The following is a 121,896-nucleotide window of genomic DNA, read 5'->3' as shown; positions in this document are numbered from 1 at the left end:
CGAGGAACTCGGGAGAGTCGGGCTCCTGGACGATATTCGAGCCCGTCTCGCCTTATATACTAAAGAATGCCGCTGTGTTCAGTCACACAGTCGGACAGCATTTGAACAATCGTTGTGGCAATTTATACAACTGTACCTAGAAAAAGCTGTCTTCTGCGTTATAGAACCGCGTAGTCTTGTATACGTTTACTGACGTTTCACAGGTGTTTGCTGCGTCCATCATCCGGGCAGCATCTCTGATACGTCAGTAAACAAGACAGCCATCTCCATATTCACCTCCGTGAGAACATAAAATTCTCTTCCTTATATTTGTACTTAATCTGTAACAGAAACGGCAGTATCATCACGAATTCTTCTAACAGGGACAATCCCTCCACTCCTGTACTACGGAAACCCGCACAAATGTTTTTCTTTCCGAAATTTCTAGAACGCGATTGCCGTCTGGTGCTGGGGGGGGGGGGGGGGGGGCGCGTTGATCCCGATGAAAGTATTCTCTGGGGAGAGACTTGGTACGTTTTAATCTGGACATTCGTGATTACTGAGCAGCTTCCTACACTTAAGTCACTTTATCCTAATTATATTTTTTTTTAAATCGGTTTTATCTTCGCCAGATGTAAGCTTTCACTTGTAGGCGGCCCGAAACAAAGAACTGTTGTTCCAGTGTCCAAGCCTGTGGCTCAGGTGTTGATACCTCAAGTGGCCTGTGATCACAGGGTAGCCGTGACGTCACCTTCTCTCGTATTCCTACAGCGAAGAATCAAGGGGGCTCCAAGCAGGCTCCTGACCTGCCTGGAAGCATACACCCCCCTCTTGTTGTCTGTGTGTCCCCTGTGTCACAAACAGTACCGGCTACGCGCTCTGCCGGGCGGTCTGCATACAGGGGATCAATACTTGGAGCTTGCGAGGGCTGGGCTGGGACCAGACAGGCTAACTGTAACTGTGGGGCGGCGGGGGGGGGTGCTGTTTCGACCCCAGCCCAAGTCAGCTCTGTGCGCAGGGCAGATACTTTGAGAGAGGGGGGAGAGGGGAGGGCAGAACGGACCTGGTGGCATACTGAAGTCGAGGGAGGCCTCAAGAAGATAGGTAAATGCCGTACCCGCAAGCCTCAACCGGCCCTGGGTTCGTTGATCAACATTTCCAATGCCTGCCGGGGGGACAGTGGTGTTGAGAACTAAATCAGTGCGGTCGCTGTGATACGAAACCTCCTAGTCTCAGGATGACGGGACGGTACAGTGCGGGCCCTGTAGGCAAGTGGCCGCCACATCCGTGTGCAGAGGACCTCGTTCTCGTCGTCTAGACCGTACAGACACATTCCTTATATCGTAGAAGACGAAGAAGTAACCTCAAAGAAAAGATGCGGATCGTCACTGCGAGCCTCGACCTACCCGCCTCCTGGAGAATCATCCTTCTGGCAGCTGCATCGTCCATCGTTCGGCCCGGAACATCTGGGCCTTTCGCTCTAGCCGCGTAAGTAGACGAGTGGGTGGGGCGCGCTCTCAAACCCCGTATAAATGCATGTTTCTATTCAGGCACATGGTCGCTCTGCGGAAAGTCTTTTCAGATTCGTGACGTCATATGCATGACCTAAACTGGGGTTCATTTTACTTTTAAGACTACTTTAAATTCATCAAAACAGTCGAGGTGGATTACAGTTATAACATGTACAGGTTCTATATCTAAACTATTACAGGTATGAAGAGCTTAATTTTAAAATAATGTCAGGTAAGATAGTCGGGTATGTCTAGGCTTCAACATTGTCCTTCACCTAAAGGTCATTTACTATAACTTGCTCAAAGCAGCTACAATTCTATGTTAACTCTCTGCTTCAATAACTTCTCGTTTATGATCATACAATTTTCGAGTTATAAAACATTTTTCGTGCACATTTCTAAAGTAATTAAATAAAATTAGAGACATTATTTAGACTTCCTCGTAATTTTACAGCCATCACTCACAATTATTCAAGCATTTCAGTAAAATTCCTTGAGAATCCGTCGTCCTAATTTCAAAACGTCGTCACTTTCTTAATGTAGTATCGAACACAGGTCCACAAAATCAATACACACTTCCGATTACCCGCTGTCAGGTTCTGTGTTTCCTGAAACTGATTCTGCAGACCTATATCACATACGTAGCAACGCTGAGAATTATCGAAACAACGCGACAAGTCGTTACACAAATTCCGGTATTTATAATCATAACTTAGTTATATTTGGAATGGAATACTAAATAAAATTGATTCGTCTTATGTCCTTTGTCAGTTTTACCACAAAAGCTTATCTTGTACATTGTCCAACACCCCAACACTTCTCCTCCTATATATTTACATACCAACCGATATGTTTGATCTGAAACCTTAGTGTTGTCTCAATCTGTGTTCAGTTCTAAAGAAGATTTTGATTTCAACTTACATCGACAAATCAAGAAAGAATACACGAACACACAACGGAAAAGTGTAACTAACAAACTGTTCCAGACGCTGAGCAAACAGCATGTAAGAGAACATCCAGATAACCTAGTGACGTCACTTATTAAACTACGCGACGCCGAACATGGCGTCGAAACGCTCCTGAATTTACAGTTTCGGAAATGGTTTGGCGGTAGCGAATATGAAAGAAACGTGACCGAAGACACGCTGATGTATCAAAATTGGTGGCCGAACCAGGGTCATATGAATCATGACCTAAATACCGAATTGTAATTACACCAACAAGATCTGAAATCATCTTGAAATGCGCGTATGCCCACGGGACACACGACCTTAAATCGATACGTTCACATGATTGCGTGATGTGATTAAGTCAAACAAAATGTCTGAAGTCAATATTATTTTCAAGGGCCCAGTATTAGTGGACATAAACATGACACTCTAAGAAAAACACAGTAACAGAATCCTTGATTGTGAGAACAAACTGTTACTTACGCCTTAATACATAAGCTACCACTTACTTTTCAGGAGTAATTCTGATAACTATCTTCGTAATGTAAGATATGAGTTTCTCAGGGACACAAAGAGATCAACTGTGGTTGTCCTGTAAGTTGTAACCAGCGTTCTGACGAAAGTGTCGCCTCAATCATCAGGGTTTAAGGACATTTTAATACGATAATATGAAATTTATGATCGGAGACTTAACATTCATCCCTTCATGGGCAGTGTCTTAATGAATCTGCACATATTTGCATAAATTCCAGTGATAATTAAAAGTCTAGAATCCAGACAGTAAAAAATACAAATTACATCTTCATAAACAGCCTATGATGGGTATACAAACAGCATAACTGTCATAAAGAGTGACACATGAATCATAGTTATGTAATAGTCAAACAGAAATATGAGAGACTGGGGGTCCTTGGAGGATTACAAGATTTTCTTTCAGATTCTGAAGCACAAAATGTCAGACTTTGGTATCCTAAAGGCCTCAGAGCAGTCGGCTCATGTGACGTCAGAGCGTCGATTATAGTCGGTTTTAAACTCTTTGTCTTAGCCTACGTGATGTTATCTGTAGGGATTTGTATGCCGATCTATTTGCGTCGATACTGACGGGGGAGGTCCCCAAAACTCTCGCGATTTTACGTTGTTTGTATTATACATAAAACTACCTTAAGACCCATATTTTCATATCAAGATCCAGTAGGGCTGAAGTCTCATAGCACAGATTTGATCGACCATTTCCAGCCAGCAATGCTTGGAATTTTGATTCCAGATACTCAAAGCGACGACTACGCGGAGAGCTGTCTTCTCCGATGCTATGTCCTGTAGTCTGGTTACCCTGATGATGTAAGCAGTAAGCTCCTCTGAAACATCTGTCAGTATCAACCAGACTACAAGGCGTCTCAATCCCAGAAGACAGCCTTCTTCGTGTGGAGGTTTACCTCCATTAACCCATACGCCCTCATAGCGTGATATGGACATGTTTACGGGTAAATTTTATTAATTTAATGACGCCGTGCCTGATGGAGAGGATGTACAGCATCGATCGACGAAATACATTAAGCTTATGAGTGGTGAAAAACAGAGCATTAGTTTATCTTTTGAATCACAGTGGTAACCATGCTTACCAAATTCTTAGCATTCAGGAACTCTGAACTTTTCCAAGAGTCTGTATTTGTGGATACAGTTTCATAACAAACAGTAAATACTTCCCTAAACAGCATTAAACAACTTGTCTTTGTAATGGAGACGCAATGTTTTCTTTGAGGTACGGACCGAATGCTTAAATAGCCTATTCTTTAGATAAACTTATAGTTTCCTAAGGTTAAAGACCTTGAAATTTTAAGCAGAGATTTCACCGGCAAATTTAAATCAAATTTCATGCACTCAATGAGTAACTGTCTTAAATTTAATTTGCATCGAACGCGAAAGTAAAAGGAATCAGCTGAATTTTTCGTTGCATGAGGCTTTATAATACAAGCAATATTCGAAAACCTAGTAATGACCACGTCTACTTTACTTCGTTTCGAATGTTATTACACACCTGAAAAATAAAACGCTAATGGAGAATCGCGCCTTCTTTAAAATTAATTTTATCAAAACAAATCACATAAAAATAACTAGCATGACCAGAGAACAATTCACTCGTTGACAAGTTTATAAATGAGTTCAAAATCTGTAGGACAAACCGGATGACCTTGAAGTGGATAACATTAAAGTTGTGCCTACATAATGTGTAAAGCTGTAGACTGATTCGGCTGGCTAAGTGTATGAACAGTGGTAGGTTCTTCTGAACACGAAAATGGATCTTCGGGTACACATAAAAGACAAGACATTTCTTGACTAATTCATAGGATATCAGATTCTCAACGGGGCTCTGCTCCATGGTGTTGGTGACGTCATTACCAAACTAATTAACTTCCGCCTTACCACAGTGTGTTCCCTGAATAACCCATAGTCATTCAATTATTCAAGAAACTCCGTGTTGTTTTGGGAGCTGAACTTCAATAAACTTCACGCGAAAACCCACCACCGGATTCTGTACTAAGCCAGTTCAATCAAATTCAGATCTGCTCAAGATATTTCCCTAAGGCACAGTATAATACTGTTACCCTTCCAACACACGACTATATCTCAGAATCTATGCTCACTACGAGTTTTTCTAATCAAACTTATATACGCTTTCTTGTTTCCTCTGCTCAGATTACACATACCCTCACACCAAACTTCCCTAAAATTAACCATGTTATACATACTGCACGAAGAGCGGGCTGTGTGTTAGAATCTTGTCTCAGTGCATAGGTGGTCAATGTAGTTACCACCGACACTACAAAATTATTACCATCTACAGTGTACATGAGGTGAAGATTACCACTCATCTTCAGTGGAAGGCATAGAAAATACAACTGATTATCGCTGTTAAGAAAATAACCGCTGGTTACAGTAATAATCATAAGAAACTTTATTATTATTTAGTGTCCTGTCTGACGACAGGTCCATATGAACAGGATCCTTCCATCCTTTTCTCGGACTGGGACCTGTTCATATACGTTCTTGGCAGATGATCCAGAAGTGGTTTGCCATTGCCTTCTTCTGTGTGTGAATGGAGTAATTGTTGGGATGCCACGGAGGAAAACTCCGTGTTGCCTAGACCACGGCCTTGCCCAACACAAGTTATAAATTCGGGCACCGCCGGGAATCGAACCCGAGACCCCAGGATTACAAGGCCAGCGTTCTAACCGCTAGACCACCGTGGCGGTTTACTAAATGCAAAAATACCGATTTTTGAAACAGGTTGGACATATAATTGCCAATAGACTTCAAAGAGGTCATCTTTGCGTTACACGAGGACCACAGAAACTTCGTCTATAACCTCAAGACAGTGCCTCATTCAATAAATTAGTATCTTACACACCTTCTATTCTAAGCGCTTTCCAGTACAGAACATTTGTCACTTTATTCAACGACGCTGACTGTAACTCAAGACTATAAAACATCCAATATTACGAATAAAGAGTAGAAAAAGATGTGGAAGGAAGGCGTTTAAGATATTATCCTGGAATTTGTTTGGTGGAATTGAAGAAAACCACTATCAGCGAGGATAGTTGGTGTACGGATTGAGATATGAACCCAGGACCTTCCGATACGAAACAAGAGTGGTAATTTCTCAGCCTTGGTGTTCGATAAATCAAGTGCATGTTTAGTAAAATACAACAGAACACAAGTTGTGAATTTGTAGTTTAGATGCGTCATGTTTGTGTTGAAATTCAGTATATATTTATTTTATTATTTCAGTCTATACACAAACTTAATTTTAATTTTTAAATGTTGTTGTTAAAATTAAAATTAAAATTTAGCGCTTTTCATTGTTATTACGATGTTACATTTCAGCGCTTATTATTTTACGACATGTTTCGATGCTATTGCATCATCCTCAGGTTTTTTTATTGTTATTTTCATCTTTAAAACTAATATATATTTATTAATGCAAGCTTTTATTGATTTATTTGTTTTGTAGATTTCTTCCTTTTGATCTTCGTAGTGTTTTGCATATTTTTGGTCAGTTGTTCATTATTCTGTGAAACAATTAAAGATGAAAATAACAATAAAAAACCTGAGGATGATGCAATAGCATCGAAACATGTCGTAAAATAATAAGCGCTGAAAATTGTAACATCGTAATAACGATGAAAGGCGCTAAATTTTAATTTTAATTTTAACAACAACATTTAAAAATTAAAATTAAGTTTGTGTATAGACTGAAATAATAAATAAATATACAAGTTGTGAAGCTACTGTGCCTGTGCTTTGTGATTTACGTTTTCTGAAGTAAATAAAACTTCCAAAGAACTGAAAGCCACTATAAAATATACTGAAGACTATTGTCCCTGAAGACAGGAAGTTTTGTACATTGGAAATCAATATAAAAATATGCAGGCTGAGAAAAGCCGGAACCCGTATTATTATAAATAATTTTCTTAATTGAAATTTTTTGCTGAGTCGGAACAATTTCTTGGGATAAGACGGAGTTGCGCGTTATCGATGCATATTCCAGTCAGTCATCGACTTGGGTGGAACAATGTCCTTCAGAATCTTCTTCATAAACACATTCTTTCATTCTTTTAAACGAGCTGTTTTCTTACACAACATTCAAGAACACAAATACTTCGCTCAACATAATACGAGAGTCTTCACTAATATCAAGTGATCTACTTGTTAAGTCTATTCATAAATCTGCACATAACAAGTGTCGTCCTCGTTTAAGAGCAAAGTTTATCCGTGGCAACTGTGGAAATTATTACCACGGCGTTACCGCAATGTAAATTTAAAGTATCACTAACAGCAAAGTACGAAATGAGTTTACCTCGGAATTTCTGTCATACGTAATTCACTCCGCCTCTCGTTTCCCTGGCTGGAACAAGTCGTACCAGAATTCGACGACATCAAGCCGATAATGAGACACGCTGACATCGCACTCAATCGACTGTTCCTCCCACTTGAATCGCACAGCAAGAACAGATATGGTTTGTTTATGTTTCCGGTGACGTAGCAGAATTTCCGGAAGACCAAGAGACGAAAACTTCCAGCTACATTAACGAAGGTTTCGCACGGAATTCGTGTTTCGTAGACACACGAATTCTTGCGGCAGGAGAAAAAGGTTGACAGCGTCTTAGGTTAATTGACGAAGCTGCATTGATTATGCAACTTGGAATAACTGAATGACTGGGAATGATGATGATGATTGTAAGACTTGAGGTTCTCACAGCGGTGAGAATGAAGATTTCTGTCTTCTGGGTTGTTGCGCTGTGTAGTCTGGTCGATGTTTACCAAAGTTTCAGAGGTCATACTGCCTCCGTCATCAGAGTATGAAGATTTTTGTCTTCTGGGTTGTTGCGCTGTGTAGTCTGGTCGATGTTTACCAAAGTTTCAGAGGTCATACTGCCTCCGTCATCAGAGTATGAAGATTTTTGTCTTCTGGGTTGTTGCGCTGTGTAGTCTGGTCGATGTTTACCAACGTTTCGGAGGTCATACTGCCTCCGTCATCAGAGTATGAAGATTTTTGTCTTCTGGGTTGTTGCGCTGTGTAGTCTGGTCGATGTTTACCGACGTTTCAGAGGTCATACTGCCTCCGTCATCAGGGCGATGAGTATGAAGATTTCTGTCTTCTGGGTTGTTGCGCTGTGTAGTCTGGTCGATGTTTACCAAAGTTTCAGAGGTCATACTGCCTCGGTCATCAGAGTATGAAGATTTTTGTCTTCTGGGTTGTTGCGCTGTGTAGTCTGGTCGATGTTAACCAACGTTTCAGAGGTCATACTGCCTCCGTCATCAGAGTATGAAGATTTCTGTCTTCTGGGTTGTTGCGCTGTGTAGTCTGGTCGATGTTAACCAAAGTTTCAGAGGTCATACTGCCTCCGTCATCAGAGTATGAAGATTTTTGTCTTCTGGGTTGTTGCGCTGTGTAGTCTGGTCGATGTTAACCAACGTTTCAGAGGTCATACTGCCTCCGTCATCAGAGTATGAAGATTTCTGTCTTCTGGGTTGTTGCGCTGTGTAGTCTGGTCGATGTTAACCGACGTTTCAGAGGTCATACTGCCTCCGTCATCAGGGCGATGAACGTTGGTTAACATCAACCAGACTACACAGCGCAACAACCCAGAAGACGGAAATCTTCATGATGATGATTATTTAATGTTCTGTCTCGGCATTTCGCAGACATAACTCTTCACTTCTTCAAGTCTCTCTGTTAACTCGAGGGACCACGTTTGACACTCGTACAGATCAAAAGTCAAAATTCAAGTTATGAAGTTTGGATTATTTTGTGACTACAAACGACGAAATTGAAAATACGTGGAAGGAAGTGGTCGTAACCATTCTAAGAAAGAATTTATGGCATTTTCACGCAGAACCTGGGACCTCCCAAGTGACAAGTAGGAGAGCTGACCACTAAACCGTACCATGTGTTAGTCTGTGCAAGAAACTCTGTACGTCGATGTTTGCGCTGACCGGAAGACAAATGTGAGCTAAATCAGAGACCTGGAACAGCACAAAGCCATGTCATTATGACAAATCGAGGAAATACCGCGGTAACCGGCGTTAAAACGCCTTTCAAACTAAGAGACGGAAAGTCACGACGACTGAGACAATAGCAGAACCTGCTATAACGACCCCTCGTTTGCAGAAGAAAAGAAAATATGAAAGCAATTTCACACAGAACAGATTAGCTACGATAGCTTTCAAAGGCACGCACTAGCGGTAGGAGAAGCCGTACTTTTTGTTCCTATCGTAATCATGGGAGAATTGTAGCTTAGTCGAATGACAAATGTGAGATTGCCGTGTGTCGCGAATCCATGCGACACTCGAAGCAGACGGACAGGAAACGATAGCAATTTCGAAGACTGATGTTCAATTCGTAACCTCTCGTGCACTAAACTAATCAAACAGAACAATCGGGTCACCGCTTTCAAGGTAGTTTTAAATAGACCACGGTTTTTTAACCCTTTGAAGCCGAAGATCGTCTGAATATTATTTATGAATTCAGTCCGTACCGCGAAGAAAACACTACACCTCACCATTACGAAAATCAGCTGGTTAACCTTTTGAAGTCGAAGCTCGTCTTCATAATATTTACGAATCCAGACCGTACCGCGAAGAAAACACTTCACTTAACCATTAGAAGTCGAATCAGGCGGTACCACATAAGATTTAACATAAGAACATCCCGGTCAAAGCCTTAATAACCAACTTATAACTTGGAATGTCAAAATCGAGAGTTATGAAAATTTTCTGTCAGATTTTGGAAACTTCTCGACATTTGTCAGGAGTCGATGGAGAGGCGGGTTGGCCCGTCGCAAGACCTCTTAACTACACAAAATCGCACAAGACATGAAAAAACATTTATATTTAAGCACAAAACAAACGAAATTAAGTAACATCTCAGTTGAGTTTACAGATACCCCATGGCGGTCAGCATGAAGAAGACTGGGATGTTGCGCCGTGTAATCTGGTAGATGTTGACCGAAGATTCATCGCCCTGATGATACAGACTTTAAGCACCTCCGAAACGTCAACCAATTTCTACCAGACTACGCCACATAACATCCCAGAAGAAAGTAGTTTTTATGTAGCATATTGCTTTGAAAATAATCATTATTAAACTTCCGTGGAGTGTCAATACATTATCATCATTTGTCACCTGACATTAACTAGACTGGAAAGGTTAAATGTCGTCCCAGGTCTTAAAAGACTCAGACTCCGGGTTCCAGAAAACAGTATTATATTCCTTTTAAGAAGTAATTACTACTTTTTAAAACATTTTTACCTGAGTAACCACCTATGGGAACTGAGGAAAACCACAAAAGGTGCTGTCACTATACAAGATTTCTGGGTTAAGTTCCCCGACTAAAATGCAACCATCTGGCCGCCTAATTTGGTTGATAAGGATTTGGAACAAGAACTTCGCTGCATATTTGAATTCTGGTACGCCTACAGGGAGACTGGGAAAAGGCACGTAAAACCTCACTTTATAACAGCCAGTAATCCGGTTATATTCTGTTACCTCGCGTTCACAAGAACACGACATAATTGGTATACGAGCCCTGGCAGTGGAGCACACCCAGTTAGCAGGCCTACGGCCGCATTACATAAAAGCCAATTTGATGTTCGTTTGCGGTCAGATAAGGGATATCTAAATGGGTGCAGACCTCGGTCGAAAGCCGTCATTACACAACGCGTAGTCAAAGGTGAAATCTTTCGCCAACGACGCTGTTTTGGGAGACATTCCTGCAGTATAAGTGTTTTAGATTTGCTACAGACTACGCCTGCTATGACAGTTCTCGACATTGCGTGAGTTTGGAAGAAATCTGAAAGGAATTATTTAAAAAAAAATAGTAAAGAAGATGACGGTACAAACGGGGGAGGGGAGGCAGCGAGAAGGAAGGCGAAGGGAGGGATAAAGTTACGAAATAAAATCATTTCCCGCTGAATGTCAACGGGTTTTCAACACCATTAAACTCCGTACATAAAATTACTGCTAACCACCACCACTTTCACAGAAACAAAATGCTTTTACGGATAAGCACCAAGGTCAGTTGGCATGGCAGTGGGTCTGTTTCACGATCAGTGATGCAATGAAAAGAGAGTTAGTGTCGGGGAGGATCGAGACCAGTATTACGCTATGGTTGTCACCACTGCGACACTCGAGGGGCGTGTCATGACGTCACACCTGAGTTCGATTCTCCCACTCCACCCCGCCTCACCCCGCCGTAGCGCCAGGCACGGCTCGACGCAGCGACGCAGCCTTCCTGTGACACGAGGACACGAAGGCGGACCTTCGAATACATATTAAGAGTTCGTGAAATCAAAATACGAATTGGATTAATGTGCAGGGAACCGTATTTCAGTACTTCAATTCTGAATTCGGCCATCGATCTGACATGTCAAAATAATAAACCACTACAATCCCCTGCCAACTGCTGCTTCAGAACGCACGAGCGTAAGACTTCATCTCTCGTGTCAAGGGAAGAACGCAGGTTGAGTGCTGAAGAGAATATTTGGACATAGAAGGTCAGAACTTACTCTGGACTGCAGAAAAGTTCGTAATGAGAGCCTATAATTCTTACTTTTCACCATTTTTTTTATTTAGTGTTCTGTCTGACGACAGGTCCATATGAACAGGATCCTTCCATCCTTTTCTCGGACTGGGACCTGTTCATATACGTTCTTGGCAGATGATCCAGAAGTGGTTTGCCATTGCCTTCTTCTGTGTGTGAATGGAGTAATTGTTGGGATGCCACGGAGGAAAACTCCGTGTTGCCTAGACCACGGCCTTGCCCAACACAATTTATAAATTCGGGCACCGCCGGGAATCGAACCCGAGACCCCAGTATTACAAGGCCAGCGTTCTAACCGCTAGACCACCTCATCTTATTATTATTTAGTGTTCTGTCTGACGACAGGTCCATATGAAGAGGATCCTTCCATCCTTTTCTCGGACTGGGACCTGTTCATATACGTTCTTGGCAGATGATCCAGAAGTGGTTTGCCATTGCCTTCTTCTGTGTGTGAATGGAGTAATTGTTGGGATGCCACGGAGGAAAACTCCGTGTTGCCTAGACCACGGCCTTGCCCAACACAAATTATAAATTCGGGCACCGCCGGGAATCGAACCCGAGACCCCAGGATTACAAGGCTAACCGCTAGACCACCTCACCTTATTATTATTTAGTGTTCTGTCTGACGACAGGTCCATATGAACAGGATCCTTCCATCCTTTTCTCGGACTGGGACCTGTTCATATACGTTCTTGGCAGATGATCCAGAAGTGGTTTGCCATTGCCTTCTGCTGTGTGTGAATGGAGTAATTGTTGGGATGCCACGGAGGAAAACTCCGTGTTGCCTAGACCACGGCCTTGCCCAACACAAGTTATAAATCTGAGCACCACCGGGAATTGAACCCGGGACCCCAGGCTTACAAGGCTAGTGTTCTGACCGCTAGACCACCGTGGCAGACACTTTTCACCATAAGTCACTAGAATTATCAGATAGTAGCACGCATGGTAAGTGCATGTGATTTTAGTAAGAAAACCAGACGGAAAGAGTCCATTTGTGCCACCAAGGCATAAATTAAAGGATAATATTAAAATGTACCTTAGGGTAGCATGATGGGACGGTGTAAATTGGATTCGTTTTTCACAGAATATGGACCTGTGGCAGGCTCTTGTGAGCACGGTAATGAACATTCGGGATTCAATAAGAAGGGTTATGAAACATGGAGTTACTTAGTTACAGACGAAAATATGAGTGGCTTCCACGAACACAGAGTTGCTTATTAGCTTAGATTGGCGGTTCTAAATGGCACTGTAAGCATTTCCAATTTCTGTATTACCAGCTTCCAATTGCGGTGAGCATTTTGTGGCATTTTTATATTTTATGTGTGGTCTAAGTATTTTTGTGCTGAGCGAACGAGTAAGCCACTTGCATGCCTTGACAATTTCCAACACCCACAGCGTGACCATGGACATAGAAAATTATTAAGTCCCTCATAAAGTCCAATTACTTGCCCCCAGAACTATTTTCCGAAATACTCGCAGTCCGCAACTTTCCCTTTGGGTAAGTGGTTCGTGGTTTATTTAACGACGTTGTCAGTAACTCAGGGCTGACCTTACTAACGCCGTATTCAGAGATACGTCCAGTTTAACGCCGTTTCCGACAGGCGTAACGTGGCTTTGAAGGATAAATGCAACAGAAGATTGAGTTATTACAGATTATTATCACATTTTTATAAGCATATTACGTGATACTTGTATTTACAGCGAAGCCATTGGCTAGTTTATTAAGAACATCAGAAAATGTCTCATCTGTGTAACTAATGTTTGCTATAAAACATTCCGTAAATCTTTACTGTGTTTTAAGAAGGTCGCGGTTAAAATTAAAGCGATTTTCTCGATGTTTGGAGCAGTTGGGATAAAAACCCAAGCATTCATAATCACGGCTCTACATTCAGATAAACTGTCAGCTTGAAGGTCGGGCCGCACCTTCCCGGGAAAATGTCACTGTACCGACTGTACATGGGGCCCCCAGTGGGGCCTACAGCAGAATAACAAACGTCCTGTCTCAGTCGAGAATCGAACCTCTAACTTCGAGCTTCGCCTCAAGTCTCTTGTACAGGCTGAGCTATCATGGCTTTTATTTATTTAGTGTTCTGTCTGACGACAGGTCCATATGAACAGGATCCTTCCATCCTTTTCTCGGACTGGGACCTGTTCATATACGTTCTTGGCAGATGATCCAGAAGTGGTTTGCCATTGCTCTTCTTCTGTGTGTGAATGGGATGCCACGGAGAAACCGGGGAAGCCCCCGGAGGAAAACTCCGTGTTGCCTAGACCACGGCCTTGCCCAACACAAGTTATAAATTCGGGCACCGCCGGGAATCGAACCCGAGACCCCAGGATTACAAGGCCAGCGTTCTAACCGGTAGACCACCTCATCTTATTATTTATTTAGTGTTCTGTCTGACGACAGGTCCATATGAACAGGATCCTTCCATCCTTTTCTCGGACTGGGACCTGTTCATATACGTTCTTGGCAGATGATCCAGAAGTGGTTTGCCATTGCCTTCTTCTGTGTGTGAATGTAGTAATTGTTGGGATGCCACGGAGGAAAACTCCGTGTTGCCTAGACCACGGCCTTGCCCAACACAAGTTATAAATTCGGGCACCGCAATGGGGGCTGTGTCATAGCTCAGGTGGTTAGTCGCATGCTGCTCACCACTGAAGTCGGAGTGCACCAATGGGGCTCGCAGCCAACAGCGTGACAAGGCGTGGGTTTCTCTGACCGGGTCCCTCGATTTTCCCTGTCAGTATATTTCCATCGTTGCCCTGTACTCACTCATGTATCACCCGCGGCTGGACAATGGACCCGCTGCTAGTGCCCGCAGGTCCATAGAAACAAAGCCTCACCCCATCCCAACAATCTATTTATATAACAAGCAAGAGTTGGTTTGTTGGTTATCAGTTTCTGGTAAGGGACTTTTGACCTTAATGGATAATATTTATGTACGCGCATGTGATTATAATCTGATGCTGTTGAGAACATTTTAACCGAATGGGATAATAATTATGACCACAGTAAACGTGCTTATTACAAAAGATTTTCCCGTCATTCTTGACGGGAAATTTACTAGTAACAATATAATTTAGTAAACCATCTCACCGTTAACTGTCCACTGAAAGCGAAATGAGAGAAATGGAAATATTAAATGGAATCCATCGACGTTAGCGTTCAACGACGCACTGAATCCCTCTCTTAGGAATGCTCTGGCATAACGAGACGCGGTAATTAGCACCTTCTGCAAGATCCTGCTATACGATTAATTACTTCGAGCTGTGATCATTCCTGCGCTAATTTTAGATACAAACTGCAATCACATACTTCAATGGTTCTGCCTTAATTACAGGCCGCATATTATCTTATTATTTAGTGTCTATAATGACGTCAGGATGAGCATAATTTTCTCGTTAAAATTTACAAAATTATTCACGTGATATAGCAATCTTACCTCCCACCGTTAAACAAAAACGTAAAAAAAAAATAAAAAAATATTTGTCCGTAAAATATATTTCAGCCAAACCGTGCAGAAGCTAACTCAGTTCCTCGCATTAAACACTTGTCACTGGTTCAATCGGCAACGCGTAATTTACATTACATTTTAAGTTCTCACGGCTGTAAGTGTGAATATAAGGGCCTTCTGTGTTATTCCGCCACTAAGTCTAGTATAAGAGTACCGATGTTTCGAAAGTAATTTCTTCTACCATCATCAGGGCGATGAGTAAGTAACGCGTGAGGAAAAAGTTTGAGGTATGGGAAAAAGACCTCAGCAAGTTCATATTTACAGCTTCAAGGCTTATCTACTGGCGAAAGAGACAGAAAGTTTCCATGTTGATGTCTTGAGACCTACAAAGAGGTGTCGTAACACGTTTAATTTTCAGAACCCTATCGAGTGTTGGTGTTGTTTCCACCTCAGAAGTTCGTACGGACGACGTGTCTGTTCTAACGACTGCTTGACAATAATTAACAGCTGAAAAAAGGAATAAAAAATTAGACCTAAAAGAAATTCATTAAAGTTGACTGGTTTCGTTAATCAAAATCACCGATCGCCGTATTGGTAGCAGGCCTTACAAATACACGCAAGAATTGTACTGATACCGGATTGTGTGACCTGGAAAACACGCTAAAAATTACTCTGTTGTAGTGGTTGTAATTTCTGTTTCATTCTGTGATGTTCAGAAGCAGCGAACAATTATTAAACTCCTACAGGAAAATTATTCCGCAGTGCTGCCAACTGGCTAACCTAACCCCTATCTGTAGCAAACAGTAACTGCAAACATCACAGCGGGTGTTCATCTGCAGTCTGACTGCAACTGTTGGTATAACTGCTTTATGGCGTCCCTACTGGTTTCAACATCTCGTATACCGGGTGGCGCAGAAACGATGTTAGAAACGAACGGCTCAGTGGATTTTAACTAAACTTATTTACGTTACGTGAAACACAACTAAGTTTATGTACAATAAGATTTGTTAATTTCTGGACGATTAGTTACCCAGAAAAATATTTTAATTTCTGCCATCGTTTTTAAAAGACCCGGCCACAACTTATCCAGATCTTTACCGGTCAGTCGATGGCACTGAACTGTTGAAGTGTGAATGTCTCTGGAGAGACCGTAGCGTCTGAGGAATTCCGCTACACCCCCAACCCCCACGTGTGAAATGCCCGGCCGACATGTAAATAGAAACTTTACGTCAAAATGTACTGTGATAAAGCAAGTACAATTTATAAGCGACATGCTTAATTGACGTTTAATCAACTGCTCTATTCACTTGGTATTAATAAGTTAATCAAGGGAGTGGAAGATGGGCAGTGCATGTAGCATGTATATATGAGATGATATTTGTAGAAATTAAAAAAATGTAAGACGTCACTTGAAAGACCTAAACGTAGATCGGAAGATATTAGATTGCATCATAAAGTAATATTATTAGCGTGTGGAATGTATTCGTCTGGGCCACAATAATAACTAGTACCGAGCTGTTGTTAACACGGCGATGAACCTCTGAGTTTCATCAAATTCCAAAACTTCTGAACTTACTAATGAAAAGGGGTTCTTACTCGGTCTGATGCATTGTTAATTTTATAACGAAACGAAGGTTCTCTGTATTAAATATGAAAACGTCCATCAAGGAAAATTTATATACACACCCGACCACTAGTCGACTTTAAAGAAGACGCACGTTGCTAGGTGTTAGAGGCGTGTAATGTGGAGAGTTTTGTGAAGGAGTTTACAGTGATGAATGCACTACTGCATATTTTACGAACGCCATTAATTTATCAAGTAACAACATGGAACTCTCTTCGAAGGTGATTCAGAGAATATTGCACTGGAAACAGTGAGCACAGCATCCAGACTTAAGACGGAGAGAAAATCTGAAGAAAAAGGAGATAACTGCGTAATGAGAAACTTCATCATTTGTCCTTCTATTCTTGATGACAGGTTTATTCTGAAAGTAAAATGAAAATCTATGCGAATTTGCTAGTTTACTGAAACGTGTTATCAGGATTGATTATTGTGATGTTAAACTTTAGAGATTCTTAAAATATTCTCCCTCCATTTTGTTTGTTTGTCATCAGTCTTTTGACTGGTTTGATGTGGTCCTCCCATTTTCGCCTATCTTGCGCCAATCTCTTCATTTCCACATCCTCAAAAACCTGCGTAACAAATTCCAATCGTTGTCTCCCCCTAAAATTACTCCCTTCAACTGTTCCTTCCATTACCAAATTAACCAATCCTGGGTGCCTCAGAATGTGTCCCACCATCCTATCTCTTCTTCTCGTAAGATTTTTCCTTCGCCTATCCTGTCTAAGATCAGCTCATTTCGTACTTTATCAGTCCACTTAATTTTCAACATTTCAAATGCTTCTATCCTCCTTTCTGGCTTTCCCAATGACCATGTTTCGCTTTCTTATAGCGCTGTGCTCCAAACATACAACTTCAGAAAAATCTTTCTTAATTCCAGGTCAATGTTTGACACTAGTAGACTTCTCTTTTTGAAAAAGGCTCTTTTCGCTTATTCTAATCTGTTTTAATGTCTTCCTTGCTTTGTCCATCTTTTGTGATTTTGCTTCCTAAATAACAGAATCCCTTCACGTCTTCTACTGTGTCTTTCCAAATTTTGATATTTAATAGAAACAGGATATTACTAGGGATATCTGAGAAATTAATACAAACATTACATAACGTGAGAATAAAATTATCTCAAGCCTTCCAAGTATTAGACCTAACTACCTGATACAGTATCAATTCATCGTTTATAGGATCTCCCGAGACGCTGTCATATTTTGTAGGAGACGTATATTTATTACGGGATTCCTCAGCGGAGAATTAATATTCTTCAGAGCTGAAAATGCAGGCAGTATATTCCAATAAAATGCTGGTATCTACCTAAAAGTCTACAAGGCATTACAGCCCACAAAAACAATATAGAAAGATGAGCCCGGTTCACATTATCACACCTTATTTATCTAAGATAAAGATTTAGTATTATCCTTCCATCTACGGTTAGGTCCTCCAATTGGTTCTCTTTTTCTGTACAGACAAAATTGTTATATTAATTTCTCATCCTTCCCTTGAGTAACGTAGGTTAACGACTTGTCTCTCCGATAAAACATACATAATGGTCCATTCCCATTTGCTGTTTATGATATCATCCTACAACTCTATACATGCAACGCCTTCTATAATCTATTTGGTCCAAGTTTAGCTCGCAAGGGTCACTTCGTCTCGTTGTAAAAACAGAATGGGCTTACTTACCACGTGCCCAAACATTGCACAGGCAAATAAATAAGCCCCAACACACTTATTTACGTCTCCGTTTTGCAGTAAACAGCTCCGCGGTGTCCTACGAACATGACCAGAGACGGAGAAACTGAGAAAACTCGAGAGAACAAAAGCACAGGATAAGAGAATCGCGTAACAGGATTCGAATAACTGAAGTCCACCGAGGGACAAGGAAGTTCCAGCTGCCAACTGTAATTAAACATAACAAATCACACGTTTGTGCTTATGTATGTTGGTGGAGGATAAATGCAGTTCCGACAAACATAAATTACAGTTTCTTGGCATTTTCAGAGAGCGGTGCCGTCCTACCCCGTCTGCGTAGGTAAGGTTTATCCAGCTGCCTCTGCTCCTGCAGCATAGTCAACCAGCTCCGCACGTCGCGTGACGACAACTTATTCTCCGCCCCCACCCCCCACCCCCAGACAGCATGCAGAGAGAGCCTCCGAAATATCGATCTGACCCCGTGTACTATCAGTTCGATATATCGAACACACAACACCACCAACTCACATATTGTTCTATTAAGGTTTGGTAAAGTCGTCCCTAATGCGAAACTAAGCATCACGCCACACCGAAGCACGGTGAAGTGGAGGTACGGATCCACATATTCTTAATATCGACAGCAGTACAGGCAAAATCATAAATTAAACACAACTAAGTTTTTGTTAAGTTTTTGTGGGTTGTGCGTGGCCTCTCACCCTGAGGGAAGAAACCAGTTTCAGAGTGGGAGTTTACAACCTTCTAAAACACTGCGCCGTGTAACCTCGTACAATTTTACCGACGTTTCGGACATGCTCATCAGAACGTACGCCCTGAAACGTCGGTAGATTTCTGCCAGACTATACAGCGCAACAACCCTGAAGACGATCATAATACGGGAACCCGATAGAGCTGTCAGATGTAAGAACCTTAAAAGTGTTTAAGCCTTGTATATGGTATGTGGCGTCCGTACTTGTTGCCGGGTGTTAAAATTGAGAACTGTCTCTGTCACACTGTGTAGACGGAATGCCTTCTGAGCTTCGAGGACCCTCGAAGACAACGCATTCCGCCTACAGATGCTCCTTCGTCAGCCGACAGCGAACTCCCTCTTCAACGACAACCATCTCATTTTACACGGATACACTTCAAAGGAAATCACCCCTCTGCACTCCGAGTTTTCAGCCGTCTTTTAAATTTTCGTCCCATACAGACACGACTCCGAGCTACTTTTATAATCAATATCCAATGTTTTCTCTACTTGGTCCAGTAAACGTTAAGTTTATTTTCACGCATTGTTCCTTATCCTTTAATAGCCCAGTGGTATATATACGCACCACCTGCGTTAACAAACATCAACTCTCTACTTTGTATTTATGTCTTTATGATAATTCTCAGTGTTTACATCGATTAATTTCCTAAACAATATTAATCCAGTTGTACTCACTAGCAAGTTGGGCTTGGAGATGAAGAAGAGACTAGTGAAGTGTTACGTATGGAGCAGAGACTTGGACACTCAGGAAGAAGGAACAGAAATACCTGGAGAGTTTCGAAATGTGGTGTTGGAGAAGAATAGAGAAGATCACGTGGACGGATCGAGTGACCAACGAAGAAGTATTGAGGAGAGTCAACAAGCAAAGAAGCATTCTGCAGGCGATTACACGAAGGAAAGCTAACTGGCTGGGACATATTATGAGAAGGAATGGATTACTGAGTGATATCATCGAAGGCCAGGTTGAAGGAAAGCGAGGACTGGGAAGAAGATTGATACAGCTAACCGACGACCTTAAACAAGGAAAGAAGATGACGTTCCAGGAATTAAAGCGAGAAGCCGAGAATAGGGACAACTGGAGAGCTCTTTTTGGGCAGAGCAATGGACCTGTCGTAAGACAGAACACTTAATAATAATAAGTCGTCATGGAAACGAGTTGTTTGCACGAATTTAAAATTTAAACATTTTTTTAAATGATCGTCGGTTTTAAAGATTTAATTGTGAGAAGCTAATTATCTTATGAACGGCTTCGATATTAAGGTAATTAATTATCCCTCCCTCACTCCAGGGAACAGACTCGTCCTTCAGGACATGACAATCGCATACCGCGGCGAGCTGCTCAAAAAACGCTCCCCCTGGAGAGAGACATCGGTGGTAAATCGTAGAATTTTCTAGTGCGAAAATTAAGTTTCAGAATAGAAGCTAAGCTATCAGGAGCATTATTGGATAGTCTGGTATGCTGCCAACTGCTATTAAGGCCAGTCTCCCTCGAGTGGCTAATTTAAGCAGCAACTAATGAATATTGCTCCATAAAAATAATGAAGTGTCATATACGACCTGAAGTAACGCAAGAGCAGAAACCGAGATGAAACGAGACGTGCTAATACGTCGTTTTATTATCGCCACATCAGAAGTACACGTGCTGAAGGCGGAACAAATCTTGTCGAGTATTTCATTGATACATCGACCTAAATTAGAAAATAACATGTTATTTAAGAGACAGTAATTAGCAAGCGTACTTTAACGACAGCTTCATCACCACAAAACGTTCCAGGTAGGTGTATACCAGATATGCACATAAATTCTCTTAATTATTTTGGCTCACACAGGACTTCCCAATAGACAAAATGGTATAAATTTATCTTTCTTTCGGTGAGGCTCATACCGTCTCTCGCCAGTTATTCGCCTAAGTCAGTAGCTATTATGCAGATGAAAATAAACGCATTACAGTTCTCACGAAACATGCCTATTACGAGGTGCGATCGGAAAGTTTCAAGACTGCGCGTATAAAAACCCGTACACTTATCTCAGGTATTAAATTCATCCATCACCCTCGAAGTAGTTCCCCTGGGAGTGAACACAACGATCCCAGCGCCGCTGCCAAGCCTGGAAGCATCCCTGGAAATCTTTCTTTTGTCAGCCTGTCAAGCACCATCTGCGATTCTGCCTGAATCTCTTGCCAAAGACTCGCCAAAACGGCTACGGAAACCTATGAAATGCTAAAGCAAGCATTTGGGGAGTCCGCAAACTTTTGTGTGGCATTCACGTTTTAAAAATGGCCGAACCTCTGTCGATGATGACGAGCGTTCTGGACGACCATCTTCGAGCACAACGCCCGAAAATGTTACGAAGATTCGGCAGGCCATTCACGAAGATCGACGTCGTACCATCAACGACTTGTGCGATATTGTTGAGATAGGCTATGGGACCTGTCAGCTGATTCTAAAGGAAGAACTCCACATGCGACGCATCCTGTCTGAGGACCAGAAGCAGAATCGACTTCTCGTTTGTCAGGAGCTCAAAGATCTTGCAAGAACCGACCCCAACTTCCTTTCTAAGCTCCGTGTGACTTATTCCTCTTCCCAAAGATGAAAATTCAGCTAAAGGGAAGGAGATTTGAGACGATAGAAGAGATTCAGGCAGAATCGCAGATGGTGCTTGACAGGCTGACAAAGAAAGATTTCCAGGGATGCTTCCAGGCTTGGCAGCGGCGCTGGGATCGTTGTGTTCACTCCAAGGGGAACTACTTCGAGGGTGATGGATGAATTTAATACCTGAGATAAGTGTACGGGTTTTTAAATAGGCGCAGTCTGGAAACTTTCCGTTCGCACCTCGTATTAGTTTACAAAATCAAAAGTGACTCATTTCCCTAGTATCATTGTTACCCGTTGCCCTTGGTGGTTCAACTCTGAAGATGGAGGAGATACTTTCCTCCGAAACGTTGGTGCACACCTTTAAGACTACGCGGCGTCACAACACAAAACATCAAAATCAATAATTCACAGCCGTGAGAACCTCAAAACTCGGGCGTCTGCCACTTCGAACAATCCTAATAGAATCCGCCTGCTTTGACGCCTCTCACCCGCTGCACAAATGTCAGACACACTTCACGCGAAAACTGCATAAATAACCTCAGCAGTTAATACAGCATCCTTAAATAATATAACAGGTGTAAAAACCGGCTAGGAGTTCGACAAGAAAGCTAAAATAAAAAGAAGCAGAGAGCCTACGTTGTGCGGCAACTTCTCTGACACATCTGTATGTCGGGTAGTCTCACCAAGACCTGTAGGCGCTTACAGAATCGTCAACACAACACCGAATTTTCTGAGTGAGGAAAACAAAACACAACTCTTCAACTTTCTATTGAAAGTGACATTATTTCCAAACATTTACTACTGACTTTTATGAATAGACGGGCATCATATTTCCTCCGAAACACTAGTACCAACCTACAAAGAAACAGGGGAACGCGTTTTCATCGTTAAAATATAAATTTATGAAAATGTTGAATCTTTATGAAAATGTCTACTGTCTAAATTATAGAACTATGAAACTACAAGGTTTCAGAAGATGGACTGCACTTCAGTCTTCAGACAAAAACCAGCTACTGAAATAATGCAGGTTTCTTGTTTTATAATTTAGACGTTGGACAAAGTTTAAAAAATGGTTTTAATGTGTTATAACGCACCATCGTTAGAAATCTTTAAACTTCAACGTTATCCTTCTTGGTACTGTTATAAGAGCATCGCAGTGACTGCAAATTACTCTTCTTAGTTAGAGCATTTGCCAGCGTTATCGCCACGTATACAGTCGCACACAGAGGGAGCGCGATATATCTGCAAATCCTGTTCCTGTGAAATTAAGTCAAGGCGAAAGGTTGGTAGTCCCATTGCGACATGCGTGAGCATCGATCTCTGCAGTGCCGCAGTATCGATTATCTTACGGCCGTTCGAATGCAAAATGCACCTGCAATAATCATTGCTCCACCCTGGTCTCGTGTTGTAGACAGCGGCTTCGAATTGAGTGCCGTCAGCTCAGTCCTACGCTGGATGATCTGCAGTGGTAAACAATTATCGTTCAGCTAACACGTTCCAGAGATTCATACGTACTTTATGCATGTATTTTCAGAGTGTCTGGCGATTTAATATCGATACTTCGATATCTTATCCCTGATGTCGTTTCCAGTCAGCAATGTCATATGAACAGAAAAGAATTCGAGATGATTCGCACAGACACAAGACGCGACTACATTTATTTCTAGCCCAGCGAGGTACAAACATGATTCACAAAACATTTTGACTGAGCACCTTTCTTTAAATCGATTTTCCCATTTATTGTCACAAGCGATTAATCTTGCAAACGAATTTAGCTACAACACGAGATGATACATTTCGTTACGAGTTTATTAACTGATGCAATGGAACTATTTAACTTAACTTAACTTAGATATATGTTTTGGCCAGTGATATCATCGGTTAGAACACTGGCCTTGTAATCCTGGGGTCTCGGGTTCGATTCCCGGCGGTACCCGAATTTATAACTTGTGTTGGGCAAGGCCGTGGTCTAGGCAACACGGAGTTTTCCTCCGTGGCATCCCAACAATTACTCCATTCACACACAGAAGAAGGCAATGGTAAACCACTTCTGGATCATCTGCCAAGAACGTATATGAACAGGTCCCAGTCCGAGAAAAGGATGGAAGGATCCTGTTCATATGGACCTGTCATCAGACAGAACACTGAATAAATAAATAACCAGCTATTTACTGACCATAAAATATGCTTTTATTTGGAAGCGACTGAACGAAGTGAATCTGAGCTTGAAGCAAGGGACTCGATGATGAGAATGTCACGACCTGTAAGAGACACCACCTTCCTGCTCTCCGATATGTCACGGGTCTCAGCCCATCTCACCATCCAACATCCGGACCATTGTTTCATTGTACAGTCTGTTCAGGAATGCACTAGTCTACGTACGAATTACGGGAACACTGTGTCTGTTACACTAATATTTATTCCGGGATCGTGTAGTTATTTATTTGTTCTACAACAAAGCTGACTTTTTTTCCTCTTTTATACAACTAGAGCAACGCGCTCCTTCCGGATCCCTGTCTCTATCTGATATTCTACTTCTTTAAGTCGCTGTTCAGAATCAAACCGTTCTTGGTCAGTCAACTTTCTACGTAGATTCCACCCTTGCCAATCTTCGATATATTATTCGATAAAGACGTATTGTCTGTTAAAATACCATGAGTAATAACGGAAGGAGATTGTTGAAGGCAATATACCAACACAACAATACAGAGTAAACAGATGACGTAAGATTTTTTATTCCATGATTTTTTCGAATAATAAGAGTGTTACACTTTTACATTTATCGATAAATTGTCTAGATTTTGTAATGTGATTATCGTCGAAGATAAGCCATTCATCGTTCTAACGTCGCCATGCCTTAAAATGTCCGTCGTTTCCAGTACCTTTAATGTCTACAAATTCGACCGCACTTTGCAATTTCCAATGTTTTCCATACATTAATTGGTTGTCTTGTCTCATTCTCATTATTTCAAATGTGCGTACTCCATTTAGAGTCAATCTATTTATTTCCAAAATCATGTACTTTTGACGGTCACCGACAACAATTTCTTTCGTTCCACATACGTAGTGTTGTTAACATTCCGTACAAATCTGTTTGTGTTTGATGGTCCAATAAGTCTGAAGTTTGTCGCGTTCGTTTGTGGTAAGTTCATTATCAATATTTGGTTTCTATAACGTTCTTGAAGTTGATGACCACTTCTACATGTTTTTGTATTCACCGTCTGATAGTCAAACAAGTTTTGCATTTCAATTGGTAATTCCTCGAAAATATTGTAGATCGTTTCGGACACACTTTTGAAAACCTCTTCTCAAATGTTCTTTAAGTTTTTGTCGTATTGAAATGACATTATGTAAGTTTTTAGGATCTCTGTATCCGTTTGCAATCTCGGAGATCAATTGTGCACCATTGTACCGTTGTATTCATTGAATATCATTTCTTTTAGACTTTCAACGAACGTAGCAGCTGAATGCAAAATGTTTAGTGAGGAAATCAAAAAGCAATCCGATCTATTGACAAGTAACACATTGGTTGTGTAATCTGAAGTTCTAATGTTGGCAGACCTGATACCAAAGCCCGTTCAATGTAATTATCCTAAACAAATTCAATTCACCTGGGAATATTACAAAATGTTATTCGATATTACGTTTCTCTTAGTGTGCCAACAAGCGGATGCTAGAAATTGGGTAAATATTATGGCAGGGACACGAAAAGTAATTAATATACGGAGCTATATGAGAACTCTAAAGCTGAAATTTTTATTTTTAATCTGTAAAATTACATCGTAGGGTAATAAGTTTAATTCTTCTTCATTAACGAAACTGCCTGACCAACATTACAAAAATTAAATATCCCTAACATGAAATTGTGTATCAAACTTTCAAAATGTCTACGTTTCACACTTAAAAAAATTAGAACAAATGTTTCTTCTACGATTATCGGAGTATCTCACACAAACTAAAAAAAAAAAAAATGTTGTGAAAGTTTACAGATGAAATAAGTTTTTAATAAAAGAATTAAAAATGATCATAGAATTGGTTTGCGTTCCAGACATAGATGCGTGTCGGGCGTGGACAGGAACCTACTGTTGAAATACGCCAGGGACTGTGATGACGTCAATGTGACCCCTCAACTTTCCTGGAGAGGGTGTTAACGCCAGCACGCACGCGCAGTCAGTCTTACAACGCAATCTTAACTCTTATTACCGAATATGAGCAGACCTGCTGGCAATTTTGTATCATTTAGGACACGACTTTGGTTTCCGTGGGCGTTCGGCCCTTCCTCTCCACCACCCGGTCTCCTAATCCACACACAAAGTTTGCGTTTCATCAATATCCTCGCTCTAAATTGATCTAGGAATCATGTTTCCCTTTATGGGATTCATCACGGGTTCTTCTTAAATTTAAATACTTATTTCTTATGATTTCTCGCACACACAGTAACGAGCAAGTTACTGAACTATAAATTACTTGTCGCTCAGCCAATGAAAAAAGTTCTTCGCTTTCAAAAGAACCCCATGTTTTATTTCATACCTACTCTGGGTCAGTTGAAAACATTTCGCAATCTTATACTCTCTTTACGAAACATTTTAATATTATCTTTCCGTTTACTAGTAGGTAATTACGGTAAAGCCGGCCGGGGGGCGTGATGCTGACCACTCACCCCCCATCTAGTGCCGAGGTCAAGGAAGAGAGGAGCTATACCTCCACTCCCCCCAAGCGCCTACATGGCGTATAGTGGGACAAACTTTACTTTATCTGCTGGCCCAAAGTCCTGAGTTCCCATTAAATCCATAAATTAACTTGTTATTGCCTTCAATTAAACTTCCCTACAAATAATCTTGAATCTCCAAGTTGAAAATATTCACGGGGAGAATTAAAAAAATTAAGGGCAATGACAGAATAATTTCTTTGTTGTTATTGTGACCACCAATTTAGAATAGGGCCCACATGCTCACGAAAAAACTATCAATTTTCAATGCTAATTACTTCCTTTCCAATTTCTCTCCAAAGAAATACTTGAATAGGAAAGTAAGTGTTTGAAACCCAATTTTAAAGGACGTCTGAGATATTAGAAAAATTGGCAATGACAGCCGGTGGTTATTCCTGAAGCTGATGTCTTTTGTGAAATATTGTCCTCAAAATGTGACGGCCGTCTTGGTGATGGCTTCCAAAGGTCAGCAATCATAAAACATTTAGGAAGACTCTAAAAGGAGATCGTTGCAATAATCCATTAAGAATATAAAAAAAGGGCAGTCAAGTCAGAACGAGGACGCGTTGACATTTTAGACATCTCAACAAAGAAAACCGAACAAAAGAATCAATACCGAAAAAGCTACAAATAGTTTAGAGCAAAAGTAGATCTGGCGAGACCAAAGGAACAACAGGGGTACAGCGGAATGAAACTCAAATCCCATTTCAGGAGGACGATAGATCCGTGTCTTCGTCTGAAGGGATGCTGTTACTGATCTGCAAAGCCTTCCTACGAAGTATGAGTGTCGAAAGTGATAATGACAATTTTTGATGAAAACTGAAATAACTCGAATCATATAACTGACTCTGTTGAGATCACCTGGTTAAAAAAATAACCCCTTTCCTTAGGGGACACAAAGGTTCATTACCGCGTACACAAAACCTGCAATTCAGATCTTACATTCTCCCCACAAGTAGTCTCTTCGATTCCGGTTTCCAAATCAAAATTATGTACGCATTTCCCTTTTCTAACACAGGTCCCATATGCAATAATTCAGGTCCAATTCACCTGATTTTTGAGACACTGGAATTTCGTAACAGAAGTATATTTTTTTCTTTTCTAGGGCCAAGAATAGTTATCCCGTTGGGTCGTGTGGTCAACCCCTCCTGTAACTATTTCTGAAACGTGACAGACAATTTTCGTTATTTTTAACAACACTCATCAGGAAATGACAAATTGTCATAGAAGCACAAATATAATTTTTTTATAAAAATGTATACAAATTACTATAAATTCGCGTATTATTTTAAATTTATTCCTTCAGCAGCTTGTATCTGGCATACGTTTTACCTGGAAAACTTAAAATTTGCACTACTTTTTTGAAGTCAGTAGAACGTAGCAAATATACTACCTGTATGTAAAACATCAGACGCGATACGAATCACAATTTCCTTCTAACTTCTCCTAATCCTTCGTAGCAAACAGAATAAATTAACTTGTAGAAACCAGCAGCAAATTCGAACATATTTTGTGGGCCTCGTTACAAATGGTCTCGGGCCAGACGTGGCCCTCAGCCCGCTACGATGTGGCGAAATCTCAACAGGGCGGAACCTCACAACTCCATGATAATCGACTGCTGTCTGTTCCAATAAGCGATAATCAACTTACACGGCATAAACAAGCAACCCGGTTTAATGTACGCACTTTACTTCCAGTCTGCACGCTATTGTAGTGACTTTGGTTCGGCTCGTTACGGCACGGTTTACGCAACGGGACGGCAAAGCAGATATTCGCCGGTCAAATAACATTCTGCGCGGCGGTGTTCGCTCCATTGTCACACGTTCAAGGTGATCGCACTGCCTGTACCGCGGAAGTCTTTATTATCACAGGTAGTGCTAAGCAGGGCATGTTCAGAGCGTATCATAATAACGATCCCCATTCTGTAAGGCGCCGACATTAGCTAAGCGGACGATATCGCGTTGTGCGTGCAACAGTGACATATCATTCCAATGCCAGCAGGGGCGAAACAGAAGACCAATGACGTAATTCCCAAGGCAAAAATTTCGACCGTGTTCTGAGGTGTTGATTTTTGTGTTCTACTCGCCCAGATTCACAGCTCGTATCTAACACAGCAAATGTCTGTGTAAGACGGAAAAGCTAGAATTTAACATAGATCCGAATTACTGTGTACAGATCTCATTTATTATTCGTTCATTTGACTTTTTCTCATATTAATCACATTGCGCAGGAGTTTTACACAATTGTATGTTACATCATTTCAAATCCCGCAGAATTATTTTGAAATTACATAGCTTTGTATTTTATTTTATTTATTTAGTGTTCTGTCTGACGACAGGTCCATATGAACAGGATCCTTCCATCCTTTTCTCGGACTGGGACCTGTTCATATACGTTCTTGGCAGATGATCCAGAAGTGGTTTGCCATTGCCTTCTTCTGTGTGTGAATGGAGTAATTGTTGGGATGCCACGGAGGAAAACTACGTGTTGCCTAGACCACGGCCTTGCCCAACACAAGTTATAAATTCGGGCACGGCCGGGAATCGAACCCGAGACCCCAGGATTACAAGGCCAGCGTTCTAACCGCCAGACCACCTCATCTTATTATTATTTAGTGTTCTGTCTGACGACAGGTCCATATGAACAGGATCCTTCAATCCTTTTCTCGGACTGGAACCTGTTCATATACGTTCTTGGCAGATGATCCAGAAGTGGTTTGCCATTGCCTTCTTCTGTGTGTGAATGGAGTAATTGTTGGGATGCCACGGAGGAACACTCCGTGTTGCCTAGACCACGGCCTTGCCCAACATAAGTTATAAATTCGGGCACCGCCGGGAATCGAACCCGAGACCCCAGGATTACAAGGCCAGCGTTCAAACCGCTAGACCACCGTGGCGTCTGCAAGTAAATTAATATTCCACTAACTAAACTAGAATAACAAATGTAATAAAAATCACAAAAAAAAACTCCACGTTCTGCAAATAAAATACAGAGTAGCTGTACCACGAATCCAATCACCACAGTGACCACTAATAAGAAGCAATGTTAACCGTTGTCCCTCAAGTGCCGTCTGGTAAAAGTAACAAGATTCCAACTGCTGAACACTTTCAGACTCGTATATCCACATTCTTTGCTTCTGAGTGATTATTTTGAGAACGACACAAATATTTCTTTCTTTCGTGCGACTAACATCTTCAGAATTTCAAATCTACGAACGCGGCTAATTTGAGGTCCTGTCCCGGAATTTAATTGGATGGAAAGCACGAGAGCCACAGTCGGGGGAACTGGTCTCCGAGCCCAGATTTGAAGCCGGGACCTCCACAAAATTAAACGGTATTGGAAGACTTGAGGTTAAGCAAAGGGGTAACTTGTCTGACGTACTGAAACTCAGCCATCTGAATGCATTCTCACAGAATCTGCCGCTAAGACTACAGTCTGTGCCATAATACGTGTTAACCCTTTGAAGCCGAAGATCGTCTGAATATTATTTATGAATTCAGTCCGTACCGCGAAGAAAACACTACACCTCACCATTACGAAAATCAGCTGGTTAACCCTTTGAAGCCGAAGCTCGTCTTCATAATATTTACGAATCCAGACCGTACCGCGAAGAAAACACTTCACTTAACCATTAGAAGTCGAATCAGGCGGTACCACATAAGATTTAACATCCCGGTCAAAGCCTTAATGTCAGATTAGTTCTCGTCGAACTTTGGCATTTGCTTGGGAGACGTGCCAACCTCGCGTGTCTGTCGCCATTTCGTATTACAGGCTGCGTGGTAACAACGTGTTAGGGGAAATGTTTCCTGCGCTTGTGGTGATTGGAGTTGCGGCAGTAGGACCTACACAGACATGGTCATTTCCTGTTCAAGAAATGGCTTGCAAAACACTACCTACGGGAATCATAAAAGAAAGAGATAAGAATCCTTAAGGAATACAACTTACATTTCTTAAGAAACTGCGACAATTTATCACTCAGTACCATTAACTTCAGGGATTAGAGTTATAAGTGTGTTCCAACTCCAATTCAGATTTCTCGTTCTCCCTTCGCGGAGGAAAAACGCACAGAGTATTTGTTTTTGACGTAAATACGTCTATGAGGAAGGGTCATTCGTCAAAAATGTGTTACGAAAAAGGGAAACGAAAAAGTTACAGGAAAATCTGTAAGATCCGATAACAATGGTTACCTAGGAAACGTCATCTGTTTACTCGGCATTGTTGTTACCTATAAAACATTACATTACCTTACATTAACTTCATCTACCACAGAGCCATCTTAAGCGTAACTAATTCAAGTTAAATAAGCAATGTTTTAATCAAACTTATCTCAATTGTAGAGCATGTATAAAGGAACTATTTAGAATAAAGCCAATATACAAACTTCCTTTCCGTATAGACGTATTTACGTCAAATTCTCCGGAACCGTGGTTCAACTGACAACTTTTTCTTCAGAAAATTTCTCTCTCTCCATTCGATACACATGACCCTTGTAATTCACCTAATAATTTATAAATTTTAGTTATCAAAGATAGATTAAAACCTTTAAATCTCAATGGTAACTATATATACCACCTACTTTAAAAATAATCAAATCTGCATTTTGTATTCATGTGTTTCTTATAATTCTACGCGTAAACAGCGATTATTCCTTTAAACTGCATTAACCAGTTATTTTTTGTAATGGTGAAGTGTAGTGTTTTCTTTGCGGTACGGAATGGATTCTTAAATAATATTTGGACGAGGAAGTTAACCACCTGATCCAGCAATCTTAAATACGGAATACACAAACAGTAATTTATTCGAAGATGGCTGTCTTCTGGGTAGTAGCGCCACGTGGTCTGACGTCATTGCTGCCTCCATCATCAGGGCGATGAGTAATAATCGACCTGATGATGGAGGGAGCAAGGACCTTCGAAATGTCGTTGAACTTCTACCAGACTACGCGGCGCTACAAACCATGAGATAGCCATCTTCAGACTCACCGCCGTGAAAACCTCAAATCCTAGAGGTAAAAGGTAATTTAATCGGTATTTTTAACCTTACCAGTGCAAAATTTCAATTAATAATTAAAATCATCCCAGGTAATAAATCAAATAATACATTTCCGTAAGTAATTTCATATTTATCGACAAAACGGTTATAACAGCTCTATTTCAATTCAGTTTATATTTTACCTAGTATATGAAGGAATAGGATGGAATTATATTCCTTCGCCCTCACAAAAACATTCTCATCTCCAAAAAAGCTAATGCCATTTAAAATGTTTCTCTAATAATCCAACTGGTGGCTGCTAGATGGCATGACAATCTCATTTCCTCTATATTGAGGATACACGAGGTTTTCTTGTGAGGGCAGCGATTTATTATTCAGACCTTTTTTTTTTAGGAAAATCTACTCAGACCGAATTAATTTCATTTTCGTCTCTTCTGCTGGCTAGCTGCAGCTAAAATAACTCACATTCCTACCCCGTCTTGGGGTCGCGCTGCAATGACAGCTTAAAATTATTAGTCTGCAAAACAGAGAAAGGACTATAGAAGCTCCTGTTTAATCCGCAAAATCTGAGCAAACAGTCTGACAGGAAAATAACAACAAGGAAGGAAAAATGCCTCCGAAGGAAAATATACGGTCGCCTGTAAATTAATTACATTGATTGCAGTTACAGAAATGGTACAATCTCATGCGACGCGAAATACCCAGCAACTAAAATCAGGTTATAAGCGTTCAAATAGTCTAGAGATATCTCGCATTCTTGATTAATCCAAACTACGTGTTTAATAAATAGACATAAAACAAATAATATGTCCGACGGTAAACGAAACATAAGAACATACAAGAAAAACATAGAATTCCACATATGTGTTCAATCTGGAAATTACTACAGATTAATAAATGTACGATACATTGATATTGTGAGCACAATTTATATTATCTACTTTTATTTGGACATAAGAAAGGTTAGAGCGCTGGCCTTGTAATCCTGGGGTCTCGGGTTCGATTCCCGGCGGTGCCCGAATTTATAACTTGTGTTGGGCAAGGCCGTGGTCTAGGCAACACGGAGTTTTCCTCCGTGGCATCCCAACAATTACTCCATTCACACACAGAAGAAGGCAATGGCAAACCACTTCTGGATCATCTGCCAAGAACGTATATGAACAGGTCCCAGTCCGAGAAAAGGATGGAAGGATCCTGTTCATATGGACCTGTCGTCAGACAGAACACTAATAATAATAATAAAATAAGAAAGGAAAAGTGGAAAGGAACTTGAGCAAGTTACCAAACGAGAGGCTTCGCATCACCGCGACCAATATTAATTATCCTGATCAACTACAGAGAATGGAATAATCATGTAGCACGCACGGAACATGAGAAGGCTAGTACAATTTTGGTAGGAGAGGCTGAACAGAATATTACCATTCAGGGAGACGTAGTCATTGACGGTAGGATAATATTAAAAAGAGCCTCAAGTGGGATCTGATAATCTGGACCGAATTGACATGGCTTGCGATAGAGTTTAGTGCCGAGCACTTACAAAAATTTGTTACGAACCTTCGAGTTCCCTTGACAGTCTGAGCGACCAATCTCATGCACAGAGTTTGTTACTCGATGGTTCTCTCTTCTTTGCAGAACTGGAGGCGGAAGCATGTTGGGTGACGTCAACATCTCGGCCATTTTAGATTCCTTCAGCGCAAGTTACGACAAAAGAGTAAGACCTAATTATGGAGGTAAGTTGAACTGTTCCTCGCCCAATGTTCATATTTCCAATTTCTTAGAGCGCAAAATGCTGCCTACAGTGACCATGCCATCCCCGACGGTACATTTCACTTCAACGGGAATTTTAAAGCTAAACGTCACTGCTCGCTAATGGCTACTATGGAAACGAGATTATTTCGGTGTGGTAAGTGTCTGCAATTATCAAGGGATTTTATAAAGTTTTCATCACATACTGTGAAGTTAATTACGATCGTTGGTAACTGACAGACGTTTCAGAACTACCTATTGCTTCTGTCATCAGGGAGACTGGCGGCCCTGAAGATGGAAGCAGTAATAAAGACCGAAACTGTGGCAAATTTCTGAACTCCTACACGTCCCAACGATAAAGAAGACAGTAATCTTCATATTCGAAGCCATCAAAAAATAAAATCTAAACAGAAGAACATTGTTACTCGCTTTATTTTTATAACTCGTTTGTAACAATCCTTTTCTTGAGAATCTGACAGCCGGTCAGAAAAAGTCAAAAATTTCCTCTTCTGTGGATTTTGAAGTTTGTGTCCACACGAACCTGCCACTAGGCATTCATTTTTTGATATCATCCTCCTATCTATGTTTAGGTCTCTGAAGTGATCTCTTTCCTTCTTGTTTTCGGACCAAAATTTCGTATGAGTTTGTAATAATTACCACGCTCTGTTGGGTCCCATAGATAGAGCTAGTCTCTGTCACTGGACTGTCACTCTCACATGAAGGCAGAGACAGAACCAGCCTCCGAAACGTCGTGATTTTGAAGAACAAACGATGGAAAAAGTCCTGACAGAATAATTTTAGTTCCAAATACTCTCTTCCTCAGCCTGATGTGGACTAACTGTTTCCAACAAAAGTGGTAATGCTCGCAGTGTTTATGAAAGTACTTTTGCACTGTTAACTGTTGCACCAATGCAGTCCGCCGCCTTGTTCCGAGGGGAGGGGAGGCATAAAACGAAGCAGATTTCCCGAAGTCACCGTTACAGAAGTGCAATCGACTTGAAAGCAAGTGTATGAACGCTTCACGAGATCTCGATTCAAAATAACACAGACGTAGCGAAAGACGATAAACAAGGCAGGAAGGAAGACGGGAAACGTGAATGACAGATGAATGACGGAGCAGATGCTCAAGGGAAAACAAAACTATATATTCATTTGTTTACAGTCACATCACAGACGTACGTAGCAAGTTCAGAAGATCCTCCTCGCTTGTGGGTTTGCGTATCGCAGCTTTGGACCCTCGGGGTTTCCTTAATCGCTTTTGAGCAGGCGAACGACTCGCCTCAGTAGTTACAAAGATACCACGCCACCCCAAGTGCACTTCGACTACACTTTTGACAATTCCTAGAAATTACTGTTGCCCTGTGTTCGATCGCCCTGACAAAACCATCGGCCCTGGACGCCGACGTCATCCGAACAAATAATCATTATACGCGGTTTCACCGTTCGCGAAGATTTTTAAGGACGTAGCCCCCCCGACAACGGCGATGGTGTGCTGTACAGGGGACGTGCAGCGTGGAATCCGGTGTGGTACGAACGAACGAAGTCGAGAAATCGTGGTCCTTCCGAAGTCAGAGTAGCCATGTCCTTTATGGAGTCGCTGAGAACAGCAACAAAGCACCAGGACGCCCGGAAGACGATGTGACGGTCTGTCCTATGACCTGAAACTTCCCCTCTGCAAGTCACTGTTCGGTAATCAAGATACAAGCGTGAATCAGAAAGGGAATTATAAGGGAATGAGGGAATGACGTAAGACATAAAAGGGACGGAAGAGAGCTCTATCAGCCAGTAATTGTCGGCAGTGTCCAAGCCCCTTACCCAATCCCACCCCACTTTGCCGAAACGACTCAATCCGAGAAGCAGTGAGGAGAAGGTAGCCGGAAGCCGCGAGGTGCAGTAACTCGGTTATCGCCTTATTTCCCGCAGCCACTCAGACCCTTCCTTATTCGCGGGCAGCGGAACAGAGAAGCGCCCGGTTCATCTTCCTGAAAGCGTAACGATTAAATTTACCTCTTGTCTTGTGCGGACGTGAAACTTTGGGCTCTCCTTCTTAACGAGGACCTGCAGACTTATTTGGAAACGCGTGGGAGGAAGGCATTTGGGCCAAAGAAGTGACGACTGAATGGAGAAAACTTCATAATGAGGAGCTTCGTAGCTGTACTACTCATCGATCAGGCGTGTTATTATAATGATTAAATCACGAAGGATCAGTGGAACACAGAAAAATGCGTGAAAAGATCGCTCGAAAAATAACACGGCTAAACATCGTAGAATAATATTAAAATGTTGGTTAAGACATAGGGTGGGAACGTGTGGACTGGATTCATCTCAGGGTAGGGATCAATGACAGGCTTTTGTGTACAAGGTAATGAACTAAATATATTTATTGTGTACAGTCTATACACAAACGTTTGAAGTTTATTGGTGTTGTAAAAATTATATAATATTAAAACATTTTGTTGTGTAAAATATTATATTAGCGCTCTTAATCGTAAATACGATTTTACATTATATTTTTTTTAGCGCGTTTATTAAAACGACATGTTTCGACGGGTAATACGGTCGTCTTCAGGTTTTTATCAATTTAAAATATTTTAAAAACTATTAGATATTTGATGCAATATATTATAATGATCCATAGTTAAATACAACGTCTGACTACAATAAGCAACTTACCATGAAAATGGAAAGCTACAAACAGAACTACGGATCATTATAATATATTGCATTAAATATCTAATAGTTTTTAAAATATTTTAAATTTATAAAAACCTGAAGACGACGGTATTACCCGTCGAAACATGTCGTTTTAATAAACTCGCTAAAAAAATATAATGTAAAATCGTATTTACGATTAAGAGCGCTAATATAATATTTTACACAACAAAATGTTTTAATATTATATAATTTTTACAACACCAATAAACTTCAAACGTTTGTGTATAGACTGTACAAAATAAATATATTTAATCAAACACAAACATGACGCATATAAGATACAAAAAGGTTATGAACGTTCGGTTACATAAAAGGCGGGTGCAACTTCTTAACCAGCTCGGAAAATTATAAACTTATTAAAGATTATGACAAAACTTTGTCCATCAGACTGACAAATAATGCTTTACGACGATAATGCATAACGCAATCGAGGTTACCTGAGAAACCGGAAGACTCACAATACACGAAACAACCAAGAGTGAAAAATAATACAACACGTTTACATATGTCACCTCTTCCTTATACCATTTCATTCCCAAAAAAAATTTAAATTTCTATCGCGGGAATTATTTCGTGGCAGCACCAGACAACGAGTCCATTAACAGATTCAGACGGAAGGTAGATTAATTTTCGTCCGCGGTTATTATTTTCTATGTGTCCCTGTGCATCCTTGCTCTTTGATTCTTGCATATAAATGAAGGCAAGACATCGTTTAAAACACAATACAGACGAAAAGAAATCAAATGATTCGGCGGTTTTCGCGATCTTGAGACTGGGTGGAGCTGGTATCTTGTATCGATCGGTTGTGCCCGGTTTCAGAACCGACTCCAGGGCACGGCATCTGGAGTTGGATGAGCAAACAGCATTCTCTACGTCATTCTCCATCTCCGATGATGCTATCAAAACGTTCCTTTCGTGACTTGCTTCCTCACTTTCCCTGTGATCTTTCTTTATCTTCCATCCAATTACATCCACCATAATAGCCACATTCTACTTTCTTCAGTTCCTGCCTTCATCTTCTCGTTAGGGCAACTCGTCATTACCTTTACATTATTTTATTAACCTATGAAGGCCAAAGAATCTGCTATTTCTGCTAGCTTTCAAGTTATCAAAGGAAAGGTTCAGACACAGACGGCAACATGTCTCCGAGTGATAACTCTGCTATCTATTGCACTCAGTCGCATCCAACATCGACAACACGACTGGCGTATCCGCGAAGAAAGTAGTTCCTGCAACTCTAAATGAACACCACACGTCCTACGTTCCTACGGCGAGGAGTATGAAAAAGACTTGTCTTCTCAGAAATTTGCTGTAGAGTCTGGTACAAGTTCATCGACGTTTCAGAGGTGTTTACTGACACCATTATCAGTATTCATCGCCCTGATGATGCGGGCAGCAAGACAGATCTCAAACACGTCGAAATCCCCCCCAGAAGACAGTCATCTTGACACCATATTTAACTCAAATTTCCTTTCACAATTTCTCTTTTCGAGGTACAATGTATCAAGTGTTAAAACCGGGCCTTCATAACAGATGTAAGAACAATGAGGGTTGGCTAGACGTAACACGTAGCACGCATGGGAAATACGATAAGTTGCGCAAAGCCTTAAGAGAATAGGGAAGATCTACATGTATATAAAATGATAATATTAAAATGCATCTTAGGTAAAAAGGGAGGGTGTAGACTGTATTCACATGGTTCAGGATCTAGAAACACGGCGGGCTACTGTGGGTCACGAAGTAAAGTTTTGGGTCACACGAAACAGCAGGGGACCTCTAGACTACCTGAGCGCCTGTCGCCTTCTCACGAATGTCTCTCCCTCGTGCAGTCAAACACGCACGTAGCTGCATTTCAAACACAATTTACATCACATTATGTCAAGGTAAAATGACTGCAAATGACCGCCCTTTACTGACAAAAATGAAACAGATACAATGTGACCGTTTCTCTTCTGTAACCATAACGTGGAAAGGGGCAATTAACCTTCACGTCTTCACTGTTAAGACCATCACACGCCAGAATCCCGCCCACTCGCCCTTAGAGCTACGTTCGCCCAACTTCTGACGTGCTCATATCCTCAACGGAATCCCTTCAGGGCACTCTGGATTCTGCAGAGGCTGGAGGAAGGGCACGTCGCCTCCACACTCTCTGGAGGCGACGCTGTATCGATCAAAATCCGGCCCAAGGCGAACCGCAGCCAAGTTACTGCAGAACACGGCAAGAATGCTCACTCACACACACACTCACTCACAATTTAATGAATTCCACCTGCCTCAAGTTCTCACAGACAAAACATAGCTGACACGTTCGAGTTTAATCGCCGAGTCTTCAGAAACCTTCAAATAGGACGCGGTCCTTCCAGAGTACACGGAATATTTTTGTCCACACCCCGCGAATGTTTGTCCGTCACTCACGTATAAAACAGAAAGATAACAAAAAGACTTAGAAATGTCAGTTTATTAATCCCTCAGATAAAGTGACGAACAAAACGTTTTCAACGCGACTTGGTCTCACTCACTGCAAAAACACAGAGACACGCATTTTTACATGCTCTGACCCTGAAGTTGACGAATCCCCAGACATTCCCCTGGAGCACGGCAACAAACGACCGTGGTTCGCTATCTCTCATCACCAACACGCATCCCGTACACCGGCACATCGACCACACGCACAAGGAAAACATCTCTGACACGACATGCAGACTACGTCGCAAATCAGCTTCGTGCTAACAACATTTCAAAATTAGTAGAGTGAGGTTTAATTCTCGTCAAAGTAAAATGCATCAGCAATAAAAACACTCTAAAATTTTTTTTTTAAGAGACGAAACCTCGCAATTACAGCCGGTTATAGATGGTCTTACTAACCTTACTGAAAACATCGTAAGAAAATCAAGTTACTTCATACAGTCCTCTTCAGTCTAGTGTAGTCCTCTTCGTCCCTCAAATTTGCATAAACTTTCAAATAAAATTGTTAATAAACTTCAAAACTCTAAAAAAAAACACATAGGATAAATATGTGGGTATGGTCGACAGGTAGTGGGTGTTTTTGGAACAGAGACTACATTTACCTCAAGTGCCTTCCCTGCCTTTATTTAGTCTGAATCATTATAATCCCAGAGATGTAAGATTAAAGTCATTAAACTTCTCAGCGCCCTGGTTTTAAACACGTAAACCTTCTCCATCTTCTTCTTACACGCAAAACATTAGTCTAAATTATACCCTTAACCCTTTAAACCCGAACTCGCTCAAATAATATTTAACAATTCAGTCCGTACCGCAAAGAAAACACAACACTTCACCATTACGAAGCTCAATTGGCAGATGATGTGTAGTGTAGTACATCCCTGTTTTACACTGAAAATCATACGAAACATTAAAAACAAAATTCACGGTTACTGACTGTTATAACATATGGTACATATAGTTACCACTCGATGTTAAAGAGTTAAAATGTGAGACTAGTTTCAAAGTCATACGAAATAACAGGTAAATTAATTTTTTTAATCTTTACATTTTATATAGCAGACGAGAAGACATAAGAGTGTCTGAACGGAATAACAAAAATTAAATACATTAATTTCTTCGTGAATAATTAACTAACTAACAAACTAAGATGGCTTACGGAACCCGAAGGTTCATCACCGAATTAACCAACGCCCTACACCGGTCCCTGTCCTGCGCCAACAAACTCCAGTCTCCTTCATCTCCTATCTCCCAAAGATCCCGCCTGAGATTATCCTCCCATCTACGTCTAGGTCTCCCGAGAGGCTTCTTCCCTTCAGGCTTCCCAAATAGTGGACCCAACCAACCAGATGGCTTAGGGAAATCGAAGGTTCATCACCGAATTAACCAAAGCCCTCCACCGGACCCTGTCCTTGGCCAACAAAATCCAGTCTCCTTCAACTCCTATCTCCCATAGATCCGGCCTGAGATTATCCTCCCATCTACGTCTAGGTCTCCCCAGTGGTCTCTTCCCCTCAGGCTTCCCAAATAGTGGACCCAACCAACCAGATGGCTTAGGGAAATCGAAGGTTCATCACCGAATTAACCAAAGCCCTCCACCGGACCCTGTCCTTGGCCAACAAAATCCAGTCTCCTTCAACTCCTATCTCCCATAGATCCGGCCTGACATTATCCTCCCATCTACGTCTAGGTCTCCCGAGAGGCTTCTTCCCTTCAGGCTTCGTGACCAATAATATCTTAGCGAATACAATTTTGACTTATGCATGGTTGATTTACGAACTGAATTTGTTATGAATAGATGTATAACCATCTTTATAATAAATCTAACTATATACTAGGGTGTATGCGTGCCAGGTTAAATAAGCGGGCGAAGTATTAGCCATCAGCACTGCAGCTCGATGAATGCCTGCTATTTCAGTGACGTCCTTGAGTTAAGAGAAAATCTGTTAAACCGAGGACGGCGAATAAACACCCCGTAGGAAGAATTTGTAACAGTTTGTTCAGACACAGTCTAGAAGAGTCACTTAACTTATAGATTGTACTAAAATGGAGGCCTCTAGAGTTTACAAGTCTACAGAAGGACCGATACCAACTGGTATAAGCTTAGACCGTTCTGAGACTGATTCGTCACGCCAAACTCAGAAAATCGCGCTCATATTTAAGATGTTCACATCAAAATGACATTCACGCTTTTTCACATAAGTAAAATTCTCTATTTATGGCAAATTCCAGAATATAGCGTTCCACAGAGGTAGGTAAACCCAAAGCAAATTTTAAGCTCTGTGGAGAAAAACGTTTGAAACCTGCACTACGGACTAGTCGTTTGAAAAACAAATCTCATCTTAATAACACTTCATAATTCTGCTTTTAAGGAGATGTACGATTAAAACACTTCAGTACAAGTGTCGAAGGCTGTAATTACTGAAGAGTTTACAGCAGAAATGGAATAAAGGATCGAACAGATTAAAGACGGTACATGGCATGGTCACGTTATTGGAATAAACGTATATAAAGACGAAAAGTGCAGAAATCCCAGTCAATAATAAAGACTCATACAAACGTCCTATATCTTCTAAATTCGCTGTTTAGAAGCGCGGTTTGAATGCTGAGATCTACCATATATTGAGACGAGTTTTGTCAGTCGACTGGAGTCTCTTGGGCGATAATGAAGTGAAACTGTTCATCCAGCTAGAATAATGTCTTGGCTCTTGCGATGACAGCAAGGCGCTAAGCCGCCATGTTGTGATTTAACTTACTCATTCATTCCGTTTGTTCGCCCCGGCATTCTGCTAATTTCATTAGACGCGTTAACGAAGACAATCATAAGACGAAACCTCGCTCAATTTCCTTCATCAAGCGGCCTTCAGATGCCAATGCAATGTTCCGTTTTGGAGCACGCCCCCACCCCCCACCCCACACACACACACGTCAGGTAAATTAATAGGTATAAATGTAAAATTCAAACAAAGTGCCTCCTCCTTTTTGTGATTCTTTTGTAGAAAATCAAGTTAACCGTGATAGAAAGTGAATGACAGAATAGTATAGTCTGTGTACGTATATTGAATATTAAATAATCTGTTCATTTAATATGGTTCCTGTGTAAAAACTCCGTAGCAATCAGTAAAATTCAAATCAAATTGTCCATCTTCAAAATGCTGAATATTTTACGTTCTTCGCTAAACTACGATGTTTTTTTATAAATATCAAAAGCAAAAACTTGTAATTGGATTCTCAATTTTATTTATGCGGATATTTAAATTGGATTCAATAAAAAGTTGGACAGTTTAATTTTCGAATGCAACTGCAGGATAATATTAAAAATAACACACAGTCGTTGATTTTTTTTCTAAAAAACGCCACGCGTTGCTTTGAAGAGAGGAGTGTAGAGCACCCGACAAAGTGAAATGTACTCAGCGGTGGAATGTCCATCAAAGCAAAATGTAACTTCTCATGTCGTAAGAATATCGCAGATGCATTTTAGCAAATTCCTTGGTGTGTGTGGTGAGAGTTAACTGTGTCAATGGCGACACGAAATGAAGCACTTGGTCACTATCAGCTTGTTGTGTTGTTCCAAGTATTGTCAATAACCACTCATCACGTTCTGTTCGACGTAACAACGAACTGTAAATGTAAAAATTTTCAATTTTGTTTTAGGTATAAAACTTGAATTTGATTTCGATTATATAAAATATAACGTTAAAGAAATACAAAATATTTTTTTAAAAGAATTTCTGCTAATTATTTCTCTATTGATATTTTGGATGTAATGCAATTGGTTCACTCAAGACCACTCCCAGTCGGCATGAACAGACAAAATGAAATATAACTAAGATAGGACGATTATAAATAACAAATCAAATAGCACAAAACGTCTGATATGATAAACGTCAGAAAATGAAGAACAAATCCACTAAATTAATTTGACGAGGAAAATGAAATTCAAACAAGAAGTATTCAATAGAAATTAAAATCCTAACATAATATAAGATAAGGGAAGAAATACAGAAAACACATTAGGACATACAGAATAGATAACAAGCTGATATTTTTATTATAGAAATTCTTTCTGTGCATATGATATTAATTTTCAGTCCGTTTTTAACAGATTTAAACTTGGTCTTCTTGTCAAATATTCAGATTATAAACTAAGGTTTCACGAACAGACTAATGAAATCGAAGTTAAGAAACAGAATTTGACTTGCGCTGTTTAAGGCACAAATTCTCGATTCTTGCCCCAAAATGCACTTGCGATATTTGACGTCAGGATAAATTTTATCGCATGTGTGTAACATCTTATTAAATGACAGTTGAGGTCATGAATTTTTTAATGAGCATTTCTTCTCGGAGGCAAAGTTACATTCTTCCGGCGACAGTGTCTGTGTGATGTTATATTTTTGCAGGTACGCCCGTTGAAGTCGGGATCACCATGTACGTCCTCAGTATCAGCTCCCTCTCTGAAGTAAAAATGGTACTACACGACTTTAATGTTCAGCATCCACCATTTTGAAATCATTAGACATTTCTTTTTTATGTATTATTTAAAATAATATTTTTTTTAATAATGTATTATTTAATAATTTGTTTAATGTTATTTTCCTTACTTTAGTTATCTTTTATATTCTCCTGAACCACATATTACCTGTGTTCTACTTTTTATGTTCAAACCGACATTTCGCATGTTATCTGTGGGCGTTAAAACCATCTAACACACAAAAATGAAACCGGGGCCACTTTCTCACGAACAGAGTTGTTACAGTTTTCTCACGAACACAAAACAACTTTGCATCAATATCTTATAATATTCCATCTCCCTGCTAAGACGTGCGGGACATTTTTCCAAATTTTCTTAAGAAAAGTTTTTTTTTTCCCAAGCTCAGTTGAATTGAAATCGGCCCCGAGTTTTGTGAATACACTTTTACTCCTGTTTACATATTCTTTTTAACGCTGAGTGATGTGACATTACTACAGCGAGCCGTAGTGGCCGGCCACAAGCAAGATGTTCCGTCACAAGTGTGAGACAGACAGACGGACAGACAGACAGACAATAGGCGCATGGCGACGTTTCACACAACGCACTGACACGATCCCCGTCCTCCCCCGCCCACCGCACCCACATCCATCGTAAGTTTGTTTGGTTCTTACGTTACTGTTACTCTAAGTGCAACTGTGGTTCATCACGTGTTCCTATGACGACGGCCCAAAGTTCACATAACCACGCTTTTGTTACAGAAACGTGTTCACGCTGCAGAAACATTCACTGAAATTGTACTCAGCTGTTTTTACTTACTGTAAGTTTCAGCAGATCGCTTGTCGGTACCAACCTTCTGGGTCACTAATACCACGGATCTTTAAAAAAAAAAAAAATAACCCTGTTTGTTACCGGCAAATGTTTAAAAATATTACTATTGTGTTTCGTAACAATATTTATGGAATTATACAGGGTATACACAAAAGAATGGCGCGGTTTCAAAAGTTAATAAAAACATTTCTCACCATTTGTGCCCGTGTAAGGTGAGAAATAATGTTTTTATTAACTTTTTAAACCGCACCATTCTTTTATGTATACCCTGTATATACATGTTATCACTGGCTTTTTCTAAAAGCTTCGCATGTAACAATATGAACATATTTTACGAACAAAAAAAAACTGTCCTTTGCCCATGTTTAAAACGATTTAAATTTACTGCAGACACGCCTAGAAGTGTCCATACTAAGAACACCAACGACACACCTACAAATTGCTGATGTAACCTCTCAGAATCTCCTGAATAAAATCCTCTGAAACACCCGTCACTATTTACCAGGCTACACGGGGGAACATCCTGGCGTCGCCCTAGTCACGTGGTTTTTAGAAAGAGCCAGTTACGCGGACTCCCGTCCGTCGGAAACAAATAGAATTTTGAATTTTGCGACACAAAACTCAGCGGCAGACTCAGAGAGTTGGAACCACGTCCTTTACAGCCGTCACGAGCTGTTAGGTGTGTGTGTGTGTGTGTGTGTTAGTTTGTACCTGTAGTCACGCCTGTGGTTAATTGTGATGCTTTGCAGGTCCTCCCGTGGAAGTTGGCGTCACAATGTACGTGTTGAGTATCAGCTCCGTGTCCGAAGTGTTGATGGTACTTAAAACCCATTTATAAGTCAAAACCATAATGTGTTTTGAAAATGGATGTGATAATACGAACAAGGTTCATACAAAATGACAGGGATGAGGTTCTATACTAAGTTACAATTATTTTTCCATTCGTTTCTCGACATCCTTCCCCACGCCCACTGATGGTCAGCGTAGAAGAAAAGTTTCCTATCGAACGAAATCAAATATTGAGGCTAAATTCTGTACACATCAGTATTAGCTGCACGACGCACTCAATACCGTAAAGTATTTCGAAAACACCAAAAGAAATTTCAGAAAAATACACTGCAGCTGACCATTTGTAATTATTTATCTTGAAGAAACTCTAGGATAACCCACTGTGAAAGTTTACCGCAAAAATTTATTCAATAATACACAATCGGTGAAGTGAGAAATATTAAACAGTGGGTGTTCATGAGATCGAGTCCCTTCCCGATCCCTGAAACCCGGGTTACAAGACCTCGGAATCCTCCATTCCGTTCCTGTTAATACGAAGTTCAGTTTCCCGGAAATCACACTCAATAACTGCGTCTGACTCAGCGAAGGTAAACGTTTCGATAACCGAAACAGAAGCACTGCGTCTAGACGAAGAAGTAGATGCAGGGGGCTCGCAGAGTAGAAACACTGACAGTAAGTGTTTCGTGAAAAAAAATTAGTTAACTCTCAAGGGCAATGGTAAACGCTGTTTTCTCTCCTTGTCAGAGTCACTCGACTTTCCCGCATCACGGTATAAACTTTTTACTTTAATATTATCGGAACAGTTTTTAAACTAATCGTATCTCTCGTGTCTTTTGATAAAAATGTTATTTCCTTTAAATTTGCTTAAACACTTTTCCATCGGCTGTTCTCTGTTTTACTAAACTGACTTTACTGTCTTCTGGGTTGTAGTGCCGTGTAGTCTGGTAGAAGTTTACAGACATTTCAGAGATCCTTACTGCCTCAATCTTCAGGCGAAGTACCTCTGAAACTTCGGTAAACTTCTACCAGGACACACGGCGCTACAACCCAGAAGACAGTCATCTTCGTATACTGAATTTTTCTGTAAGCCTTCCGAATAAATTTCTATACACTTTCAAAGTTTTAAAGTCCTTTTTGAATCAGCCTGTATAACGAAATTTGTATTGGTCTGCAATTCATAGTACAGAAAAGTGTCTCAATTTTAAAAAAAAAGTTCAATTTCCAAATAATATTTATCAATATGACGTCATAAATTATATTTAACGACTTCAGTAAGAACCTCGAATTAAAATTACAAATTTTATTCCATTAAATTTCCAAATAATATTTATCGATATGACGTCATAAATTATATCTAACGACTTCAGTTCACTCGCACACATCTAGTAAGAACCTCGAATTAAAATTACAAATTTTATTCCATTAAATATCCAAATAATATTTATCAATATGACGTCATAAATTATATCTAACGACTTCAGTAAGAACCTCGAATTAAAATTACAAATTTTATTCCATTAAATTTCCAAATAATATTTATCAATATGACGTCATAAATTATATCTAACGACTTCAGTAAGAACCTCGAATTAAAATTACAAATTTTATTCCATTAAATTTCCAAATAATATTTATCAATATGACGTCATAAATTATATCTAACGACTTCAGTAAGAACCTCGAATTAAAATTACAAATTTTATTCCATTAAATATCCAAATAATATTTATCAATATGACGTCATAAATTATATTTAACGACTACAGTAAGAACCTCGAATTAAAATTACAAATTTTATTCCATTAAATTTCCAAATAATATTTATCAATATGACGTCATAAATTATATTTAACGACTTCAGTAAGAACCTCGAATTAAAATTACAAATTTTATTCCATTAAATATCACAATAGCATTAAGACAACACCGCAAATTTCAGCCTAAGCGATGCATTCATTCATTATACACGGAATATCGAGGAGTGATATTTGTGAGTGTGGTTTTCGGATTCTGCAGGCGTCATTCTCAATGAACAACTAATTGCTATTTTTCCTGACAGCTCGTTCCAATCCAAGGGAACCGTACAACGTTCCTGATTCGTTGTTATTGACTGAGTGCATGGTACTGCAAGCATCATACTAATGAGCGGTCGTGATCCCAGCGCCATCTCTGCCGACAATCCAACACTTCGCGTCGATATCGGACTCGCGTTTTGACAAATTTCCCTAAAATTTAATATTTCCACACATTAGCATACCAAAATTAATGTTAAACCGCAGTGCATTGTTCGGCTAAAGACAAGAAATAACTTTACCAAGTTCGTGTGGAATTTAGTTTCAAAGTTATGGTACTCAAAATCCGCTTTGCATATTCGCAACTTCGATATGTAACAGTTCCAAACAGTTATTCAGACAAAATTGTATGTAATTTAACGTTTAATGTGCTGTCTCTTTAATCGATGCGAGGAGAGACGGGGAAAACTCACTGAGCTGAAAAGTCATCCTTTCGTTTACAATTTGTTACAATTCGACCCCCGTCGACCCATTAAATCTTAAAAAAAATGTTTTTTAACCAAAATCCGGCTTACTCACAATTCTGACAGCTGACAACTTCGTAAGCAATATTTTTGTGTTTCAAAAACTCCTTTTTGAGATTCACACGACGTAATTTCATTTGTTAGTAAAGGATATTGCGCTGGGTGACACGACCAGCAAGTGAAACACTTCTGTTCGACTGTGTTTGTAGTTGTTTGTACTGTTTTATGTGTACATTCAGTTCCACTGACAAATGGAAACCTCTCATATCCCTCCTGGTTTACACACGTTCACACGGCCATTAAAATTCAAAATAAAAAAAATATTATAACTTGTATTTTACATGTGATTCACACATGATTTATTACTATTATTATTTCAAATGTGCACAATCTGGCAAATAATTTTGGAAATGTTTTCCATTGGGCTGTGAACTGAGTGTACACGTGTACAGTGAGTGAACCAGGTGATGGGCCCTGAGCAGGGGTAGCGAGCGCGTACTGCATCTTCTAATTACATTCGCAGGTTGTGACACTTAAAACGCAACCCAATTGAACAATATCGCAGGCAGGTTTACCAGCGCGTGGCAGAATCCCGAGTCAAGGTCACTCTAGTTGCTAGGCCGCTCCTCATTCCAGTTAAGCAAAAAGTGTACAATTTCGAGCATTCACCATTCATTCTCGAACTATACTCGAATCGAAATCGTTTACTCAAGTATCGAAGAAGACATAAATACGCTAACGACGTCAATTGGACGGAGGAATGTTTGCGTAGGAAAACATCAGACGCTGTTGACAGGCGACACGCTACGGAACCCTGAAGAAACACTAAGACACCAAATCTTACGAATACTACCGTACTTCGGGGTTGCGTTTTAAATGGAACACCCTGTACTTCTCCTACTCTACCACGTAATCATATCACTTCGGTCAGAACGTCACCTGAGAACGTGACAGACCGAATCCAGTGCTGTTCGGCTGTGATACTGTAGCTCCAATTTCTCTGAAATTAACTTAAAATTGTTGCTGCCGAAACCACGACGTCTTCTGCTCCTGAGAATCAAAGTGGAAAATATTTAATACACGTAAATGCCTAGTTTGATTTCTCAGTCTGTCTTCTGTCGCTTAAAAATAAAAACCGACGCAGAGAGCTGCAATACCACATGTGTCCGGCATTATTCCTTACTGACCGATTTCCTAATCCGATCGCAATGGAGATCATTACTAAAGGAATGCCGTCCATGGATTGATTTTTATCTGCAAATTTAATTTTCATTGTTTATTATAACTGTTGTCGCCATAAATGTTGATGTTGTTCCTTATCTGTACTTTAAAAAAAATATATGCAAACTGCTATAGTTCAAAGACCATTCTCACGCTTGAATTACGGCAGATTATTGTAAAACTGGTGGTAATTTCTTTGAGGGCGTCTGTCGCGTTACCAACAGTTTTACGGAAGTCTGACTACTGACACGACAAGACAGCTGTTGTGTCACATACACTCTGACATTGGACACGGTGGATCATTTTCGCATGTTCCGGCTATTCTGTGTTGCTTATTCCGCATGTCTGTTGTACCCACAGCCTTCCGTAGTTTCCATATTTCTTGGCCTCCTAAGGAACGCTCGCCCTCAGAAGGCCACGACTCTTAGCTCCCTGATGACACACTGTAAATTTGCAAGCTTGCATGCGCTAAGGGCCGACGTTTAGGTCGTATTATAGTTACAGTTAAACGTGCAAGGTCCTAGGTATGATACGAGCAGCGCTCAGTTTATTAGTAGTGTACATATAATAATTTAAGTTGCTGAAAAACATTATATTCGATTCAATGTGTAACATACACCACAACAATTTTAAATATCAATTTGTGTTTTCAGATGTTACTCTGGACATTTTATCGTTCTTTATAATGGCGATTATTTGTTTAATCAACATAATGCCAGCATAATTTAATAAATACTATAATTATTCTGTACGGAATTTGATCAAGAGATCTGCACTATGCAGGCCTACAGATATTACAGCGCCTAGCTTACACCTTCAAACTACACGCACAGGAAACAATTTCCTGAGTGGCCACCACAACATCCTGACTTCTATTCGAAATTTTTTTTTCATTTAATGAATATGTGCTGAGAACCGATATAAGAAATCAATTTTAAGACAACCATTTACATGTAACGTTATCTATACAAATAATATTAAAGACTGTGTTCTACTGTACTCTGTTTTCATATTAGATACTTTCATATTTAGACGACTTGGCCAAATTAATCATGAAAATTTAAGATTTACTTTATCAAGTCTGTCTACTCCAATGTTACACAATATTTGATTTCAAAAAAAAAAGCGTGGTACTTCGCCCTTCATGACTTTCACAGAGTTTCAGCTGCTGCATAAGGACTCCGCTCCTACGTCATTATTTCTTAGTGACTAATGGTGACCCCGACAACCTGTTCCCTTGGCGGTCAGCACCAGCAGAATACGTGACACTTGAAATCTGTAAAGACAGTGGTTGAGGCGGTGAAAACACAAACATATCTCCCCTCGATGAAATTGCTGTCACTCTCAGCCCCCACCCCGACGCAGAAACTCACCCCACTACCCCTTCTAACCCCTTTCTACCCCACCCCACAAATTACCCAAGCACGAATCTGCTCCAATGTACAAACAATGTTAAACATTCGGTCATAATCATAGGAAGGGTTGAGGGGGCGGGATTAACCCAAATTCAGTGTGCGTGCGTGTGTTTGTGTGTGTGTGCACTGCGTCTGCCAGAGATTGCCTTTACAGGGCAATCGCCCGCACAAAGCGGGGGAACGCGAAAGGTCAACCCGATATTGGAAACGCAAATTTCTACCCGCTGTTGATATTACACTCGTTTGCTGGGATCGGAAATACGGTAATATATCACCCGACTCGTACACATAATTTCTAATACACTAAAGATAAACATTTCCTCATTAATTAATTTATTAATTACCTTGATTATTAATAACAAGTTTACAACTAAAATGGCTACATCGTGCAAAGTCTCTGTTCTAAAATAATTTGATGGCCGCGATGGCTCAGTCAGCAAAGAAGTGGGCTGCATTCTGAAAGAACAGCTGGCCGGAATGAAGCTGTCTACTCGACTCCATGTAGTGCCGGGATAAAGGCATGAAGCACTTTAATAGTGATCACGAAAATGTCAGCCCTGCTGATGGAAGCAGAAACAGCCTCCGAAACTTTCGAAAGCGTTTTCATGGCCCCGAGAAGATTTCACTGCATTTAATCACTGTGAAAAATATTTCTATCGTGCGAAGTTGGGATATGCGATCGACAAACCGCACATATAAAACTGCGTTAAACGCAGTTATGTTCTTATAAACGTGTCTATGAAACGAAATAACTTCCAGGCGTCCAGCACGTAATGGGGACATCGTCAATGCATAAGAATTTAATAAGGAAACCTAGCTGTACACAGGATAATATTAAAATATATTTACAAGGATCATAACGTGACTGTAAGCGACAATACTCAAAATTAAGTAACATGGGAGTCATTATGCAGTGCTGTCATGATCTCTATGCATCAAGAAATGCAAAACCACATAAACCGTCCCTCCAGGACAACCACAAAGCGATCAGTGTCCACACACTGACGCCAAGGAATGAAACAGAGAGAAATTGGCGCACACACCAACAAACGCGGACCTCTGGACGAAAGGATTCTACTGTAAACAACTGGACGTGACACTGGTACCTTCGGAAGACATTTTACTAAGTACCAGTTTTTTACAAATTTCGTCTAAGCACGTTTAAGAAGAAATTATCACAAATGTACGACACGCTCATCAGGTTAACCGGCACTAACTCGTTGTAATCTACGGACCATAAACCTTGTACAGTCACGCAGCCATTTCTTACGGTACGTAAAGCAGCTGATAAGACGAGAAAATTATACAGCCGCAGTTTTAGTGACAGTCGCCGATTCGATCCTCGGAGCGATTACGAGGGTACTGACGTGTAGGTAAGCGTTGCATTGAGGCGCCATTAATCAGTTAAACAGAATCGCCATCTCCATAGAACCAGGCTTCGAGACGATAATTTGAGCTCGATCGTGGCCTTCTCGATTATATGTAAGCATTAAGGCGTGTGTTCATTAAACATGTCTGTAAGTGGGGAAAAATTATGCTTATGAAACAAGTGCTAGACGCATGAACCTAAACAAAACTGCATCATGAGGAGCTTTATAACTATAATATTTAACAAATATTACTGCGATAGAATTAAGGAGATGGATGGAGCATGCAGAATACATGAGATATGTGAAAAGCGCAACAGATTTTTGTTTGTAAAATCTGAAGGGAAGACAAATCTTCAAGAACCCTAGAATAACACGAAAGGATACTATCAAAAATATTTTTTTACAATAGAATATCATTTACATATAGCGGTTAGTACGCTGGCCTTGTAATCCTGGGGTCTCGGGTTCGATTCCCGGCGGTGCCCGAATTTATAACTTGTGTTGGGCAAGGCCGTGGTCTAGGCAACACGGAGTTTTCCTCCGTGGCATCCCAACAATTACTCAATTCACACACAGAAGAAGGCAATGGCAAACCACTTCTGGATCATCTGCCAAGAACGTATATGAACAGGTCCCAGCCCGAGAAAAGGATGGAAGGATTCTGTTCATATGGACCTGTCGTCAGGCAGAACACTAAATAATAAATCACCCAAGTGTGCTTCATCCTCTCACCGCAATCTCCCTTTAATTATTGACGAGTATTACTTTATATTTACATTTTCTCCGATCGACAGTTACTCCCCCACCCTCCATCTGTCCAAATATTCTCCTTAGCACCCAAATCTAAAAAATCCAAAGTATATTTTAAATAAATAAATTATTTAAACCGCAGCAGTTCTAATAAACGGTTAAATTGTTAGTGATCACAACATCAGCAGACTTATTTAACAGGTGAAAATAGCTTGTAGACACTGGCATATATCGCCTGTCCCCACAGAAATATTTTTTACTCAGGAAAACAAAAAAAACATCTGTGAACACTCGTCACACAAAACACTGCTTTGGGCATCCCTGACTACATCAACGGCCGTCGCACTGCGTCGCTGGAAAAGCGCCAGCTCAGTGTGACCCCTGTCGGTCAGCACACAGGCAACCCCCTTCACACATAATTTTAACACGTGGACACACTCAAAAACACTGCACTGCTCCGTGTTCGAGCGGGTCACCATGACGACGATACGCTCGTCTAGTGTCCACGTTTGCAGATGGCTGTCGTCTGAGATGTTTCGCAGAGTGGCCTCGAAGATGCGGAACGACGTTTCAGAGGTGCCTAATGCCTTCATGATCACCTAAGCACCTCAGAAACGTCGATCAGTTTCTACCAGTCTTCGCTGAGCAACATCCCATATGACAGCCATCTTCACACTAGTCGCCGTGAGAACCCGAAATCTCATCAAGTTTTCTTTGTATAGACCTTAGACGTACTCGCGAATGTATGAGATCACCCAGCAACACCACAGAAGGAAAACTTCGCATTCAACTAAAATCTAATAACTATACAAAATATTTCTGTGTTCCATGCCGAATTCATTTCTTTTTCTGTTCAAACCTATTCTTGCAACTTATTTTGTTAGATACAAAGGCTTCACTAATCTCCACTTCCGTCATGTAGAACACTCAACACAAAAACCCATTTTTCGATCACTGTGACTCTGCGTCTTGCTTGTGGCGTGACATTATAACCTAACCTAACCTAACCTAACCTAACCTAACCTAACCCAACATAACCTAACCCAACATAACATAACCTAACCTAACCCAACATAACATAACCTAACTTAACCCAACCTAATCCAACATAACCTAACCTAACCTAACCTAACCTAACCCAACATAACATAACCTAACCAAACATAACATAACATAACATAACCCAACATAACCTAACCTAACCCAACATAACATAACCTAACCTAACCCAACCTAACCCAACATAACCTAACCTAACCCAACATAACATAACTTAACCTAACCCAACATAACATAACCTAACCTAACCTAACATAACCTAACCTAACCTAAATACAAATTACCACATGCAAAGACTTTATATTTTGTAACATATATGTTTTACGCATTAATTCAAACTATGCATAAGCACTATTCCAACGCAATATCATGACACACTGCTTTAAATATGAACAAATTCTTCAATGTACTTGTCACAAATCAGCCACTTCCCAGTCACATATTAAGCAAACTCATATGAGGATGTCATTACGATAGCAAATAAAAAAACACTTATTAGCGTGTTCAATCTCGCCCTAAGGGAATAACACACATTAAGGTTTATTGAAAAGAGTAACTGAGGGTAATATTTAGACATAACAAAGACAAAGTGACAGAATTCTGGCGAATCTCCTGACTATCTGAGCGACTATTAACTTCTATAGCAGCCTATTTCCAGCACTCCTGTTTCGTATATAGGAGGGGTCGGGTAAGAATTTAGCCTACAATCGACGGGGACCATGACCTGTGCCGCTGACACTGTCGAAAATTAACCGCAAACAAATGAGTGGGACAGGAAACTGCTACTATGCCGCACCCGTCGTTTGTGCTGCCTAAGTACCAGGCGCATAGCTGCGGGCACCAAATAATCACATATGACCCAGTCCTGGAATCAGAACGGCTGTGATGTGCTGCGGTAGTAGATAACTGAAATATTTTTCACAGAGAACGATAAATTTATCGAACTCCTCTCTGCATTACTTAAAACAAAAGCTCTGACGTTTAATCTTCCCTGGCTAGGGCGCCCGTAATATTCAGTACCATTAAAAACCACACAATTTACCATTTACTATCGAGTGTAGGTACAGCCAATCTGTAATCAGCTGAAATGACACAGCATCTGGATAGTACACAAGAAAACAAAACACATTACATGCATATTTTCAAAATTTATAACTGTAAATGTAGAGAAATAAATGATAATTAGCCCTGAGATAATGTTAAAATAGCATAAGCACACAGAACAGTAACCAAGCATTATCACTATGCGCCTTTTAAGTCTTTGAATGAGATAATATTTCAAAATTGAGTTCCTACTAAAAAAAACACACAACACTTCTCCGTTACAAAACTTATTTATTGATCCTGTCTACTCTGCAAATCAATCAGTTACAAATCAAATGTCATTATATGGGGATAAAACATAAAAGGCACCCCCTTCTCCCACAAGAATAAAGACCGAAATTTCTCAGACGCCAAAAAGCCCTTTTGTGGCCCAGTTCCACTCCAACGCAACAAAAACTATAAAGTGTCGAAACTGCACGCATAATTCCTACTATATTAATACTGTCACGTATATGGCTCATATATAATACAGGGTGATAAAGACTCAGATAAATACGTCTGAATTCGAATGTAAAGGCCAACAAAACTTCATATGGGTTTGCATTTTATAGCTTTTTCTCATTACAAAAAGCACATGTTCTTACTATACACTACGCATTTCACATTTAACGCGTGCCTTTGTTTACGCTAAAAACAAACAACCTGATCAACACAAACCTATAACAAAAACCTCAATTTTTAAGAAAAAATAACAAGTGACTAGTCACAAGTGAATTAGCGAACGTCACGAATGTAACGTGAGTCATCGTACTTACGCGTTACGGTTCAGCCCATCTTGACGGGAAGAGCAGCCGACTCTCCCGTCAGGCTCCGCGCTCGCAAACGAATGAAAAAGAGGACACCCTGTATCACGTACAAAGTATCGCACTAACTATGTCCTGTGAAATTGAAATCTTGCGAAGTTCGCTTTTAGTATTCGGGAGCGACTCAGTAAGTGTAACTTGTTCACGGGATGAATTACTTTGGTGATATTGGTAAGAAGAAAGAGTGATAATGGATAGTGAAATAAAGTGAAATACAAAAATAGAAACTGTGCAAATATAAGTGAGCCGATAATTAGTGTCAACCATCAGTAAAACTACTTCATATCACAGTAACAAAATTAAAGTATTACTTTATATAAATTAATTAAAAAAAATTAATGAAAGGTGAAAAGTAATAAACATGAACAAAACTGTTAGATTCGAGTTTTAAATCGGATATCGAATGCTAGAAATTAAGATCTCGTGCTAGCTAGCACCAACTCGTACTGAGACTACCTGGTGGGCCAATAGGAGTAGCATGCTAGCACATATCGCTGGTGTGGCTGACTGTGTGACTTGCTATGTCATAGATTAAAAAAATCTGTATATCTTCAACAATCGATAGACTGAATCGCAATCCGTCAATATACCAAAGACTTGACAGAAATACTCTGAACATAAAACAAATATTACAGGAAAAAAAAATTAAAAAAATTCTCTACTCAAATCTCAATATTTGTACCATCCACAGGTTTATAATTTGTAAAAAAAAAAAAAAAAAAAACTAAAATACGTATGAACACAAACTAGTATTTTGTTGTGAAGTAGTTTCAAATTTCGTACTCATGTGCATTCAATTCTACATTCCTATTGGACAAACAAATGCATTACACTATAATTTTAAGATATTAATTCAGGATACATTTCCAAAAACATCGGTCATGTATTTCGGAGTTTTTGTTTGTAGCACCATTCAATCTTGTAGATGGTTACCGACGTTTCGGAGGAACGTATTACCTCTATTTTGAGGATAGAACTGGGAGACATCATGCTGCTCCCAGAACAGCGGTGAACACCCGTAAGGCCAAAACCCCAGGAGCCCCACAAATTAATTCTCGTCGCCATGAAAATCTATGATAATACGTAAAAAACCTTGTTAATAAAGAAATTGTCATTCGTTTCTGGGAAACAACACCGCAGGTCATGACGTTGTGTCTGCGTCTTGCTATCGAATGTTTTAGACTGCAGTTTTCGTCCCTGCATGTTGGCTGTTTTAGTACGTGTACGCTTTACCCGTGAATATCCGATGGTCATTAGATTTACGTAAGAAACTGAGGGGGGCGAGGCCTGTACTGCACCCGGAACACGTGAAATCCTGACTTCTCATACATGGAATGCACGGAAATTGCAGTTTTACGAAGTACAATTCAGACAGAGGCAGGTCTCAACCTCCGTCGGAATTTCCTGATCTTTAAGAACGTGACATAGAAGAGCTCAATATAATTCCATGTGTGAGGAGTCAGGATTTCACGATGGCTTCAGAAAACATTAGAACTGGCGGTCTTAAATACCAAGGCAAACAGATTAATATATGTCAAATTCTGTAAGTAAGAGAACATAAAATATTTGTATTACACAATACTGCATCTGCAATGAATAGACACGAGACAAAAACAATGCTTTATGATGTAATATACAATAAGACTTCATGAGATGATAAAGTTGCGTCATATTGTGATAAATATATATTTCTTTAAATATTATCAGTCTAATCACAATAAAATTCCTATTAAATATTAAAATTAAAATATTACAATAATTAACATTTAAATTTAAATATTTAAATGTTAATTACGGTAATATTTTAATATTTAATAGGAATTTTATTGTGATTAGACTGATAAGATTTAAACAAATAAGACTTCAGTTACTTTAGCATCAAGACAGTAACAATGATGGCTGTACATTTTACTGATGTATTAGCCAGCGTATCTGAGCTAAATTTTAATCCAGATTAAAGATCAATTCTGAAAAAAAAATATATTCCAGATATTTTGGTCTTATCTTATGCGAGCCGTGGGGTAATCCTAATGGCATTAGCTAAGTAATAAGTGACTGCTTATTTCTTAAACAGAAATGTCAGTATTCAAGTCTCCTCATCCGTAATCACTCGTTTTGAGTTAAAAATCCAGAAAAAAGGAAAATTGCTTAGTATTAACATAAATCTATCTACATCAACTTCTTATAATATAGATGGTTGCTGGTTCGAGTCCCAAACTCGACATTTCAGACATGTTGCCTGGAACATTAACAAAAAACAAAGCACGACAAATGAACTTCGTAACAGACAATGTTTTCTGCTGGCAGCACGTGTTGACTTGCCTCGCCCCCCCCCCTCCCACCGACCCCCTTCGGTGTGGGGTTTGCCAAACAGGACTGACCCCCCACCACGGATCTGTTCCTGTTTATTCCACAGGACTTCACGTTGGATTTCTACTTCCGTCAATTCTGGACAGACCCAAGGCTTGCGTTCCGGAAGAGACCCGGTGTCGAGACCCTGTCGGTGGGATCAGAGTTCATCAAGAACATTTGGGTGCCGGACACATTCTTCGTGAACGAGAAGCAGTCGTATTTCCACATCGCGACCACAAGCAACGAGTTCATCCGTATTCATCACTCCGGCAGCATCACGAGGAGTATACGGTAAGTCACGAGTCACGAGTCACGACGCAGCCAGCCTATTCGACCGGCATCCCCGATAGTGAAATTAAATGTGTGCAGAATTTTCGAAAAGAAATCCTGAAAGGAAGAGACGTAGACGAGACGATAAATTTGAAATAATTTGTGAGAATGTGAACTGGTTCATTCGATTCTTCTCGTTAACATTAACACCCAATGTATGGCTTTTGTGAACAAGGTAACGAACCTTTGAGTTCAATAAATGGCGAGGAATGTTTCGACCAGTTGGGCGATTGTCTGAAGAAAACCTCTTCTAGACAGAATTGCGTATGTTATAAGCTTCGAACAGAAAGATAATTACAGATTGCTCAAAAGTGTTGACGGAATTTATCGCGTCGTCCTCTGATCTTCTATTTTAACATTCGACGCCATAGACAACAAAGATCACACAGGTCCGGGAACCGAACTCGGGACTCCCTACATACGAATGTTCCGGAAATTCAGTCAACAGGGACCGAAACGTCAAGCGACCGGGTCGTCTGTCTGTCTAACTGCTGAGCAGTGCAGATTATCAGACGCCGCACAAAACCAAATTAGTCTCGAATCCCTCTCGTAGTTGTGTCTGGTAGCACAGAGTTTGAATAAGTTACCGTGTCGGCAGGTTTGTGTGTTGTAAGCCCTTACGTCAGCGAGGTGGCATGTCATCAGGTCTCGTGCTATCACAGCCACTAACTCGATCTGAACTGATTAACTCCTGCGTATGCTCTCTGCTCTGTGAAGACACTCCACAACGGAGACAGTTGTGCAAACGGACGCATGACATAAATCAACAGCCGATTACAGAGGTACAAGGTCTATTGACGAACGACAGGCCTACCTATAAACAAGTTACCATGGAAACAAAAGTAGCCTAGGTAACCAAGTTACGGCCGGGGGGGACTGCGGCAAAATAACATTCGTTTCAGTGTTCATGCAGTACTAACGCTCCCAAAACCGACAAGTAATACACTGAATAATGCCCTCAAAAGAGTTGTTTCGAAAAATTTTACAAAAAAAAAAAAAAAAAAAGCCTTTATCGTGACTAAGAAATGTGTAATCCAAACAGATATGATTTCTGAAGATTATTGTCTTGTAGGATGTTTCGCAGCGTCTTATGATAGTTCACCGACGTTTCGGAGATACTCCCTCAAACATCAAGGCGATCAGGGTACTGAAGATGGAAGCAGCTAGGACCTCTGAAACGTCGGTAAACTTCAACCAGGCTATACGGCGCTACAACCCAGAAGACAGCCACCTTCATATTCGCCGCCTTGAGGACCTCAAATATCACTTAAAATGATTTCTGTCCGCTTGTACGGTGGTCCATCGCCTTTCAGTTTTACTTTTGCCAATTGGTGTTCGTAGGACGAGTCTGTCAGAGTGCCGTAGATCTTGAGTTTCTCCTTTACTCTCTTGTGTTTGCTACAGTAATGCCCGCCCGCGTAAGTGGAGACACTTCTCGACTGAAATGGACAGACCTTTCGTCCTACTCCTTTCGTCTTCTTTGAATTGGTTCTTCCTTTCAGGCAAGAAAATCGAACAGAACGTCCTCCTCACACTACGCTGAAGAGAGAGCTAGTCCGAAGACAGCAGTCAGGGCTACAAAGTGACCGTCCTGGGGGAAAGGAAAAACTGCTACCAAGTTGTCAAATCCCACAACGTTCCGCTCTTTCCAACGTTTTCTCACATACAGGGTGATCGTTAAACGCCTTCGAATTTGTTTACATCATGCAGTCTCGCATAACAACCGTTATACACTCTTGGTTCAAAAACATCGGTCTTTAACTAATGACCTTGAGATGCGGATGCCGGCAGCATACGCCGAATCAGGGACTGTGCAGCACAGTACCTTCATTTCTGAATGTGACTGTACTCCGTTAAAATGTTTTCTCGAGCGTTATTTCTTACCTTACTCGTTTTCCCGTCCCACACGAGGCACCAAAGAAGATTCCAGAATATGAGCTGAACACACTCGTGGTAGCTGCGTCTGCAGTTAGCCAAAGCCTCGCGCGCCCTGAAAGTTAGAGGAAACTCATGACACACGGATGCTGGAGCAAACATTACACCCGCCCACGAAGTTTCTGTCGCAAATTCGTTCCGACCTGGGCCAGCAACTATCTTCCGTTCGCTCACAGCTCTCATTCCAGAATAAAAGTGGATGGAACAAGAAACTGGCTGGATAAAGGAAAGCTCTTAGCTTCAAAGTTAACTTCTTTCTCGTGGCTTACTTTTTTATATAAAATAGCGAAACAAGGGGTGGAAAATTCATGCGATTTATATAACCCGTACGTGCGGTGGTATTTTATCATAATCTACATAACGCATAATACAACAGTTGGTAATTTAGAAGGACAATGAAATGAACGTCTTAGCCCCTTTCGTGCCTTTATCCGCTTCTGAAAGCTGCCTAACGGTTGTAGCACCTGTATAATAAACACTGTGCCATCTACATCATGACTTACAAACACATAATCAAAAGTCACATCCTATTGGATATGTATATTTATTATTTATTTATTTATTTAGTGTTCTGTCTGACGACAGGTCCATATGAACAGGATCCTTCCATCCTTTTCTCGGACTGGGACCTGTTCATATACGTTCTTGGCAGATGATCCAGAAGTGGTTTGCCATTGCCTTCTTCTGTGTGTGAATGGAGTAATTGTTGGGATGCCACGGAGAAAAACTCCGTGTTGCCTAGACCACGGCCTTGCCCAACACAAGTTATAAATTCGGGCACCGCCGGGAATCGAACCCGAGACCCCAGGATTACAAGGCCATCGTTCTAACCGCTATATGTATATTATAATATTATATATAAATTGTAGTGTTAATACATTAAAATTACTTATAACCGTAACTCTTAGTAAACATGAAAACAAAACAAAAAATAAACTGTTACTTCAGTTTCGGCTTAAAATTAAGAAAATTACAGAATTTGCTGAATAATTTGGTCTCCAGTGACAAATAACAAGCAGAACTTGCTGTGAACAGTACAGGGGGTGGGGGGTTGGAGGGAGAGGTCACGCGAGCTGAGATCTCGTGTGATGACGTCAACTGAACACCATAGAGATTGGGGGGGGGGGGGGGTTGAAGGGACGTTCACGTCAGCTTGATACCCAGACCTTACCTCTCCGCGCCTAATGCCATTTTAATTACAGTTTCGGGGGCGGGGTTCCACAGCGCAATAATTAAAATTGTGATCAAACTTTCCACTTCACGTTCACCGTCCACAGTTTTAAATCAGAATCTTGTTCCCGTGCAATAACCAAGAGATGTGGACGTTGATTAACTATTTCAGTGGCCCCACTGCCCGGTGCGTAAAACAAAATGCCCGGACACAAGATTCTTAATCCATCCACCCACTCCCCTGACGTGCTTTCGTGATACCATAGAATGCAACGCATATTGGATAAGATACGAAGACGTGGATTGGATTCATCTGGCTCAGAACAGGGATGGGTGGCGGACTCTTATGGGCACGGTAATCAAGCTTCATGTTACAAAGAATACGGGGAAATTCTTTGCCAATTAGGCGTATCGGTGGCTTCCGAAGAAGGTCGTCTCTGCTCCATCGAGTTATTTAACCAGAAATTACAAACATAACTCAGCGGTACACTGTACTTTCTTACGCCAGAAATGATTTTAGTCTGATGACACACAGCTGTTCCTTCGAAATGTGACGCTGCAGTACTCTGATAATGACTCTAAATTATCGACCAAAATTAAAGAATTCGCGTCAGTTGTTCGTCTGTTCCGACCTCAGTCAGCTTACTTCTTCGATGCTGGTAAAATAAGGGTCGTTCGATTATGGTGATCTATAGATCTCAACGCATCTCTAGAAGACCCGTCTTTTCGTAACGTTGCCAAGGAAACGGTTATAATTTACATATTTATGCTGTCAAATACTGTACATTCACCCACATAAAACCTCTACACCAATGTCAGTCTGAATTGTAATTTGACTTCAATTCTAAAGGGTTTTGATGACGGTAGTTTACACTTAAAATTATTCATTATCAGGGTTTTTCCATCGTGTCTTTAAACCCACGACGTTTCGAAGGCTAGTTCTGTCTCCGTCTTCAGGTGAGAAGTACATTGACAACAGAGTAGGTACTTCTCATCTAAATTTCACTTCAGTTACATATCACGACTGTAGTCCGATTTCTACAACCAAAAATCTTCCCCGGGGTCAATGCGTACAGCATCGGGTCGTCCCCGTCCTAACGACACGATGATCTGTGTTTTGCAGGTTGACTATTACAGCATCCTGCCCAATGAACCTTCAGTATTTCCCGATGGACAGACAACTGTGCCACATTGAGATTGAGAGCTGTAAGTACCAACTTTATAAACACACGTGTTCACTTTTCACTAGGGCACTTAGCTTACGAAAGCACTTAACCAAACATATCGTGACCTGATGCGAATACTTCAGCTATCACATAGAAACAAAATACCATAGAATGCAAATAAAATACATTTCCTTAAAATCATGCCACCTGTAACTAATTAAGCAATGTGGTCGCATTCACGTCAGCATGTGTCTGGATAATATTCACTGTACATTATGATCCTGAAGACAATAGCTTGCCTATAAAATACCATATATTAATAATATAACATGACATGATATGATAAAGTTGCGTCATATTGTGATAAATATATATTTGTTTAAATATTATCAGTCTAATCACAATAAAATTCCTATTAAATATTATCATAATTCACATTTAAATATTTAAAATATATTAAATTATGTTCTCATCGAAATGTTCGATTTACATTAGATCATCACTTTTTTACACGACATGTTTCGGTTCTAAAAGAACCGTCTTCAGGTGTATAAAATTATATAAACTTAAATATAATTTCTTAAATGCAACTTTTTAGTCAGATCATCATCATTTGAAATCTGATAAACATCTGACTAAAAAGTTGCATTTAAGAAATTATATTTAAGTTTATATAATTTTATACACCTGAAGATGGTTCTTTTAGAAACGAAACATGTCGTGTAAAAAGTGATGATCTAATGTAAATCGAACATTTCGATAGAGAACATCATTTAATATATTTTAAATATTTAAATGTTAATTATAGTAATATTTTAATAGTTAATAGGAATTTTATTGTGATTAGACTGACAAAATTTAAACAAATATAACATGACATTAAGGTGAATTCACTTTATAGTTAATCGTACTTAAAACTGATGAATAGAAATTTATTCATGGATTAGATATTTTGATGTAAAGTGGTACATGACAAGTGATTATTTGTGTTAAATGTACTTTTATATATAGAAATTTGTTATGTACATAAAGTAGGTGTATTTCCCTGTTGTAAAACACTGTATATTTTCCTGCCAAATATTGTGTTCTGTTATTTTTAATTAATTTCGGTCTCCTTCTCAAAAACAGCACTGAACGTCGTGCCCGGGGAAGGAAGACAAATGTTCTGTAAAAATAAAAAAAAATATATATATAAAAAAAAAGCCATAAACAGAAATTCTTTTCCAAACTGCTGCACCAATATTCGTGGCGCACCTCGCACCGACAGAAATCCGGGAAAACAAGTCGAAACTTGCCATGGATGACGCGACAGCATCAACAGGCAGTAGTAATACCTGCATTGTGCATCTAATTCTTCTCCTCTCTTTGAGTGGCGCCACTCGAAGACCTACACGCACCAAACCGCGGATGGCACTGAAGCAAGACGCTGTCAATGGCGACCATTTACAAATGGCCGTTCAGAAAACTCGAAGTGGCGTCACTACGCTTTTCCTTGTAAAATAAAAGTTGCATGTTCTTTTACAATTCTTTTCTTCACTTTCTTATTTCGATTTTTGTTCGGTAAAATCCTTCTGACGCAAATGTTTGACTTCAACTCTTAGCTTTTGGCTTCTCTGTGGAATAAGTTCCAGGCACTCCACGCCAGATTGTGCTTCATCCCTGCACCACAAATAAAACTGTCACATTTTCTTTGAGCTACATGGATAACGCGGAAACATCTTCATTCCCAAATGATTTATCGTTGTTATCTGAAGCATTACCCTGTAACAAGCATGGATTCCTGCCCAGTACTGCGACGTCCTTATAACCAATGTTCAAGCATGACACTGTATTCATCGCTTAAACTTTGTGGCTTATTTTATTTCTGGAATAATAAACGCCAGCTTCAGCACTGCCTTATAATTTTACCCAAAAACCCTTAACAATTTAATATTAATTATTTTTTTTTCTGTAGATATAGAAGTAATTAAAATAGAACATCAGCTTCTGAACTCGTGTCTTGTGGTATATAATTATTACTTTAAAAAAAAATCACTAGTAATTTGTTTAGTTAACCTTTATAATATTAGTTTGTTATTGTTTTAAATGTGAAGAACCCCTTATATTAAACTTTCATAGTCCCCTTTTTTTGTGTTCTCTCTACCCGCAGTTGGATACACAATGCGTGACATTCGATACAAATGGCATGACGGAACAAAGTCAGTAGGTATCTCCAGCGAGGTTCAACTTCCTCAATTCCGTGTCCTCGGGCATAGACAGAGGGCGACCGAAATTAACCTGTCCACAGGTAGAGTTCACAGACAACAATACATACTCAACAATAATGATTTTTAGCTTCGTTACTCTACTGTTACTGTAAGTCTCATCGTGTGCTGTCATTTAGCAAAGTGTGTCTTGTTTTGCGTTAATATACGTGGCTTTGTTCTTAGTTTCTACTTTCCGCTTTTATTTCCTCTCTCTCTCTCTCTCTCTCTTTCTCTCTCTCTCTGCACTGCTGAGGAATCCAGGGAGATGCATGTCGCCGTGAGACGGTGAAGCATCCAGCAGTTGTGCTGATGGACCATTACATTTAAAAAAAAAAAAAAAAAATGGCTCTGACAAGCAAGAACTGCATCTACTGAGCACATAAATTCATAGCTGCCTGCGCTTACTTTATGTTGAAAGAAGGCTCCGTCCAGTTCAGAGATTAGTGCCAGTTCCTTAGCAACTGTAGAAATTATTTTACTTGCTGTAAAGTCCTTTCTAGTAGCTTAGCTTCTTAAATATTAAGATGGTAAGTTTCGACGTGCCTTATATCTTACTTTCATAAGTGAGAAGCTGATTTTATAAATTTATTTAACTTAATAACGTAGATTAGACATCAGTACCCGTATGCTTCATAAATAGATAGTAGGCTTACTGCTTATTCCATACCTTGTTTTGAATACTCGGTGAGGCGATGTGTATCAATTATGACATTATCCGACAGATTTCAGGTTATCGGGAGAGCGTGTAGAGGGATCTGTACCCTAATATTTATCTGTTGACACTGGAAAAGTCGAGGATACCCCCGGTGAATGGCTTCATCAACAAGAATGTTTAGGATTCTCCACGATTCGTTACCGCTTTTCACAATTTTACTGGACGCCGCACAAAGAAACTTGCGAACGAGCCGCTAATGTCGGTAACGAGGTAATGACATGAACGTGAAGCGCAGGGCTCAGTCTGGAGCAAATACCAAAGATCGCCTGCACATGTGAGTTTCTAGTTTCCCTCAGCAGTCGAGATGTCTTTTTTCTTCTCTGTGTCCTCAGCAGTTCCGAGTATTTGTTCTGTGTGTGCGTGTGTGTTTCTGTGTGGCGTTGCACCTTGGCTACTAGGAGGACGTAGCACATCGGCAGACAACAGCAGCGCCAACAACAAACAACAACAGGGCTGTGTCTCGCACTCACTCATACCCGTAAGTTGCACATGGCCTTCCTTGTTTCTCTCCTAGTTGGTTATACTATGAGAGACATCCGCTATAAGTGGAACGAGGGTCCCAACTCTGTCGGCGTGTCGAACGAGGTGTCGCTACCCCAGTTCAAGGTGTTGGGCCACCGACAGCGGGCCATGGAGATTAGCCTCACAACAGGTATATCTTAGGCATACTAAATTCATGACCTCACAACAGGTACATCGTAGGCATACTACACTCACGACCTCACAAGTACATCACAGGCATCCTCCACTCATGGCCTCATAACAGGTATATCATAGGCATACTACACTCATGACCTCAGAACAGGTACATCGTAGGCATACTACACTCAGACCTCACAACAGGTACATCACAGGCATACTACACTCATGACCTCACAAGTACATCACAGGCATCCTCCACTCATGACCTCAGAACAGGTACATCATAGGCATACTACACTCATGACCTCAGAACAGGTACATCGTAGGCATCCTCCACTCATGACCTCAGAACAGGTACATCATAGGCATACTAGACTCATGACCTCACAACAGGTACATCATAGGCATACTACACTTATGACCTCACAAGTACATCACAGGCATCGTCCACTCATGACCTCAGAACAGATACATCACAGACACCCTCCACTCATGACCTCAGAACAGGTACATCATAGGAATACTACACTCATGACCTCACAACAGGTACATCATAGGCACACTACACTCGTGACCTCACAAGTACATCACAAGCATCCTCCACTCATGACCTCAGAACAGGTATATCACAGACATCCTCCACTCATGACCTCAGAACAGATACATCATAGGCATACTACACTCATGACCTCACAACAGGTACATCATAGGCATACTACACTCATGACCTCACAAGTACATCACAGGCATCGTCCACTCATGACCTCAGAACAGGTACATCACAGACATCCTCCACTCATGACCTCAGAACAGGTACATCACAGGCATACTACACTCACGACCTCACAAGTACATCACAGGCATCCTCCACTCATGACCTCATAACAGGTACATCACAGACATCCTCCACTCATGACCTCGGAACAGAAGTCTTTACTTGGCCTGTGTATACGTAATATCTGATAGTGCACACTTGAGTGGAATCTGCCAGCCGGATAGCGAAACCGGGTGACTTATTTCACTCAAGAATTGTCAACGCCGAACTCCATCGCCAATCAGAACGTGTAAATGTTTAGCTAAAACATGCCTGACCACCTGTATTTCAGCATCCCCTAACGTTGAAAATAAACAGAATATACACGAACAAAATCATCTTTCAAGAGAGAGAGATAGCTGGTTCCCCGTTGCATACAAGTGACAGTGAAATACCTGGGCCGACTCCGTAAATAAATAAATAAAATTACCAAGTGTAGGTCATTTTCAAAGCAGCCGCTTTCTGCCAATATGTGGAAGTCATTCTTTGAGTCAAATTACTGCTGTTTCAATGATATATTAATTTAAGGAGCACAAAAGGCTTGTTCGAGACAAACTCGACGGAGTGCAGCGAAAATTTCAAAACTTATATATTTTCAGGTCATAAATCATTTTACCAATAATTCTGCATGAGAAAGAGCACTGTCGTGATGAAAAATCCCCACTCCGGCCAAACACACGATGTCATTAGAACAAAGAGACGGACACTGTAATTCGTAGAATGAACAGGAACATCTTCGCGATATACCAGGTGATTCAAAAAGGACTTTACAACTTTAAAAGTGTACAGAAATTTAATCAGAAAGCTTAGAGGATCGGTTGAGGTGTCATTTTGTAGCAAAACAAATTAAGTTTGACTCACGTTGTGCTGTAGTACCGAATTCCGTCACCGCGAGCGCAAGCGGCAGTGCATTTGAAAATGGCTACTTTCACAGGTGCGGAGCGCGCTCGCTGTGTGCTGTGGTTTGAAGAAACGAAATCTGCGACAATGGTTCAGCGAAATTTTCGCACCCAGTATGGCAAGGATCCTCCCAGTAGACCTACAATTTACTCTTGGCACAAGAATTTTGTTGAGACTGGTTGTTCTGTTCGCCATGACAAATCTCCAGGTCGCCCGCGTGTTTCTAGTGCTGTTGTGGAACACGTTCGTGACAGCCCAAAGGTGAATGTGTTTTGTGCCCTTAGCAAAGTTAAACTGTACGGCCCGTTCTTTTTCCATGAGCGAACCATCAACGGTATCGTGTATCTGGATATGCTCGAAAATCTTCTCATACCACAGTTAGACGAAGATGACCAAAAAGGACACATTCACTTGCAGCAAGACGGCGCACCACCTCACTACCTCACAGAAGTCCGGGATTTCCTCAATAACCGTTTCCCAGGTCGGTGGATTGGTCGAACAGGGTCGATAGCATGGCCACCTCGTTCTCCAGATTTGACACCTCTCGATTTTTTCTTATGGGGTTTCATTAAAGATCGTGTGTATGTTCCACCCTTACCTGCCAATCTCACTGAGCTGAAAGCTCGAAACACCGCCGCAGTTGCAGAAGTGACACCGGATATGCTGGATCGTGTTTGGCAAGAAATTGATTTCAGGTGGGATGTCTGCAGTATCACATCGAACCAAAATGACTGTTTGAGGTAAAACTTCATTTGGTTTGCTACAAAATGACACCTCAACAGATTCTGTAAGCCTTCTGAATAAATTTCTATACACTTTCAAAGTTGTAAAGTCCTTTTTGAATCACCCTGTATAATTCATTTGTTTTTATTAAAAAGCAGGCCAGCGTTGTTTTTACACGCATGCACTTCTAATAAGTATTATTATTATTATTATCATCATCATCATCATCATTATCATCATCCGTCCATACGCAACAATTTCCCTTAGCGTCTTGTATTCATTAAACATGAGACGACGTATTAGAATTATAAACCCATCCTCAGGCCTGAAGATGGGTTTATAACCCGAAAATGTTGTCTCTAGTGCAAAAGTCAAAAACAAGACTTTACGTGAAACTGTCGTGTACGGATAGACAATAATAATAACAATAATAATTCAGACAATGTTCCCAACTTTACGCTCCCACACTTTTCTTCTGGACTCGCCAATTTCCCATCACAGAATTTCATGATATGATTTTGAGTCGTGTATTAAGAATCAAGATTCATCGTGTCATTATTTTTGCTCAGGAAATATGGCCCATCCAGCAGAGTCGCTCGAGAAACTACAAACAATTTTATTTTTTTTCTCGTATATGTAGAATCAAAATACTGCACCATAAACAAACCACGTAAAAAACGAAGCCAACTCAAAAATCCGTTTGACAAGAAAAACCTAATTCATGTAGTCACGTGTCCCAAGACAGTCTTACCAGTGTCGTTGGACGTTGTCACTCTATGGTTTGTCATGCCTCGTCGTCTCACGCGGTCAGAATACCATTTATACGAATCAACAAGTCCTGTCTTATCACGTTCTTTTCCTCAGCATTCGATTTCTCATCACAAACAAAGTTAATTCAGTTTTATTCCCTTGGACCTTCGACAGGAGTATAAAAATAAAACGGAAATATGGAACAGACATTTCTTTTGTTAAAGCCTCGCCCCTTAACAATTTTGCATCCAATCACAAAGCCAATGATGGGTAAATCGCACACATAGAAATTCGTTATCACCGAACATGTCATGATAGGCTAAGATCGTTTGATCACTTGAATTTCTGGCCTCGAGGTCCAACCTCATGGCCTGCTCTCGCTCCCCGCACCTCCACACACCTCCGAGAGTTACAAAACTGGGAGGACATTCAGTCCGTTCAACTTGGCTGCCACAGGAAGGCCATATCTCCATTGCAAATGTAAGTCCGGCAACTTGGCTGTGTAATATTAAATATCTCTAAATCAAAGCAAAACTACTGTAAAATATTTCTAAAAAAAAATATATATATATTCATAACGCTGATAAAGTTACTCTGCATAACACGTCTTCTGCAAATCATATTCTTCTGTCAAAAACGCTTCTGCACACTTAAATGCGCTGACGTAACTTTCACTGTGTTGTCATGCTGTGTATATCACGTCACTGTTGCAAATGATCAACAGAGTAATTAGACATCTTTGAAGGGCGATGTCACGTGACGACATATTTAGCTTCCTGCTCTGTACACTCACAAAGCTGAATATTGCATGGCAAACGGAGACAGAATTATCTTGATTCGTTGATTTTAATCAACTAGTTAATGGCTAAAATGTATGTCCTGCTGGATGTATGTCGTGCGTTTGGATGGGGCTAAAGGCTTACAACACAATCGGTTACCTTGCATTAACGGGATTGCAGCTCCCACATCTGTGTGTGTGTGTGTGTGTGTTTGTGTGCATGTTACATTACGAATAAAGCGACCCCTCTTTCAATTCGTGTACGATCTGAGCTCCACATCAGTAAGGTGGTTGCAGTAATGTATTAAAAAAAAGGCAACGGGATGAAAGATGCTTTAGGCTGTGTTCAAATTTAGAAATTTTTCATCTGAGTAATGGCAGATAGGATTCTAAAACGTTGGGATGTCAGATACGTTTCTATCCCCGACCAAATATTTAAACTTAATGCGAGTTCTACTAACGTGTTGCATTCTGGTCGTAACGAAAATTTCACATTCAAAAACATATTTCCGAAATTTACTACAACACTGCCATACAAACATTCATAGAGAAATTCGTAGCATACAAAAGCGAGAACGACGCCTTAGTTTATTTAATTAGAATCCTCAGCTGTGTAATAAAAAAAATGTTTGAACTCTAAAATGTTTTATAAAGTGTAATATGGCGTGAATATGTTACTCTGGCTTACAGGGGCGGATGGTAAACAGGATTTACTAACACTCTGATGTTTCTTGCGGCTAAACATAGAACATTCTTGCCAAATTAGTGTAATTCATAAAACAAATATTGATTAGTTTAAATTTTGCTTGAGAACGAATAGAGGATCCAGTTTCTGAAACGTCGTTTTAATGAAATTAGAACGATAGACTTATGTCCAAGAAATCCGATATTTTTATAAAAACAGCATAGTCACAAAACTTCAGATTTAACTATGTCTCCCTTCAAAATGGCTAAATATACTTATGTAAAGTGCTTCAAACTGCTTCAAGAATAAATTAAATAAATTCTTGTCACATACGTGTATCTCAATATACAAATGTGTAGAGTTCTATAAACTGCAAGGCTCTGGCATCTTAAATAAAAGGGCTACGTATTAAAATATTTCGAATAGATTTGTAGGATAATTCACAATACATAGAAGTAATTTTATAAAGCCCTTATAACTACACTTCCGTACGAATCCGCCCACAGAACACCTCAAGCATTGCGAACCAAAACACTGATATGAGCTCGTTCAAAACATAGGGCCCATTTATTGTAAAAAAAAATACCACTGACATATTTTTCTGTAACGGAGGGGGGGGGGGAAGATATAAATATTAAAATTTCAAAATACTTCAGTGCCTTGCGTATCTGTTTTGTACGTTTCATCTTCCTTCTGTGAACTAACAGATCGATACAAAATTACTTTTAATCTGTTCCTACAGAGATACGTTGTTTTCTGAAAAAATTTTCTATAACACTTTTACAATTATACCATTGCATAATCCTCGCCCCCCTAATCAGCGATGGTGATCAGACTCAGACTCGCTCAAACCAAGTCATCTGCTCCATTTCGTACCCAGGTTACTGCAACGTACTTCAAGACACGTCTCGCAAAAATCTTTGCGATGTCACAAGTCGAATACATTTTGAAACAAACTACGAAGATAATGAAGAATTCCGTGCTACATGCGATACCAGCAAACTTCGATATTTTAAAACGAATTATATCCATATTCCAGATATATCGATTACTATCAACGTCTTATATTTACCGCATAATGTACATTCGTGTACTTCTAAAATCATACCTAGTTAACATCGATAAAGACCTACGATATCAAAATCTTGTCCATAATTAAGCTTTCGATCGATGGCGTCTTCTGGATTGTAGCGCCGTGCAGACGTGTAGGTAAATACCAATAATTCTGGGGAACAATCTGCCTCTACCTTCAGGGTTGGAGACAGCATGTTCCTTCGAATAGCTGGTATCTTCCTAGAAATCAGCGTGACGTTATAACTCGTAAGACCAACATCGACATATTTACAGCCGCGAGAACCTCAAATATCATGAGATTAAGACTTGTTGCTTTAATCGTGTTACTGTGTCTCGTGAATAGGAAATTACTCTCGTCTGGCATGCGAGATCCAGTTCGTTCGTTCCATGGGCTACTACCTCATCCAGATCTACATCCCATCTGGACTGATCGTCATCATCTCGTGGGTCAGTTTCTGGCTGAACCGGAACGCGACACCCGCCAGGGTAGCTCTGGGAGTCACCACAGTGCTCACGATGACAACCCTCATGTCATCCACCAACGCTGCTCTGCCCAAGATCTCCTATGTGAAATCCATCGACGTCTACCTGGGGACATGCTTCGTTATGGTCTTCGCATCGCTGCTAGGCAAGTACTGCGTACTACATAACAGACATTGCATTCTAAGAATATTTAGCCCGTTAATCCTATTACAGAGTTTAACTTAGTCGCAAAATCCATGTTAAGTGGGACCCTTATCCGGGCACGGCGCGTCTCCAGATTCTGAGCGGAGCATACGACCTCCAGACATGTAAAGAACTTCAAAATATACCGAATAAACAGCTGACGAAATGCTGTTTCCCCACCTCAGATGTCAGGCGCTGGCTACAAATCCTCAACGTAATAAAATCTAGCGTCTTACGAAATGTTACACAGGGACTCAAGACTCGGTAAGAAGGAAAGGAAAGTTCTCGCTTAACAGCCGATAAATTTGTATAAATGTCATATTTAAATGAGAAGTTAATATTAAAAATATGCATCTCAAAGAAACGGAAGAGTGAAAATTGTTCTAAAAGTTTATCTTCGAGGAGGGCATAAATTTGGGTGCGTTTCTTTATTCAGAAAATTCACATTTGTTTAACGGATACTGAAATTCTACTGTTTTCCAATTTCATAATCCTGAGCTCATCTACATCAGACTGTACGCTCACCTGATAATGTACAAAATACTGAAGTGTTTAATTTTCATTTTTAATTTCATAATTTATTTCCTGAATCTAATTGCTTAAAGTGTGGTAGATGTTCATGCTAACAAGGATTGAGTATTGACTTCATCTGTGAGTAGAAACGATTCAGACAAGATTTAGGAAGGAGGTCTACGTCTTTGCTTCAAAAGAAATCTCAGTGTCCAAATAGTAAAACGCGAATCCTTTCAATGGAATTCAACACGGAACAGTTTCCTACGCCTGTCATATTTTTTTTATTTGTAGTGTTCTGTCTGACGACAGGTCCATATGAACAGGATCCTTCCATCCTTTTCTCGGACTGGGACCTGTTCATATACGTTCTTGGCAGATGATCCAGAAGTGGTTTGCCATTGCCTTCTTCTGTGTGTGAATGGAGTAATTGTTGGGATGCCACGGAGGAAAACTCCGTGTTGCCTAGACCACGGCCTTGCCCAACACAAGTTATAAATTCGGGCACCGCCGGGAATCGAACCCGAGACCCCCAGGATTACAAGGCCAGCGTTCTAACCGCTAGACCACCTCATCTTATTATTATTTCGTGTTCTGTCTGACGCCTGTCATAGGAAGGAGATTTCTGCTTGTAACTAAATTTCAACACGATATTCAGATCAGAGATTAAGAGATTGGCTGGGAAAGTAACACGCATTGAAGAGATGAGAGATCTCACTCTGTAAACACGGACACGGTTCACAGGGTATCATGAAAGGCGATGAAATCTAATGAACAGCTAGGCGACTTTCAGCTTCTCAGAAAGTATTCTGTTTCACAAAGTTACTTGCTCTGTTAGTTAGTAGCTAAAGGCCGAGAGTTTCGCCCGGACAAGACAACGAACACGGGATCTGGCGTAGAGCCAGTTCAGTCACAGGACAATGCCCTCTGACCTGACATTTGTCTTCTCGTCACTCACAAGTCGTACACGTCAAAAAACAAATGAACTGCAGTTTGCGTAATCGGCTTCCGTATGCACGGCACACTAGTACGACAAAGCTCTCTGTGGGATTGCCATACGTCTGCCGATTGTCTGGACAACTCAATCATCAAACACACACAAAGACTTTTATAATATAAACATAAGTGATGGCTTTTAAAGGAAAGTATTCAAAGACTAAGCAAGAAACAAGTAAGTAAACCAAGGGACAGCTAATTCCGGGGTCACATTTTTATTCTAATAATTTTTTTTTAATTAATTATTCTTGTCCGTCTAATCACAATTTAAAATTTAAAATTAAGATAATTAAAATATCATGTGATGTTCCTTATCGAAACATTCGATTTACATTTAGAACATCGAATGTTTCGATAAGGAACATCACATGATATTTTAATTATCTTAATTTTAAATTTTAAATTGTGATTAGACGGATAAGAATAATTAATTAAATATATATCTTCACAATATGACGCAACTATACCATCTTCTAATAATTCTTTATACTGACAATTCATAGCCATCTCAAAATTTATGTAAACTATTAACCTCCGCAGCTGATATAAAATTTACTAAAAAAAAATAAGATTATACGAAAGACGGCAGTAAGCATTTTGATAAATAACGCCCGAAGTCACAAAAAATAAATAACATTCAGTCCGAAGTTTTAACATCTGATTCTTAGTTACAAGAAAGGAAAATCGATGTTCCCTGCAATAAATTACGCGTTCGTATTTGAAAACTTCTACTCTGAAAATGTGCATTATGTCTATGTATAGATAACGATTGAAATTCAAGTCATTATATTCCATACTCCAGTAAACTCAGCATGGTACAGGGTGTTCTAATTCTGATGTTGCTCACTATTACAGTTCTTTCTCTTGACTTGCGCCATTCGACAACGCAATTTTTGATTATATAGAACTGTAACAATTTCTAAATAACGAATTTGGCAGAATCCTTCATGAAATGACGAAGGCCAAGGAATTCCTTTAACAGAATCGGAAGATGGATATCGCTATTTACAACAACCCGGCACTGCACCGTATCCAGAACAAGATTAAACCAATCAACACCATCACACTGTTTCTTTCCAAATTCCCCCCCCCCCAAAAAAAACTTTGTTTCCATTTCTTGTCTCTACCACGCCTCAGCCATCCTCACAAACATTTTAATTAGCCCAAAACACCTCGTTATTACCTCAGATTCAGTGATAATGTTGCACGAGATTACAAATGAAGCTTGTGTTTCCTGACGTCTGAAAGCAACTGCTCCAAAGTTCTCAACAACAGTTTACAAATGAACAACATGCGACCAGTAGTTTATCTGTTATGTCCAAGTGCACATTGATGAACCTCGTTTCGGATTTTTCACAACCTATAAAAATTTTCAATATTATTATTAATCAATTGAATAAAAATTTACTTGGATATTATCCATCGTCTAGTAAATATAAAACGTAAAAACGTAGATAGGGATTAGCTCTATCTAGTGGGCCCAACTGTGTAGGAACCTGAAGACGGAGATAGAGTCCCATCTCCGAAACGTCGTTTTACGTTTTATATTTACTAGACGATGGATAATATCCAAGGAAAAGTCCGGAGATAGGGATTAGCTCTATCTAGTGGGCCCAACTGTGTAGGAACCTGAAGACGGAGATAGAGTCCCATCTCCGAAACGTCGTTTTAAGTTTTATATTTACTAGACGATGGATAATATCCAAGGAAAAAGTCCGGAGATAGGGATTAGCTCTATCTAGTGGGCCCAACTGTGTAGGAACCTGAAGACGGACATAGAGTCCCATCTCCGAAACGTCGTTTTACGTTTTTACGTTTTATATTTACTAGACGATGGATAATATCCAAGTAAATTTTTATTCAATTGACTCTTCACCATCGTCAAGAAGTTTTAGATTTGATATTATTATTAATATTTTCCTTGAATTTAAAACTTCCCTTTTAGCGCCTACATTACAACACAGTGCGTGCACGAAGAATGGGAACGCAGGCCTATGACCTTGAGTGATTGTCAATAATAAAATGTCACTGTCCGTAAATTGCGTGAACCATAGTCAACATGCAAGCCTTCTGTAGCCGGGTTTCCAAGCGCACAGTCGTTCGACCCAGTTCTGTTTCTTATATTAAAAGACGTCAAGCATACTAAGTCAGTGTCCATCATCTTAAAATTACATGATCGTTCTAAAAACCTTCGTTCCTCCACAGAATACGCTACTGTTGGGTACATGGCAAAGAGAATTCAAATGCGGAAAAATCGCTTCCTTGCCATCCAGAAGATCGCGGAGCAGAAGAAGGCTGGTTTGGAAGCGGCCCATGGACCACCCCCCGGACCCCCAGGGGAAGGTGACCATGCGCCGAAACAAACAGTGAGTGTCGCCAGCCAAAACTGCAGCTCCATCCCGCGGGGTCACGACGCACAGCCGCATGGGGTAACTACACATGCACGCCTCCACCACAATCATAGAGGCATGCTCATCGGGGCGGGCAGTGTTGTACAGTACTGGCTTTCGCTCAACACGCTTTATACAGGGTGTTTCTTTTACGAGTGCGGAGTCACGTCCGGCCGACCCGTAACGCTGAAGTTCCTTTCACGGTTGCGCTGTCCACAAAACGTACTCGACAATTTACTAGCAGACCCAAATCAATTCACTCAACATTTAAAAATGATGTTTGTGAAGTAGGACAAGCAAGGAAACAAGTTTAGACAAAATAGCATCAAATCAATTAAACGTTCTTTTGCTCCAAGGGCGTGTTTCCTTAATAAACAGAATCAAATAAGAAATGCGTTCATTCGCTGAAAATTCTCCTTTAATTCAAGCATATTTTCACTCGCGTTTTAACACGGTATATTTCATAAACTTAAAATATTTTTTTTGGGGGGGGGGGGGTTTAAGAGTTCGAGTCGGCAGTTTAAGATAAAGAAACTGATAACGAAAGACACTTTTAATTATGGTATAAAATTTATTCATATTAACCTCTGAATCATTAAATTCATCTAAATAATACCTTGAATTTCAGTTGCTACACCAGGGAAAACATTACACGTCGATCAGAGAGATTATTTAATGTTGTTTAAGGAAATAATGCTACATTTCTGATAACCACGCGAAATCTACAAATACACTCTGTGGAAAAATTCCTGAATATTTATATTGGCGGTACATATAAGCTACCACTGTGTTTCAAAATGAGGTGAAGGATATACTGTATTTACCATTAAATAAAATTGACTCATATTTATAAACTGTGAAATCAAATTTTGTTAATATTAATGTTTGTAGTTATTTTCTAAATATAATGTATGTAACCCTTCCTAGATAAATATTGCATTAAGTGTAAACCAATATGAAAGAAATAAGTTGGTAAACCTGGATTATGGTTAAAGAACCAAATGATTCTGTAGGAGAAAGGAACTGAACAATTATGACTAATTTCTTCAAAAAAAAGATAACGTTTTATATATATATACTCCATCGATATGGCCTTTAGGTGCAATATAAACTGAAATCACATATTAAATGTTTTATTTTAAAACATATTATTCTCATTCGCAGAGACGATAAACGAAAAAATTACGGGTGTATGTTTCTGTACAACACTGCTTGACTGCAAAATAGATTCAAATTAATCACGCTCATTGATTTCATCACTGTTGCTTTCAAATTAAATGCTGAACTAATATATGTCATAAACGTGTAATATCACATTTAAATCAGTAACTTAAATCCAAACACATAAAAATACGTCAATATTTACGACAAATCACATTAAAAATAAGGCATGTACTGAGGAGAAATGTCTATTACAAATAATAAACAAAATAACACTTTATAAAAATATTTTCATTCTTAAAATTAAATAATGTCGATAATATCGTATGTAAGAACAATCTGTTATCGGCTTAGGAATGATGCACACGTAACCCAATAACACGTTTCTAATACCATTACAGCTGTTCCCAATACTACCAACATTACTACTATATATTCAATTACTGTCAATAATAAAATTCCCACGAAGGTTCTATAAAAATAATGTAAGACTTGAGGTTCTCACAGCGGTGAGTATGAAGATTTCCGTCTTCTGGGTTGTTGCGCTGTGTAGTCTGGTCGATGTTTACCAACGTTTCAGAGGACATACTGCCTCCGTCATCAGAGTATGAAGATTTCTGTCTTCTGGGTTGTTGCGCTGTGTAGTCTGGTCGATGTTAACCAACGTTTCAGAGGACATACTGCCTCCGTCATCAGAGTATGAAGATTTCTGTCTTCTGGGTTGTTGCGCTGTGTAGTCTGGTCGATGTTTACCAACGTTTCAGAGGTCATACTGCCTCCGTCATCAGAGTATGAAGATTTCTGTCTTCTGGGTTGTTGCGCTGTGTAGTCTGGTCGATGTTTACCAACGTTTCAGAGGTCATACTGCCTCCGTCATCAGAGTATGAAGATTTGTGTCTTCTGGGTTGTTGCGCTGTGTAGTCTGGTCGATGTTTACCAACGTTTCAGAGGTCATACTGCCTCCGTCATCAGAGTATGAAGATTTCTGTCTTCTGGGTTGTTGCGCTGTGTAGTCTGGTCGATGTTTACCAACGTTTCAGAGGTCATACTGCCTCCGTCATCAGAGTATGAAGATTTGTGTCTTCTGGGTTGTTGCGCTGTGTAGTCTGGTCGATGTTTACCAACGTTTCAGAGGTCATACTGCCTCCGTCATCAGAGTATGAAGATTTCTGTCTTCTGGGTTGTTGCGCTGTGTAGTCTGGTCGATGTTTACCAACGTTTCAGAGGTCATACTGCCTCCGTCATCAGAGTATGAAGATTTGTGTCTTCTGGGTTGTTGCGCTGTGTAGCGCAATAACCCAGAAGACGGATATCTTTATAAAAATAATGTTACGTAACTGGGCATGCTGGAAACTTTAGCAAAGACAACGATGGGCCGAACACGTAGCTGGAATAGGCGAAAGATAGAATACATATATACTTTCAGAATCAAATAGCGAGATGGATTTATAAGATGAGGACAGGTCTTGGGAAAACATTATCTGAGGTTTACGGTGGATTCAAATGGATGCCGATCGTATAAAATGATGGCTACCGGTTGTTTACTTCGGCGTAGCGTCCACAGATCTGCGGTAAAATACATCATCAAAGTCTAAGGTTTTCTGACGACGCAGTGTTATAATGTGATAAAATTTATACCGGAATACCAGGCGGGACATCTTAGAAGGCAGACATCCTCCTCACATCATCCGTTTTTAAGAGTAAGCCACAAAGAGCACACGCTAATGTCGAAGGAATTTGTGTCACGATCCAATCGATATACGTCAGTCGATTGTATTTACAGGTCACTCACAGGGAGTTAGAGACTCCCTGTTAGTATTTAAATTTAATCAGTTTCCATTAACGTGGATAAATAATTAAGTACGTGTTCTAAAACATCTTAATCCGAAAAGTACAACAGATTGAGAACTTTACAAACAAAATAAAAAATCTATAAACTGTCTACGTTCAAGTACATTTCCAAAAGCATTATTCATTGCAAGTATTACGGCATTTGTATTCAAGTTACGGTAGCATTTTTTCCTGCAGTAGCAAAGAGGAAATATCTCCTTTATAAATAAACGAACTGGATAAAGCAATACGTGGTTTCTACAGCTTTAATTTTTTCGGAGCCATAATGAATATGAAACGACACCGACTTCATTCTGAATAAAAAAAACAAAAAAACTATGAACAATAAACGTGCTGTGTCAGATTTGAAGTCGTCAAGTTGGTAGACATGTCACTGTTGTTATTCTGCGTTCAAACGCCGTGTGAACTTTTACGTAGGTGCCGACCTTTCGACGGAACACATTTTTCAGTCCTGACGATGGAGTCAGTATATTCCTCCGAAACGTTTGTGTATACCTGTCCACTCGGCGTTACGACCCAGGAGATCGACATGGACAGAACGCGAACTCCACAGTTTCTGCGCCAGAAACCTTGCTTTTCGATTACCTTCATTCGCGTTAAGAGTAACCAGTGGCTACGTCACTGCGTCGTAAAGATGCTGTTGCCGTCTCATTAATCAATTCTATACAGACTGTCCATTTAAAATGCAACCCACAAAGAATCAAGTACTACGAGACAAAAGTTGATTCAGAAACAGGTTCGCCCTCATGTCTCGCCCGCGGCTCTAGAGTCAGCGTCACCCTGGTAACTAGACCACTGGTAACGCTAGAAGCGCGGCTGCTAACATGGTATATACACGAGCAGAATGTTTTCAAATCGAAACAGTTCGCTGCTGCACGAGATTCAATCATCAACGCGTGTCCTAAAACGTAAATACCGAATTAGACAACAAAAACAGGCGACTGGTAAGAAATTTTCGGGACAGAGGCAGTACTCGTCTCTTACAAAACGCTCACCGATCGACAAAACAACAGTGCACTATCAGAAACAAAGGAATACGGCTACAAGAAATCATCGTTTTGTGCGTGTAGACAGGGTTGCGTTTTAAGTGGTTTGCCCTGCATTCAAGTCTCTCGCTCACAAGTCGACGCTCAACGCCTCGTCTTTTATGTGTTGTGTACCTTGTAAGTGGTCCGGGGCTTGGGCCGTGCCCTTTGTTCCAGGAGGTACGGTTCAAAGTTCACGATCCGAAGGTTCACTCGAAGGGCGGTACGCTGGAGAACACTATCAACGGGCGGACAGACGAGGAAGCCGCGGCCCCAGCACCCCAACACCTCATCCACCCGGGTAAGGACATCAACAAGTTGTACGGAATCACGCCCAGCGACATCGACAAGTATTCTCGAATCGTATTTCCCGTCTGCTTCATCTGCTTCAACCTCATGTACTGGATCATCTACCTGCACATCAGCGACGTCGTAGCAGACGACCTGGTGCTCCTCGACGAGGAGAAGTAGGGGTGTGGACTCCGCACCGCACGACTTCCTCGCATTAATCCTATCACACTTCTCAAAACACTGACCTTAAGTATATTAATTGCAAAAAAAATCAGAGTTAAACATGCCAGGTTATCACATTGCAAATATGTGCTGTATTCTAAAAGAAAAATGACTTCTCCATCTGGCATCCGAAATAGTGCTGCCTGTCCCAGGCTGTGTTTTAGAGTTCTATGATGGAACTTTTTGATGGGTGTAGACGATGAACCATGTAGAATGAAGTGTGTATTCTTCTACTCGATACAGAAAAACCAAGATTAGTAGATTGGACGAAGATATTCAGTTCAAAACGTAGTGTGAACTAGAAACAGTTATGTGTCGGCTTGCATAGACTAGAAACAACCAATCATTATGAGCCGGACCGCGGAAAGCGTAAATTCAATGGCAGTTTCTGAAGCTCATCGTTGCCAAGGAGATTATTTTCCGCACGAGACGCGACGATTTGTCTTGTAATGAGGCAAAATCAAGAGTCAACATGACGTAGGAAAGGAAACATAGCTGGTACGCCTTTCTATCCCATCCCCTCGAGTAACACATGGAGTAGACAACTTCCTTCCGTGAATCTAGTCAACGCAAACTTCTCATTCTCGCAAAGAAAACATGGAACAAACTGAGAGGGATTTCTTAACACGTATGCATGGAAAATTACGTAGTTGGTGAGATAGCTTAAGGACTAAGGACGAAGGACGACGTATGCGATTTAGAAGTACTGATTACATTTCGTTAGACCTACTGCAAGCATAAGCTAATATGATTTTTCGCTCTCTCAGCGATATATTTTTAAAATATAGAATATACTGTTACATATATAGATTGAGACCACAATTGTTTATGTGGATACATATATATACATACATACACGCATAAATAGTTGTATCTGACTTGTCGCCCTAAAGTAACGTAACTTTAAATTACAAGTGAACCGCCAAATTCTAGTTTTATTAATCCCGTGTAAGATTTGACGTTTTCACGGCGGTGAATACTAAGATGGCTGTCCTATGGGTTGTTTCGCCGTGCAGTCTCGTAGAAGTTTACCGATGTTTCAGAGGTCTTAGCTGCCTCCATCGTCAGGGTGATCGCTTTGATGACGGAGGCATCAAAGACCTCTGAAACGTCGGTAAACATTTGCCAGACTACACGACGAAACAACCCAGAAGACAGCCATCTTTTTTATCATTCCCGTCTGCGTATAGTTTATGACTGTGTTATGTTTTGACGGAGGCTGGATCTCGAGTTGGCTTGTTAATTGTTGAGATAATATTCTAATAGAAAAAAAAGAGATGGCAGTGCATATGCTCCACAGAATCCCTAGTAATACTTACTCCATGTGGTTAGCGTCCCCCTGCCCTCCTCCAAATACTATGTACAGATGATTTTATACAAAAAAAAAGAATGTATTTAAAAACGTGATTCAGATAAAGAAAATGAAATATGTATATATATCAAGTGTATTACACAATAGGCCGTATGGTAAATCAAACATTTATAATTAACCACTAGTTCTAAAATCTCGCCTGGCTCATGTTTAAGGAAGCATGGAAGTATTCCTCTCAATGACAGTACGCGTGAGTGCATGTTAAGCGAAGTTAAAATATAAAAAATTTGGGTTATGTAAAAGACAACACTAAAAGTTCGGGGTATATACGTGGTGGTTTCGAACACATTTTTTTCTGGTTTCTTCACAGATGCATTTCACGAATTACCCCCCCCCCCCCCCCTCCACCTTTCCATGCTCCTACTGCTGCGAACTAAAATCTCAAATCGATTTTAAATTCACTTGAAAACATAATCACTATTACTTATTCTTTTAAGTAATCTCTTTGATATAATTAAATATATACAACTTTTAAAAATTAAACCCACAATGTAGCCAACCACACATAAACATTCCAGTGCACAAGACACAAAAGAGAAGAATATATATATATATATATATATATATATATTAGCACTACGACATGGTGTGAACTGAGTGTTGTGATGACGTACTTTCAATCAGACGTCATTCAAAAAACTGCCATTTTTATAATAAAACAGGGAGAAACTACAAAGATGCAGCCACCACTTCAGCGTGGTCCAGTGCAATGAAATGTAAACACCTCCTTGCATAAAACAAAAGAACCTCATTTCGAGTATTTAAATTATTTATGGATCGTCATCGTTATTATACGAAGTGTCACTTCAACTTCACAGCAAGAAACTGATATAAAGCGTTTCAAAAAATTTTAACATGTGTCACTGTCGCACAAAAGAAAAATTGACGGTGACAGAATTTTTCTTACGTTTCTGTCTACTTATAAACAAAAACTAACATTACATATGGCACCATTTAAGAACACTTCATACACCATTCAGCAGCGAAAGAAGGAATGAAAAAATAAATCGGAATGTTATTATTAATTTATATCTAGAATATATCTAGTCCTATTTTATTGATTCCATAACATGTAATTACATTTAAAAAACTAGGCTTTTGTCACCACAGAGCAATGCAGTAGCAGCTGCCCGCTCTGTCTTGCTTAAACCTTCTGGAACATCACAAAACGATACGAAACCTGAATGTAAATAACTTTACGTATTCTATCCAAATGAACGAAACATTGTTTTCAATCTCACAGTAGTTAATCACAGAGTTGTAGCATCGAGTCTACATTATTAATATTGTTTAGGCCACTTTTCATATACGGGATGTAATAGCTTATAGCTACCACCATAATAACGAAGAAGGACTTTAACCTCGAAGTATAAGTTTCTGAAATGGCGAAGAGGATACCAACATTGCAACAAAACACTTCATCATTCTTTACTGTATAACAAGGCTAAAGTCCTTCTCAGTACGTACGTTATATATATATATGTGATAAAAAAATAAAATGGTATTACATTTGTATATAGTAATCTGTGGACAGCCACAGGCAGTCGTCTATTGTTCTGACTGTTGGACGCTATGAACGCGCCGTACCAAACGACGCTGACAACTCAGCGTCCCTTGGTGCGGTGCTGAGCGTACAACGAGGATGTTTGTTAAAACGACATTTTCCTCGGTGAAAAGTCTACTCATATTGCTCAACAAACAAACAAACCAAAAATATATTATTAAAATGCATAAACATTACATGGCAGGTGATGCATCTGTTAATAGGTTTGTGGCTCTAAGCAATATCTGGGGTGCCTGGTACATTCCTTCTCCCTCCACCCCCCACTGTCTCACTCACTCTTACACCTTAAACACGACTCCTTGAGTACATTTTTACATTTCCCATGTCCACTGAGCCCAATACTTCATTCATCCATCTATTCGAAAGTTAGATGTCCCTTATCAAAACCCCGCCGCTGGTGAGTGACCAACACATTTAAATGCACTATTACAAACACACACACACACAGTCCCTGCTCCTCACTGGTGAATTTTTAATGAGATCAAACCCCATCAAGATCCATAATGATGATTCCAATATCTGCAGATACATAATAGACTACATATTAATTCTAAAGGACTAAGAAATTTAAAAAAAGAGTAATCCCGTGTTTACGGAAAGGGAGACAAAGTGTTATACACTGACAAAGCTTTTAGACCTAACAACTTGTAGATAACAGTGCTTCTATGTGGAAAAAAAAACAAAAAACAAAGTGTTGTGTTTATAAGAAATAAAAATGAAACACTGTGAAGTAAAACTGCAGTATATTTTGTGGGGGAAAAGCTCACAATTGAATATTCTAAATACGGAGAGGAAGTTAGTAGAAACTTCATATAAATATTTGTTTGTCGTTTTTATTTCAATAAAAGTAATGAGAATCACTTAAAAGTGTTTTATTACATCTTTCATTTCAGATCTGTAGCACAAAACGCTTACTCAAATAACAGAAACGAAGCAGTAAGCGAGTTGTTACAAAGTTAACCTAAATCACGTGGCCCAGAGGTACTTAACACTTGCATTTTTTTTAGACAGAAACACCACACGACGCCTTCCCAGCGAAATCTCGATTCCTCAATTATTTCTGCAGATCACACAGAAATAGTTTCTTTGTTGATTTGCCCCTCAGTTTAGTGATTGCTTCACAACTCAGATTACGTATATTTAATACAGAAATAACAGAATAGATACGAGTCATAAAATCAAACGTAACTTTTGGGTAATAAAATGTATATTCCTGGCCCGATTGAAGGAAAAGCACTAAACCGGAACTTAAGTTGTGAAGGTTAACTTGCATTGCATCTCTCACTGAATGTTGTTACCCTCCTCAGTCATAATTAAAGTAAAGTTTGTCCCACTACACGCCATGTAGGCGCTTGGGAGGAGTGGAGGTATAGCTCCTCTCTTCCTTGACCTCGGCACTAGATGAGGGTGAGTGGTCAGCATCACGCCCCGGCCGGCTTTACCCCCGGGAAAGGACCCCGGTACCCATTGTAGAGGAGGCTGGGTGGGCCCCAGAGCCGGTCTGGACGCAGAGGCTAGAGGAAAAATCCTCTGCCCCCGTCGGGGATCGAACCCCGGCCGTCCAGCCAGTAGCTAGTCACTATACCGACTGAGCTATCCCGGCTCATTCCTCCTCAGTCATACTACAACAAATTTCTGCATCGAAGCCGGCGTTACTGGGATAGTATCTTCCACGGAACGGACTCTACAAATCTGTTTCAATCTAAATGCAAACAAATTACGCCAGATGACCGGAATACCTTGCGGATACCGTAAAAGAACACTTTTACATCTAAATCACACTGTGGTTGATCAATGCAGAAAATCAATAAATTAGATATCGGAATGAATTTGTTCAGTCCCGCTGTGCTAATACAGGAAGGATTCCCTTCAACAAGTTAAATCCGCTCAGTGTCTTAACACTCCACACATTCATCCGTCCTACTTAAACATCTGAAGCCAATACTCGTCTAAATACTATTAAAAAAATCCAGCCCGTACCGCGGAGAAAACACACTTCGTCTACATTACACAGACGACGTAGACAATCCTGTCCGAGGAAAAGTCGATGTTCATTGTGAGGAATCCATGTATAAATTTTTCGGGCAAAATGCTCAGTTTGTGACTCTTTAAAAAAAAAATGTGGTACACATAGTTACCACTGGCCTTTCGAGGGTTATATGGTAATTACCACTCGCCGTTTCCAGCAGCAAACCTCCTACAACTAAACGTTATACAAATAATATTTTAGGAAATTCTACGTCAGTGTTTTAACAACTTTCAGTGATTAATTACAGTCTGTGTAAAAAATAAATACTAGCAGATGTCACAGAGGTTAAAAGCTTCAGGAAAAAGTCTAAACTGGAACACCCCAGAGGACAGCTGAATAAGAAGGATTCTCTGCTACGTACATCGCTTTCTTACACAAATTCATCGCAGTGCAGAATCAATAATAATATTTTCCAACCTATGGTACACGATTACAACAAAAATGAATTTTATTAAATTTAGTGCGCCAAAGAACACACTGCTAACAAATTACATTTTTTTAGAAAATTCAGAATCATAAATTTATCGAACCGTGCCGAAACTTCAAACCCATAAAACTAACCAACTCACTAAAACAAAGTCATTAAGCTGATAGTCGCTCAGCTAGTAAACACAGGCCTACAGAACACTAGTTAATGCTAGGAAGGATCATACGCCAACTGCCATCTAACAGCTATTTATGCAACTATGCGCAGGAAGTCACGAACGCTCATTAATTTCTTAAACAATCGATCCTGTTCCTTAATTTGTTAAACCTTTTAAAGCCTAGGGGTAAATTCTTCTCTACGCACCAGTAACGCTGAATTTTGTATTTAAGGGGTATCGTTTAATTAAAAATGCTGTAAAGAACCAACAACTTTATGAAGTAGATTCGAAAAGTAATTTATGATGGACTCAATCATCACGTCCGACGCGTGGATAAAAGATTCCAGCGAAGAAATGAAGGTTCGAATGCAAGAAACCGCTTCAACGCCCATTTTACACAGCAGCCGAAACGTTTTCAGAATATAAAACCAACTGTCAGCTTCTTTCCTTGTTATAAGATATCTAACTCCACGGAGCAGAGTGCTTCTCTGAAAAATCTTATATTACGCTCAGGTAGCCTTTTATGGAACCAAAATGTTCATCATCGCGTTCGGAAGGCTCACCGCCGGTTCGTAACCCAAAGCCACATGAATCCAATCCGATTTCCCTAAGAACCATCAAACTCCGATCCAAAACCAGCTCTTCTAAGTTGTCTCTTCCTTTCAGGGTTGCCAACCACTAAGTTACATGCATTTCCTACTACTCCATGCGTGCTGTATGACCCGTCCATCCTACTTGATTTAATCATTCTAGAATTATGCGGTGCAGAGTACAAAGTATGGAGTCCCACCTATCTCCTGTCACCTTATATGTCATCCCGCACCCTCCTTATTCGCCGTGTGACTTCTTCCTCTTCCCAAAGATGAAAATTCAGCTAAAGGAAAGGAGATTTGAGACGACAGAAGAGATTCAGGCAGAATCGCAGATGGTGCTTGACAGGCTGACAAAGAAAGATTTCCAGGGAAGCTTCCAGGCTTGGCAGCGGCGCTGGGATCGTTGTGTTCACTCCCAGGGGAACTACTTCGAGGGTGATGGATGAATTTAATACCTGAGATAAGTGTACGGGTTTTTATAGGCGCAGTCTGGAAACTTTCCGATCGCACCTCGTACTAGGATTCTGCACGGGACTTGTCCTCGCCTGGGTCAAATGACAGCCGTCAAACGTCGCATAGAACACTTCGGGCCTCTCTCGAGCCACTCCTTTCTCACAAAGAAAAAATTATCCGTAGCTTAGCTCGTCTTATGCACGTGACACAGTCGGGCTTCAATTTCTCGTGGATTTTCGTAGCGCCTCGCAAACTTAACGTTCGATACCAATGTACCGTCATCCCTCAAACACCAGAATAACCTCAGATGTTCTTACAGCGTCGTTAAACAATCCGATCAAGGATTATTGGCATTTATGTATTAAAAGAAGAATGTGTTAACGATTCGATAGTCTGGTCAGATTGTAAATAGATCGGGCTTCTTTCGGGCTAGAATAAAAGAAATTCGGGCTCGGGTAGTTAATGTCCAAACCTTTCGCCCTCGCAACTTCTACGGAACGTTCATTCCACATGAATATAACACGTGTCACTGTTTCCGTGACCTTAAAACATTGCTCCTCTTAAAATAGTATCAGGATGACCAAATCAAAGATGATGATGATGACACGTTCGTCTGGAAAGACCAAGGAAAACCTCAGCGAGATTATTGTTCCTGGTAGTAACGAGGTGCGTATTATAAATACAGATACCTTCAAACATACAAATGTGGATCGTTCCCACTAAGCTAATCTGCTCGTATATCTCGTACGGAAAGCATCGAAATGTACCTGGTACATTCCGTACAAAAACACACAGGTTACAGTCACCATGAAATACGAAATGCATTTGCGCTGCGTTGTGCGTCGTGAAAGCTTTAGCTGCTCCGTCCTTGGTCTGCACTCACGAACGTGACGTGAATCTGAGTTTCGCGACGCGCGTTCATTTGACATATGGACCTGGGGGTTAAGGCAAGATTCTTGTTGCTGCTTTTTGCTGGCGACGGCGGGCTATTCTGTGCGACGCACTCTGGCTTCTTGGTATCCCGACACGAGATCATCAATGTCCTCCAGAATTCGTTTCAGCTTTAACACCGCAATTATTTTTTTATTTTTTTATTTAGTGTTCTGTCGGACGACAGGTCCATATGAACAGGATCCTTCCATCCTTTTCTCGGACTGGAACCTGTTCATATACGTTCTTGGCAGATGATCCAGAAGTGGTTTGCCATTGCCTTCTTCTGTGTGAGTGTGAATGGAGTAATTGTTGGGATGCCACGGAGGAAAACTCCGTGTTGCCTAGACCACGGCCTTGCCCAACACAAGTTATAAATTCGGGCACCGCCGGGAATCGAACCCGAGATCCCAGGATTACAAGGCCAGCGTTCTAACCGCTAGACCACCTCATCTTATTATTATTTAGTGTTCTGTCTGACGACAGGTCCATATGAACAGGATCCTTCCATCCTTTTCTCGGACTGGGACCTGTTCATATACGTTCTTGGCAGATGATCCAGAAGTGGTTTGCCATTGCCTTCTTCTGTGTGTGAATGGAGTAATTGTTGGGATGCCACGGAGGAAAACTCCGTGTTGCCTAGACCACGGCCTTGCCCAACACAAGTTATAAATTCGGGCACCGCCGGGAATCGAACCCGAGACCCCAGCGTTCTAACCGCCCCGCAATTAAGGAAAAGTAATTAAAACCCCGCGAACTCGGCAGATTTTCGTGTCTTAACTTTCTGTTATTTCGTGTTTTGCCATTGCCAACGTCTCCAGACCAGTCTCTGGTCCTGACTGGATTCATCTGGCTCAAAATCTTCTGATGCGGAGGATTTCATGATTAACCGAGCGACCATCAGCTTCTCAACGACTCGCTTTATAAAACACCAACCCGATAATAATGTCAAGAGAATTTTTTGTATGAACTGCGCTCATCTATCAAATGGGAGCCGCGTGTTAAACAATAAAAGACCCTGGATCTCTGCTGTCTGTTCCAGGACACAGCCATTGATTCAACTGGGACAGACATTTGAAGTCCACAGAATTTTCCAAACGCGTAGTTTGTGTAATTTATCGAACGTCGCTTCCTATCAGCAGTTCCTGGGTTCGAATCTCGGACCGGTGACTAGATATCCTGCCTGGAAAGTATCAATGACTTTCAACCAATAACAGTGAAAGGAGCCACACTAACTATATGTAACCTCCTTTCCAAAAACATCGACTACCCACGGGCATTTCCTCATTCACCATCGATGTTTAACGCCGGATAAGACGCAAAGCATGCAGAAGTAACAAGATGGCTGCCTTCTGGGTCGTGGCACCTTGTAGTCTGGTAGAAGTTTACCAACTTCCAGAGGTCCTTGCTGCCTCCATCATCAGGGCGACGATTACTCATAGCCACTATTACCCGGACGGCAGCCATCTTCGGATGTACCGCCGCGAAAATCTCAAATCCTACCACAATGAAGAGTCACTGCTGTGTGAAACATGGCTACTGGCGTTGCAGTGAAAGGCTGCCAGTTAAGTCAGACCGCTGGCTGTGATAATGACCCACTTTTCGATGTCTTTAATTAGTCTCAACCATAAACGCAGTGAACTGCCCAAGAAAGTCTCATAAGTGGTAATGAGAACTGGCATTACAATTTTACAGCCACTCTTTACAACTGTGTGTTATTCAACAAACAAGACTCAGAAGAACGTTCTTTGAAGTATCACAGAAAATTACTATCTTCTTTCGGCGAGAGTAAGACAGAGCTCTACACTGTTACGATGTTGAGAGATGTAAACTTCGCCCAGACTCGATTACACTCCTCAAAGTCCTAAGACACGTTGAAGTCAGCACCACCGTGCGTTGTCCTACACCAGTCTGGCTGACGTATGAAATAATCATGATACATTTGTGGATGCAGTTCGTTAGCCCTTTTAAGCCGGAGCTCATATAATAATATTTAATAATTCAGTCCGTACCTGCCTCCGTCATCAAGGCGTCAACACCCTAAAGGTGGAGGCAGTAAGAAGCTCTGAAACGTCGGTGCAACATCTCAGAAGACAGCCATCCTGTCTTGTTTCTCCTCTCACGTTTGGAGATTGCCAGGTTACTGGCGCAAATGTCACAGCAAACCAGAAAAACTTGGAAATACCCCAAGAAGAGAATAAAGTAGAAGGCATCAAAGGTAGACGCACTTCTGTGGTAAGAACTGGTTCCAGGTAACCAAATTAACACTAAAAAACTCCATACACGCTGAGATTTCTAGGTATTTGGTATGGCGAAGTAGGCACCAACTAATTTGACAGAATTTGCGGGGTTATAAATCGTAGTCTAAAAAAAATAAGACAAGGATATAAAACAAACTTAAAACTCAGAGATCAATGACCGTCTATATGGTAGCGAATTACGAACAAAAAAAATGGCGATCTACGGGCTACAACAAAGCGATTCCTGAGATGTTTCAGTCGCTACAAACTCTGAAGTCCGCCCCTCTGTCACTTTATCATTAAGATGGCTGCCTTCTGGGTTGTATCGCACTGATTAAAAACCTAGCAAGCACCTCTGAAACGTCGATGAATGTCTACCAGACTACAGGGCGCTACAACCCAGAAGACAGCCATCTTCGGACTCACCGTACGAGGTGCGATCGGAAAGTTTTAAGACTGTATCAATAGAGGGCGACCCGGATGTAGTACGAGCTTCTGCCGCTAGGGGATGCGGCCTACATTCATAATGAATCAGTGTGCCAACCAGCATCATCGAATTAGCATTTGTTTCTTAGTTACGGGCGTTTTGGTAGTGCATTACACCGACCCTCCTGCGATTTCGGAATGGCGTGTGCATCAAATGTTGCCAAAGACTCGCCAAAACGGCTACGGAAACCTATGAAATGCTAAAGCAAGCATTTGGGGAGTCCGCAATGGGTCGTGCACAAACTTTTGTGTGGCATTCACGTTTTAAAAATGGCCGAACCTCTGTCGATGATGACGAGCGTTCTGGACGACCATCTTCGAGCACAACGCCCGAAAATGTTACGAAGATTCGGCAGGCCATTCACGAAGATCGACGTCGTACCATCAACGACTTGTGCGACATTGTTGGGATAGGCTATGGGACCTGTCAGCTGATTCTAAAGGAAGAACTCCACATGCGACGCATCATGACAACGCGCCAGCGCACACCGCCCTCAAAGTTCGGCAGTTTTTGGCATCAAACACCATGGCCGTCATCCCGCACCCTCCTTATTCGCCGTGTGACTTCTTCCTCTTCCCAAAGATGAAAATTCAGCTAAAGGGAAGGAGATTTGAGACGATAGAAGAGATTCAGGCAGAATCGCAGATGGTGCTTGACAGGCTGACAAAGAAAGATTTCCAGGGATGCTTCCAGGCTTGGCAGCGGCGCTGGGATCGTTGTGTTCACTCCCAGGGGAACTACTTCGAGGGTGATGGATGAATTTAATACCTGAGATAAGTGTACGGGTTTTTGAATAGGCGCAGTCTTGAAACTTTCCGATCGCACCTCGTAATAAGATAAGACCCGGTCAAAAGACGTCGGTTCTGCTCTTATGATTCAAACACTGCACGGCGTAATTAAATAAAAATGCATGCAGTTCGTTTCCTTCACTGCCTCACCTTTCAAAGTCCAATTTGACCTTACTCGATTCTTAACACTTGCAGAGTACAATTGCGATTGTAGTTTCGACCTTCTAAATTCACTGAATGTCCGATTTGTTACTTCAAGTCCTTCTACTTACGTCGTGGTCTCAGTAATCAGAAACTTTTAGTTCCGTAATATAAGACAGAACATGCAACAAAGTGTCTACTGAACCCAGGGACAAAACTTGCGTTTGGCAGCTACAAATTCTTGGAAAACTGTAGGAGAATATTTAAGAGACATTTAAATGAAGATGACTGCCTTCTTCTGGGTTGAAGGGCCGTGTGGTATGATAGAAGTTCAGCAACGTTTACCCCCATCATCAGGGTTGATGGAGGTAGCAAGGACCTCTGAAACGTCGGTAAACTTCTGCCAGACTACACGGCGAAACAACCCAGAAGACAGACGTCTTTAGAGGTGAGAACCTCAAATCCTACACAATTAAATGACTCCACTAAACAATTAGAATATTGACATGATTACATTTCTTCAGGTATCTAAGAAATTTATCGCGTGGTCTAGCGTTTAGAACGCTGGCCTTGTAATCCTGGGGTCTCGGGTTCGATTCCCGGCGGTGTCCGAATTTATAACTTGTGTTGGGCAAGGCCGTGGTCTAGGCAACACGGAGTTTTCCTCCGTGGCATCCCAACAATTACTCCATTCACACACAGAAGAAGGCAATGGCAAACCACTTCTGGATCATCTGCCAAGAACGTATATGAACAGGTCCCAGTCCGAGATGAGAAAAGGATGGAAGGATCCTGTTCATATGGACCTGTCGTCAGACAGAACACTAATAATAATAATAAAAAAAAAATTAACTGTAATAACACATCAGTTGATTCATCACACCCAACGTTGTTTGTGATGTATTTCAAGATCATCCTTTCATCTCTTAACACGTACGTGGCCAGAACGCGGGCCTGTAAACATGTTTTTATGAGGGTCTAATTTCTTCTGATTCAATCTTTCATCTATTCCGTTTTCGCACGCATAGGGCCCTGAGTCAACGCTGGAAACTCCATAAATTTGCAAATTGTTAACCGCGACATCCTCCCGGTATTATTTCTTAATGGTCTGCTCGTATTGCCTCAGTAACCCGATACAAGAGTCTCTCTTGAGCTCACAGACACTCAAGTGATCGAGAAATTTTTATACCTTTTACAAAACCCGAAGATTCAATGCCGCATTTACAACAGCCCAGACACCACCTGCCATAGAATTGTTTACCAGCGCACTTGAGCACAGCGGAATGACACATCGCAGACCACGAACCACTTAAGACTGTCCTGCCTGCATGATTTCATATTGAAGGTTACTAAACCACCACAAAGTCAGAAACTGAAGGGAGACGTGGAAAATTACTACTGAGGTATAATACATCGTATTGCAAATAAGCACCCACAATCACATGGAGACACTCCCTAGAAGTTCCCTTAACCGCAAGATGTTAATCCGAGTGACAAATGGGGTTATTCCTCCGTCCTTGGAATTCAGTCGTAAGGGATACAAAAATGGAGCATTTGTTTGCATTGATGGGACAAAGAAATCGATGCGAAAGAAGAATTAGACATAAAAAGATGTCGGTGAAGCCGGATTCGTCATTCCTTTTACCTGTAGTCCTACATAACCCTCAAATTACTGATCCGCCGAAAAGGGAATTTCATTCCAAGCTCACAAGTTGGCATGTCTGGAGGAAAACAGCTTTTTGTGTTACATAGGCGACGGTCTGTTACAAACCAGAATTAACTGGGCTCGTACTAAGATTTAAGAGAAATATTATTATTATTTTATTTAGTATTCTGTCTGATGTCAGGTCCATATGAACAGGATCCTTCCATCCTTTTCTCGGACTGGGACCTGTTCATATACGTTCTTGGCAGATGATCCAGAAGTGGTTTGCCATTGCCTTCTTCTGTGTGTGAATGGAGTAATTGTTGGGATGCCACGGAGGAAAACTCCGTGTTGCCTAGACCACGGCCTTGCCCAACACAAGTTATAAATTCGGGCACCGCCGGGAATCGAACCCGAGACCCCAGGATTACAAGGCCAGCGTTCTATCGTGTATGTTGTTTATGTATTTAACCATAATTATTGACTACTGTTTTGTGCCTGACTGCAATTGGCCTTGTTTGTCATGCATCCTAATAAATTGATTTAACTTAATTATTTACTGCAAACCTCGGGATCATCCACATCTTCAAGGGCGATTTTCTGTCACTTGTCGGTATTTGTCGCTCTCAATGACAGAACACTTAGTTTCCAGACCATTATAATGTATTATTTCATGTTTCATAACACGACACTGTATCGCGTTACTACTAACAATCTGTCTGCATTTTGTAATTTGTAAATACTAACTTCTTATATGATTTTCTTGTGTTTTCTCAGTATCCTTTTGAGTGTTTGACAACAGCCGACTCTTGGTAACCTCAGTCACTTTTAACATCAATCGCGGTTTTAGGGTTAGGTTGACAGTCCGTCTATACAACAATTCTTGATGATAATTAAAAATTCCCCTACACGTTTCGACCTCGACCTCAACTGGTAATCTTCAGGGTGGTTCTCGAAACTAATAGTTATTAATTAATTCGTATACGTATTTCATGTTGCACACTTCGCTAAATAATCGAACGTGTCTTAAGCAGCTTACCCATATTAGTATGGTGAACTAAGAAGGTGGAGTTGAAAAGGAAGGGGTTGGTTGATGGTGTGGAGTTGATTGAGGTGGTTGGGAAGGGGGGGTGGTAAGTCGGTAACGGTGGTGGATGCAGAAAACTGTCTTTAGGTATTATTGGAGTTTATCAGGATTTCAAAAACGAAATCATAACCATTTACGTTCAATTAATTGAAATTAAATCAACATAATTCTATTAGAGACGAACTTAAAAATCTGTACTCCTCCCCCAGTATTGTCAGGGTGATTAAGTCGAGAAGAATGAGATGGGCTGGGCATGTAGCGCGCATGGATGGGACAAGAGGTGTGCACCGGGTATTGGTCGGGAAGCCTGAGGGGAAGAGACCGCTGGGGAGACCTAGACGTAGATGGGAGGATAATCTCAGGCGGGATCTATGGGAGATAGGAGTTGAAGGAGACTGGATTTTGTTGGCCCAGGACAGGGTCCGGTGGAGGGCTTTGGTTGGTTCGGTGATGAACCTTCGGGTTCTGTAAGCCATCTGGTTGGTTGGGTCCACTATTTGGGAAGCCTGAGGGGAAGAGACCTCTGGGGAGACCTAGACGTAGATGGGAGGATAATCTCAGGCGGGATCTATGGGAGATAGGAGTTGAAGGAGACTGGATTTTGTTGGCCCAGGACAGGGGACCGGTGGAAGGCATTTGTTAACTCGGTGATGAACCTTCGGGTTCGATAAGCCAACTACTTAGTTAGGTAGTTAAATCTATTGTAACATAAAATCCTTTCATTCTTGTCTCTGTCTATAAACGTGATTTCCTGTTTTATTTCTATCTTTCGACATCTCGATGATTATCAAGGGAGGTAATTTGAGTGGCTCACCATTCGTAAGTTTATAAATATATGAATATTCACAAAATGTTCCCATAGTTCTTCAATTCTAAACAAGGCGCTTGCAAAAATATTCAATACATAATTCAGTTCTCATTCCGTCGATAGTACGTGGGGCCAACGTAAATATTTTAACTGAATAAATATCGGTGTACAGGAGGGCCGTGTTTCATTTATACGCTACAGATTAATTGTATTGATTAACTGATGTGATAATATTATGGAGGATGTCACGTGGTGGGTGGGGTCAGTGTGGCAGAGACAGGTGAACTTTATCCCAATTGTGACCTCAAGTGCTCTCCACCGGACGTGTGATGATGTCACGTCACCTGTTGGACACGTCATGAGTGTACAAGCATTCTGCATGGAATAGATAGAAACCTCAGAGAACTCGGCTCTATGACTGCAAACGATAATTAAATAATTGTTCGTGTTTGATTATTATTTTATTAGAAATTAATCCGAAACATTTTTAAACATATAAACTGTTAAAATTGTTATTGTTTAAAATACAAAACGGAGCCGAAAAGAGACAGAATGCCTATCAAATCTTTTGTAACAAAAGGGGTAATCACCAAGAAATTTAAAAGGCGAGTACAAGGAGTTTCCCTCTCGACCACGGATTGCAACTCGACGCAAGGTTTCAGGGGGTTTTTTCCCCTCATTACGAAAGTGTCTAAGCAGCTGTTGAAACAAAGGAAGAATATCACAAACCACATACATTCTAGATGCCTTGCACAACGTATTACTATTTCTGAATTACAGGCTGGACGCGTGCCAAGCTACAAACACGGCCCACAATGGAATAATACTCGAGACCTAAAACCAACAAACCACCGCTTGTAGCGAGCTCCTTTTTTAAGAAATTAAACCTCAAATATCGACATTCCTGTATAAAAAGACGGAGACTGTTACGAAAGTTGTCGGTGATTATCTGTTTTGTACAAATACGCTGCGTCCGTCATCAGAAATGATAAATTGGACTTGAGGAGGAAGGTGTCGTCGTGGTTTAAGTTAATGTCCTTACGTGGTATTTGTCTGGAAGGAAACCTCATAAAACAATTAACGAGGATAGCCAATCTGTGGTTCCTCAATCGAACTGTGATCGTCCACGGTAGAACTCGCGAGTGCTAACTAATCAGAAAAGTGGTTATAGCCAAATAGTTTGTCATCGTAAAGTAAAGTTTGTCCCACTATGCGCCATGTAGGCGCTTGGGGGGAGTGGGGGTATAGCTCCTCTCTTCCTTGACCTCGGCACTAGATGGGGGTGAGTGGTCAGCATCACGCCCCGGCCGGCTTTACCCCTGGAAAAGGACCCCGGTACCCATTGTAGAGGAGACTGGGTGGGCCCCAGAGGCTAGAGGAAAAATCCTCTGCCCCCGTCGGGGATCGAACCCCGGTCGTCCAGCCCGTAGCTAGTCACTATACTGACTGAGCTATCCCGGATCATAGTTTGTCATCGTAAAATCTGAAAACCGCAGGAATTTATGAGAATTATTGTCCTTACTGCGTTGAAGATTTCGAAGTATAGATCTTCTGGGACGTGACGCCTTATGGACTAGTAGACAAGACACCAACGTTTCGAAGTAACATACTGCTTCCATCTTCATGACTAAAATATGACTCGAAAATCAGATCATGTAAGAGGTGCGCAGATTATTCTCAATTTCCGCTGTTTCCATCTTGTGAGAGAGACGGGTAAAATTTTATTGTCCATGATGGTGCAGAATTCTTCACACGATTTACCCTTGAGAGAAACAGGTGTCTGGCACACCAAGGACATGGAGCGCGTCACCGTGAAGACGTCTCTCGGCGTAACAAAAAATGACAACTTTTCGCGGTTAATGCACCACTGAATTTGTCATCTATTTCCAGACAAGGCAAGAATGTCATGATCTACCGCACTATTTTATTACTGAAGACGTATCTGGGATGACTTTTCAAAATCCCCATTCTAGCATAAATTAAAAACACTTAACTTCAAGGTTAAAATATCCCACTCCAATGGAAGTCTTACCTTCGTCTGCGAAAACAGTGCTGAGAGATGAAAATTACATTAGTATGAGATATTCGTACAAACTGACGGACGATTCTATAATCACCGACCTGATGATGGAGGCTGCGAGGCTATCCGAAGCAATATCCCACAAGGTTGCCATTTTCTTATTCACCGCCGTGAAAACTTAAACCTCACCAAGCATCAGAAAATTCAAAATCCTGTTAAAATTACCGTCTGTAATCTATAAAAAAAATTACATAACATTTGATTATAAATCGACTACATGTTTCGATTGTAACACTTCTGATAAATTCCTTCGACCAGTGTCCAATATTCACTCTTATATAGGAGTTTCGATAGAGTAGCTGTATTTTAATGAGACCTAATCTGGCGTGTTTCCTGAGTGTTGATATTTTAAAAATTGTGACGTCAAATGTTAACATCGAAAGTATAAATATCAAGGGAACAGCTGGCTTATGACAGATTATAAACATGCGAAATAATAAAAATACGGAAATGAGATATAATAGAGAGCAAAAGAAAAGGAACCAGTTCTTCAGAAATTATACGCGCCACTGTTTTTGACAGGAAGGCCTTTATGAATACTGGAAATTAAATGCGGTTCACTCGTGAGAGAAAGCAAACACACGGTCTGAAATCGCAGCAGACGGTTTCATTGGCAAACCGCTGGAAGGCCAGTCTCAAGTATACAGGATATGACAAAAATTACCACTAATGTCTTCTGTTCAACAAGGAAATGTTGAATCCATTCTCCAAGGAAACGATGTCAAATTGTTACAAAATTTCTGGTAAAGATTGATGTTCACACAAGAGCATATTAAGCGTCAATTACTTTTAGCATTACCGGAAAAAGCCTCCCTTACACAACTCAAATACAATCAACAGCGCACTGGACGTGTGCAACTAATCAGAAGGTCTCTGGCTCAAACCCCGGATCACGTGACATTCAATGGAAAATTCCAATGACAACAAATAACAACAGACGAGTACTGAACGATAGTTGTCTAACACAAAGAGAACATTGCGTCGAACAAGATGGCGTGCGGTTAATAAAGAGGGATAAGGAAGGAAACGTTCTTCCTCTGTTTCAAGGTAAAGTCATAGATTCAAATGGGACAGACTGAGAAACAACAAGTGTTAATATAACGAACAAGGCACTATGACTGAAGTAGATTCAAACATAAATATTTAACCTCTTATCTGCTACGAACGAGGATACACGCCGTGCTGAATCTAGCTCTTATTATCTATATATCTCTGTGTGTGTGACTTTGTTAATAATAACTAAGCCTACCCTGGCATGACCGCCACGGTGGTCTAGCGGTTAGAACGCTGGTCTTGTAATCCTGGGGGTCTCGGGTTCGATTCCCGGCGTTGCCCGAATTTATAACTTGTGTTGGGCAAGGCCGTGGTCTAGGCAACACGGAGTTTTCCTCCGTGGCATCCCAACAATTACTCCATTCACACACAGAAGAAGGCAATGGCAAACCACTTCTGCATCATCTGCCAAGAACGTATATGAACAGGTCCCAGTCCGAGAAAAGGATGGAAGGATCCTGTTCATATGGACCTGTCGTCAGACAGAACACTAAATAAATATAAATACCCTGGCATAACTTAACAGTTCAGTACGACCACTTTTGAAAGCGGGGGACAATTCATTACGAAAGGCTAACAAATGGAAAATTATATCTGTCCAGCGAAAATCTCAGTTTTGAAAACACGTAACATCCGTGTGGTAAAATCTTAAACGATTAAACCACTTAGGAACACGAACGAGTACACGGGGGGATAATACTAAAATGGAAATTAAACAAGTAGGTTATGTGGATTCAACTGGCTCAGGACAGGAATCAACGGCGGATTCTTATGTACACTGTAAATAACCTTCCGATTCCATGAAAGGCGGAAATTACTTAGAGCTACCAACAGTAAACACGAGAATAAAATGACCTGATCTGTAACCCAACCTGTGGTCTCAGAAACCAAGTACTTCCGCGAACTTATAACCTTATGCCGAGGTCAGCTTCGAAACTATGGCGTGCTGGAAAGTTTATTTGCATTGAAAAGTTCAGCGCAAAAACTACGCGGTCCTACTTCTTTTTTAAAAAAAAGTTCACACATCCTAATTCTTTCTTTAAACTGCGCGGTCTATCTTAATTTTCACTCAAACGCAGTAAATAATGATTAAAGCGATTTCGTTCCTGAGTGAGCAAATTGAGCGATTTATTACTGACAAAACAATGAAATGTAAATTTCGGTCAAAAATCAAACCACATCATCTTCGTGCTGGACAATTCACGCGCGTAGACGGCGTGATGTGTGACACCCCCATATTGCGTCTTGTCTGCAGGCTATACAAAACCACATAGAAATATATTGATTTGCATCGCGGTGTCTAAAACACCAAATCGCTGTGATGAGTCGCACTACAAGCAGACACCATTCCAGATTTCTCTATCGCCGTCTAGAATGCATCAATGTCATCACAGACGACTGAAGACTTACTGTCTTCTGGGTTGCAGGGATCAGTAACTCATCATCCTGATGACAGAGGCAACAAGGACCTCTGAAACGCTGGTAAACTTCTACCAAGAAGACATCCATCTCAGGACCCGTCCCCGTGAGAACCACAAATCCTACTAACCTGAGAATATTTTCCTCAGTTCCTACAAGTTAAAACCAGGAAATTTCCCTGGTGCAGGCCACAACCGAGAATTTGAAATTCACCGACTGAAATCTATCTCCGCGGTTCACGCAGCATCGTTAAATAACCTACGAGATATCCACCCCAAGATTGATCTCTTGTGGCATAAGATAATCCGTCTGTAATGTTTAAAACGTGCAATGAAGCCGTACCCAAATCATATGAAATATAAATTGAATGCACCTTTTTCAAACCAGTGCAGTGTAAGAAGGGCATCCCATGTTCCTGTTTCTTGTATCATAAAAAAATGCTGTCAAAAATGTGGCTCACGGTTAGATTTTTTGCAGACTGATTTTATCTCGTTATAGAGCAGATATAAAACAAAAAAAAATCTTAAAGTTTTACATAGACCTTGAATTTGGAACGTATATACACAAATAAAGTAGGAATGACGATTTTCCCCAGTTAGCTGAGTAAAAACTTCTCCCTTTCAGCTGATCGATTTGGCCTTCAAGTAAGGACTGGTTGACATTTTTAATTTTCTTATATTATATTTTTTTTTTATTTCTATGTATGCACGCCTTTCTGGAATGGAGGCATATGCTATAGCAGGTTGGCACAATGGTAGGTGTGAATTTGTGTATGTGTGACCTTCTACTGAATAATTTAAAATAAAACAACTTGGCAATCGATCTATTCTCTTACTTGTTACAGTCGAACTGAGACACCAAATCGATGCCTCGAACAGAAAACTATTACGATCCACACGGCGAAATACATTGAGAAGACGAACTAATGTCGAAACTGAAGTTCTACCTGGAGAGCCTGATGGGAAGAGAACACTAGGAAAACCTAGTTGTAGATGGGAGGATAAAATTAAATGAATCTCAAGTAAGATTTGAGGTTTTCACAGCAGTTGCTGTCTTCAAATCTTAATAAACTTTGTGTGTGTGTGTGTAAACTGACCCATGGAGTCAGTTAAGTGAGGTCAGTTATCGGGCTAAAACATTTCGAAAATTACTATCAACATTTTAAACTATCCTTTGAATTCTTCATACCAGCAAAGCATTATCAACCCATTGTCATCTACGGACGCTAAGCCCCCACAAAAGACGCCTTTAACAGAATTTTGCAATGCCAGCCAACAGACGGTTTCTCTGTAATACTTCTGCAAGTCACGCATTTAAAAGGAGCCTCGTTACTGGAAATGGAATAAAAATACAAGTATTTTCCACGGAAACATGAAAAAATAAACTATATATGAGTATCAGCTAAGAATATTTATGTCATTTATTTACGTGCGCTAAAAAAGAAGAGTTTTGGAGCAAAAATACAAGTTAGCAATGGCTACGATGCAAGACTTTTCTCTGCATTCATCTTGACCTTGGAATTTGTTCCAGTTTCCGTAGTAACAAACATGCAGGTATTTTAATTACATGGAGCATTACGTGCCTGATGCCACAATTCGATGTCTTTCACTCCTTGGAAATCGGCCTCGACCGGACGCGGCTGAACCGCGGATAGCTCAGCTGAGTCCCTCTTGTTTCATTCTGTGGTTTCAGAAAGAAAGGAAGAAAGAATGAAAACAGGAATACGAGAAGGCATAAGAGGAAAATAAAAAATTAAGGACGAGGGTATAGAAGGAAAGAAGCAGGCAAGCACAGCGGTGAGCCGAGAAAATAATTGTCCCAATTATTTAATTCGTCCAAGGACGCGGGATCAATTTCGTACGTCATATAGAGTCAAAGGACAGAATTATTATGACAAGAACTGCTAAGAAATTGGTTGTGGCCTTACTTAAATACTTGAAGGAGGTACTGAATATAACCACGAAAGTCATCAAGTTGGGGGTATGCAGACTGGGATTCGGATTTGAGCGATTACGTCAGTCGCAGAATGTGACGCCAGGAATGTTAAATGTTGTGCCCCTCTGCCAAATATCCGCAGTCATCCGTGTGCTAAGCCACGGACGACGCAGAGAACTCAATTTTCGCCAACTGACGGAAAAATTAACTTGGTCCAGCAGGTTTCCGCTCAAAAAAGCTGAAGTCACTCGTCTGAGGACGGAAATCCCCGCCATGACAGTAGACACACTTAGGTCTCTGGAAGGCAAACCGGAGCTCGTGTGGAAATTTCGGCCTCCGATAAATCCGAAATCGCTTAATCTCTTGCCTGGTGGAGGTCTGCAAGTCGTTACGTGTGGGCGGAGGTGAGAGTGGACGTGTCACCTCAATCAGCAAGCACGCAGCGCTACACGGCCATGTTTGTTTCATCAGTAGACATTCCACCTCTGTTTGACTAAGGTCATATTAATTATTGTCGTGATGGCTGAAATGAGATTCTCGACACATGAATTCATATCCAGATTTAACGAGTCGTTCAGGCCTTGTTTGTACCTCGTACGAGGCAAGCATCACTTTTACAAACAAATTAAAATAACGCATTCAATGTTAGAAATATATTCTTACTCGGCAGACGAATGCCTAGCAACTCCTGGTTGGCTGCAACTGGCTAACAATTCATTTTACGTGATCAGTTCTGCTGTATTTCAATGTATAAAATACCACAGAATCACGGAATTAAATCCTTTTTTTTCGGTGTTCAAAGTGTTATCAAGGCCAACACGGTTAACATAAACGTTCCTCCCCTCGATATACCAAAAGCACCTAAAATGGCGGCTTCTGAGAAAGGCGCAGGACCGCCTACGTGCCCGCCCGCCTGCAATTCGCCTCGCAGTCTGACAAAATCGTCCGCTGTAGTCAAAACGCGAGAGCCCGTTTCTCGCCTGATTCTTAACTTTAAGACGCGCTGAAATTCTCGGGAGAGTGATTATGAGAGTGTGACACGTAACCGGAAGAAAATTCATATTTACGTGCATCGCTTGTCTTCAACGGGTGGAAGGTAAACAAAATACGTGCCATTCATTTCTTTGCGTTTCATAAACAATTGCTAGCCATCTCTGCGTCATTTTAATATTACTTATTCAACTGATAAAATAATTAAATAGAAATGTGTCTAAATTATATTATTACGTAATTTATAAATTGGGGTATGATTTCACGTTCTCATGCCGCCAATTTTTAAGATGGCTGACTGCCTTCTAGGAAGCTGTGCCTTGTAGTTCGGTAAAAAGATCTCCGACGTTCTACAAGTTCTACCTGACTTCAACGCCCTGATGACAGAGGCAGTAAACACCTCTGAAACGTCGGTCAAATATCAAACTACATGGTGCAAGATCCCAAGGGCGTTCATCTTCATATTTATAGCCTTATTTGAAGGAGGAAAAGATTTAATGCAAAAGCACGGAAGACATCTTCGATGTATTTCCATGACTATTACAGAAATACTAGAACCAATGTACATTAATTTGATGAGAGGCAAACGTAGTTGGTACCTGACTACTTTAAGTCATTAAATACGGCCGATAACCCAAATTTTGTTTCGTTCATCACCATAATGAAGGTAAAAATTTTAACAGATATTCTCATCTTACTTATTAAAATATATAATTAAAATTCTGGCAGTGCATAAATATTTTACTTGAATTTAAATGGCCATCTGCTTGCACAGAAATTAAAAAAAAAAACAGAACGGAACGGAAAAGTGGGTATATAAGTGGAAAAGCTTAATAAGACACTTTCCTTCCTCATTTTAGAATTGTTAAATATTCAACTTGATTTATTTACGCTTAAACAAGGAAGTTACTTAACGTCTTTATCGACTGCTTAGCATTCTTGTTTCTTATTCGGGAGCTCCCAGTTCAAATCTTGATCCAGCAACCGGCTTACCGCACCTTTATCGACATTCTTCTCACCTCTCCACCAAAATGCTGAGGTATCATTTTGACAGAGGACATAATTTAAGGTAGAGGATTATCGGGCAAGATAATCTTCTTTGCATACATTTTAGTATTTATTTATATATTATTTTTTTTTATTTAGTGTTCTGTCTGACGACAGGTCCATATGAACAGGATCCTTCCATCCTTTTCTCGGACTGGGACCTGTTCATATACGTTCTTGGCAGATGATCCAGAAGTGGTTTGCCATTGCCTTCTTCTGTGTGTGAATGCCACGGAGAAACCGGGGAAGCCCCCGGAGGAAAACTCCGTGTTGCCCAACACAAGTTATAAATTCGGGCACAGCCGGGAATCGAACCCGAGACCCCAGGATTACAAGGCCAGCGTTCTAACCGCTAGACCACCTCATCTTATTATTATTTAGTGTTCTGTCTGACGACAGGTCCATATGAACAGGATCCTTCCATCCTTTTCTCGGACTGGGACCTGTTCAAATACGTTCTTGGCAGATGATTCAGAAGTGGTTTGCCATTGCCTTCTTCTGATGAAGTATAAATGCATTTGTTATAATTAAAATTCTCATGAGTAATTTCGAAATTCTGACTAGAAGACAGTGGGTTATTTCGGGTTTTCACAGTAAGAAGTAAATCAACGTAGGTCCTATCCAAAACTCAATTTCCACTCTCAATAACTTGTTTGTCTCACTCTTAAAATGCCATATTACTGAATAACACGATACATGATCTTAATTTTGGCCTTGTATGCATTCTGTCTCATAAATAACATACCTTCCCATATTTATTATGCCCTAAATTCATCAATCATGCCATCCAGCCTAATACATTTTCATGTACCAATATCTGTAATCATCACAGTGCTTTATAGCGTCGTCTCCTTTGACACAGTGGCACCAATGCTTCCAGACTGATAAATACTCTGTTTTTACCAAACTTCTTTCAATCTCCGTGTTTCGTTATACCTTTGGATAACCGGGCTTCGATTCCCGACAAGGGCAAAAGTATTTTCCCTCCTCCGGGTTAAATCTAACCACTCACCTCCATGCAATGCCGAGGTCGCGAAAGAGTGGAGCTATACCTCCACTCACCCCCATACGTCTTCACTGCTTTACCTTACCTAGTCGATGAAGCAAGTATGTTATCGAGAGACGAGAACTTCGCATAATCTTCAGATATCGAGGTGTTTAAAATCCTACAACGCTCCGATAAGTTATTGCCAATTAAATTAACTCGCCTTTCTAATTGAAACAGTTTCCACGTTTGGACTGCAACGCACTCTAAGCAAGGACAAAATGCTAAACCCACTTATTATCGCTGTTAGGACAGCAAGAACGACTTTCATTCCTGTTCAGACAGCAAGTTCGTTTGGCCTTAACCTTGCATGTGTGATTCACAGCAAATTTTGCTTCTTTTACATCCTTTCCCCAAGGCTGCCAACATACCAGGCTAAACAGACGACAGGGCCAATCCCAAAACAAATGGCCGACCCTAAGTCGGTCCCCTCATTTTTAAAACTACGTAGTTCAGACAGTTAGAGGCTCGCTTGAGCAGTTAAGTTCTACGAAAAAAAAAACGGGGTAGGGAGGTGGGGTAGGGTAGGGTAGGGTAGGGTAGGGTAGGGTAGGGTGGGGTGGGGTGGGGTGGGGGGTTCCTCATCTTCAACGTACATTTCGTCCAGAAAGATTTCAAAACCCACTGCCAGATAAGATTATGGTATTATTCGTGCAGAATTTCATTACAAGTGAACTCAGTCTTGTTGTGACAAATACAAGACTTCAAGCAATCTGGCACCCATAGACGCCAGAAGCGAACTTATCTAACGAATCACCTTCCGCACAAAATTGTCTTCATGTAGGCCCTACAGCGGATGACTGACCCTTCCTCCTGTGCTGCTGATGGGGGTGGAATCCACTTCTGAGATATTCGTAATATTAACACTTAACATGACCTCGAGAGGCTCAGGGCAGCTTCGTTTCCTCTTGCAGCAAGACAATCTGACGGAGTTAACAGTAACGCAAATGCACGTTACGTAACATGACAATAACACTTATGCATAGCAATTATTCACTGTTTGCAAGTCTTAAGGCACCCGCCTCTCATGTCAGCTGCATTTAAAAAAAAGTACCATTACTGTCGCTCCTCCAGCTTCTGGGCTCCAAGGGCAATCCAGAGGCACGCCCTGACCACATGCCCCCCCTCCCCCGCCAACATGTTCCGCTTTACCACCTCCAACAGAAAAAGTCAATATACCTGAACACAAGGACACGGATACAAACGTGATAAGAAGTACTCCACCGGGGCTCGAACTACTTTCGTTGCGAGGAAATTCCTGGTTCTTAGGCGTTGCAGACGACGCTGAAGAATTCTTATGCCACATTCGCTCATTTCTTTTAACAGACGTTGGTCCTCTAGCCACGTGAGTTGTATCGGAAGATCACAGGCCTAATACCTCCATCTTCGGATCTCACCAAAGAGAGTGCCTTCCTTTTGACATGCCAGTGCGATGCGAAAGAAACTGAAATTAAGTTCTGACGGTTGCAACTCTTGTAGCAAGAAACGCGCAGGTGGCTATGGCGGCGTCTGGCGGAGTCAGATGGTCGGTTCTATTCCGGTGCGATTGGCAGGAATCTGACTCCAGTTGATTTGAAGACGCTTCCACGTCTAATTTGCTTTATTATTATTATTATTATTTAGTGTTCTGTCTGACGACAGGTCCATATGAACAGGATCCTTCCATCCTTTTCTCGGACTGGGACCTGTTCATATACGTTCTTGGCAGATGATCCAGAAGTGGTTTGCCATTGCCTTCTTCTGTGTGTGAATGGAGTAATTGTTGGGATGCCATGGAGGAAAACTCCGTGTTGCCTAGACCACGGCCTTGCCCAACACAAGTTATAAATTCGGGCACCGCCGGGAATCGAACCCGAGACCCCAGGATTACAAGGCCAGCGTTCTAACCGCTAGACCACCGTGGCTTCCTAATTTGCTTTATAAGCAAAATTTTATAAATTTCGTACTTTTAATGTGGTTTGCAAAAGCAATTCTGAAATAAATGTTATCGTTGTTAAACATAAAAAAAGTTTCATTCCTATCAATTTCGACGTGCCACATGCCGGTATCAAAACTAAACAACAATTTTGCACTGTCGTTCGTGAAAACAAATCACTCAGCTAACACTGAATATTTTTAAACATATCCTAGAGGCAACCTTTCCAACATCATGAAGCAAAGTCCTTCAGAATCTCATAGTCGCTCACGTAATCAAGAACTTGTTTTTTTTTTATAAAGCCTGACGTTCGCTGCCGTGTTCACAAGACCCTGCCTCCGACACTACTATGAGTCTTATGAATCCAATCCGTACAAGAGCACGATATTTCTTTACGATTCGTTATATATATATATATATATAATTGTCCGTCTAATCACAATAATTCTTATTAAATATTAAAATATTACAATAATTAACATTTAAAATATTAAATGATGTTCTTTATCGAAATATTCGGTTTACATTAGACCATCATTTTTCATGTTTCACGACGTGTTTCAGTTCATAACAGAACCATCCTCAGGTGTATATAATTATATAAAGCTTCAAAACGATAAATAATTTCAAATACAATTTTCATACATTATGCTAGCGTACATTTTTATCAGATTTTTACCAGATATCAAGACGATGTTCTTTTTCAGATTTTTATTCCATTTTTAATAACACACTCAGTGTGGGTGAACGTTTTGTTGTTTTTGTATCAGTCTGTAATGTAAATAACATAATGGTCTAATGTAAATCGAATATTTCGATAAACAACATCATTTAATATTTTAAATATTTTAAATGTTAATTATTGTAATATTTTAATATTTAATAAGAATTTATTGTGATTAGACGGACAAGATTTAATATATACTTATTATATCACAATATGACGCAACTTTACCATCTTATTATTATGATCTTAAATTCAAGGGCGATAACTTACGAGAGAGAATCAAAAGTCAGGAATCAACATGGAAGATCTGGACGTGCAGAACAATATTAAACTGGACAGACGTAGGGTTTTAGCGTGGATAGGATTCAACTGGCTCAGGGAGGGCTCCATTGAAAAAGCCGATGACTTATGGGATCCATGAAAGACGAAACGTGTTTGTTGACGAGGTAACAGATTCACAAATGGTCTAAGCTCCATGGTCAGTATTGCTTTACTGTACATCTTCAAATCCTCAGATGCATAAGCATGCTTTCAGTTTATTCTTTCGACATTGCATGCCCACTCCGCTGTATTTTACTGTCCACAAATGTTCCGCGATTAATCTATTAAAATTGTCACGCTGTTTGAAGCAGTTCAGTTTCTACGAAATGGCACAAGGTCGTGAATCCAGGTGGCTGGCTTTTCCGTTAACAACTATTTATCCCGAGTAACAAAAATGTAAATTAACACCGATTCTTCTAAGTCCTGAGGCAACGCAGCTGTCTATCGTCCTGTGTAAGAACAGTCTACCAGAAGCACCTGACCACGAGAAGAGAGAATCAGTAAGCAAACTCCGAACCACATCACTCATCCGTAATTGCAGGGAAGACCAGCTGTCAAGGTTGCACATGACATGATATGATTTCTTCAGTTTCATCGCGTTTTAACAGCTTTCACCCATCACCAATGTACTTCCTCCCTCGTAGACCCAACCACTGCCGCCATCACTCGACCTCCTCAATCTGTGCGTCATCCCTTCAAAAGACCCGGCGTGTCTCTTCAGACACAGCGCTGGTATCCCTAGTTCGCCCACCGTATGCTTTAATACAAGAAACCAGGTTTCACACCCATTCAAAACATCAGGTAACGTTATAGTTTTCTCCCTTTTAATACTTACAATTTTTAGACAGCTGACCAGAAGACAAGATTCTGAACTGATAAGTAGGAACAATTCCTAAAATTGATTATGCTATTATGTACAAGCTTATAGCTCAGGTCGGAGGGTGGACGAAGCCTGGTTTGGGCTGGATGGAAACCTATCCATCATCTTCCTTTATGCTATCTCTCTAGCAATTTTTCGGTGTTAAATTTCTCCACTTTATGAGATTTCACGTCCTCACGGCGGTGAATCCAAATATGTGTAGTCTGGTAGAAATTTATCTACATTTCAGAGGTGCTTGCTGCCTCCATCGTCAGGGACACATCCTGATGATGGAGGAAAGAAGCACCTTTGAATTGCCACTAAACTCCTGCCAAAGTAGGTGTCGCAACGACCCAGAAGACAGCCATCTTTTAGTCACTCCTTCCTTTTCAATATTCTCACTACGTCTACAATCCTCAAGATGCAGGAAAAAATTACCCTGAAATCAGAGCAGGTAAAATGAGGGGTTCCCTCGGCAAGCGCCTTCTCTAAGAGACGGGAAAACCCGTTGGTGTCAAGAGAACATTTCGAAGCAACTCTGAAGAACATGAGATAGTTCCCCTTAACAATTTATCTTAGCTAGAACACGTGTCCAGAAATACTTATTAATTCGCAGTTCAAATACCTGTCATGAGAAAGCCTCTATTTCATCCAAATATAATAATTAATCTAAATTCCTTCTTCGAATAAACAGACCGGATTTCCATTACTGCTGATTCTTGGAGAAGAGTAGTTTAGTAACTGATAAGTCATTCAGCTGCGCAGAGAAATGATCTGACTTACAAGTAAGACAAATTTTAATTCATCGGCACAAAGAATCAACATCGAAGCAGCTTCGCTGTAATAACTCGAATTGCGCGAGAAATGTCACAAAAACTGTTCAATATATTCACTTATTTCATTATTACCTTACATTTTTTCGGATTCATATTAAATTAACAGTGACATTTATAATTAAATCCACTCGCATCTGATATATATTTATCTTAATTTTCAATTTACATTGCTCCCTGAATCCTTCCTGATTAGACTCACGCAAGTAAGGCTCCATTTTACATTTTATTAATGTCCCCATAACGTTCGGCAGACTTCCCCTGGACCACTCCACGTACCTTGCACAGCTGGATAAGCATCGTAAAATATAATAAAAATCAATCGACCGAAGAATTTTTCTAAGGAGATTAATTTTACTGGTAAAACAGATGGAACGTTTTATGACTGCTTAAGGCAGTAACTAAGTTAGTATTATTCACGTGATTTTACAAAAGCACTGCCCTAGCTTCGAATGTAAGAACGCTGTTTTGCGATTAACAAATATAATTTCTAGTAATTATTACCTTAAATTAGACGCAGAAATCTTTACGTCACTGAGCGTAAACTTTCGCGTTATTACCGAACAGAAATAATAATAATAAAAACCTGTGTAGTTACTTATGCATTGACCTGATCTTCCTAGAATAACATCCCCACCTTATGGAAAGTTCAGCGTTCTGAATGCATAAATTCTTCTGTAAAAATAGAAAACAAAGTCTGTTCTTAATTCTTCATCAAATCAGATCGTTTTATAGCTAACTTATCAAATATTCAAATAGAGGGAGTGATAGACAGGGATGTAGCACGCATAATGCTGAAAAATCTTCATTGGAAAACACGGAAAATGGGAGGACAATATTATTAGAATGTCTTAAAGGAACAAAATGGGGCAGTGCGGACTAAATTCAGGATAGGGTTTTCTGAGCGGCTGTCGCGTGAACTTGGCAATGAACCTTCGGGCTCCATAAATGTAGGAAAATGTCCTGACTAAGTAGGCGTACTGTCAGTTTCTCAAGGCGGAATCTACTATAAGGAATCGGCCAGTTGGTTAGTCACATCAACATCATAAACAGAAGTGGCACATCTCTGATCACTGAGACGTGTTCTGTAAACAAACTTTTTCGCTGTTTTTATTATTAACCTTACATAAATTATTATACATCTTAATTAGAAACCTCATCCAAGGAGTCCTACCGAATGTCTATAAATCAAAGCCAACGAAAAGTTGGGACCCGCAGTGCTCAGGCACTTGAAGAACGGGTCGTTCCCAATATCCCATTATTTAGAATGATAATTCATATTTTAGGATACTGCGGCCGACGTTTCGGAGACGCTTACTGCCATCATGAGATAGTAGACACCCACACGAAACATCAGTGAATTTCTAAGAGAATATTCGGCACAAAAGCCAATGAGCCAGTCACCTTCGTATTCACCGACGTCGGAACCTGAAATTCCCCTCCTCAGGTCCTCAAGGCGGTGAGCATGAACATAAGACGGCTTCCGGTAGAAGTTTATCGACGTTTCAGAGATGGAAGCAGCAAGCACCTCTGAAACGTCAGTAAACTTCCTTACGCAATAACCCAGAAGACTGACAGCTCCATCCTCCCTTCGCTACGCCTTTTTTGTCAGCCTGTGTCCCTCTTACCACGTCCCTGATCACAAGCAAGGCCACAGCCACCGAGTGACGGGATGAACAAGGCCTTCGCAAAGGTCATCCATGGGCTACATATCTCATGTAATCATTTCTCGATTGACATTATATGTATGTACTCATTTATATGTATTTCAGTAATTACACTCTTCATATACGGAATCTCGTTACGTGGCTGTAAAACCATTTATGTGGTACAGCCAGCTTTACTAAATTACATATGCAGATCACGCGTCACTCCAGTGCCCACATTTAGGAATACTGCCTGTCATTACCAGCAAAATCTGACCGTCAATAAATCCCAAGAACAGCAGCCGAAAATGAAGTCAAGGCGTAAGGAATTTCGCTGTTCCTCGTTCTTGGAACAGCCTCTTATATCCGCCTTGCTGTCCGGAACTAAAGTGAGCACTGCACAGCTCGGGACGCCATGCCTCAACAGGCCTTGCACCAGGTCCAACACCGCCCTCCTTTCTGCTCGACCACTAAGTTGAGGCCTAGTACGTAATCATGTGGCAACTGCTCGCGATTGTGATCATACCTATTGGTACCAGAAGGTTGCGGACTTTAGCGAAAGGAATGCTGTAGTTGACGGCGTCAGAGGCAGCTTGTACGACGTCGATCCGGAGCGACCAATATGAAAACTATCTCAAATCTAAAACTTCTTGACGATGGTGAAGAGTCAATTGAATAAAAATTTTCTTGGATATTATCCATCGTCTAGTAAAATATAAAACGTAAAACGACGTTTCGGAGATGTCACTCTGTCTCCGTCTTCAGGTTCTGAAGAGTCATTTGAATAAAAATTTCCTTGGATATTATCCATCGTCTAGTAAATATAAAACGTAAAAAACGACGTTTCGGAGATGGGACTCTATCTCCGTCTTCAGGTTCCTACACAGTTGGGCCCACTAGATAGAGCTAGAGTCCCATCTCCGAAACGTCGTTTTACGTTTTATATTTACTAGACGATGGATAATATCCAAGAAAAGTTTTATTCAATGAAAACTATTGTTCTAAATTCTGATATTTGTGGTTTACTGATCGACGCTTTCAGTATATCACGCAATCTTGCACTGAATGACAAAGATTATATGTATTCACGTGATGCAGCCTGCTACGGTTCATTGCCTTACGCACAGCAGCCACTGGACCACATTCCAAGCAAGATAAATCAGTCCATAACATAGCACACAATTTCCAGAGTCGTTTTAGCATTACTCTCCCAAGTATTATCCTTCGTATCTTATCTTTCGCGATGATTACATAGCCGTAATTATGTGAACCTCGTTCTGAACGGGTCGTACTATTTATTGCTGGATTCTTGTAACATAATAATTACTTTGGGTCACTCATTTCGCTCCATGACAAAACAGGAGACGTTAAATCTAAACATTCGTGACGATGGTGAGTCATTTGAATACAAATTTCCTTGGATATTTTTCCATCGTCTAAGAAATAAAATAGATAAACGACGTTTCGGAGATGGGGCTCTATCTCCGTCTTCAGGTACCAACTCAGTTGGGCCCAATATATAGAATAGTAGATAGGGATTAGCTCTATCTACAACTGAGTAAGTACCTGAAGATGGAGATAGAGCCCCATCTCCGAAACGTCGTTTTTCTATTTTATTTCTTATACGATAGAAAAAGACGCCAAGGTGGTCTAGCGGTTAGAACGCTGGCCTTGTAATCCTGGGGTCTCGGGTTCGATTCCCGGATGTGCCCGAATTTATAACTTGTGTTGGGCAAGGCCGTGGTATAGGCAACACGGAGTTTTCCTCCGTGGCATCCCAACAATTACTCCATTCACACACAGAAGAAGGCAATGGCAAACCACTTCTGGATCATCTGCCAAGAACGTATATGAACAGGTCCCAGTCCGAGAAAAGGATGGAAGGATCCTGTTCATATGGACCTGTCGTCAGACAGAACACTAAATAAAATATAACGATAGAAAATATCCAAGGAAATTTTTATTCAGAAGACGTTAACTACACGTAAAATAACGTGGAATCAGAATTGGCTGGCAAGTGACAAATTACCAAGCGAAATGTCATCATTATTAGAAATTTACAAACATATTACGTAGTTATCCTGTAAACACAACAAACTTTGAAGCAATATGGCTTCACTTCTTATGACGGCTTTGTAAACCAGAGGCCCCAGATTATTATCTGCTGCATATTTCATTAACACAAAGGAATTGAAAGGTCTTTTTATGTGCGAGAAAATTGCGTCATAAGCACTCTCAAGAAATGCCTAAACTCGTGAGAGCTCTCATATTATCAAACAAGTGGAAAGGCATAATCAGATTCTCTCAGGCAGCAATTAAGTACTGAAATAGTCGCGAATTCTACTTTCATCTTCGACTATAAAACCAGTGACGAAATTTGTGAAACTAAACACTTAAGACGCACAAAAACAAACAATGCGTTGCCTCGTATAAACATTAGAGAGACAGAGGTCACTCTTTTGCAACATACACGATGCTAATTACTTAACGTCTATGTCACTGTAAACTCTCTGGTTCACTGATGTCAGTAAACTAACTCCACAAAGTAGTGTCGTTCTTCAGAAGATGACAGTCGCTAAGCTGGTCAGAAAAATAGCCGTATATTAGGAAACCCTAAAGTTTTTTGTCCTTCGATCGACCCTACGCTGATCCAGACGAAAACAGTTAACACCCTCACATAATAAATTTAAATTCCATTTTAATATTATCCTCCCATCTGTAAAGAAGCATATCATATCATAGCGCCCAGCTACACATGGCGACCTACAATGCGCATTTGTTCTTACGATAAAGACAGAAATAAATATAAATACGGTCCGTAATTCGCTAGGTTACGAAGTTACTTTGCATTCTGCGAACACATACAAAATTTTCGTACATTATTTTGTGATTGTACAATGAACGACTCTCATATTACGCTTATTTCAAAAAGTTCGCACATCGCCATGTTGGTTTTACTAGTAGCAAATTATGGAAGTTGGGGGGGTAACCTCGATCTGTTCATTGACAGTTTCCACGTTTCTGGAACACAAACACATGCAGGCTGTTGAACACTTCCCACAATGCAATTGACTGACAGCCCGGATTTCCACACACACAACAACAAAAAACTGCACGCTGGCTTGTTCTGTCGCCTTGACAACAGACTCCATATGAACCCTCCGCCGGAGCATCGTAATGAGCGGCTGTCCTGTGTGAAATGAATTTCCAAACACCACGCCGGATCCTATTAACTAAGGTTTATGGAAGTATAGACACAAGGTTATAAACTACATAGCTGTTTAAGGCAATTACTTAAGTGGCAATTAAAATGTTGTTACACGTCCGGAGGCTTACGAACGTGTGTGCGTCCTGCAGAGAGGAACCAAGACACAGAAACCCAGACGCGGATGGCATCGCGGTCAGGGACACGGAACACGAGTAAACACGCGAATGAATGCATGCAGAGTTTCGCTTTCTTTCAGCAGAAAACACAACTTTAATTCACAACGCAGTGTTACGAGATCCAAAATCGAAATCCGAGCCCATAATTTCACCAGGAGCTAGAGTGGCATTAGTAAGGTTTGTCGTTAATACCAAAATAAATTGTACGAAAATTTTTGGTGGCTTTCCAGTAAATTCTATTAGCTGTAAGACAAATGTATTTTCATTGATTACATTCAATAAACTCCCAACATAACCTAAAAAAAACACATACTACATTAACTCTGATCACACAGACTGAGATTTCAGGTTCTCATAGCGCCCAGTATAAACATGGCTGCCTTCTGAGATGTCTGGTAGAAGTTCTACCGACGTTTCAGAGGTACTTGCTGATTATCACCCTGATGATGGAGGCTTCAGGCAGAAGAGAGCCATCTTGACAAATTAGTTACATCCACACGTGACAATGACAGCCTCCCAGCGAGAATTATACTTCCTGTCACCACGTCTCCTACAGACTGTCTTCTAGACGCATTCCAGGATACGAAATAATGTCACTGCAGAACTCTGCCTACACACAACAGAGGCATGCATGCCCCTATCGGGATTCGATCCGGATATCACCACGTTCGAAATTTGTAAGACCGCCGCGTGACAAAAGAGCTCTGCCTGACTATCAGACATCAACTACAATCACCTAAGACGAGTACGAATTACGAAATAATTCGGTCAGCTACGACGCAGAAGGCATTCACGTGACCTGGGTTTATCACCAAACAAAGCAAATGTTGTCGCTCGTATTATGCCTGTGTTCATATGTATATGCCGATAAGGGTAGGCGGTTATCTGGACTGTGACGCCGATGAAGTCTCTTCCTAACAAACAGAACGGAAATGTCGCATCGGAACACGTTCTGTTGAAGGAATAGATAGGTCAGTTTCTTGCCACATAACCTCTCGCCTTGGTCGGGATATACGTGGGAACACGGCTTGTTTAATTTTCTCTTATTACAGAGATGTGCTATCTTTATTAAGCAGTGGTAATGCTATCGCAAAGCCTAACTATCAGGCGGTGAACTGCGAAACCGAGAGTCCTTGAAATCGATTAATTGCGATTGTGTCAATGTCGCAACGACACATTCTTCTTCGACGTCGTCCAGACGGAGAAACAAAAGCAGCTCACAAAGCAAAACCAGTTTACCTTCGACTTCGGAATCTCCGAGCAGTTCCGACTTCGTTTTCAGAAACATTTCATACGTCACACGGAACCCAAAGTAATTCATTGTATACGTTTACGAGGACAACGAAAATGAAATTAAATTAAGATAAAAATACGGAGAGAGAGAGAGAGGGGGGAGGGGAACCAGAGACCAAACGAGGGGAGAGAGTTCGGAAAATGTTACGTTTCGATTCATTACGTTACGATGCGTCGCGTAATATGCGATCAGATCGGTTCACGTACGAATATCAAGTTATGCGAGGATTGTTTAGGTCAGCTTGAGGCATGCCATGTCCGGTCCAGTAGCATGGTTGCCCCACGGAGAATGAAAGACCTTTACACGTACCGCTGTGGCTAGCTTAATCAGTTTTTTTTTCCACCGTCATATCGCAATTATTTTTTACAAAAGAGTTAAAATTATATCTATGATTATCCGGTTGCTAACATAACCTTAATTTCACGGTCATTTATCCCCGTATCCCCATTGCACCCTCCTTGACACAGACGTGGCGTGTGCACAATGGATTAAATTGACAAAAAGTCTGTAAACGCGTTCCCTTAACAAATATATCACTCTTCTTAAAGTTAAAATAAGTTTTTTTAAGATGGGTTCACATATAAATTAGAGTAACCTAACATCTGTAATTTTGATTTATTATTATCGTTCCTAAATATATCAACTAATACCACAGTTTTGAAGCATTTATTACCTACATTTATATTTATGTCCTGTAGTCTCGAACGTACCAAATTCTTACTAGGTCTAACACAGCTTGTGTGTGTTTTAAGATCTTGCATATTTTTGGCCAATATGGAACATCAGCATACAGGATGGAAGAAAGCTGGTATGTCCCATTCAATTTCAGGGTTTCGCTGTCTTCGTGGGCCTTCCTAACAGCGAATTCTACGGCTAACTTAAAAAGTAATGGCACCTTCTCTCGAAACATTGTAAATCGGAAAAACATCGGAAAATACTATCGATTTAATTTCAACATCACCCTAACTATTTATATCTTATATGCGTCATGTTTGTGTTTGATTAAATATATTTATTTTGTACAGTCTATACACAAACGTTTGAAGTTTATTGGTGTTGTAAAAAATTATATAATATTAAAACATTTTGTTGTGTAAAATATTATATTAGCGCTCTTAATCGTAAATACGATTTTACATTATATTTTTTTAGCGCTTTTATTAAAACGACATGTTTCGACGGGTAATACCGTCGTCTTCAGGAAAGCTACAAACAGAACTACGGATCATTATAATACATTGCATCAAATATCTAATAGTTTTTTTAAAATATTTTAAATTGATAAAAACCTGAAGACTACGGTATTACCCGTCGAAACATGTCGTTTTAATAAACTCGCTAAAAAAATATAATGTAAAATCGTATTTACGATTAAGAGCGCTAATATAATATTTCACACAACAAAATGTTTTAATATTATATAATTTTTACAACACCAATAAACTTCAAACGTTTGTGTATAGACTGTACAAAATAAATATATCACCCTAACTAGTTTAACTGTTACACTAAATTAAATTGGAATGTTGTAATAGACTCTTTAGTCTCATGATACACGGCCTATCTTCAACACTTTAAATAACTACCGTATTTTTTCCTCCGTATTCCCATCTTCTTCCAGTATCTGAACGATCTCAGAAAATCTTATCAGTAGCTGATCTATTGATACTTCTAAATCCACAATGACGAACCCCGGTCGGTAGCTTCGTCAACGAAAACAGGTAACTTGAGAGAACAAGGGCAAAGTGTTGACTGTGTCTGAAAAAAGTGTTCTCCATATTTGAATACACACAAAAAAAATTATTAATAGCTTATTTAACGACGTTTTTCCAGTAACTCATACTACATAGTATCGAATGAGAGGATGATAGTAAATAATGAATTGGAAAGGATGTGGAAGGAGGCGACGTTGCCCTAAAAAATTAATACATCAAATCTAAAACTTCTTGACGATGGTGAAGAGTCAATTGAATAAAAATTTCTTTGGATATTATCCATCGTCTAGTAAATATAAAACGTAAAAACGTAAAACGACGTTTCGGAGATGGGACTCTATCTCCGTCTTCAGGTTCCTACACAGTTGGGCCCACTAGATAGAGCTAATCCCTATCTCCGAAACGTCGTTTTACGTTTTTATGTTTTATATTTACTAGACGATGGATAATATCCAAGTAAATTTTTATTCAATTAAAAAAATTAATGTTTCACGATTGCGTTTCGGTAAAAGAATAGACTTAAGATGTCTGACTTCTGGGCTGTAACGCCGTGTAGTCTGGTATAAGTTTACCTACATTTCACAGGTACCTGCTGCCTCCACGAAAAGTCTAGACTACGCGGCGTTACAGTCCAGAAGTCAGCCATCTTCGTACTCGCCACCGTGAAAAATACAAATCATCTAATATCAAATAATGCGATGCCTTTCAGCTAGCTGAAACTACTCGGTCTCGTTACAAAGTTTCGCGGCCTTCAGAAAAAGGTTATGATACTGTGATTCAGTTCATTAAGAATACGAAGTTGCATTGAAAATATTACGTCTAAAATGACAATTTTTTTTTTCCCCATTATCTGGGGCCACTGTGACACTACATCACGTAACATAAGCGGTGGTGCCCCCCTGCTCTGTTCTGATTTGCGCGTTATAAACAGGAATTAAGGCTGCCATGGTTTTCAGTCATGGCCAACCTTGTACGTTTATTAACCTTCACATAGAATCCGTATCGGCCACGTTAACCACAGAACAATTTATGGTCTTTATGACTCACTCCCTCAATGAAAGTAACCGATACATTAAGTTCGTTCAAATAATTTGATCTCGCCTCCTTTCAGATACCTAGTCGACTCTAATTAATATCTAATTGTGTACACACAAAGAAAGATGATTTTTACGCGCTTATACCCACAGTGAAGGAATACAAGAGGCGTCCGTCAGTCCGTCTGTTTCTACATGTTTTATTCCACAACCTACTTCACAGATTTCGATTAAATTTGATGTGCAGCTAAAACAAATCCGACTGCTGATGATTCGATACAACCTCAACTTTAATATTTTAATATTATCCCCCCCCAGTCTAAACCTAGACTATCCGATAGTCTCAATGACTCAATGACATTCTAATTTAAAAAGTAAAGAAAGGTAGTATATTTGCGTCATATTGTGAATTAGGTTAATATTTTAATATTTTCCGTCAAATCACAATTTTTAATAAGATAATATAATATAAAATATTTAAAATATCATTTCACGTTCCGTATCGAATGATCGATTTACAAATTGGAACGTCTCTTACGACATGTTTCGGTTATATTTAACCGTCCTCAGGTATAAAATTAGATTGGTAAAATTTAAAACTCGAATTACAATAATTTATAATGTTATGCAGTTTATTGAAATGTTCTTATCAGATTACTCTTATATATTAGAACGAAGGCGTGGTTCATCTGATGTTCAATATTAGTCGGTGATGAGTTGATAGAGACATGACGTGTCTGGCGGAAGACATCTAGAAGTATTACTGTGTCGGGTCGAGGTTTAATACTGAATTGCTTTCGTTCTAATATATAAGAGTAATCTGATAAGAACATTTCAATAAACTGCATAACATTGTAAAGGATTGTAATTCGAGTTTTAAATTTACCAATCTAATTTATACCTGAGGACGGTTACATATAACCGAAACATGTCGTAAGAGAAACGTTCCAATTTGTAAATCGATCATTCGATACGGAACGTGAAATGATATTTTAAATATTTTATTATCTTATTAAAAATTGTGATTTGACGGAAAATATTAAAATATTAACCTACTTCACAATATGACGCAAATATACTACCTTATGAACCTCAACTTTATCCGAGGGTCAAATCAAATTCCTTTACCGATTTTCTAAACAGCAAAACAATATCAAAAGAAAAATATCACACATCATGAAATACAGACCTGACTAAAGTCCAGTATTTTTGCTTTAAATATTTCTCGTTGTGGTAAAAACTTCACGAAATTTGTGGCAAAACAATTTCCACCCGGATGAAATGTGATGTACATTGTCTTTATAAAACAGATTTTCAAATTCACGTGCCAGTTAAAAGGCCCATGCGATAAGGCTCTCGACTGGGATCGCTGGTTCGAATCCGGCTCGAGGCAGCTGTCCTGAGTTGGCAGAGGCCTCCCGATAGACCGAACCCCCATCGAAGGCATGACCAACTCTGAAGCATTATCTCGCAATTAGACTGGGGAAAAGGAGACGGTTACCACCTCAGATTCAAACACGGTACATCCCGAGAGAAAGTCAAGACAGGTCGCCCTACCACTCTTTAAAATGTGACGTCAGTCACAGATGGCGGCGGTCGTGAACCTCGGAGTGCACGCAGTGATTCACATGTAGGCTACCGCAGGCTTAGGAATTCCCGGGAAAGAACCTTCAGCGAGGAAACTTTTGTCTTCAGGCGAATTGAGATCCAAACATAGCACTCGGATCACAAGGTATAACGACTCCTAATTCCTCTACGAGGAAGTCTACGTCACCTGAAACCGACGTGACGTATTTTTCCTGCAGTCATCAACTAGGTCCAGCGTGCGTTTCAACATCTCGACGACTTCTTGTCGCAACGGCACCAAGCAGCTTAAGAAGAGACGCGGGTGACACGCGAATAAGAGGAAGTCCGCTGTGGTGTCCGAGGAGAAACTGACAGGAAGCTGGAGAAAATCGCGCAACTAACATCTTCACAGTTCTTACTATTTAAATAATAATAATAATAACACGTATTAAAAAACAAATTTATTTCAGAAATAGCTACTTCCCTTCGTACCTCAGGGGCAATGTTTGTATCAGGTACAAAGAAGTACATGCCCTGTAAAATGGTGGAAAAAATGGAATATTATTATTATCATCATCATCATCAAATCAAATTAATGAGAAATGAAATTTTAATCAGAAAGATGAAAGGAACAGGGCACTTGAAAAACCTAAGCCTAGGTGGAAATGTGAATGAAATAGATGTGGATTGGATTCATCCGGCTCAGGACAAAATACCGATGGTGAGCTGTTGTGATCACAGTAATGAACCGAAACTTTTGTTTCCATAAAAGGTGTAAAATCCCTTGCCTGAGCACCTATTATTAATTCCCCAAAAAAGTTAGTAGGTCTTATTAAAATCCTGTCATTGTCTATTTGAATCCAGTGTCACGCCCAGGAGTTAACGTCGACGTACCCAAGAAAATGCCGGGGTGTACGAAATCTTGGCATCATTACAGACCCGATACTGCAGTCACCAGAAAGAAAATATTCACGGAGACACAAGATTAAAAGCAAACGAGATGCAGTGCAAAAAGCGAAAAATCAGTGATGTGTATAATTAGCACGCTGGGGGTATATGGACGTAGAAAATATTCAAGGCCTAAGTGAGAAACAACCTTCACAAGTAAAATGTTTCGCGGGACATTTATGAAGTGACGACACCAATTATTCTTGATAAAAAAAAGAACAGCATCGACCTCGGAAAGAGAGTTAATCACGGTAAAGTGGACCAGGCTTCAAAGTACGCGCCTGTGCCTGGTCAGTGGTCATGTCCTTTCCACTTCGCAATCCTTAAGTGCGTTTCCCCGAACTTTGTCATTTCCGTGTACTGACAAGGGATGGGCTCTTGCGAAGTCAGTGCGGAGATGGTAAAGTTGCGTCATATTGTGATATAATAAATATATATATATATATATTGTTTAAATCTTGTCCGTCTAATCACAATAAATTCTTATTAAATATTAAAATATTACAATAATTAACATTTAAAATATTTAAAATATTAAATGATGTTCTTTATCGAAATATTCGATGATGGTCTAATGTAAATCGAATATTTCGATAAAGAACATCATTTAATATTTTAAATATTTTAAATGTTAATTATTGTAATATTTTAATATTAATAAGAATTTATTGTGATTAGACGGACAAGATTTAAACAATATATATATTTATTGTTTATAAAATAAATGTCCCGCCTTTTATAGAATCTGATGGTTCATTACTCTGTTCACGGGAGTCCACCACTGTTCCCCATCCAGAGTCATACGTTGTACCCCACAGCCTCGTGTCCTGTTTTAACATCCACTTTAATATTATCCCATCTACGCTTTGTTTCCCAAGTATTTAATTCATTTCAGATTTTCCTGTCAAGATTTTAAATACGTCTATCACATCCTTGGTCAATTTCCCGCCAGTTTCATTGTCGTTTATCTGATAATCCCAATAATATTTGGTTATGAAATTTCGGTTTGTCCTTAAGCATTTTTCTCCGTCTCTCTGTTATTGCCCCCCCCCCTTAGGTCGTCACACAATCCTGAGTGGCCTGTTCTAATAGCATCTTCAGCGAAATGTGACGGATTCACACCCTTATTAAAACAATGAGTAAGATTTTAGCTGAACACAGGTACAGACCAGGAACATTAGAAGGATAACGCGACACGGACACAAGTTATTCGTCGTTGCCAGAACGAGTAGCGACCCATTAGCAGCTTTATCTGGCAAAATAACGGCACTCCTGCCTGATATTTACGAACAACCAGCATTCCGCCGAACGGGGCGTGCTACACTTCGTGACACGACTG

At 40.4% G+C, this 121,896-nt stretch overlaps 1 protein-coding gene across 13 annotated transcripts; it reads left to right on the top strand.

Moving 5' to 3' along the window:
• The first annotated feature begins 1,032 nt into the window (after window positions 1-1,032).
• On the top strand, window positions 1,033-83,821 carry Rdl (Resistant to dieldrin). 13 transcript variants are annotated; one of them, XM_022063386.2, is made up of 9 exons: window positions 1,033-1,467; window positions 32,996-33,093; window positions 44,336-44,403; window positions 57,050-57,276; window positions 61,544-61,626; window positions 63,736-63,873; window positions 71,257-71,541; window positions 75,291-75,451; window positions 79,693-83,821. In XM_022063386.2, the coding sequence occupies exons 1-9, from the start codon at window positions 1,355-1,357 to the stop codon at window positions 79,981-79,983; spliced, it is 1,464 nt and encodes a 487-aa protein (XP_021919078.2). In that variant the 5' UTR covers window positions 1,033-1,354; the 3' UTR covers window positions 79,984-83,821. The 13 variants fall into 13 exon arrangements, with proteins under 13 accessions (XP_021919078.2, XP_021919073.2, XP_021919069.2 ...); XM_022063381.2 differs by having other exon boundaries at window positions 79,690-83,821; XM_022063377.2 differs by having other exon boundaries at window positions 75,291-75,514; window positions 79,690-83,821.
• Window positions 83,822-121,896: the final 38,075 nt, after the last annotated feature.

This window comes from Zootermopsis nevadensis, unplaced genomic scaffold, assembly GCF_977971745.1.
Source record: "Zootermopsis nevadensis isolate Lab colony 2312 unplaced genomic scaffold, Znev_1.0 Znev_ptg000010l, whole genome shotgun sequence".
NCBI classification, from domain to species: Eukaryota; Metazoa; Arthropoda; class Insecta; order Blattodea; family Termopsidae; genus Zootermopsis; species Zootermopsis nevadensis.
The sequence above is the reverse complement of the archived record's forward strand: the minus strand, read 5'-3'. Positions and strand labels throughout refer to the sequence as shown.

Bases quoted from the DNA above. Each gene is read 5' to 3' on its own strand.
- Rdl (XM_022063377.2), top strand. From the start codon at position 1,355: ATGCGGATCGTCACTGCGAGCCTCGACCTACCCGCCTCCTGGAGAATC. The intron at 57,277-61,543 runs GTAAGTCACGAG...TGTGTTTTGCAG, and splicing joins AGCATCACGAGGAGTATACG to GTTGACTATTACAGCATCCT. The intron at 61,627-63,735 runs GTAAGTACCAAC...CTCTACCCGCAG, and splicing joins CCACATTGAGATTGAGAGCT to TTGGATACACAATGCGTGAC.